We start from the raw sequence: 143,804 nt of genomic DNA, 5'->3' as shown, positions 1-143,804 counted from the left end.
CATAAAATAAAGGTTAATGTTGGCAAGCAACCTTAGTTTAGATGAGCCCACACTCATCTCTGTGGTCTCCAATGGCACATTTCTTTCCATATTTGGTAAGCGCTATTTAAGGGTAGCACACCATACGAGTAGTCAGTTTCTCCCTTCTCTGAGTCCTGCAAGTTGTTACTTGACTTCAAGAGTAGCCCCTCCTACCCACCCTCTTATCTTGTCCCAGTTAGCATTTGCCAGGACTTCGAACGTTAAGGGAGTTTCTCTCCTGTTGTTAGGGCTTCCTAAGCCCTCAGTTCATCCTTGTTAACTTTTGTTATTAACGCACAACTCTAAATAACTTTTAATAAATTTTAAGGGTGAGGAATTGCTGCTGCGGCACCCCTTCAGCCCTGTGCTGGAGCCCCGTCAGGGAGGGGACATTTGTTCTCTGGCTAGGTTAACTTGGCCCCATGTAATTATTCCAGTAACAAATTCCTCCTTGCAGTACAAGCATGGGGCATCCCCTCAGCATGGTGCCATGTGCCAAGGCCCCCCATCCGGTCGGTTTTATCTGGTCGGTGGGCTTTTATCCGAGCCTTGCCAGTACATTCCCTGCCCACTATTGCCCACTACATGGTCTTGTGTCTTTATTGCATACCATAACATTAACTACACACTTGATAAATTTAATTTATGCAAAAGTACGCAAAAATTTAACAGCGAAAAACTGCTAGTAAATTAATGAATCAAACTAACAGATTGCCAAAATTAAAACATTTTTCTCAGCATCGAAATGAAAGACACCATTTCAATAAGGTGAACAGTATAACATATTTTCTCTCTTTTTTAAAAAATTCAACTTCGACATGTTGAAATATGGCCAGTGATTCACAACAGAATACCTGCAGGAGTGTGTGACGGGTCATATTGATAGCACTAAAAATAAAATAAAACTAAACCTTGGCAACTCTTTTTTGCACCATCGTGGTTATTCACTATCCCGTAAACAAACACATGTCCTCTTGGAGGGCTTTGTTTTTTCAGGCCTTCTAAACTGCTTTTAGTTAATATACAGCCCCTTCCAGGTGTTCAGTTAGTTGGCACACTTTTTTCACGTGCCGTTTTTTGTGCTGCGCTCAAACTAACTGAACGCCTGGAAGAGGCTAGTTAAAATACAGCAGCCTACTAATTATTTTTCCCTTTTTATTTACATTAAGACTTCCAATGAGTGAGCAAAGAAGTTCAGGGTTGGATATTCTGTGGCATAAGCTCACTATGATTAGAACCCCTCAAAATGACATCATGTCTGTGCCCCGACACTTAAAACAATGAAATAGCACTAATGTTTTTAGAGATGTTCACATGTACTAACAAACAGTATAATACCAAGGGTTTTGCATAAATACTGGAGTTATTTCACAGCTAGCGAGGGAAAACAGTCACACAATTTTATAATGTAAAGAGGATTTTGTACCCATCCCATTCGGACGGATGTACTGAAAAAGGTGGAGTACATTCTTCTAATTTTTTAAGGCGGCCTAATTTTTAGCACCTAAAAACCCAACTGAAAGTACAAACTGATTACAATACGCTCGCATTTCAAAAACAGGAATGGCCACCGCCAATGAACTTATGCTGCTTAATACTGACTCCTTCACCCCACCAGTGTACTACAGATAGATCGGACAAGTGATCAATGATCACATTCTAAGAATCGTAAACAACTGATACAGGTTCCAAAACACTAACAAACAGTTTTCTAAAGACAAAAGATATATTCAATTGCTGATCTGCCTTGTTACATCAACAATGAGGTGCCATACTCACACAAAACAGCGTTCATGAAGAATTTGACCATTGGAATTCACCATTCGCTCGTCAACGCCGAAATTCTCTTGACAGACTGCACAGATGGCATTGCCTAGTCCATAACCCGCGGGCGGTGCTATCTCATTTTGAACTGGCATGATTATTTGATGATGTTAAACGAAACTGATATGATTTTGATAAAGCTTTCAACCGACCAAACTGAACAAGTGCTCACTGAATTCTAGCGGATACCCCCACGGCAAAACAACAACAGAACATCCAACAGACAGATGATGGCAAGCCGCTCCTTCGAACCGAGGGGACTGGGTATAAGACTTCACAGGAACTACTGTTTGGGTGTGTATGCTGTTCTGCAGGCTAATACAGGCAAGTCAAATCAATCAAGCGGATCTTATTAGACATTTACCGGTATTTCAATTACTGTAATAGAAAACAACATATCTGTTTGACAAGTATTACAAAATTTTTAATTAGACGATCAGTTTGATCTTTTTTTACGCCCTCATTGAGTTTACACATAAACGAGAGAGATTAAGCTTTTACTAATTCTAAGCAACATTGTATCGATTGTCAGGTCGACAAAACGGTTAATCGGTTAATCGTAACAACTTCCTCACTTGCGAGGATAATCTTTTTCAATCAAATCTAATTTTTAATATAAAAAACCCTTAAAAGTACTAAAAAATACTGTATTTGTAAAGAATCTACTATCAACATCGTCGTGATCACTATCATTATCATCATGATTAGTATCAGTGACCTTTTCAACGAGTCAGCATCGGAACCTGGAACTGTTCCTTTTTTTATTTTTTGTTATTTTTTCCCATGCTTTTCCTTCTTTGTACATGTTTTTTTCAAACAGTGTGAAGAGGAGACACTTTGCGTTAGTTTTTTTTGCTAACTAGTTCACCTCTTCAGCCGTTTGACGTAAACTAGCCAAAGACCCCAAAACAAAACTACCGTATTATTCTAAAAAAAAGTTGCAAATACAACCTAGCCCTCACCCCTGAAAAGGATCTTAGCTACTTCTTTTACTCAGAAAAACCTATTTAGGTTATTAGGTTTCAACAGATATTAAATCCCATTCTCCTTAAACACCCTAGATTATCATATCGTGTATATCTGTAAACGAAGATCACAGATAACTTGAGTGTGATTAGCCCAACTGGAATAGTAACAGAAGCATACTCGACAATAAAACTAGGCTCCAGTAGGGCCGATTATCAGCTTCGGGTAACTGATAAGATTTGATTTTTCAATACTCAAATGGAGTATCAGGTTCGTTGATCAACTTCTTCCAGAACATAAGCGCTGCCAATCTTCCACTCTGTGGGATGCATGTGGGAAACACGGTCAGCATGGTACCGAGGTAGTTGTACCCAGGCCCAATCTTGTGATACTCGCTGAGGTAACCACAGGCATCATGTGTTGCAGTGTGATACAGGATGGCCTCTATTTCTTCTTTCTCTTTACCCGTGATTCGAAACTGTTTGTTGTTTGGATTTGCAAGTTCTGTCCTTCCCCCTGGAAAACACAAGAGATCATTATTTTGAAGAATTCAAATTGAAAGCACTCTTGAAACTCAGTGGTATATGTGGATTAAAGTGAAGCCAGCCGCCTTAGAAGAGTAATGAGCTCCTCTGGAGCCCTTCAAAACAAATTTTTCTCAGTCTTTACCTCGTTAACACAACATTCATCTCCAGAACTTTCAGTAATTTTGTAAGAAGATTCCCTGTTCATAACTCGTGGCCTATTCATGAAATGAGTTCTCGTTTATGATCTCTCTTGGGTCTTATTGCAGCCTTCTCCTTATTAAACAACTGAAGAAATCCATTTCATGGCTTATCGGTGAAAAAAATAAAAAGGTACCTGCTTACAAGTTTGCTTAACAAGTACACAGGCTGAATTTTAAGTTGGATGTTTGTTGGAACAATAAAAATTTGATTAATTTAATATGATGCGCTCTGTTCCACTGAAGTACGTCATGAAAATGTACCTAAAATTTCGTGGTTTTTTCGCGCTTGAAATGTGTGAAAATTACACGTGATCGTTAAAACTTTTATGCACGCGCTTACCTTCCTAGATCGAGGAGGAAATAACCTTAACGGGAAAGGGGGCGTGGCAGAATCAATAAGTAAATGAAGGACAATGAAGAGAAAGGTTTTATTACAATACAGACCTGCAGGATGCAAAAGGACACCAAACGCAGGATCGAGTCCTCCGAGTGTGTCTGCAATGATTTCTCCACATCTGAGCTGTTGCTTTGTTCCCCAATACCAGTCGTCTTCTCGCAGGACAGCTAAGGGTTTCTTCTTCTTATGAATACACTGAAAGCACTGCTGCTCTTGAATGCTTCTTTCCATTTCTTCTCTTTGCCCGCGAAAAAACAAAAGTTTCTTGTAGTCTGCCATCATTTTGGCTTCGTAGAAACCCGGTCTGCCTTTCGTACGGAACTTAATGATCTCTTTTAGAGCGCTCTCTGCGTCCGGAGAAAGTCCTTTTCCAATCTCTACTAGGCTGTAAAGTTTCCTCAGATGTTTAGCAAGGCTTCGAACTTCTTCGTTTCTTACAGCTACGCTCGCTCGCCTGTCGCTGAACGAAGAATAAAACAACTCTCTAAGATAACTTTCCCTTTGTTCCTTCGATAGATAAGAATGCATTTAGACACACTTTGACTTCAAAACAGCACTTTAAATGCAAAACTCTGTGCGACTCGCTCGTTAAACGGAGGAGAGCTACAAAGCATTGTTAATAACCTTCCAAATAAACAAAGGCAAATTATTCGATCGATTGGAGTGTTTTTCTCACATTTCTTGTCAAGTGAGATAGCCAATATTTTGACATTTGCTTACGTCAACAAAAGCTCTGTCTTCCAATTTGGTGTTTTTGCGGGTGGTGTGATGTTTTGTGGTTTATGAATGGCTGTTTTGAAACTTTGCCATATTTCCTTCTGCCAAGAACGACTTGTGAACCAGTCAGAGCTTGTCTTGATAGAAAACATGTCGTTCATAATATATGAACCTGTTTTGGGTGGTTTTCAGCAAAAGAGCGATGAAGTCTCCATTGGATTAGTAAACTTGCATTAACTCTGAAATATCCGTTCTCATCTTTTTCGTGCCAATTTGCAGGCCACCTTTTTGTTATTTAACACGTCTAATAAATGCCGTGGCGCTTTCCAGATTAGCTAGTTTGAGATGTTAACAGCTCCAGCTCTTCCCAAATGCGTGTTTTACCGCCATTGAATTATTTCAATCGCGAAATGTTACGGCGAGAAAAGTGTTACCTCTCTTATATGCACCTGTTTTTTTTTCTGTTGTTGTTTTGTTTTGTTTGTTTTTTTTTAGAAAAAAAAACTTGCATAAACTTAGCACAAAAGAAGGACTTGCAGGCATGGAAGAAAGTAGAATTTACACTTAAGAAAGTAGAATGTTATGTTCATTTATGAACAAAGCTTCATAAATCAAGCGCGGTGTATAATATTTTTATGTTCTTTTGCTGTAAGGGGTTTTCTTAAGCTCATAACTGAAACAAAGCAGTATTGAGTAAGCAATGAGGGTAGAAATAAAGTCACGTTCCTTAGTTGGGGAATTGGAACGCTTCCAGTTATTTCAGAAAATGACTTTGTTATTGATATTAGTGTCTTATCTACAATAACTATAGGTTACCCCATTGTACTAGTTTCAAAACAGAAAGGAAATAATGATCAGGATTTTTGACTGATTTAGGTTGGGCTGAACGTCAGCAGAGTGATCGCCCCTCACGTCACCTATCTCTCGGCAATATGTCTTTCTCTTCCATCCCTTCATTGAGCTCTAAATTGGAATGACCTTCAAGAAGACAAAAGCACGTGTCTGTCATGATGTACACAAGGTTTACAATAGATTGTGTCCTTGTCATAAATCATGTTATTAATTACGGCACACCAGGTGCGACATGTAATTCTGAAGTTCTCAGTACAACAACAAAGGGAAACAAGACGAATCCCGTGTTCACATCGTCACAAACTCACAATCCTGTATGCTGCGAATGTTCATCAAGCCGGTTATGGAACATGTCATTATGACCAAGAAATGCTAGCCACAACGATCAGTTGGTGCCTCAAGTGAGCTACCCAGAGAACAACTCTTCCTCTTTGCAGTCTCGAAAAAATCTCAGACTGGGATAAATCGGTAGTTATTATTTTTGGGCTAGGGGCATTGTTTCTGTCGTTTGTTTTGTTGTCCTCTCAAAGGGTAGCAAGCCATTCATGTGAGACCTTACGAGAGCTGGATAAACGCAGTTCTAGTTTTTCGATTGGCTCACTAAATCTCAGTTATTGACTATCACACCTGAGTTTACCTTACAAGAAACGTTACAAATGGAAAATGAATATGGCAAATTTCTCGTCGCCAAGCGAACGTTCTGTCGGAAAAATCCTGATGAAAAAAATGATAAAAACAGCTGACAAATTTGTTGAGCTTTGCCGCGGAAATACTGAGAACAAGAAGTAAAGGAAATGCAGCCCTTGTATCTACAAAAAAAGTCACTGAGAAGGTAAATAACTTGACTTGCTTGATATCGAAACGTTTTTTGAAAAGCAGTTTAATGCACCACAAAAGTGTGACTCAGTAAAGACTGACGCGAGACCGTTCAGAAAGTGAAAAAGAGATTTTCACATAAAATTAGGCCTGGAGCTTCAGAGAAAGTTTCTTACCTTACCAGGTTTGGGTCTTGTCCTTTTAAAACCTCAGTGAACTTGGTCCGGTGGAATCTGAGCTAAGTTCCAGTTGTCTTGTTTCGGAGCCATAAGAGCTCACAAAAAAAAAAAATTAGTCCTTCATTTGACTTGGACGTGTAACTTTGAGCAATGCTCAGGAGATTAGAGGAGATTGTGCGAGGAACATTTTGGACTAAAACCCTGTCTCGCTCCGCATGCCTCATTACATAGAACACAGTGAACTGACCGCGCCACAAATTTTCCCGCCATTTCAGATCATAAACTTCGTAGATTCAAATGTCCACATCTTGTCGGCTTATAGTCTGAAGTAGCTGTCTGAAGTGTCTGTAAAAAATGTAGGGAGTTTAAGAAATCAGGACGCGACGCCGAGGACAACGTCGATTAAAAAATGATTTTATATTTTACCTACGAATCTATTGATACTCTAAAGTCACTTTCCTTTGTTTCTTATTGTCAAAACCATCACGAAATTGAATTTCGAACAGGGCGAAACATTTGAAATAATAATAATAATAAAAAAAAAAAAGCCGTCGTGGTTCACGTTCTCTGGACAACGCAGAATTTGGTCATTTCACGTTGTTGTTTTGTAGAGGACGGCAAAGAAATGTACCAAGAATTATAACGCACGTGCACAGTCATTGTTCTCCTAATTAAACCTGTTTTTAGCGACGTTCCCGTTCCCGTTGCCGTCACTCCCTTTTAATAAACGTAAAAGATCAATGTTGAGATTGGTGGATTTAGAGGAGGACTTTAAAATGATTGGCTCATGAGTAGAATACAATTCAGGGAGTAATCGCTCGAGTAATTTCAAAATCGGACGAACGTGAAGTGCGAGGCCGATTATGAAATTACGAACACGATTAATCTTATAGCAGACCAAGTGCGAGCTCATAGAATAATCTTTCAATATCTGAAGTCTCTTGTGTAGGATGGTGACAAATTTGCAGGTAAAGCTCGAAGATTTTTAATGAGTACTGAAGATTTTTTCCAAAGACTCGCAGGGGGGGATAGATTTTCGCGCCCCTGCACCATACTTTGAGCCCGCATTGTCAAACGTACTTCTAGCCAATCAGACGGCATGATTTCAAAACGTGAAAATCAAAATGGCTGTTCATCTCGTTTGGCTGGTTTGCTCAATCGGCCGATAGAATAACCGGAAAACTATCATTTGAGCATAACATACTGTTGTCTTTATTTAAGATATGTTAAAGTTCGTTATAGGAAGAAAACACGCGGCTATACATAAAGATATTTTTAACTGTGAAGCTTTGAAAGCAGCGAAGGCGCGGAGGTGGACAGTCAAGAATATATGGCGTGACGTTACGTTGACACGATTTTGTTTAGAGTTGGTTTGTACAAGAATAGCGGGGTGTTATTGCGAGAAGAATTGATGAGAGATACCCAGCATAGAAAGCTCGAGGTCAAAAGAACATGAGCAAGTCCAGCTCAAAGGGGTAAGTCTACAGCTGAGGAGATAGATTTGTTGTTAATGTAAACGTTATCTTAACACTTAGAAAATTAATTACCAAGTTTACTATAGAGGTTCAGACTCTGTGTTCCTTGACTTTTTTTTACCGTTTTTCTCAATTACTTTTTAGGAGTAGCGCGAGAATAGGGACTTTACTTGAGCAATTGCAAAAGCTGTGTCTTGCTGGCTCCGAAGCCAAATATGAACAGGAAAAAGTTGATGTTGAACAGTTACGCTACGTGACAAACAAAATCCAGCAACTTCTATCTTCTCAAGGTAACTATTACCTCCTGTATAAGCTTACATACAGCAGAATCGACTTGACTAATTTTGCTTAGTGGTCAGCTGCAGTTTCGTAATCCGAATTTTATATATGTAGGTAGGTCGTTTACTATGCCACCGCACAATAATTCGTTAAGTTTTAATTAAGCTTAATGTTATTTATTAATGAGCTGTTCTTTGTGGAGTCATTTTCCTTACAGATGCGTGTATTTGTATTTAGTATTCGATGTTTCGTTAACTTCCTGTGATTTGAACGACAAAAAGCTGTCATTTCCTTGATGACAGTAAATTACTGCTGCTCATTAAGGTGGCTGAACACAGTTTTCAAGTGCCTATGCCTGATTTACCATTACTTTTAAACTAGTTATGCTTTGGCGCCCGTTTTTTGAAAGAGTCAAGGTTAACCAGAGAAGGATTTATTCTCACATTTTGGTTAAGGTGTGTGCTGTTGCCATGGCAACGGGGCTGGTTAAAAGCAAGGTTTAAAAAATGGTTTTCGTTTATTTTGAAAAAATCCAGTCGTTAGATTTTTTTCATCATTTGCCCATTATGAATTGACATTAATTCCTCTCTGTCAACACTGTTTTAATATAATTTTGACATAGATGATTTTCGTAATTCGCCGTAAATTGTCTTCACTGCATGTTATGTATTGTTAAAAATTCTCTACGTCAAAATTCAGTTTTTTTGTAATAGATCATTCACATGGTTTCTGAACTATTTTTTTGCCAATTTTTTCTTGAAATTCTAACGACTGGATCATTAGAAATCGGCAAGTTTCTGCAAAAGCAATCAGTCTCAATTTTTCAAGCAACTGTGCATGTGCTGCATTTAAGTGGGTTCTTTTGGTAACGAAGAAAAAGCTAAGAATTGCTGGGTTCTTTGCATCATTACCTTTTCTAACATATCCTTGTAATAAAAGACTAAAGCCATCAATACACTGCGTTCAATTGTAGAGAAAAATAGCACAGATAGTGCGGGTGTTGAGGAAATAAAATTATTGCTCTATTGACGGCATGTTTGTTTTTTGCAATCCTTGTGCGCACGCTGAATTGCATCAGCAAAAGCGTGTGCAAAAACTGTGTTCGGCCACCTTAAGAACTATAGGCTTTTTATTTGCATTGTACCATGCTATTGGGAGGGAGACATTTGGGGGGTTCTGAACACCGTAGTACAGTAAAAAAAAAATTGGCAAATACTGCAATACTGCAAAAAAATAATGACCAAATACCGCAATACTTCAATATGTAGTCTAAACTCAATGTCATACTGAAACCACTGCTCTGTATATTACGTTTAGAGCAAATATAGCGGTTTAGAAATTATTTGTTAATGAACATTAAGTCAAATAATTTTTTTATTTAGACAAAAATAATCAAAATAAGTAACATCCATTAGCGGTTGGCTAAAAATTAACAAAAAATAACGTGCCCTTTTCTGACTGCAACACAAGGAATTGCAGTTTTCTGTTACCACGTGAGCTACAGTTAAGTTTCATTGGGAATGTCCTACCAGAAACTGGAAAAGGTTTGGAAAACATTGGAGGACTTGTACAATAATTTTTAATACCTTCCAAAATGCTAAAACAACACATCCTACAGGTTTGGAAAATACTGCAATACTGCATTTGGAGATTAAAATTACCAAAATACTGCAGGAAAAATTGTCCAATACTATAATATCGTAAGCCCCAATGTACCCCTCTTTTGGCCAAATTTGCACTACATGAGAGGCATATTTTACACCAGAGCTTTTTGTGTAAGAGATGTTTCTCACTAAAATAATCGCTACCCCTAATAATAAAACCCCCTTTACTAATTCTCTTCCTCTGTAATACTTGCCTGCAAGAGCAGGCCAGTATTGCAAGTAAACTATGGACATCAAAGCAGCAGAGCCGAGTGTAAATATTACCATGGTCCCAATACTGCAGTAGCTTGCGAGAACATCTGGTTTTTTGGCTCTTGAAACAAGATGCTCTCGCAGGCTACTGCAGTGCAGGGACCCCCATAACGTGGACACTCAGCTCTGCCGATTTCGTATCCGTGGGGTTCTTCTTCTTTTTCCTGGGCGACTCACCTCCTTCAATTCTGAAGATTCTAGTGAGCAGTAAAAAGAGGTTGACTGTACTTGGGCAATAAATGTACTTGAATCTCACATACTTGTGACCTTGAAGTTTTGATAATAGTGTCCCTTATTATAAGATTTATGATGTTAGTTTCTAGAAAGTACAGAAGAAAAAGCAACAGATCAAAGATATTTTAATGAACTGTTAACTTTTTGATAAAACCTTTTACAGAAAAATGTCGCAAAGATCTGACAACCAAATTCACAGATGGCCTTTCAACATTGCTGGTTGTGCTAGAGGTAAAGTCCACTTATAATAGGCAGTGGTAGTCAAACTATCACCGAGGAAACATTTTCAGAGCAACTTAATGACAAGAAAGGAGTAGAGATGATTCAGATTTTGGTTTTGTCTTCATCTTGCTCTGAATTATGTAATTTCACTCAGTAACAGCAATAAGCATGTAAGTATGATAACATATAGATGGTAGCCAATATCATGTTATACTAAATTCAACATACTGAAGAAAGGCTGAGCCATAAAGCAGAAATATCTTTTTTGCAGGTATTATTTAGCAGATGAAAAGCTTTTTTAGCTTTGCATTAACTTATTTGTCATATTGTCGCACATGTGTTTTTGAACTCATTTCAGCTAGAGTATAGTGCCGAGTATAGTGTTTTTTTTTTCAAGACCAGTTAACAAATTGTTTACCTCAAGGAGTTTGACCGAATAATGTAGAAACCTTTTTGTTTGTTTTAGATGTCAATGGACACTCAGCTGACTTTAAATATATTGGGCTGTCTGTGTGAATTGCTAACTACAGGTAAGGTTGTTGTTTCTAATTAGTGTATTATATTTACATCAGGGTATTCATTACGCGGTGGCCTCATGGTTAGTGCGCTCGTCTCCGGATCGAGCGGTCCGGGTTCAAGCCCTGGCCGGGGACATTGTGTTGTGTTCTTGGGTGAGACACTTTACTCTCACACTGCCTCTCTCCACCCAGGTGTATAAATGGGTACCGGCGAACTTAATGCTGGGGGTAACCCTGTGATGGACTAGCATCCCATCCAGGGGGGAGTAGAAATACTCCTAGTCGCTTCATGCTACAGAAACCGGGATAAGCTCCAGCCTGATGGGCCACTTGGCTCGTATGCAGACTTTACCTTTACCTATTCATTAAGCATAGGAGATTGGAGCATTTTCTGGCTACTACATGGAATTTTCTGGTTAAATTTCAATGGCCCTTAGAAGCCTTGAAGTTAAATTTTTCTCTGAGTGGCCAGATTCTCCTATTATTTTATTTCCTGCTATGTCAACTCTCAATGACAACCCTGTTATGTGTTATGGTGATATTACCAGACGAACTAACGCCTAGTTATCTATAATTTATCAAACTGACTAGGCAGATTCATCAATACTGGATGATCTATTCAGGGAGCCCTCGAAATAATGGCCGATCAACGGACAATGTCCGGACTGATTGGGGATTTGACAGGCCAACCTTTTGTCTTGCTGTTCATGTTGACTGCTCACATTCGATCATATTGAAAATGAAATAAATTAAAGTTCAGTTGTTTCAGTTGTTACCAGTATGTAGCGAGTCACTGTGTATCACTGAACTTTGATCTGAAATCCCAGGTGAAATGCAACTAGAACCGTTGTTTGCGATTCACGCATTGGAACAGACATCAGGGTTCATGCAATTCCAGTCACAAAATTTAAAATATTTTCACTTTTATTAAAGGTAATTTTGAAGTTTTACATTTCTCACTGCATATAAAGTAATTCCTCAGCACAGAATAAATGTAATTAAAGTCTAATGCAAAATAAGTATACTTTATAAAACCAATAATTATTCCACTCTTTGCAAGTTTTTCTATATTTTTATCTGTTGCGTTGAAATGCGTGGTTACTAAGCTTATTCTGAATGAATACAAATTTTCTTCCGTAATGGGAAGTAACGTGGATTACTGGCAGAGTTTTAGGATTAAGATCTCACACCATGATACATACACCAGAAATCAATGTATTTGGAGGCACTGGACTAATTTCACCAATTTCATGTATGTGTTGTGGTTAATTTTGATCTCAGTTAATTTTTGAAAATGTACTTAATTTTCGCCTAGACAAGTTCAGTTTACCTCTAGCCAATAATTATTTTTGACTAAGGATAAATTGTCCCTAGCCAACTTGAATAAATCAAACCAAATAATATTTGAAATCAAAATTAACCAAGATCAAAAATTAACTTAAAATTAACAGTATGCAATCAAAGAAACATATTAAACACATGTTACTTGTTGGTTGTCAGTTAATTCTAAGGAGGTAGTGGTACCAGGGCTTCAAATAACAGCCGGTCAATGGACAATGTCCGGTCAAAAATAGGTTTTGTCTGGTCAAATCCTTAGATGGCTGGACAATTTGTCTGGTCATTTATACTGGCAAGGAAAAAATTTAGAGTTTCAAGTTTTAAATATTTAAAGGTTCAATATTAGTGGCGTGTGTGAAAAAGAGAGAAAAAAGGCAGATACTTGACTACCAGACCAAGAACTTTCAATAAATGATTCGTAATAGTCATAAAATTTTCATGCAAATGTGCTACTGATTTTGCTGTACCATGCGATCCATTTTTCCTGCATTGAGATCGATACTCATGTACAATAAATGCTTTGAAAATTTACTTGTTTCATATTTACACATCATGTGAAGGGGGGAGGGGGCACTTTTATAGTGATAAGACTTAATCGATGTTTGTGTGGCCAAAAATGGGATATGTCCAAGCAAAAATAGGTTTGACTGGACAATTTGACTGGTACCAGCCAGGAAAGTATTTAAAGCCCTGGGTACAACAAGATTTAGTAAGTGAATGTTAATAAATGAACTATAATACTAAATCACCTGTGCATTTCCTTTAAACAGGTAAACGGGCATCTGTTCTTGCTGGCAAGGGTACTGTAGATATTATTCTGAGAGTTATTGTGAGTGCCAGTAAAGAGACATCTGTTTGTGAGGAGGTTCTGTTACTTAGCCATGTCATTTTAACTAAAGTGGGACCTAAAGGTAGGATTTGTTGTAAACAATTATATAATTTATGCATTTTTATTCAGATCAGAATATAATATCATGTTGTGTTCTGAATTTGGTTTTTGTATGAGAATGTATAACAGGTTTGATTTTTCTTAAATTTTTTCTGATTCTGATCATACTTCAATAAATATGATGTAATGGAAAAATAAAAGTCAAAGTGAGTTGAAAATTGTCAAGAAAATGACAAATTTACATGCATTTGTATCAGGGCTGGAAATAATGGCCACTTGGTCACCAGTCAAGATGACTGGCCGAATAAATTTTAGCTCAGTCATACCTTGTTTCTGTCCGGCCACATATAAGGTGTAATTTTCCCTTGATACTCCTACATGTATTAACCACCTCCCCCTTCCTAAAGCAATCACGAATTCCTCCAAAACAGCACTGCCATTGAATAATTTGCAACTCGGTCTCCATATTTTTACTTAAATTTACTGATGGATAGAAGCATTATTTGCTGCAATCATCGTTTAAAATGTAAAATGTTGCTTACCCTCAGTTAAGGACTGTATGGTCCATGTTCTTAACTTGGATAATTAACTGATGAAATGTACTGCATCACATTGTGCTCCTATCATACATTAATTTATGTTGTGTCCAGACCAAGTCCATTGACAACCTCGTTCCCAGGGTCTCTCATCTTACCGCCCCCTGGAGCGAGCGAAGAGAGACCCTGGTTGGGTCTGGTCACGTGCCTCCCAGAATCTGGGAGATGACAATTAAATTATTGAAGGGATGGGCAGCCTAGTAGGAATTTTGTCTATACTTAGCCTACAGGAGTTCGGGAAGTGTTGCCACCAAAGTAAACCAAGAACGATATGATGTTCTGCGGCAATGTCCCGCGGTAATATTCTGCAAACGCCAAGGAAAACTTATCCATCATCTGATAGCGGAAATCCATGTCGCTGATGGTTGCATGTTACATATTGTAAAAATCTCCTCACGAAGGCGAATGGAGAATTACACACCACAGCCGAGGCTGTGTATGGAAGATGTTTGGCTCATCTTTACCTCAGAATGAAGTGTAGGTCTTGTTACCGGCGATTAAATAATTCTAGAGAATTAAGGGCCTTTTAAATGATCACTGAAAGCTAAAGTCACTTCGAAAGGAGCGAAAGGGTGAAAAGATTTATTGAAGTTTCACCGTGCCGTCGGCGCCCCGAACTTTGCCGAGTGTGAAGGATATAAATACAGCGAACTCGTCGCGGTATACATTTCGCCGTTGTTGCTGATAAAATGGATTTATCTTCGAACGAAACGAGGCTAGAAAAAGAAAAATATAATTTTTATTGTGTCGTTAATAAATTATTGTACGTGACACCAACGGTTCGAGAGAATTGTGGACATTTTCATTTAATTCTCGATCTCTCGACCTTTCTTTGCTTCAAGCGTGTTTCTGAGGGGCATTTTTTGTGCCGCGTTATTAGAAGAAATGGAAATTATAAGTAGAGCAGAGTCGTTTGATTATGTTACAGCATATTTTTAGAGGTCGTAAGTCTGCATGGTTTCTGCTGTTAACTGCACGTCGCTTCTCAGAGTTTGACACCTGTAATTTGCCATGCCGTGCTTATACTTTGTTTAGGTTCGTTTCTATTGCAAGATATGTTTTAAGACTCTAAGTATTGGCTCTCCAGGGACAAAGATTAAAATATTCCATGAACATATTGCTTACTTGCATTCTATATTGTGACGCCACAGGTGACGCCGGGCCCGGCTATTTGATTAGAACTGTTTGCAAGCACAGTGCGTTGCACGAATATCATATTTATCTTCGTCCAGCTTTTCTTCAGAGACTGCCTAGCTTTACTTTGAGAAAGCTATACGTTTTCCTAGAGACGTTCTTATGTTTTTTTGCATTAATTTGATCGAGTGCATTCAAAGGAGAAACAACAATTACTACGGGATGAAATTGTGCTGCTCAACGTCCACAGTTGAAATATGAATGACTTTCCATAAATTCAGTGGGTAAGACGGCAACACTGAAAATCACGACCACTAAATTGCCTCGAGACAGACTTGCTTAACCTTTAGGTAGACGTTGGAACAGATATTATGCGAAATTTCAGCCTGAAAGCTAAGTATTGATAAACACCGCGGGTAATGTGATGGTCGCAGCGCGCGACAAAGCTCAACGCGACAAACTGATGATTACAGAGGACCCCTCCCTGATGTTCTCAATTGTCAAAGTGGCACGTGACCAGACCCAACCAGGGTCTTTCTTCGCTCGCTCCAGGGGGCGGTAAGATGAGAGACCCAGGGAACGAGGTTGGTCCATTGAAAATGTATAGTCTCTGGCATCACTCATAAATGTAAACCAATAACCATCACAGCTGCTGTGTGTATGTACCCACTCCACAGGTAGATTTTAAGAACCCTGGCCCGGGCTGATCCTGAGACAAAATAAGGAATTTTGAAAAGGGTAGTTCTGTAAATAAATAAGTTATTGGAATAGTGGCATTTGTGGAATTCTTGAACACCAGGCCTTCCCCTCATTCATTTGTAGATCGTAAGCTTTGTGTTAAAGCTCGTCTGACTGGAGCTCTTCAAGTCACAATGAACATGGTCAAGAATAATACAACTTTCTTCAAGATCTTACAACCTGCTCTACAAGTCCTTAAACTATACTCTGCCAACTGTAAGTCAATTGAAACAGCTGGTGAATTGACCAAATTCTTGGTAGCTGGTGTGTTATAACTATGAACCTTATCACAATCTATCAACTCTTTAAACAAAACTGTCTACTGCTGTTTTGAGAAAGGTTATGTTACAGAAGCCTCAAAGTGTATTCCTCAAGGAGTTATGGGCAGTGGTAGTTTTCCTTTCCTTGATCAAGTTCACAGTGTTTCAGAGCTAAGGAAGGAGAAACCACAAATGTATGCATTCATGACTCTTCTGTCTATCCTACTGAGCCACTGTGAATTTCGATCAAACAGCTGTGAACTACAGTATAACACTAAACCTTTTGGCATGGCATTGTACTCTTTTACGTTTTTGAAGTACAACCTTTCTCAAAATGGCTGTATATGTACATGTTATTGTAAGAGAGATTGGTGAGAATCAGTAACTTGTTCAGAACAATGTACATGATATTTATTTAAGACAAAATCACCAACCAAAACATAAATGTACATGTGTATGTACACTTAGCTCTTGCTGTATGAGCTGAGATTTGGCTCTTAGTCTTAATACTTCTTACAAACCTCTTCTATTTTGAATGGGTACAAGCCTTTGAATGAGAGCAAGATAATCAACACTTTTACAAGGTTGTCACAACGTTTAAGAGTAGTCAGCTTTACTGTTGGAGTAAGTGACTGATTTTGCCATCTTTGCTAAGAATCAGAAAAATAGCCCAGTAAGGTGACTGCCCAAATAATAATAATGATAATAAAATAATATTTTAAGAGGAGGCCTCCAATCAACTAGTGGTGGTATTCAGGATGGTCTTCTAAAAACTAAAGGTACATTAGAAGTCTAAAATACATTAAAATACATTAGAAGTCTAAAATACAGTATAGTAATAAAAGCTAAAAAGTTAAGACCACAACTAAGGTTTGAAACAAGAACTAAGATTGAAAATACTACTAACAAAGAGAACACAAAGTAGATGGTGATTTTGCATGCAGCAGACTACTTTTATCAACCCTGCTTGTATGGAACTACCTTACTGTGTCAATATTTATTAGCATAGTTAATTAACATTCAGTGCATGCTAATACTCTGCATGGTATGTACTCGATTGTACATATTATATAATTAAGTCGTCTGTAATTTATGTGTGTGTCAGTTGCATCCAATCTTGGCTGCTATCATGCAAGATGTCTTTGAAGAGTTCAATTAAAGTTATTTAATGTTACACTTACCTTCTGTAATCTTGCAGTGTTACATGCATTCCAGTCTCAGAACCTTTTAGATAAATTAAGATACCTTCTAACTGATAATGAATACATAAGATGCAGCCTAAAGGAGATATCGTAAAACAATAAAATGAAAATAAAGTAGGTATCTTACAATAAGAATTTTTTGCTTCAAACTGCGTTGAAAAGTTTTGTGGTTCCTTTATTCCTGACTGCATTGTTTTATTTTTAGCGGTTAATTGCAATGCCTTGGCCAAGGCAGGAGCCGTCAGTGTTCTGTTCAGAGTTGTCACTAGTTGTGGTCACAAGAGGGTTATCTGTTTAAAGTAAGAATATAAAACAAATAATTGAACTTTGTGCTGCTTGTTTATTGGCTGGGAGTTTAGCATTGTGAACTGTTGCTATGTAAGTAAATGATGTAATGCTCTTTCAAGGCTGACATTTCATTGCTTTTCTTCTAAACCTAACAGGCTGGTACTGGAGATCATTGCAACTCTTGTTAAGTCAAGTGAGTTCTCCTTCTTTCATCAACATTTTAATAAAAATGAATCAGTAACTAGACCATCTATTTTGATTGGGAGCTTAAAGTCTTCACATAACATGCATAATTTTTTTTCTAGATATTAGGTGCAATAAAGTGCTACATGTCTGACAAGACAAGATCAAAGCCTTAAGCTTAAAGAATAATATTATTGTTAGCATATTATACCATTAAATTTTGCATTGATTTGTATTCTTGTGCTGAAATAAAAGCTTCATTTTGTCAATCAAAAGAAACAAGCTTTAACTTTGGCAATGTTCAATTATACAATACAGATCTCTCAGCTCTAATTTCAATGTTTTGCAACTGAGATACCAAATCATGTTATCAACAACACAATTATCTAGCATGTTTCATTACAAGTATTCTCCCTTACTTTTCATAAGAAATAATTTAATCCTTTCACAGTATCTACTATCATTGACAAAACAGTTAATTCAGCCATACTATACTATCGACTAGCAAAACAGTTATTGCGCTGTAGTTTTTATTTTCTGTTTATCACTGCCAGCATTAAGAGGTATTTCTGATCAACTGTTAAGGTTATTATGACTCCCAAGTGGTCCAGCTATTTTCCAATGCATATTATTTCCAAAATGGTTTTGTACTCATAGAGTGTCTGTTAAGCAGATTTTTATTATAAGCAGCTCTGAAGCTGACCCAAGGACATAACAAAGGCCAAGTTATTAAAAGATGGAATTGACATGGACTTTGTTGTTGAGGATGGGGATCCTGTATGACAAAAATTTGAAATCAAAGAATAGAAACTTAAACTTTTAAATTTTATTACCAGAGCCTTAGAAAGGTTAACATTAATCTAATATTAAATAGTAATCATCCTTGTTAATTTTGGCATTGCAACATGTTGTTGACCATCAGAATAATGCAGCTTAGGTAACAGTGCTGTATGTCAGATAATGATTAAAAAGGGCAAGAGTTTGCTCTTCTAGGCAGCCAACATAATTTATTTTATCCTGTTTGCAGAGAGTTGTGCCTCGAAGGCTGTCAACTTTGGAGCTGTTCCAATACTTTTGCAGATGTTTTGTGATTGGCAAAGAACAGATCATCACCACAGACAGGCCAACATCAGAAAAGCTATTCTGAATGTCATCAAAAATATCACCATGTCAAGTAAGTTGCCCGGATATTACATCATAACATACTGTTATGAGGGCCTTATACACAAGATGTAAAAAATATGGGGGGAAATGACTTGCTGAAACCCAGCTGGCATTTTTCCTTTTGCTTCACATTTATTTCACTTGCTCAAAGATCTAAGAGAAAAGAGTGACTGTTTCTATTCAACTGAATATATCATACTGATGAACGAAGTGTCAATAATTACTATACATGTATATTATTAATTAATTTCCATATAAGCCCTTATACTGAATTACCTGCAGGACTTGGGGGTGACAATTATTGTTTTTTGAAATGGTTGATGCTCAAACTGTTATTAAATTTGTCATCTATTGGATCATTGTAGGAGCCGGTAAGAAGGCTTTTATTCAAGCTGATGGTATAAAGACCCTGTATACTTTGTCCCTGGAGACTCTAGAATGTAAGTTATAGGTCAAATATTATTGGTGAAAGCAGTTTTTATGCTGAAATTGAAGTTTTGATGTTGAACTTTGACATACTAAAGTAGAATAAATGTTCACAGAGAGAAATTGTCAGGAAGTACAAAGTATTCTTACTACTAGTAGAAAAGGAAATTTACATCATGTCACGCCTGGACTGTGTTCACCAAGACATGACTTTGAATGGAACAAATAAAGACTTCTCAGATGAGCTGTTTTTTTTCTTAAAATATATTTTGGGTTCACTTGATAAATTGGCTTTTGAATCCTGTAATTTGAATAAAAAATGTTTTATTTGTCTGAACTTTGGCCAAATTTTTGATAAAATACTTTAAAGCAAGATGGTGTTTCAGGCAGTTACAAAATTTTAAAAACCTATCATTACAATTCTTTTTTGTGTACATGTATACTTTGATTCTCCCCGGAGTAGAACACATCATTCCTTTTCCACAGATACATGTATATATTTTTGAATGAAATGTGATACTTAGAGACTCAAATGCCATTTTTAGCAATGACTAGCTGTTTATGTAAATACACTTTAGAATAGTAAACTAAGAATAATGTTACAAACATGTTGAATTCTTATTTGTGTCTTTGTTTTACAGCATAACTCAAAGGCACTCAGTCATATATAAATTTGTTCTTCTGTTGTAGGCCGTGAACTTGAGGGAGTAAATAATCTGAGCAGCCAGATTTTACGAAGGTGTTTTCCAACCAACAAGCTGCCAGTGTCAACACTGTCATCACCTTTGGCATTTGCTTTGTTAGATTTGGACAGTGCTGGTCACTCAGCTGCTGAAGATCTCCTGGATGATAGTGGGGAAGGTACAGGCGAATCCTTATTTTATCCTTATATTTCGAATCCTTTTTTTTTTTTAACTCCAGATTATTCGAAGCAATTTTTTGTGCTCTTGGCAAAAAATATGAAAATATTATCCCTATATTTTTCATTTACCATTTCGATTTCCTTTGGCAGAGGTATCATTAATGTTTTCAGCAAGAGGACAAATGATTTCACAGTTGGACAAAACTTTTTGAACTGGACTTTTTTATAAGAAAAACTGTCCTCTCAATGGTCAAACCAGGCAGGCAAAATCATCCTCACAGCTGGTCAATTTGCCCCGTACCCGGCCCTTAATTAATAAAACCCCTGGTATGTTGTTTTTGCAACCGCATGGTATGAAAAACCAGCCATACTGAGAAGATTTAATTCTATGTTTTCACAGTAAATTTCATAATTTTTATACTATTTGAAGGAAGGGCCACTGCATTAAGGTATTAATCCATTAGCAACTCTCCTTCTGTTGTGGAACCATTCAGCAAATGACTACTACTTCCAAACCTAGGTGAGTCAACTGATGTTGAATCAGAAGAAGAGGAGGATGAAATAAGTTCTAGTAGTGCCAGTCAAGATGACAAGGAACTACTTGAAGGTGGAAACAAGCCAGTAAAACCTGAAAGTAAAGCTCCTAATCAGAACAAGCAAGCCAAACCTCGAGATGATCTAGCAATGTATGAAAAGTTCTTTCCAGAACTGTTTGAATTTCAGGTGGGTTTGATTACTGAAATCTTTGTTACAGTTTAGGAATGGATCAGTGATGATAACTGAATGAATCGGTGTCTTTTACCAGAAGCATATCACCCCGAACAAGGTGATATGCTTCTGCTGTTACTAACTAAACCACCTGTGAGATAAGCACAAGTGCAAGAACAAGCATAAGCACAAGAAAATGTAGTGTGCACTGAGGTTAAAAAAAAATAAATAAGTACAAAAAAGAAGCATTTTCCTTTTTCTTGTGCCTGCACTTGTGCTTATTTCACTAGTGTTATGCTTACATGTATTTCACAAGTCAAGTGGGAACTGGAGTGAAATAAGCACAAACATAAACACAAGAAATCAAGCAATTGCCATGCATCTTGTTTCTCTAGTGATGTAACTTGCACTGTGCATGGTATGTTGCTAGTGTAAAATATCCTGGTGCTTGTGCTTGTGTTTATGCTTGTGCTTATCTCAAAAGTGTGAATTAAAGAACTTCATTTAAAAGGTATATCATTCTATACGTACATGTTTTTAGTCTGTTTGCTTATCTACAATTAAGCTAGGCACTGAACTAATGAAATGAAATAAATGAATCAGTCAAATATGAGCTGGATCAAGGAATTTCTTGCTGAAGAAAGTTTGGTAATTGTGAGGAACAGCTCCCCGAAAAAACCTGTCAGCTTACTGCTGGCCATTTGCCAGTAGACTGTTGGCTGTTTGTTGGCCGACTGTGGACTCTCAGCCAACTGAAACTGTTTTTGTGGATTACGTTGCATGCATTCAATACACTTTCATGCATATTAAGATAATAATAACTTGGACTAGACAACGTAAAGCAAACCATTCCCTCTAGAGACACTGACTGATGTTTTAAAGATAGAAATCCCTTTGATTTAATCCTGATGCAAAGGGTCATTTCCTTGAAAAATGCCATGTCAATATAAATTGATATTAAATTATTTCTGTCAATTATGCATTGATGATTTATCTTGGCAACACCTAAATATGCTGTCAATCTACTCAGGCTGAAGTTGCAGAACCAATGGAGGATGAAATGTTTGTGCCATATCCAATAGTAATTCCAACTGCTGCCGAGGAACCACTTTCATGTTCACCTACAGGACAAAGCCACCTGTCCAATCAGCTCGATTCTATGAATTTTGAAAGGTTTGAACCTTATTCACAAGTTTTATAATTAAGATTTGTTAGCAAATGATGCACATAGGGGTAAACAAAAATAATTTAAAAAGCTGAATATTCACAATGCTGTGTTTAGATCAGCTACTTGCATTTGTATCTGCATGCAAAAGTTATACTTTCGATATGCACTAGATTGTGTAGTCATTCTGACTCTTGCACACCATTGTTCTGCAATTTCCTGTGAGCCAAACACCTACTTAGGCCATTGTTGGCAACAGTTTGGTTCTGCAACTAAAATGTTTTGGTTTGCCTTTCTTGCCTACTAGTGGCTACTAGGACTGAAGGCAAAATAACTCCCAAGCCTGGGTCTTCTTGACTTTAAGAATCCATAAGCTCATTGATTTGGCATTATATTGTTTTGTGCTACAACAGTCCACCCACCAACTCTGAAGGAAGTCAACCAAAGACTCGAGCAGCAGCTACACAAGAGGAACTCACTCAGGAGGAAAGACCTTGTTCAATCGAGAACTCCACAGCTGAGATGGACAACAATGGACAGATACAAAGTGTCCTGCCAATCATCAAGTCACCTTCACCTGATGTTCATGGCCACTACCCACCAGTAGAGCCGGAACCATTAGGACAGAAGAGAACAGGGCTACAGAGGTACAGTGGAGGGTGGCTTGAATAACTTTACGTGGACCCAGAGAGAACAACAAGTTTGATTTAACAAATCGAATGTGGTTTAGCTTGGTCTGTACTCTTATCGACAACTCTATGCGTCATCACAGTGGTCAAAATGTTGTGGACTCACGAGGCGCAGGCGAGTGAGTCCACAACAAATTTTGACCACTGTGATGACGCGTATCGTTGTCGATAAGAGTTCAGACCACGCTACCACATTCGATTTGTTTTTTACCATAATATCAACGTCAAAGAAATTGTTTTTTCAGAGCGCGAGCTGAAAAAACATTACGTGACAGATTGACGCGAGCAGCGTTCTCTGGACTCTTATCGACAACGGCAAATTAGCCAATCAGATTGCGAGATTAGTAGCAATTGTGGTAACAATGGTGACCGGTAAAAAATACCGTAAAATAGCGGGTTGGGAGTGAAAATGATTGAATTTAATTTGAATTTCACAGTGAGATAGCCTGCCTTGCAAATTTAATTTGTTAAAGTTAGTCAGTGGTGTAACGAACGATAACGGTAAAATGTTGTCTTTAATGGCGCACAAACAGCGCTAGTCGTTACACTGTGAAACTCACCGCCGAGCGCATAAATTACAAGACTGCATCTTAAATACCGCATATGTGCACGTGCACTTACGAAAATAACAACAATCACAATAACACCTAATTACGGGTATACATAGTTCGTCACAAGTGGTTTCTCACTTTTAGAGAAACTCAGCCTCTTAGACTTCGTGACAAAGTTTGTTTTTAGTTTTGCTTTATGTTGTTTGTTGTCCGTTTTCAGAACTATGATCTTCAGGGACATTGAACGACAGATTCATCCACAGAGAGTGATAAACAAAGTTGTCTTTGACTTGGATCGTTTATTGAGGCAGGAACCTGAAGTAGGCGATAACTGTTTGTTGGCCGTGGCTAAAGAACAACTCAAGTTAGGACATTCTCGTAAACCTAGCAACTCCAGGTACATACATATAGCATTGACTCAACTTTCATGAACAGCTAAAATCCATACAGTTAAAAATAGGTTTGACACTGGCTTAAAAAACATTGAAACAAATCGAATGTGGTTTTGCGTGGTCTGTACTGTTATCGACAACGATACGCGTCATCATGGTGGTCAAAATGTTGTGGACTCACTCGGGTACGCCTCGTGAGTCCACAACAAATTTTGACTACTGTGATGACGCGTATCGTTGTCGATAAGAGTACAGACCACGCAAAACCACATTTCGATTTGTTTTTTACCACAATGTCAATTTCAAAGAAAATGTTTTTTTTCAGAGCGCGAGCTGAAAAAGGTATTGCGTGACACATTGACTCGAGCAGCGTTGTCTGGACTCTTATCGACAACGGCAAAGTAGCCAATCAGACTGCGAGATTAGTAGCAATTGTGGTAAAAAGACGTTTCGACCGAAGAAGTTCGGTCTTCATCGGTTGTGAATGGAAAGATAAAGACCCACGTTCCTCAATCAAAACGTCTTTTTAGTATTTTTAGAAAACGACGTTTCAAAAAAAGTCTCTTATAATTATATTATAGAAATTCATCTATCGTTATTAATCGATCGACGATAACCTAAATTAGGTAAGTTAGCTACAATCTAGTAAGCACTTAGAACTTTAGTTAACACTAACTTATAACATGGAGCGAGGTCACTTCTATATGAAGCGAAGTCACTTCTCATGTGGAGCGATCTAACTTTTGGTTGGAGCGAACGGACTAGGAGCGATCTCACCATGGAGTGAAGTGGCCAGAGCCAGTGTCAGTGTACCTTTTTTAAGCCAGTGTGTTTTTATATGTCATGAATCCTGCTGCAATTTTAAGTATCTTTTCGTAGAAATTGCATGATTATGTTCATTCAACTTTTCACTGTAACTGAATGTCTCTGTTTTTGTGTTACAGTGTGTCGGAAGGTGAAAGATCGTCTCCTGAAGAGACAGCCAGACCATTGAAATTTGAATCACGCTTTGAAAGTGGCAATCTCCGCAAAGCTATTCAGGTACATGTGATATGTAGTATCTCTGTTCTAGGATCTAAGATTGTGGGGAATATGTTAAATGCATGCGTGAAGAAGAAAGGTAAACGGAGAAAACGTGTTGCTTAGGCTCGGTTACCAGCAGCTGCCTTAGAAACGAGCCTGTCCTACGGTTGAAGAACGGGTCGGTATAGCCTTGTATAATGATAGATTCAGACGATCTGTAAGACATTCGTACCCCTTCTTTCTTTCTTTCCTCAGGTACGCGATTATGAGTATGATTTGGTCCTGAATCCTGACATCAACTGTAAGCACCATCACCAGTGGTTCTATTTTGAAGTAAGTGAAAGTGTTTCACCTTTTATCCAGTTCTTTATACCATGCTATAGAAAATACAGCTAGTCAGAATACAGGAAAGCCGTTGTATATTCGATGCTATTTTATCCAACCTTCCCATCGTGCGCTGCGCGTCTGTTGCATTGATTGTGCTGACCACTGTATTTTCTATGGTATGGTATAAAATAGCTATGCAACGCCCGTTCGTGGTATACCATGGCATATCTCGAAATATCACACTTGTCATTTGTATTTTCTCGGTGTACATACTCGCCCAAAAGCTGGCGTGTATACTGAGAAAATACAAGTGACTCGTGGGATATTCTATGCACGAGAGAGCGTTGCATAATTAGCACTGTATGGGTACTAGTGCAGAGCCAGACAGTAATGTGGGGCAGGGGGTACGTTTTAGTCATCAGGCATTCAAGTTTGTGTGTGGTTTCTTTTATTAATTTCAGGTTGGTAATATGGACGCTGAAATTCCGTACAAATTCAACATTGTTAATTGTGAGAAGATTAACAGTCAATTCAATTTTGGTAAGTTGATTGTAGAGAAGTGATATAAGAAGGTACGTTTTGAAAATGATATGAGGACTTCTTCCCGTTCTTTTTAAGAGACTGATCATTACCTTCCCTTTGGAAACTGTAAATGTAACATCAAAAAATCTGATTCTTTAGGAGATAAAGGACATGCGCGATCTGTGTTAATACGATCATTGATTCTGCTTATACCCTGTTCACACCAACATGTAAAACATGTTTAAAAGTGGTTTAACTAAGTAACGTTAAAAATTAGCTGCTCATACCGTGCACACCCCACAACTTAACCTAGTAAAAACCTGTTTGAATGGTTTGAAATTTGTCGTGTCAAAATGACTGCAAAGCGTAAAAAAACTAAACCTGATTTAGTTAAACCAGTTTAGTTGGCGTGCATGGGGTACAATATATTGAGTACATAACTTTCACTTTTTTTCACCCAGGTATGCAACCAGTTATGTATTCTACAATAGAAGCTCAAGAAGGGCGAGCTGGTTGGATCCGAGCGGGAGCCAACGTTTGTTATTATAGAAATTACTTCACACGGAGCCGTGAGGCGACTGGCGGACAGGGCGGCAAAACCTATTACACGTCAACATTCACTGTCACATTCCCACACGCAAATGATACATGTTATTTCGCTTATCACTATCCGTACACGTTTACTATGCTCCAGGTAAGATAGGACCATCTTACTTGTTTCCTTGTCTACTGTACAGATTTTTGACCCAATTTGCGCCTTTTTTTTTTCCAGAGTCACTTGTTACGCTTAGAGTCCTCTCTAAATACAAGTGATATCTTTTACCGTCGCATGACCTTGTGCAACAGTTTGGCGGGAAATCCTTGTGACGTCATCACGGTCACTGCGCAGCCGCGTCGTAGAGATGCCAAGTCCATTGAGTTACTCAGTAAGTGAATAGCAAATTAGTTTATGGTGATTTTTTGTGGTTGATTTTTTTTTCCCTTCAGAGCACGACTACTGTTTGCTTTCTACGTTTTAGGGAGCCGACCATATATATTCCTCACCAGTCGTGTTCATCCTGGTGAAAGCAACGCAAGCTGGGTGATGAAAGGTATCATGCATTGTTTATTCTTGCTTTGTTTATTTACTTTTAGAGCGGTTTTCATTTGACTGTCGAAGAGTAATTGGTTTTGCACTTACTACGCCACACGATTGGCTTAAAAAACTCGCGCCACCTTCTCATCCAATCAGAAGTAAACCAAAACCTCGCTCGCATGCATTTTCTCGCGCTTCGCGTCAGCCAAATGTATTTGCTTCGAGTTTTGATTGGTTCACTGAATTTTCTGTGTCCTTGTAATTGGCTATAGTGATTACTTTGGATTTGGTTTTACGACACCCAATTGAAAACCGCTCTATCGCCGATGTTATAACTTTTCTTGAATGTGCAGCTCTAGTTAAGTGGCTGTTTTTGCTATGTTGGGGGTGTGAATCGTTAAGGACCCCAGAATTGATATGAATGCCGCCTTGAAACCTGGCTTTTGAATGCCTTACATTTTTTAAAATGTAACCGTTTGTTTTTCTGTTGCAGGAGTGTTAGATTTTCTGATGAGTAACTTCTACACAGCGCGTCACCTGCGGGAGACTTTTGTCTTCAAGATAGTGCCCATGCTTAACATGGATGGTGTTATTAATGGCTGGTAAGATATCAAATAGAATTCACAATCCCAACTTTGTACCCAGTTCTTTGTCGTGTTCTACTACAACTTGTGAGACAGCCACGTCATGTGACGAGTCAAGAGAATGATAGCCTAGGCTTGAGGAATTTATACCTACAGTAAGCAATGGAAGACATTTCATCATTAAGTTGCTTTACGTTTTGTTTCAGTCACCGATGCTCTCTGTCAGGTGATGATTTAAACAGGCGCTGGACCAATCCCAGCATGCTACTTCATCCCACTATTTATCACGCCAAAGGATTGCTGTTGTATTTACAGTCCATAGAAAAGACGCCCTTGGTGAGTACACAGATGGCTGTTTCTCCCATAATAACTGCAGGTGGTGTGACACTTAGTTGCAACATACAACTGAGTATCAGTAGCACTTCTATGCTAACTGTGGACAGTGTGATGCAAATGGAAATGGCGAAAGTGTGTAACAAAAATACATGTAAATATTGCAAACGAAATCCTAGCGCTTTATCAAGTGACTTGAGTGAGTTGAGGAAACAACTGGCTAGAGTAAACAGTCGCTAGTAATTTACTGCTACTCAAGGGAACTAAGTATGCACACTTGTGAGGTCCGCGTTATTTTATTGAAGCGGTGCTTAAAACTAATACTCTGAACAAAGAAGCGACTCGTTCTTATTGAATCTTCTTGTTGTTGTTAATTAACTTGCAGGTTTATTGTGACTTTCACGGCCACTCACGTAAGAAGAACGTGTTCATGTATGGCTGCAGTACCGCTGCCACCATTGCTGCGAGTTCGTCCAGCTCTGGTGAAGCAGACAGCGGTGACTTGGTGGACTCAGTGAGAGAACGAGTGGCTGAGCTGTCCGGCTCGGACTCCACCAGCAGTATGGACCCGAGTGATATAGACGAAGATCCCGGATATAGGGTGAGGGGAAAACGTCATGCTACTTTTAACATTTGATATAGACGATTGAAAACCTCCTTTTTACGCTCGGTATCTTGAAGGCGTTGCATCTTTATACCTACGAAGAAAAGAAACTTGCATAGTTTACGTTCTTTTCTTTTACTCTTTTTTCGTAATCAATGATCTCAAACAACCAAACACTGTTTGCCGGGGAATTTGATTTTGGGAAAAACGTTCCTGCGGTGATAAGAGCCATCTTTCTCAGAACCTGCTTATTTGGATTTTAACGGAGAGAGAAAATATGAATCAATTTGTGTTGGGGATTAAAACTGATAGACTGTTTTCTTCATGTTGCAAACTATCGTACACTTTACGGTTTTTTATTGTTATTATTTTAACAACGTGGTGCCGTGCCAACGATGCAGCAGTAACACGCGAGACAAAGATTTTACACATACAGTAATAGCTAGCAATGGTCTAAGTACAAACTTCAAGTTCCCTTAGATAATACCAATTTTCTCTCCATTGTAGTTTAACTTTGTTACCATTTAGTGATCATTTTCCCGCCCATTCTCTCACAGACATTGCCACGAGTTCTTCACAATATTGCGCCAGCATTCTCGCTGGGCAGCTGCAGTTTTATTGTGGAGCCGTCAAAGGAATCCACTGCCAGAGTTGTAGTTTGGAAAGAGATTGGCGTGATTAGGAGCTATACCATGGAGAGTACATACAGTGGCTGTGATCAGGGACCCTACAAGGTTTGTACCCACAAAACACATTCACTTTGAAGTGGAGGACGCTGGGTTAAAACGTTAGAAAGAAACACTCAGGAACTAGTTGTTCGCCACAGAGGATAAAGATTCTCAAAATGCTGCGCACAACACAGAATTTGGAATTGGTACAGTGGAGCCCCGCCTTACGGCCACTCCGTTAACACGGCCAGCTCGTTGTTACGGCCACTTTATTCTGGCCCGAACAAAAGCTCAGTCAGTCATTTTCTTAATTAATGAACCCCTTTAACACATTTTCACGCGAATGGTTCTTACTTAGCCTTGTTTTCATATAAGAGGCTAGAAGCATAACGGAAATGGCCAATTTCTAACGCCGAAATTGTCCATTTCCAGTGGCCATAAATGCATGGTATTGGGAAATCATTTTAAACGTACGCGAAGATTTTCTTATGTTGTGTGCAGTCGAATATCACCGTGTTTTTTTGTTGTTGTTGAAAGGGTTATCACGTAGGAACGAGGGAACTGGAGGAAATGGGTCGATTCTTCTGTGCAGGGCTTCTCCGAGTTGGTCGCTCGTATTTTTATCGAAATAATCACGCACAGATGTCAGCGGACGGTGCAAATGAGATGCCCAACGCTGACAGTTCATGGTGAGTTCCTATAGAAATTTAGGCCTTTCTTTCTCTGTTCTTCTTCTTCTTCAAATACTCTTAGAGGTAGTGGAGGCAGTGTGACCTAGTGGTCAAGGACGCTAGATGTGTGATCCGGAGGTCCCGAGTTCTAATTCTCCTCCCTGCCACTAGATGGGTTTGAGTTTGGTGATCCCAGATTCAAATCCTCCACGCTTGGTAAACAGCCGTCTGGCCATCTTGATGATGTACTGCTGTATTGTTATTTACTATCCTGTTTATAAGCAAGTCGTATATTTTCTCTTTCAGGATAAGAACAAGTGAGCTGTTTGTTCCTTGTGAGCTCGTCAGTAGTGGAGTTGTCATTTAGTTTGCAAAATGCTCCACCTAGGACAGCTACTGACTGCATAAGTGGTCTTTTCATGAACGAAATGAGGTTTTTCTAAAAATGAAATGAGACAACTAAGTCATCGAATCAGCTGGCCGTAATATATATTGCATACTGTTAAATTACTTATTTCAAAATAATATAAATAATATTGATTTATTATATAATACTCATAAATAATATATCTTCAGCGTGGCCTTCCTTTGGCTAAGGTCACTGTCGTGTCTTACTAAGCCCAGTACCCTGGTGTTCCCTTCCCAACCTCGCTCCTAGGCTATTTTTCCTTTCACTCTCGCGTTGTTCAGGAGAGTGGGACCAACTTATGATGCTACAGGATGACGTTTGGCAGGAAACTGGTCTCTGTCAGACACTCGATCTTAGGGACTACTCGCGTTACGGTCTTAAAAAATTGGGGCGTAATTCTTTTTAAACGTTTTCGTTGAAATGGCTTTACTAACTCCCAAATGGAAGTTTACTTTAACCCCGTGTACAACTTATGCCTCCAGTCTCCTGTCACTGAAATGAAACTTGAAACTTGGTTTAGCTAATCACAATTTGATAATGTGGGTAGCGTCTAGCTGTTCATTTTATTTCAGTTGATTTGGTAGATACATACTGTCTTTAAAATTAAGATTGAAATGGTAATATAACAAAAAGAATGCTGGAAAAATCTATACCGAGTTGCGAGTGGTCAAAATTTAACAAGACAATAACAGATAATGGGTGTCTCATTACTACTTCTAAACTTGGGGCGTGGAATTGAGTTACCTAAGAATCACCGAAAAAGGGTACAGATTTTAAATACTAATTCTATTAGATATAATTTATCAGATTTATAATTGACGAAAGTACAAATAGCGATGCTTTCGTACGTTTTCTTTACCATGATCTCATTAGTACTAGAATCAGACTTCATTAAGATGAGATATAGTTGAAAAGATGTTGAATGGGTAATGAAAGGATAATTACTCTGAAAAACAAATGTTACGCGGGTATTCGCAAATCACCTTATATTCGAGAGCAACAGTTTTACTGTGTGTGAAAGAATACAGTTGTTTTTTCAAAGATATGGGATTTCAAAGTCGGTTACCCAAAGTATCAGTCGTCTCCAGACTCCTTAACGAAAACGAGGGCCTCGTGCGGGATTGGGGTTGAGGGACGAGCGACGTAGCTTTATCTCAACAAGGATTATTTCTCAGATATAATGCGGTTAGTAAGAGTCGCTCACTTTGATTTTGATGTTTACTTTTTGTCATGTATCGTGCAGTGCACGTGTTTTGTGATCAGTGTTATCACTGAAGTAATGTTATTTGTACATCTGAAGAAAATTTTTATTGGGTTGTAATTCGTAATGATTATTTATGAAGAATAAACAATGACTTTAATATGAAAAGCGGGCTTTATCATTATACAGTTTGTCTTTCAGTTGAGCGAATTTTCCCTTTATGTTCTGTTCACTGCTTTCGTGTGGTAAGTTTTTTCTTCCTTTGAAGTACGTTCAAGTATTCAAAGAAACTTTGTTACAAAATTAAGTGAGACCATATTCTCATTCTCGGTATTGGTCTGGAATTGGCTCGCAACTGAGGCAAATGCAGGGAGTCTTTTCAAATGCAAATAGCAATGATATTCCACCGCTTGAACCTTCACTAAAACTAAGTAATTTAATAAGTATTGAAAATCGTCAAAACTACTTTCATCTTGATCCTGTACGGTAATTATTAAGGTCCTCATAGTATTCTAACCTGATAACCCGACACGAATTAATTGCACCTCTAAATGCGGAGCGTCAGTAAGAAAACGTCTTAATTGTTAACTGAAAGGTTTTTTTTTATTTCAAAAACACAATGTGAACACTGATCAAGCTAGTCAGTATGATTTGTTACAAATGAATTGATGTGTGGAGTGTGACGATGAAATATCTTAAGCACAGTAACTGAAAGTTAGTGCTAGAAAACAGTTAGAAACTGCTTCGCATATTGGGGAACCTTGCAAGTAATTTCATAATTAGATAACAACTAAAGAAGTTTAGAACTGTAAAGAAAACGTTTCTTGAAATTACAAGTGAAATACACGATTTTAGTTACATCTGTAGCATTGAAGATAAGAAGTCTTATTTGGACAAGTGATTATGCGATTGGAGAAGTGGCGCAGGCGATATTTTCTTCAACAAGTAGTTTTAGGTTGTGTTTATCTGCTCAGTTATATGTGGGGATTAAAACGAAAATAAAGCCAAGCTTTCTTTTACGCTGAGGACACTCAAACCGTGAACACCAGACAATTTTATGTGCACTTTTTGGTGACCATAGGCTCTTCATTTGAATAAGAGTACGTAGAGTTTTTACGGTGTGAAAACGCTAATCTTAGACACTATGAAGAGCCTTCATTCTATCGATCGTTTTCACGTGACGTCATCACTTTCTAAAATCCAAAACTAAAGAGCCACCAAAGTTTTTATCCTCATCAGGCATAGGAGGCAGTATATTTATATCTCGGTACAACTTTATTTTACAGCTCAATAGCGTGCTTCCTTTGGAAACCAGAGCATTTTGAATTTTAGAGTTATGGAGGTGCGTGACACAAGGATACGATCGAGTTTGTTGAAAAATATATACTTATCTCATGATTTTGAGCCTTTTTAGAAGTTAGAGCATTAGGAAAAGTGCTTATGTAAATGTCCAATACAGATAATCATTCGCCTAGGTAGCCAAAGTAAGTTCCAGGATGTTTACACTATTTTTCGGTCGCCATATTGGTGTATCACGGATGTACACCAACATGGCGTTTTCACACTAGGTTCTGTAAATTTCTGCGAAAAATTTCGACAAATATCTGAAGTTTGGGGAAACGCACAAGCCTAAAACTTGGAGAAGTGTCTTATTCAGTTATCTTCTACAACATCACAATTTCTTAGCTTTTTCCACGGGATAGGTTTTGACTCATTTTTTAATTGCGCGACAGTGAAAATGAGCTATAGTCAACCAAAGAAAATGTACCAAAAAAAATGTCAAGTGTTACGGCTCAAGTGTCCATACTGTAACAAGTGGAATCCCACATTAACATCTGCAAAATTGTTTGTGTTGAACTAGCTGAATGATTTGTTACAAAACAAGAGTCGTGTGTGTTGCCACACGGGCAACATCAGACCTACATTGCTCCGAGAAAATACAAGTCCTCCTACATTTCTTAAAGTCAGGTATCATGTGATGCACAGTCACGTGCTCCACAAGGACTCGTCATCTAAAAGTTGTTGAAAACTGACACCGCTAGTTACCAGGTCCTTTTCTTTAGCAGTCATTTCTACATTCGCTTTCGGATTGATCCGTGGTTTGCGCCTGATAACTATGGTTGATGTCGACCCAGCTATTTTCCGATTTTTGGCAGAATGCAGGAATCCTTTTGGCGTTTGCCGAAAATGTCTTGCCATTTGGTGAGCAGGTCTTCCTTCGCTGCGAACTGTTTTACGATTGCTGGCTTTGTTTGAACTCCCCTGCTCTGCTGAATCTGGAAATAAATACGATACATATCTAAAGCAATGGCATTCATACCATACCATGCCATAGAAAATACAGCTAATCAGAATACAGGAAAGCCGTTGTATATTTAACGTACTACATCCAACCTTCCCATCATGCGCTGCGCGTATGTCGCAATGATTGTGTTGCCACTGTAGCTTCTATAGTATGGCATAAAATAGTTATGCAAAGTTCTCTCGTGATATACCATGAACTATTCCTCTTGTCACTTATATTTTCTCGGTGACTCGTGGGATATTCCATGGTATGCCACTTGAAAGCGTTGCTTAACTACATGTAGTATTTACAAATCGACCACCTCTTTCTATTGTTTACCATGGAAATCACACTCATCCTCTTCGCTCCTTGGTGAGTGGAGCATAAAGGCCACGTACCATGGAAATGGCCATGTATCAAATATTCAAAACACAAGTGGGGCCCACCAGCGTCAGGCGATTAGTATCACTCCAGAGTTAATTGTATTTTATAACGTTATGAAAGATTTGAAATGATTCAATTGACATTTTCCAACTCGTCGGTATCCGTTTCTTTTGAAAAGGTCGCGACGATATCTCGAGTTTTTCGAACATTCCCATTATGGTCTATACTCTCGTCCCCTCTAAAATGTGATCATCTGATATACAGTTTGGTCTCAGTCTCCGTAGGTGCATTGTACTTACCATCTAGTGCCAGGTCTAACAGAGACAAAGACGTCTTCGATGTCTTCTTGGAATTTGTTTTCTGTTGGGATAAGTCCGCGTCTGGCTCGGAGGTCTGAAGTCCTGTTTATCATGAGCAAAACAGTTATTATTCAAGATGAGAACCAAATATTTCAAGCTTCAAGCGAAAACGTCTGGACAAGTCAGAGAATGACTGAAAAACTTCAATCAGATCATTACAGTATGTTCACGGAATTTTGAGGCCAAATAAATAATAAAATCAAGCAATTTATCTTTTTTTTCAAATTTCAGCCAATGGGCAATACTTCACGATCTCTCTCTCTAAGAAATATGCGATTTCGTCTCGGCGAACTCTCGGACATCGCTCGGTCGAAGAAACTGACCGTTTACTCAGGTTAAAAGTATTCATTATACGAACAAACCTTGTCCAGACAGTGTTTCCTTCTCGTGGTTTGCCGCCGCTTTCCTTTTCTTCGATATACGAGACTGGTGCACTGATTCACCTTGCTCAGGCCTACATTGTTCATGCTGTTTTGACTTGTTATGTCCATTTTCACTATAGCCACTATCATCTAATGAACTACTGGTAACGATTTTGAGGGTCGGAGGTGAAGGTATTTCTGTTGCACTTCCCATACTGTTTAACTCACCCTTTCTCTTTTTTTGTTTCTTTTTCTTTTTATTCTGCTGTGCACAAATTTCTTTTTGAAGTTGTTCGCTCATACTGTCCACTTTCTCCACCTGATTGCTTGTTCCTCTGTCATTTGATTTCTCGTCATCTTCGCTACGCTTTTCTTCGCAATACCGATCTTTCTTCTTGAAATTTTTCTCGCCAATGAAAGCCAGACTTTCTTGTTTTTGTAACAAATCACAGTTTGATTCCTTCCTAGCCTTCCTGTTTGATATTTGATGTTTATTTTTCACATTGGCGGCAAATTCACGTTCCACACATTCATCCTGTTGATCTTTGCTTCGTGAGGATTCAACCTTCTCAAGGAGAGATGTTGGTGTTGATTCTGGTGTACTTTCCATGCCACTTGACTCTCTTTTTTTCTTTCTTTTTCCCTTCTTTTTCTTTTTATTCTTTTTCAACATTTCTATCTGATTTCCTTCTTGAAGTCCATCACTGATGTTGTTCGCTCCCTCTAGTGTTTTTCTGTCGTGTGTTTTCTTGTCATTATCATTTCGCTTATCTTCACAATAACCGTCCTCACGAGCTTTTTTCTTGGGTGTTTCCATGCCAACTGATTCTTGACTATCGGACTCCCTCCGAACACCCCATTTTCTTTCAGCAGCTTCTCTTTTCAATGCTATCTTTATATTGTTATTATTATCGTGGTCCTGCGAAGCACATTCAAGTTCCACATTGTTTTGTAACCGTTTCTTTAAGGCTATTGTTGTACCACTCACACTCTCTTCATTTTCCTCCAGTGTATCTTCATTCTCTTGCAGTTTTCGCTGTTTTTGTTTAGATCTCTTTTTAATGGGGCTCTGCGAAGTAAATTCAAATCTCCCATTTCCTTCCAATGTTTTCTCTGAGATTATTCTTCTACCATCCACACTCTCTTCGTTAAAATTTTCTTCCAGTGTATCTTCATCTTCCAGTATTCGACATTTTCGATCAGATCTCTTCTTTTTAACGGGGCTCTGTGAAGTCAATTCAAATTTCCCATTTCCTTCTAATATTTGCTCTGAGATTATTCTTCTATCATCCACACTCTCTTCATTAACATTTTCTTCCAGTGTATCTCCATTCTCTTGTAGTTTTCGCTGTTTTTGTTCAGATCTCTTTTTAACGGGGCTCTGTGAGGTAAATTCAAGTCTTCCATTTCCCTTCGTTGTGTTCTCAGAGATTATTCTTCTATCATCCACTCTCTCTTCATTAACATTTTCTTCTAGTGTATCTTCACTTTCTCGTAGTTTTCGTTGTTTTTCCTCAGATCTCTTTTTAATGGGGCTCTGTGAAGTAAATTCATTTTCCACATTTCCTTCCGTTGTGTTCTCAGAGATTATTCTCCTATCACCCACACCCTCTTCATTAACACTTTCCACTAGTGTTTCTCTATTCTGTACCAGTTTTCGCTGTCTCTTTTTCATGGGGCTCTTTGAAGTAAATTCAGGTTCCACATTTCCTTCCATTGTTTTCTTTGAGGTGACTCTAGTATCACTCACACTCTCTTCATTAACACTTTCCTCCAGTGTACCTTCATCTTCCAGTTTTCGACGGTTTTGATCAGATCTCTTCTTTTTAATGGGGCTCTGTGTAATGAATTTAAGTTCCACATTTCCTTCTAATGTTTCCTCTGAGATTACTCTTCTTTCATCCACACTTTCTTCATTAACATTTTCCACAAGTGTTTCTCTATTCTGTTCCTGTTTTCGCTGTTCTTGTTCAGATCTCTTGTTAATGGGGCTCTGTGAGATAAATTCAAGTTCCACATTTTCCTCCATTGTTTTCTCTGAGATTATTCTTCTATCACTCACACTTTCTTGATCATCATTTTCCACCAGTGTATCTTCGTTCTCTTCCAGTTTTCGTTGTGTTTGTTCAGATTTCTTTTTAATGGGGCTCTGTGAATTGAATGTAAGTTCCGCATTTCCTTCCAATGTTTTCTTTGAGCATATTCTTCCATCGCTCACACTCTCCTCATTAACATTTTCCTGCAGTGTACCTTCATTCTCTTGCAGTTTTCGCTGTTTTTGTTCAGATTTCTTTTTAATGATGCTGTGTGAAGTAACTCCATGTTCCACAATTCCTTCTAATATTTGCTTCTCACCCACACTTTCTTGATTAACATTTTCCACCAATTCTTTTTCATTCTCTTCCACTTTTTTCTTTTTCCGGTCAGACCTCTTTTCATTGCAGTCCTCTGAAGTAAATTCCAGTTCCACCTTTTCTTCCATTGCTTTACTTTGCATTATTATTCTATCACTGACACATTCTCGATTAACATTCTTCTCAAATACATCTTCCTTCCTCTCAAGTGTCCTCTTTTTTTGTTCAGATCTCTTTTTCTTCTTGGTAGGTTTTCCTCCACCGTTCTTTTGTGACTCTTCATCTTCCTGTTCTATCTCTTCATGACTTTCACCCTCTTTTTCTGCGTCACTTGATAGAGGTGGCCTGTTTTCTGCCTTTGATCGTTTACTCTCGTCCGATGTCATGTTACAGTCCGACATTTCAAGACGTTTCATAAAATCCTCGTACTCGTCTCCCGTTTGTTCACTGTCCGCCTCTCCGCCAATCTCTTTCAGCCATGCGATCTGTTCTCCATTTTTAATCAGCGTCAAATACACTGGTGTTGATTCGTTGTTCTCTCCTGAAAAGGAATAACATACATCACAACTTAACACAGTTGTACCTGTACTCTGCCCCACAATCTCAGGGCCGTAGCTGGAAAAAGGCAAACCGAGGCACTTGCCTCAGTCATTTTGTTCGTTTTTGTTGTTTATAGTCGTCATAACCACGCTATAAATACCTTAGAAGGGTATTTAACTAATATGGACATCGCTTCAGTCATATGTTTTTCTGGCTACTACCCTGCATCTATTGTGTCGGTGTATGGAAGACACCGTGGCTAAATAGTAAGTGGGTTGCCCTCTAGACCAAGTCCCCCTGAGCCCAGCACTGACCTGGGTATTCTGTTCTTTTTGCACGACACTTGCATGAGAGCAGTGATTTATCATATTTCTGGACACCGAAAAGAGGGCTGGAAAAAATGATGCGAAAAGAAGTTCTTAATGAGATGTTTGGAAATATGATAAAACACTGTCTCTAGTATTTGATATATTTTCAATCGAAATTCAAAAATAGAAACATGTAAACTGTTAAATGTTGAATGTTCATAATGTTCGATGCGCTTAGTTGTAGCTGGTTCTCAGGCATGCCATTTAAACTGAAACAAAGAAAGAAAGAAATATTTAAAATAAACATAACAGGCCTAGAAATCCCAGCTGGTTGGAGGCATACCAGTCGGCTATTTACAAGCATGACCGAAGAGTGGAATTAGGGTCTCCCGAGAAAGAACCTCCAGCTTAGTGGTCAGAGCGGGAGTTGAACCTGCGACCTCCGAATTTCAAGTCCGGCGCCCTAACCACTCGGCCTCGCTGCCTCTCGACAGCAAAACAAAGGAGTAAACGGAGAAGTAGCATGGTTAACACTTCAAGATCAGATATTCAAACCTCCGTTACCTGAATGAATGATTACAAAATTATCGATTCTTTTCACATAAAATTACTCAGCTCGAAGTAATACTCTCTTCCTTTTTAGTAGAATTCTACTAGTATACTAATGCAAATGCTGCAATCTGATTGGCTGAGCTACTCGTATACTGTTAGCCATTAGAATGCAGTGGCTGGAGGTCGTCTGCGAAATAACGACGTTTTCTGTTTTGTTTTTTTTTTTTGGAAGTTACGGAAAACATTTAGATACGAATAGATAATTTAATTCCCGAGAGGACTAAAAAAAGGTCATTCACGGTTTCGTGACTTTAAAAAACTAGACGATGTTGAAAAACCTGATGTGCGCGAGTATACTACAGGAAATTCCAAACTACAATTCAGTCCGCGTGATTTTTTTAAAAGCATTAAATTATACAGTGTACTAAAACAATTGGATTCAAGTAAAAATTCTACTAAAACAATTAGATTATTCTCTCTCGATTTCGACAGCGAATAATCTAATTGTTAATTAGAACTCGCCTTCTGTCTCTTCGTCTGTTTGTGAAATGTCGTTTGCTTCCCTCTCTTGACATGTTTCATCCTCAGAGGCACGATCGTTTGTGTTTCCTACTGACTCAGCATTGTTATCAATCACTGACTCTCGGCTCTCCTCGACGACAGTACCAGAAGCTTCATCCATACAAACAGCACAATACTTGCCTTTTGACAGTTCAATATTAACTGGTCTTTTAGAAGGTGACTTGTCTTTCATCCTCACTGTACTTAATCTAGAAGTCTCATCCATTGCTCTACAAAGTTGTCTTTCTCCTGAGTTGTCACCTGTTTCATGCTCAATGGTATCATCAGTCTTCTGTTTCGATGGCTCTACGGCACCTTTCGATTTCGATGGTGACAAGTTCTTCTTTGACAGTAGATCTTTCTTGGGACTTCTGCGCTGTCTGGGGGGACTTCCCATGTCTTTTTCGCTACTAACTTGTTTCTCAATCTGCTTGTCGATGTTTTGCGTTCGAGACTCCTCAGTTGAGTTTGTACCCCTCGTTGGAATTTCTTTTCCTTTCCAGGATATTTCTCCCTTTTCTTTGCACCCAACTCCCTTTTGGATGTCAAGCTCTGACATGGCAGTTTCACTCGCTGGAGAAGGAATTACATGATCTTCTTCATCGCGACCTTCATCGCCATAAACTTCAGCAACAGTTAAACGAGTTTTGTGTTTATGTGGTGTTACTTCATCACTCTCCTCGTCATCCTCATCATTGTCGCCATCATTATCATTAGCATTCTTCGTGGTCGCGTCCTCAAGTAGAGGCTGACTTGATTGCCTAAGACCTCTCTTTACACCATGACTGTTTTCCCTGTTTCGCGTTAACAGTTCGCCATGATCATCATGCTCATCGCTGGAGCTTTCTTGCGCTAACGTCTCTACGTAGCTCCTTCTTCGTATCTCTGCTCGTCTCGGAAATCTATTGTTAATTCCGTGTTTAGAATCCAAGTGATTCTTTACTGTTCCTGATAACGAATTCACTAGTTTCCGACGTTTATCATTCATTAATTCTGCCCCACTATCAATGTCCCCGTGAATGTATGTGTAGTAGTCTTTTGTTCTAGTGTTTTTCGTTTTCTGTATTCGCTGATTTTTGATGGTGGAAGGGTGGACCTCTTTTTGAAGCACTGCAGAATCACTTTCTTTTACTCGACTGTGCTCACCATTATCCTCACTACCTCTGTTACACACGACATCTCCATGTTGATGCCTCGTATTGATGTCATGACGAGTCTTGTACTGTACAACTTTCCAATTTCTTCCATGCTTACTACAAATAGGTAACTTTTTAATTTTAATCTGACACTTGGGAAGATTCCAAGCTGAAGATGGCAAATCACTGATGTTTGCAGAATGATTTTCTCTGTCGCTCTCTGAGGGGGGAAGGTTGCTTTGCATGCCACGTGATGTCGTACTAAGAACTTCATTCTTTTTACTAGCGCAGTGAACTGCTCTCCTCCTAGATTTACTTGTTGACACAGAAACACATGCATCCCTCTTAGCAGTAACACCCTTTGGTGTGGAAAAAGTTGTTGTCTCGGCAGTTGCCTGTTTACGGTCGTTCAGACTTTCCACCATGCTAACATCTCCGTTATCACTGTCCTTGTCTTCACTATGACTACCATCATCATGATCATCTTCATCATCATCACTTTCACCTTTCCTATTGATTGACGGCACTCTTTTGCCTACCACCTGCTTAGGCTTACCTGTAAAGTATAATGCAAACACCTCTTTACATAAAAGAACTATCTATTACAGGTACTGCAACAAGAGGTAAGATACTGGAGAAGCACCTACCCCTTACAGTCTCAAGATAAGAATAAGCATTTCTTTACACTTCTTAGTGTGCACAGTTAAAAAATAGACCATTTTAGTGTTTTTCCCTTTCACCGGTGAAAAGATGACGCAGAGCAAAGCGTTTCTTTGGGAAAACCAGACTTTGATGCCATACAATTCCAATAAAAAAGGGACAGACTCATGCACAGTGATATCATGTGAACTCTACGTGATGCTGTAAAACTTTTTGCTACATATCTTAACCCTAGGATTTAAATTTTGAATTTCCAGTGACCCTTAAATAACAACTGCCCTAATTAGCATAAGAAACAGAAAAAGTGAAGGATTGTGGTAATTGTAGTCAAATGACGCCATCATCCAAATCGCCTATTGAAAAGAAATCAGATTTTATCGATTGAAATACGTTGTCACTGGATTTCACTTTTTCCTTACAAACACTACATTTGCACCATATTTGCATTACTGGAAAGGATGGGAAAAAAAAAACCAGTAACGAATATTTAATGCTCAGAAAGGTTTTTCCTCATGGCACTTTTAAGCCATAATATTAATGACCGACCAAAAAATACAAAGTTATCTAATAAAGTTTCATTTCAAATCGCAAACTGCATCGAACATTGTTAATTGCAAATCCAGAATTTCAAAAGATGGGAGTGGGGGTCAGGGATGCTAAGATGCCTTTCTTGAAGATGGGGGAGGGCACTGGAGTGATGATTAAAGAGAAGGGCCTTTGGTCCCTTCCTTAGATTCGCCACACCATTTCCCTATTTGAACATCATTAACCAATTAAATTAAATTGACATGCCTTCATGTGCTTCAAATTGATAAATTTATATCAATTTGAAGCACAAAGTTAGTAGCAAAATTTCACATCAGTGAAATGCCCCTTGTAAGAAACAGCATACACGAAGAAACAACATATAGATAGAAATCACCAAAAGGCCAAGACAGCAAAATTTTATATATCACTTTCTATGAGTTAATCTAAAATGTAAATATTACTAATTATTATTTCCTTTCACATCCCAGGCATTTCATTCGACAGTATTCATTAAATAGGGAAAATAGTCCTAGCCATTTCCATACCAGCTCAATCTGGTGACAAAAATAGACTTTAACATTTACTAGGCCAGAGCACACATTAGCCTGTTCATTTAGAATGTTCTATTCTACATGTTGTGTGTATTTGTATTTATAATAAGTCAAAAAATTCACGCATTTTGATTGGTTCTAACCTCTTACTTATGATCTATTGGCGGATAAACATAACAATGAGATCAACAACATTTTTGTTTTTTTATTATATGAAACAGATAGATTGCATGTTGCCATGTCTGGTCAGTAACAGATCACAGAAGACATCAAAATTTGGTAAGAACATCGGTGGCTCATGGCTTGTGTACCACATTTTTGTTCTTACCACATTTTGTCTTCATCTGTGATGTATAAACAATGAGAATATCAGCTCAAGATTTATATTGCATGATAGTTGATGAGGGCACAGCCCGAATCAACTATCACGCATAGAAATCAAGAGCGAATAATCTAATTGTTTTAGTATAAATCTGCTAGTCGTTCAAAACTTTATCTAAATCCTCTTCACAGACACTTCGAAAATGCCAAGAAGTAGCTGTCATTTTGTTAATATGGGCACACTGCAAAGCTACTCACTATCTATCACAGAATAGAGTGAGTAGCGTAGCCAATCAGAGAACAGCATTTGAATACTAAATACTGAACAGACACACAGCAACATGGAATCAATGTGTAAAATTTACCACAATTTGAATTACCACTTACTAATACATGAAACTCAGGTAAGGTGCCGTGACAAAATACCTAAGAGTGGTCATCTGACCAAGGCAAGAAACTCTCTGCCTTAAAATCAACAGATGAGTGGTATAGACTGAATTTCAATATGTTCTACAGTCCACAGTCCATACCAAGATTTAAAGAGACACCCAAATATATGTGTGATACACATTACTTGCAAAACATTTTGGATGTTAAAATTTCAGCCGTTTTATTTCGGATGTTTAATTTTGGACAAATTTCACACAACAATTCAGGACACTTCGCTACAAATATAGCTTAACTAAATGTACACCTACAAAACATAAATTAGACTGAAAAGGATACAATGTAGTTTTACTGCAGCCTCAAGGTTTTACAAATACACCAACGAGGAAATTAAATAACACACATTTTATCAAGCGGTTGCATTTGTCAAGTCATGTCTCAACTAGAGTTTGCTCCATAAAGCCTGACATAAAGGAAACTAAGAGCTTTGCAGCTACTTCCAAGTTTAAAATTTCAGATGCTTAAAGTTTTGGACACTTACACATTTCGGACACGGTAATATTTTCTGACACTTTTTTTTTGCCGAAATTAAAATCCTACCAATTTTTTTCCAAGGAATGTAGATTCAGCCAAACTCACAAAGACATATGTGCACAAATACACATACTCATAAAGAATCAAAAGACTGACATCTACACGTAGTCAGCCAAACAGTCTCTTCAGTGATAGCTTGCCACTTTTTATCATTACATTGCTAGAATATAAGAGTTGCCAATTACTTTGCTCCTTTCAAAACGTAAGGTTTGTCAAAAAACAACATCAGATCATTCCATGTTCGTATAGAATTTCACAGTGAAAATATTATTATTGCATTACATTTTTATCAACACAAAATACTTGTTCTTACATTTTTCTCAAGACCTCTTGATTCATACCAAGACCATCAATCTCACCTTCAGACTCACTCTCTACTTCCATGGTTCCTTCATCACTCTGACTGTCTTGGGCATCAACATTTGATGACACATCATGAATACTAAGCCATTCTGCAACTTTACATGCTGACATCTCTATGGCTTCCTTCCTTTTCGGACAACAATGTTCTGGCATAGTAAATAAACTCTTGTACTTTGATGCAGACAACATATCCTCATTTGAACCACAAACATTGTCACTTACTGTCCTTTTTGCTGACAGTAACCTATGTTTAGATGTGTTGTTTGTAATTGATGGTTTGTTTCTTGCAGTTTCTGATGTTTGTACTTGCTGTGATCTCAGTTTTTTCACATTTTCTTTCTCTTTCCAACCTGGTACATCAATGGTACAAAGTACAATAAAAACCAACACTCTAGCTTCTTTCAAGTATTTTTCAGGACACTTATACTTTTTTGTTCACAAAAAAGACAAGAATTTAATCCTATTCTGGTAAACTACCTTGGCAAAATGTGATCACAAAGTGATGTTCTTGTCAGATATCCAGTTTTTCCACCTGTGCTGCTTTGTAAAACCTAATGTTAACTATTTCTGCAATTTGTCATTTCCATCATTTGTAAAGGCTGAAAGGTTAAAGGTTTCTTTGAAAAAAAAAAAAAAATAAATAGATAAAAAAACACAGATAAATAAATAAACAATAGGAATTTGCAGTGGTACATCTCACTGGGAGAGATTTTTCCTCCACTGTTTCCAGATCGAATTGGAGTTTATAAGTGTTGGTTTTTGTAGAGGAAGGAGAACTGGTGAACCCATAAAAATCACTTGGAGTAAGGCAACGAACTCAACCCACTTATGACGCTGGGTCCAGGATTGAAATCTGTGCTTCTGCATAGTGGTAGGCGAGTCGTCTTAACATAGTGCCATCTCTGCTCTTTAACTCTTCAATATGTTTAGCTCCTGGTTATTTGTCCATTTTTGTTACTGACAATTCTACCTACACCTAGACTGACTGAAAATATTCAACACTACTCTAACATTAATTTGGTCTGTCTCGCTGCCTACCTCCGACAAGCTAGTTTGGATCAATCCATCATCATAATGAAGTCTGTTTGCATGCATAAATGTATCTTTGAGCTGTAGGTAGCACTGGAATAAGTAAACACTTTCCTAGGAGACAATGAACAGCTTTCCAACAATAATATTGCTATGTATCACCATTTAAATTTAAATCATTCCCTATCACTTCTATTGCACAGTATTTTCATTCACAGCTGCAGCACTAGCTTTGAAAAGTAGATTGTGGAAAATCTTGGAGAAATATTTGGAAAATTCTAAGGTGGATAATTAGCCAAAAGTATACATACATAGGAGGCTCTTCACTCAATGAAAAGCTTGAAAACTTTGGAAAATGAGACAAAAGGTAAAGAAGTCTCTTTGGAAAGTTTCACGAAAATCTTTGGATTCTGCTCTTGGAATGGTATGCCTGGAAAGTAGCTGGACTTTTCCTAAAGAGCTAAGTTTATGTCCAGCAATCTATCAACACACCAAAAGCAACAATTACATGCACCAGTACATTTTACTTTTTTTTACCTCAACTATGTATGATTCAGATTTTTCTAGTAAGTGTTTAACTTTCTATAATATCTTTTTTTAGCTTGAAATTGTGAACATTATAATTGACTTGACTTGACTTTTATCGGTGATTCCCATAGGGTAATGGGCCAGAAACATTACCATTAATTAATCATGATTGTTATGAACATATACATTAATTAGTAGGAAAGAACAAAAAAACTCATAAGATAAATGATGTGACATTGCCGCTAAATAAATTAGATATAAGGCTCAAAAGGCTCTGAAAAGTGTCAAATATTCGCTGGTAATCTAAACGTTTCGCACTTAGCCTTCCTTCAGTAGGTGGAAACCCACTGAAGAAGAGCTAAGCCCAAAACATTTAGATTACCAGCGAATATTTAACACTTTTAAGAGCCTTTTGAGCCTTAGATCTTAATTATACATTAATTAGCTAGTCTCTTGATCTACACCATACTAATCTGTAGACATATAAACTATGTTACCTGATGAATAACAGATGATTCTACATTCATTTTGAAGAACGTTCCCCACTTTGTATCTGTCTGGCACTATTGATCCTCTCTCATTTTCTACCCTTGATACTTGTCCTCCCCTGAAAAAAACCCATCACATTCAAAACCAGACTATTGATATAAAATTTTACCAGTATCACTGCTGTTTAAATTATAGGAAGGAACAGTACATGTATTAACTGAATGCTGAGAAAATAACAATAAAGTTGTAAAATATAAGAGAAGAGCAAGCATTCAGTACCAGCATTTTCCACTTTCCAGAGAAACAAAATAATGTTTGATATGAGGATATGACATCTTTTTGTCTAATTGCTCATGCAGTGACCATGCTAAATCACCTACACAATAGGTCCTATAGATATACAAGATGGTTACTGGCTATTTTTTAACATCTAGGTCGTTGGTTCTGTCTTTGTGTATTGGTACATAAGAACTGATACAAAAGACCAAACAAAAACAGTGGAAATAAAATGATCATTCACTTGTTCACCTGCACGCCACTTCAGAGACCCTCTTGGGGCAAAATTCTTAAACATCAACATGGATGTTGGTAAAACAATGTTCAACGGAAAACATGACCTGTTTTAAAATTCTGACAGCAATGTGAGGAGCTTCCTAAATTGTGACATGGAAGGTTTGATTTTAGACAGGTTATGTTCAAAAGCCCCCAAACAGGGCTCATGCCAGACCTACAATGAAGGTTGGCTCATACTTTCATTTAATTTTATTTAATATACACGTTGTAAGTCAAAATCAAAGTCAGGTTAAAATGATTTTAACCTTGTTTGATTCTCAGTTTCCTTTGTCTTCTAACCCTAATTATTCACGATCCATGAATAATTAGGGTTAAGAGACAAAGGAATTTCATTTTCACCTGAATTTCATTTTGACCTACAACATACACATTAGCTATAATGTATTGTAAAACTGCATTTTACAGTGTGTATGTATTAAATAATATCTCGAAGTAATGAATTGTACATGACCCCACAAGCTTTTGGCTTTTAGACATATCGTGTATAAACAAACCCAGCCTACCTACCTATACCTAAACAGTTCCCACCCAATTTGTGGTCCACCTTTGATTCAGTCATAAATCCCACCAAATAACTCACTTTGTCCTTAACCTTTAATAATCAATTAATTAAACCATAATAAATAGCTGCCTGTTGCGAAACTAAACATAAGACTTAAAGAATGTGTCCTCATGTACCGGTACACAAGGGAATAGCCACTGCACTTTCTTTGTTCAAGAGTCATTGGTTAGCTGTAATAAGCTTTCGTCTTTTGTATCGTTTCTTTTTGTATATGGCACAGAGCGAATCGTTCTATCTGATCAAGATCAGCCTCTCTCGGTGCACATCCCACAAAGTACCATTAATTGACAGAATTATAAACAAAATAAACAACCAACCTAGACTCGGGATACACTTCACGTGCAACACTGTCGATTTCTGCACGAAGTTCTCTGATGGTTATTGACTTTGAAACAACTACCTGTTTGCCAGATCACATTAATAGTAAGTCTTCAGTTCATAATTGTATTAATTTCACCTAAAGTTCCAATATTCTTACCAAAAAATCGTATTTCTGATCAAGAAGTACACTGCACACCAGTTCGTCATCCGCCATTTTGTTTCGAAGCGCGTGTATTTTCTTTGAATACCGCTGTCTGTGTTTAACGTAACGTGGCCTTTTTGGTGGGCTTTTCAACTCATTTCGCGCGATTTCGCGCCAAAACTGGGGCGTTCGCGGCTGCTTCTGAACAACTCGTCCATATTCAAAAACAGCTGTAGTCTATAAATTCAACGTCTTTTAATTTTGGTTAAGAACAGTAAATAGAATATGGTCTATCAAGGAGGATAAAGCAAAGGACTCGGACAAGAACAGCATTTAAAGGTAGGATTATGCCTTAAAAAGTTGCGAATTAAAAGTAACCCCCCTCTCTTTCAAATTGCGGATTTAACGGAAGCTAAAACCTGTACATGAACTAGCGCCGATCTATGTTAATAAAATAATGTTTTGAATATAAGCTTAAGCTTTAACTTATAGCAGAAAGACTATCAGATGCATGTGATATGCTTCTGCTTATATACAGAGGAAAAGAAAACAACTTTCTGAGATGATGGCATCCAGAACAAAGCCATCTATCAAAATAACTTTCGAAGGGTCGTTACTTTTTGTAATTTTTAAAACGCGTGTAATTGCTACCTTCAAAGGGTCGTCATTTCGCAACTCTTCGATACGACCGAATCTGTTAGCAAACAGTTCGAGGGGGCAAGTACCAAAGATAAGCCGAGAAACCTATGTGGAGGCTCCCGACTCCAAAACAGGAGCTTCTCAAGCTGGAGAAAGATAAAACGTTAGGGATTTTGCGAGTTCAAGTGTAGAGAACGCAGGAAAAGTTGTCATTTAAGCTTATAAACTAAGCGGTGCTTACAACCTTAACCTGAAAGTATCTCGAAGTCCTCGAACAGGCGCAGCTACGGGCCTGGGGCTAAGTGGGGATGTCGTTTAAGTATTTTATGGAGTTTCTCAATCAAAGATGTGCTTACTGTACGTATGTGAATGGAATATCATGTATTTTTATTTATTTATTTATTTGTTTGTTTATTTATTTATTTATTTATTTATTCATTCATTTAACTTATGCAAGGACGACACCATACCTCTTAAAATATAGATTTAACATTAAGATTAAAACTGAGCGTTTGAACACTTCTTAGAAGTTGTTGAACGTGAGAGAAAATTTCAACGTTTTCTTCGTTTGATAAACGAGAAGAGCCAAATAACAAGATATCCACTTTTTGAGAGTCCGAAAATCTTAACCATTGCTCGTTAGAGGCAATGCCAACAACGTCAGAAAAAAAAATTTCCCCCAAGGACAGCATACGAAGGCCAATATAAAGGGCAGCATAAAAATAAATGAGCTTTTGTCTCATTATCAGTTCTAACCACATCTACAAATAGATGACAGTTTGACTCCAATCCTACAGAGATGTTGATGTAGTGCACAGGCTCATCGGTAGTCGTAATCTAGCGAGAAATATCTATCAATGGAGTAATCTAAAGGCAAAAGCTAATCACAAATCTTAGCTATAATGAACAGGTAACACTCTCTTAAAATCACATTCTATGGAAGACATATAAAAGGGTTGCCTCTTCTGTCAATTATGGAGTAGCCTATAGCCAGGGTACAGACGTCTACTCTTCCTTTCACGTGGAAAAAAAAAAAAAATGACATTTCACTTGCAGGCTAGACAGGTAAGTAGAAGTCTGAGAACAGGCTAATGATGGGGCGGAGTCTCTCCGTATCATGAAAACTTTGTCCGGGATACCCCCTTGGAGAATAGATTATGTTACGAGCTTTGTGTGACTATCATTTTTCTCTTGTAATTTTTTGGGAAGTTCAACATTTTTATAGACCTAATTTTCGAATTTCGGGATCAAAACTACGAAAAAACGGGAAAAGAAAGTCCAATATTCCTGTAGACCTGGAAACGAGAAAGGAAATTCAAGTTTTAGCGCTTTCGCCGTAATTTCAGTGAATTATATGGTAAGAAAGTAATTGAACTTTCTTGTTCGATCAGTATAATGGGGAATTTAAATTATAATTCCCGTTCGATTTTCACTGGGATTTTTTGCCGTTCGTGGGAAAAACAAACGTGATTCATATACGGTTAACTTTGTGACTGTGCGAGGTTCCTATCCAATTATAATCTTTCTCTTTTCCCTTCCAAAAACCGCGTTGTTTAACGCGGAAACCAAGCATAAGCGGTAGAAGGCGGTGTAACAATGTATTTTCGGGGACTGGATTTGACTGAAATCTGGAGATCCTCTCTTCATGTTACCTATCTTGCCGCACGAACTGGATTTGTTTGTGGTAGTTTCGACCTCAACTTCTCGTTCGTACTTTGTAATTAATACCAACTGGTTAGCGTCCCAATAGTGGGAATTCTAACAAGTTAACATTGTACGCAATGTTAGTACAGCGTTATAAAACCAACAACACTTCAATATATTTTTCCCAGGCCTTGCCAGACTTCATTTTCTAGTGTAGGGCAGGTTTCCTTTCCTTCCTTTCGAAATCGTTGTAACAAGAGAAAATGGTTGTAAATAATAAGAAAATTTGGTTTCTTACCATATCCGAATGAATACACCAAAATTATTTAACTTCAATGGCGAACCCGCTGAGCAATACCGCAAATTGGTTTCGCAGCCTCCAAGAAGCCACAGTCATGAACTCATCAGATTAACGATACCGGCATTCCCGATGAGGAAACAAACAAACAAACATCAAATATATAACAAATATATTTTAATCAGAGTAAGGATATTTACAACATATAATGTCAAGTATGAAGACTGAAGTAAGTTGCCTGGAGTTTCATATAACAAAGACATTTGGCTAACTCGTACCGTGGTTTCCTTGTTAACACCTTTAATAAGTGCGAAGTTCAAATGCAGATAGTTTCTCTACGTGGGGGAAGGATACTCCCTAAATGTTTTTGTGGGGGGTGGGGTTGTAAGTCCGCTTTTTAAAACCCTCATATAGAGCATGATATGATTTTCCTAAACTTAAGGAAAAAATAATTTCGTGCAGAGAGTGCATTAAACATACCCAATTTCAGATCAAAACGGTAGAAATCGATAATCTTTTTCAGACCAAAATGGCTCAAAAACCATAACATGCCGTAAGCTCTGGCGCTGCACATACCTGTGTATCATGTATAAGGGTGTACACCCGGGGTTCACATTAGACAGAGCAGACACAAGGTTTATTCATGGGAAAAATTTTGTCAAAAGCTAGACGATATTTTCATCACATGATGTTATCGGCTTTTAAATTTAGTTATTTCTCTAGGCTGTTAAAGCAATTTAACTGATTTAGCGCTGGTAATCTCTAGGTTTGCATATACATGTCAATAGGGCTCACTCTTAGAGTGTCATACGGTGTCGAAAGTTCTCGCGTTCCAGTGAGAATAGAGTAAAAGCATATTTAACGGCCACCCACTAGGGAACACTTTCATCCTTCTGATCTTGTTTTAAATCCATGGATTTTTTTATGGGGTCAGTTCTAGTCTTCAGATCAATTTTATGCTAAACTACCATTTCCAATTTCCGAAACGATTGGCCTTTATTTTTCACCATTCTATTTCCCTCACATGAATGAGCATGAGATACAGAGAGGGTTTTAATTAAACCTCAGAAGACAACGATAACAAGATTGGTCGTAGAGAAGCCGATACGCGCCATGCTTTGTAGTCATGGAGTGTAGTGGGCGCTAATTCTGGTTAATACCACGAAATAAAGGTAATTCAAGCAGGAAACAGAGGATGCGCTTCCCTAACAATAGCCACTTCCTGGGGTCATGCATATCGACAGACGCCGCTTTCTATTGGTCACTTCATCGTAATCTATTATCGAATTTCACCCCTACAATACGTCAAATAACAAATCAGTCAATCGCGCGTTATATATTCTGGCATCATCTTTCGATAGATACATTCAAGCGAACGAGCGAGGTTATACCGGAGAACTCTCCAATTTTCGTCATGTGGAGGTTTCTATGGTTGGCGAATGTCCTTGTTCTTTCACAAAGTGTCCTCCTTTGCGAAGAAGCTCAGAAAAAGTGCGTAAGGGACTTCACGAAATGCGGTGCCATGCTCCTGAAAATTTTTAACAGAGACGTCTGCAAGTCGGCGTTAGGTTACGATGACGATTGGCCGAATGGAATCTCCGGACCGATGGCGAAAACATGTCCACTAACATGCGTAAGCGCCATTATAAACCTCACCGCTACTGCTGCTGGAAAGCAAATGGAAACCTGCGACTGTGATAGAGACGCATCGTGTCTCACAATCAGGGCGCGCTTGCAGCGATGTTTACTTAGCAGTCAAGGGAATTATACTTTCGTTAGCTGTACCGCAGCAAGGAAACGCTGCAACGAAGACAAAAGATGTAAAGCAATACAACAAAGATTTCTATGGCGCTGTTCGTCTTTAATTTCAGGCGTGGAATGCACTCAGGATTGTAAAAAGAGCCAAGATGAATTACTGGGCTCGGTGCTGGGAAAAGCGCTAAACGACTGCGAGTGTGACGGCAGAGAGGAACTGTATTGCCGTGGTATTCGTGCAAATTACGAGGCGCTGTGTAAAGGGACGCGAGGTCCTCGAAGGCCAGAGTACCCCTCGCCTACAGAACAAACAGTCATGAGAGCTCAACATGATAACCAAAATAGCAGAGCCAATTCACAGTTTGAACTTCCTGTGTGGATTTTCTATGCAGCAATCATGGCCCACATATCCGTGTTTCTCGATCTATAGCCGTTTTTGTTTATTTTCAGAGTGACGTTTGTGGGTTCTTATAACCCAGACTTTGAACAATACCCGTTCGTTAGAAAATGAAGAAATTTGACCGTTCATTTGTTCATTCGTGAGTTTTAATAACTGCAAGCCTCATTCAGTCATGTTATCCGTTTTTACTCGTACACAGCATTGTCAGTACCGCATGCTTACAAAATCTCCAACGGAAGAATTGCACAAAACTATTCATTCTGTATAGAGAATTGTCCGGAAAGGGATTATTTTTAGGGCTATTGATAATTTAGTTAAATCAACTTAATCGAACGTTTATATAACAGTCTGAAATTTGCATATTTCATTTTGTCGAGTATGCCGGCTTAAAATCTGTCCCTGAACCATCGAAAAACTTCCTTCTGAAGCCAAACCTATGAAAGAGAGTTGATTAGAGCAGCCATTTGACTCTCGTTGTTAGACACTTTAGCGGGAGATACATTCGAGCGCGCTGATAGCATCGATTGTTTGAGTCAATTTGTCCTTGGGGTAATCACTACCCGACAACAGTTTGACAACCAGGTTTGTTGCGTTTTTGATTTTTACAGCCGGAATTATTGGCAATAAGTAGTGCATTAGAGAATGCTTGAAATAGCATCATTATTGTTATAATCTTGGGGTCGTCTAAACCATTATCTTTTCATAGTGGGGTCACTCTATATATTGGCATTTACGTCGGCTAATCGAGCACCAAGAGGGCTTCATATCATGGATTAGCACCCGATAATACCGTCAGATATTTTCCGTGTACTCGTCTTGTTTCTACGTTTAGGTTTAAGGAATGCCACTTGGGACACATGATAAAACACGTATAAAACGACATCAACACTAAGAAATAGGAATTGCTTATGTTCGGCCCTTGATTTTCTTAAGCCTCGCTTGAGATTTCAAATTTCTAACCTTTTCCTTTGTTTCCGTATATTTAATCGTATTATGTATATAATAATTAACTTGAGACAAAAATCAATTATCTCAGAAAAGTCATCTTAACAATATTATTCCTTTTTCTTGTAATTTATCTACCTCCTAAGCTAAGTTAGTCGCCATGTCTACTGTAGTCCAGAGGTTCTTTCTATCCTGAAATGAGAAAGCCATGGTGAGGCGAAGCGCAGCTTAAATCTGATCGACAAAGGGGCACGCAGGAAGAAAAGTTCTGGACCGGGGTAGCGTGTTTGCCTACAAGTAAACATACGAGCAATGAAACGAAAAGCGCAATTTCATTGCAAGACAAGCGCGAAGTTCGGACGATTTCCGCGAAAGCCTTCAAATCGAATGAATTGCCCTCAGGAACCCAACCCAAATAGTAGTTGAAATTAATTAAAGATAAGCATCTTAACCTCATTCTGTTACCTCTCCTCGGTGAAGATTTTGTTTTTGTTTTACTTTATTATCGCTTGCTACATTGGGCAAACACAGAGACTCAGTCTTCAGTCAATTAGGTGATCTGAGCGGAAATTAGAGGAGCTGTATTCCTCTAGTGCTGTGCTGTTGTGTCTCAATCGCGCCTTCAAGCTCAGGGCAGGGGAAAATTTAGAGTACAAAAAAAACATTTTACTGATTTCACAGGTGATGTTTTCAAGTGTTGATGAAATAATAATCTTTTCCTGATCTCCCGTAAAGAATTAATCCACTGTACTGGAAATTGTACAAGATTTTATCTATCACCCGAGCACGGCAGTATTGATTTCCCAGTAGCTCAATTACAAGAATTGTTTGGTTGTGAACTTCGAACTTCATAAACTCTTATATGCAAGGTCCGAACGTTCTCACGCCCGTAACACAAAAGGAAAAAAAATGACCCTGAAGACTGAAAAGTGAGTGAACACAGCAGACTTCGTAATGTGACAAAGTCTTGTGGTTACAGTAAAATAAACAACAGGTATCAAACTAACAGGAAGATTCGAGCTTAGCAAAATGAAGAGAAATTAGAGTGAGGGAGTTTTGGTCAGTTTTTTTAATTTTATTCCAGTTTAACATAGTCTCTATAAGAGGGAGATCAATAGCTTACAACTACCCCTAAATTGCGAATATTTTGGAACGTTCTCCGCAGAGTCGCAATGAGGTTTAGGTTTCCAATCTTTTTTCAGTGGGACAAAGTACAGCCAGCCTAGTTTGTAGTGTCGTGAATAAATGGATTGGGATGCGAGTAACTGTGCACAAACACAGCGTAAATTACCGTTTGATTGCTCAGGGTCATTTTAGAACACTTTATTTTCGCCTTCTGTTGACGCTAACGGTGCCAAAGTAATAGAATGTGGGAAGTAAACGTAAATAAAAATAGCATCTTGCAGCTGACACTCTGGGCCAAGCAACTTTTTTTTATATTAAACCACATAACAAGTTTTCTAAAAAAATCCAAGTAGCTGGCCAATAATTGTCAGCATAACTTGTTTCCAACTTATGACTCTCCTGGAATCCTTAACGCGCCAAGGCGAAGATTTAACATGTTATATCGAGCATGCTAAAGTTTCGAGTTTCCTGCAATGTTTTCAACGTCTGGATGCGATCACGAAAACCTATTGGCGAAGGAATTACTTGAAATTCTGACAAATGATTCACCTTGATATCAGAAAAGATACAGCGCATTTTTTTAAGTGTATACAAGTCTTAGAGATAAAGATTTCACCCTATCTTGAAGATCGCTTAACAGTAAACGACAGAATATGCAAACAACGAGACATACGTTTCCGCTATCGAGATTCAATTACAGCCCATTTCATTTACGGCTCTCTTTTCATAAGGTCGCCCTAATTTGGTGAAAATTTGTCTTGTTACGACATGCCGCGATTTGATGACCGCCAAAAATTGCTATCACTTCCGAGAACCTCAACGCCAAAATTGTGAAAGTCTTCTTGCTGCATGCATTACTAGACTGAACATTGTTCAAGTCTACAACAGGCCGACTAGAAACTAGGACTAAAACGTCGTCCTTTCCAACATTATTTTGCTAGCTTCCGTTCTGAATGATAACCTTAAACATCCATGTGTCATCACGCTCTTTCCATAACAAATATTTCCTTTAGTATTCAAACCGTACCCCCGGGTCGTTTGACTTAAGATCAAAGTATCACCATTGTTGTTTCTCACGTATGTTTTCTTCGTATTCTCGACCTCGACCGTGTTTTATTTCACTTGTTGGTGGCACACACATCAAAATCGTATCCACGTCATTACAAACAACTTAATCGAAAACATGGCACATTAATGTTTCTCAGATACACCTTAACCATGTAATTCAAACTAAAAAAAATAGGTCAAAAAGAGTTAATTAGATCTAAAGGTATCACTTCAGTTTTCTCTTTTACAGGAAAGAAAACCTGCGTTAGTTTTATCAACTATGCCTGATTATAAACTCTTGAAATGTTTACAGACTTCTTCAATGATCGCCCTCGAAGCAATCTAAGACAAACGACAAACAGTTTTGACACTTGGTTCCTTTTAGCATCCGACACATTTCATCGTTGCGACAAGGCGTACATTCTTGTGATAGTGTCAAACTACAAGACCTTTCACGAATGGGAGGTGAGCTTCATTAGTTGGTCTGTTTTCATACAAACTAGACATTCGGCGCCTTTATAATTTACTATTTACGGTGGATTAACCTGTAGATGGGTTCATAAACACTCCAAAGGGTAACCCGTTGTTGCGTTTTTTTCAGGTTTTAATGGGTTCCCTCAGAGTGAGTATTTGTTGAAAGTGCCAGAAAACAAGAGGGTACTTGAAATTTCATGGCTCAAGCTGTGGAACCCCTTGCTAGATTCTTCGAACCAGTTAATCTGCGAGCAGTGTTTTTCTCTTAATTTAGTTTTCTTGCATACTTTCCCATGGGTGAGTAGGACTTAAAAGAACAAAAGGTGATTTCTTGTGGTCCCTCAAAATGGCGATTCTCTAATATTGGGCTTACGACACAACTAACAGTGGACCTTGATGGTATTGGTTTGGTATTTATTAAAAACCCCAGCAACAGAACCTGCGCCTAAAGACAGACTCGAAGTCTGTTTTCAGCAGAACGCTTGAATATCGCGTGATGTCGTGGTCTCTTTTCCACGACGGTCGCGCGCATGCACTGGTTTCCATAGTGATCACCTCCAGTCTATTTGAATCGATATTTGAATGATTCAAGCTATTTACTAGAAAAAGAACAAAATATTGCATAAGCATCTGCCCCTTTTTTCTCGTTCGGAGACAATAAAGGATGCGTGTTACGATCACGATGAGTAAATACGGCAACTAGACAGTAAAACCAATTAAGTGCGTTCTATCACTGCACGCAATAGACCTTTTATGACTATTTTGAAGACCTTTGGTTTAATCAGCTTAGGAATTCATTTTGATATGTTTGGCTTTGAACTGAATGAGTAATGCTTTTCTCGTCCTTGAAAATGGTCAGATTGTAAGTCACATTTAGTGGTCGTCAAAACTGGCTCATGTCATCTTCACCAAAAATAAAAGTGAAGACTACAAAATGTGTTAGGGTTTTGTGGTTATCTGTGATAGATTTTTAACATCATCATATCGTTCGTTCCACTTGACATTAAAGGTACTCAGTGACGAAATCCTTGTTGAGCCGAGTCCAGATTTCCTTTTCCAAGTTCCACTGTTTTGAATTAAATATTTTTTCTGTGATCATCAGTCGTGATTAAAATCCTTTTCAGTTGTCAACGGTTACATTTCAGGATTTCTGCTCGAAGATTAATGATTGTTTTACAATATTGCATACATGACAAGTTTTCGGTGTTTGGTATCTGATATACAGCGGGCGGGTGACATGTTGGACCTGACCAGGTTATTCCTAAATAGGCTTGAAAGTAAACATCCTACTTATCAAACATTATTTCAAGTATCAAATGTTCTTGGCCTGCATAATGTTCGTCTAGACTCAAAACGTGCCATTGGATATGAACCCTTCTAGCATTCCAAGTCAGTGCTCAAAATATGAATTCTCCCTACTATTTAACAAACATTTCTATTAATGTTAGTTCTGAGACTTGGTAGTCCGATTTTGACTCATCATGATCGCGCTTTAGGTCCTTTGTGTATCTGCCACATGCAGAAATTCAGCTCGCAAATGTTTATGCTTTCACAATGTTTATCACCGTTGTTTGTGTTATATTCTTTGTCAGATGTCTTGTCTGAAACCAGCCATTTCCCAAGCAAAGATAATGTCACGTGAAAAACGAAGCAAACTTGGATATAAAGCTCAAATCCCTAAGGTCCTCTCCCACTTCACAGGCAAATACACGCACTTGCTGAACGAACATCCTACATAACGAAATAAACTTTTGCTACCCATTATTCCGCTTGTCCCTGTTAATCAGCACTGCTTCAATATGTACGGGTGACATAGAAAGAAAGCAGTTGAGGTAACTATAAGAAGTAATTTGTTCCTCAGTCATCGGGACCTCCCTTGGCAAAGGTGGCATACTGAAAACAACAAAGTTTACCGGAACACTACCCTTCGCTCTGTTTCTGGGAGGCAATTTCTATATATCGTCTCTCTTGCGCACAAACGCTAGTTAGTTTAATTGTCACACATTCAAAATAACCTAACTTAGAGGTAGAAAGCAAGAAAGCCAATCTTCCTCTGTAAGTTTATTTCTCTTGCGAAAGTCGAGGATTCCATTTTGGTGCTGCATAATTGCGGTGTTGTTCCTCGGAATAGAAGGTCAAAAAAAGAATTGAATACAATGAATAATACAAAATTAATGACAAATCTATTAGTTAACTTTAATCAGTTCCCTCTGTTAGTTGAAAGGGTGAAGTGCGGCAGACAAAAAGAAGGAAACACGCGTTAACAAAAGCCCCGCCTTCCAAGAGAAACCAGCCTATGAGCCGGTCGGCGTCTTTTGTGCCGTAAAATATCAAAGGCTATTAATTTAACACTTTGAAACGAACAAATATCACGATAAGAGCTGTTCTTATCGTGAACATCATCTCTGTAAAGCGGTTCAGCTCGGGGTCAGGTCATATTTGTCGATTCAAGTCTGGAATAAAATCGAGAGAATGATAGCGCAAGGGATGAAGTTAAGACTATCGTGTTTGAAAAGAGGCAATGCAGGCTGTACGTGCTTAATCAGTGTTTTAACTGATTCTCCGAAACGCTCGGGCAGGAAGGACTGGCCCCCTAAAACCGCCAAATCCCGGGCGTCAACTTTGTCGATGTCGTATCAAGCCTCTCGTGGTGGTTCTGCGGTTTAACCACTTACCTGTCAGTAATTTGCTAAATTTGGAGTAACGTTGAAATATTACGTCCTTTTCCTCTGTTGTTTATATTTTCGTGGAAGCGAAGGCGATATCTTGTGGTTTTTTTCGATACATTGACATTGACAACTAGTTACTACACTGGACACTGGATTGATCGTGTGACGGAAGCTCAATCATGTTTTATGTGCATATGTAGCTCTGTAAACAATTTATATTGAACTAACGCTCTCGAACACTTTAAGACGCGGAAGAACATCCCTATCAACAAGGGAATAAACTTTGCGTGGTGTCTTAGAGTTCCTAAGTCTGATGTCTGCTCATGTACTCAATGCATGCATGTATAAATCACAGCAGTTTTGTTATTTAGCAGTTAACACTGATTGGTAAGGTAGTAAAAATCTGCTTCAGGTCAAAGTGTACCACACCGTATAAGCTTAACCCAGTTTCCTGGACGAGAAACTCGTCCGTCGAAGTGTTACGCCCAACATTTATTTGTGATACCCATTCATGCACTTGGGTGGTGGAGAGAGACACTGCGAGAGTAAAGTGTCTTGCCCAACGAAACACTGGACACAATGACCCCGGCCAGGGCCCGAGTCCAGATCGTTCAACCGCCTCACTCCTCAGACTACCTCAGTAAGATTATTTCGGCGATCAAAGATGTAGGAGTTTGACAAAAAGGCTTGTATCCCAGTTTATGCATCAGTCAATTCCAGCAGTGCCCATCCCCCCCCCGGGCAACCGCGGGGCATTTGCTCAAGTTGTCAGTCCCGGGGGTGGGGTATCCGCAATTTTATCGCGGCCCGGGGGCTGGGCATTTGTGTACCCCGGGGCGACCCCCGGGCATTCGACACACGTGTTTTGGAAAGTGCCATGGATGAGTTCATCGGGAAAGACGAGGCGTTTGTCGAACAATGGCTTGTCCGTCAGGGACTAGAGAAACTTGTTTTTAAAGTTGTTTTCTTGTAAACATATAAATATAAGCGACAAGGTGAACTATATTTTGTTTATCACAAAACAATAACGTAAACTGGCGTGAACACGACTATTTTGCATTTCGCATTCAAAACTAGCCTAGCATTTTTTAAATTCATGAAAGTGGAGTTAAAATACTTAAGGTTTGCGAATTCAAATGATGCGATCTTCAATACAGATCTTGCGAGCTTAAAATGCAATGCATCATCATTTAAAATGTCTTGATTCTTCACAGAAAAAGTAGCCCGCGAATACAGGCGCCTATCATCGCTCGCGGCTGGGGGCACGTCCGCCGCAATCCCAGCTATCCTCTAGCAAAATGTTAAAAACAAATATAAAGAATTAAATATAATCAGAATCAACTAACACGTACTGTTGTCCTTGAAGTCTTACCGTTGCATTAAAATACTGAACAGTTGACCGTTTTATTCACTGATTAATTACAAAACTGCGGAGGTGTTGGAAGGCGACGATCCCGGGGGCGGGGCATTTGCCCTCTTTCTTCGTCCCCACCCCGGGGCATTTAGACAGCTTATGTTTCCCCACCCCGGGGAATTTGCCAATTTTTAAAAAAAAATGCTAATGCCCGGGGGTTAGCCCGGGGGGGGGGGGGGATGGGCGCTGCTGGAATTGACTGATGCATTACCAAGTGTTTCCCACTGCTGACGGTTCCACGCCGAAATAATCCCGATCCAGACTAAATACTAGCACCATATTTTCTTCAAGTAAATCGTCCGTGTATTAAAGTATTAGTATCAGTTGGAGATTTTGATTTATAGAAGCGATATAAAGGTGGCAGGATTTGAAACCTGAATCAATATACATTTCTGTAACATTGACTGTTATCCTGTCCAGCGAGCAGATATTGACCCTAATCGATTTTAAATCCTCCAAGACGTGCCACGCAACAATGTATTCTGGTGTGAGTACGGAAAAGGCAACAATCTAGCAGCATTTTGTTAGTTAGTCACTCTCTACCCAAACCAGGGTTGGTCGTTTGAATAATGAAGTAACGTCCTTTCTAAACTCCTCGATCTAGATCAAATTGCTATTTTATTTCCTACGTCACGATCCGGTTAAATGCACTACGGCAACACAAAACAGAAAAGCACTGATAAAACACTCATAACAAAACCTTTCGACCTCGAAAATAACATGGACGTAATTGCAAACAGTGATTATAACAAGAAACAAATTATAAAAGACATGAAAACATTTTCATTTCCGAAGTTTTTTTTATTTTGATTGGCAAGATAAACTGAGCAAATACAGTAGGAACCCATCAATCAATATGTAGCGATTAACAAACTGTGGGCTGAAATTTTTACATTTAAAACTCCATTATATAAGAACCTTATGAGCCTGAAAATTGAAACAGGTCCCTTATCTTTTAGTTTCTTAGTTTTACTGCAGCACATTGAGCGTAAAGAGCCTGAACAGGATGTGTACTTTATTTCCTTAGAATGTAACTCTTACTTCGAAAATTCTTAGTAGCAACCAGATATATAAGAACCTGTTTAGGCTAGCTTGAAAACACTGGTTCTTGTGGGTGAGTTTTTACTGTATTTTACTCTCTTGCTTAACTAAAACTGAGCCAGCCATATTTAGTGTATGACAAACAAATTTAACGAATGAAAGTTGATGGAAAATAACGAGAGTGTTTACATAGCTTAAATGCAAACATTCGCGAAAGTGTGGGAAATTCAAGTTTGTACACTTTCGAATTCTCCAAAGCTTCTCGAGTGTTTACATCAGCCAATGTAAACAAAAACCTACTTACCAAATAAAGCCATCAAAATGCCACAACTGAAACGGATATACAACCAATCAGAACGCTTGATAAACGACCAAAAATCAATAACCAAACCCAAGCCAAGAGGCAAAAAAAAAAGAAAACCAAGGTTAATTAAACAGTATGGAAACGCAGTGCATTTCTTCTTTAGGGTCTTACAAAGAATGATTCTAGCTGACAAAACGTTACAAAATATAACATTAGACAAAAACTTGTACAATAGTTCAGTACACACTGCCACATCATGCTGTAACAGGAGAACTGTCCACACCTTCGTAAAATACACGAGATACAGTGTTTCTATAACCTGACACATTTGTCAGTCCTTATTCATCAACTACAGGACCATTTTATTGAATGTTAATATATAAATCGAACTGGACATGTTTGCAGTTCGTGCCCTTCTTTAGAACTGGCACATAATCTTCTTCAAACGTATTGTTTTAACCATTTCCGTGACTTGTATCCAAAGCACTTGGTTTTAAATTTCTTTACACAAAACCATTTCCGCTGACCCTCTTCCTTCCCATCACTGGATGTTGACAACGTGACGTCGTAAATGGTGCTGAAGTGGACCACTTACCCGGTTGCCACGGGAAAATTCGTTTTGGATGTATCTCACTGTATTACACACCCTGTAGGGAAATAAGCAAAAGTTAATATATCTTATAACACTCAGTGTCCGGCCCATTAACCCCTGGGGATTCTGGTTAAAAGTGATAGTGTGTAGCTTTAGGAGTCTTGTAGCATTCTGGCAAGCCCGTAGGACAAGTCAAAATACAAATAACAAGTAAAAATGTACAACAATACCACACACTAAAACGTCAAATAAGATATTTATAATTCAACGATGAACTGTGTTTCTCGCTCTCACGCTGTCAAAAGGAATGAGAGGTTTCCATATAAAACCTGTTTAACCGGTCTGCTAGGGTACAACTATCGTAGTGTATTTGAACTTGTTTCAGGCGTGCGCAGGTAACGATTTTGTGGTCGTGTACATTTAAAGCGTATTTTTTGATTTCTTTCAAACTTTAAATCGAAAGCAATGTAAAATAACACTGTTTGATTTATTACTGTTTTAAAGAAAACAAAGGATTAGCTGGTTTTCTAGGAATGAATCACGTACTCTTTGATGGAATTGCCGACAGAAGAATCTATAAAGAAAATAGAGAAAGCCGAGATTGAAAACTGGTAGTGATCACTTCAGAGAAGACGTCTGGCTAAGATCAAAAGTTAGAGAAGACAGAGAAACATAGGCTAAAGAACAGGTATAATATGGAGAAGACGAGTTCTTTACAGCTTGATGATCAAAGCATAAAGAAATACATATCATACGTCAGATCCTCGTCGTATACTACCCGTGTCCTATTTATATAAAGTAGAAAATACAGTTTACGTTACAGGTGTAACTCGGCGAGAAGGCTGAAGAAAAAGAATCGAACACCTCTATGGCGGAGATTATTGAGAAATAGATTACCAGGTTAATCTACTCAGAGTAATCCACAAAATGTTGTATAATGAGATGTGAAATGATACATGTGAACCAAGTTTGTAATTCTCACTGGTGATACTAATACAGGCTCGATTTCCGCTGCCTTCTCGAATCTGGTCTGGGCTCCTTTCCCGATCGAACTGCGACTGGTAATCGAGCCTAACACCAATAAGAGCTGGTTTCCATTTGATTGTTACGATCGTTGCGATAGTCTTAGGAAAAGGTTGAGCGATCCTTACGACTACCAGTTTCTATATGATCTCCGCGATATAAACTAAAGAATACAAAAATGCCCGAGAGGACCGGGCTCCAGCAACGACGCGTTGCATTGTGGTATATTTTTCATCGCAAAAGACCGCTACGAAAGCAATGATCGCTTCGTTCGTTGAGTTAGATCTGAGGCCGCGCTGTTAGAAAGAATTGCGGTCGCTTCGCCCCAAAGGCAGCCTGCTCGCCTGATGTCAGTTCGCCCGCACTGTTAGCTCCGTTGTAATGGATTGAAGAACGAGAAATAAACAGGTCTTATTTTTTTGCGTTTCATTATGCTCACAATCTTATCTTTTTTTCTCGGTGTGCTTCTTTTAAGAAAAGAAAAGAAAAATTAGGCAGGTCTTTCTTTGAACTCAGTTTCAGTTTGGGCCGGACGAACTGGCTATCAGGCGAAACGACTGGTTACCGTTTGAAAGCCGCTTAACGCTAACTCCGGATTAAAAGTTAACCAAAGTATTATATATAAAGTTTTAATGTATAAAAATCAGTGCTTTTCACTACTTACGTTTTGTGCAGTTTGAGATTATCCGAACTCAAAACAGAAGGACAAACAATATAAACAGAAAAACTCACCGAAAAGTTAAAAGAAAAAAACTAAAATCAAGCTTATCCTGAGTTAGCTTAATAACCGGGCTTTGAGCAACCTAGCTCTGAGGTCTATCTTAACGATCGTTACCGCCCGGGGGGGGGGGGGGTACTCCCAGAAAAATCGGGTGGGGGTGTGCGGCCCGCTTCCCAAAACCCTTACCCTATTTATGACCAAAATCTGCGATATTCCCTACCCTATTTATGACCTGACCAAAAATTCGAAACCCTATTTATGACCTGACACTAAAATCAAACCCTGTTTCAGACCTGCGTTAAAATTAGTTCCCTAGTTCAGACCAATGTTAAATTGCCGGAAACATAATCTGTGAAGGGCTTTTGTTGATTTTCTTTTCGATAATGATGAAAAAGTGGCTTGTTCTTAAAAACGTATCCATATCAAGGCTAGAGTGCAAAACCCATACTCTATTTATGACCAAAATGGCCAAAATCAGCTAAAATCGATACCCTATTTATGACCGAAACGGCTGAAAAACCATATCCTTGGGGCCGCACATACCTATATAGCCCATATAAGGGAGTACCCCCCCCCCCCACCCCCCGGGCGGTCGCTATAGAGTAGGTTCCATATGATCGCAACGATACCTGAATTTGTTTTCAGCGACCTTGACGCCAACATTATGGTTTATTGACTTTGGTCAGGGGAAAACGTGCCAGTTAAGAACGAATAGCTTGACAAACGTATCTATAATTTGATTAATTTTGTTCAAGTGGAGTCCTGAAAACTTGGAGACACAAAGACCAACAACAGTAGAAAAAAGGGAATGAAAAAACGATCGGAGACAGAATTTCGACAAAAAGGTGATTTTGGAGTGCAATTCCGATGGAAAGAAGTGGCCAAAAAAAAAAACCTGATAGGTACCATTTTAGAGCTATCAGAAAAATGTTGGCTGTATTTAGAAACAACGGAAATATAAACAAACAAAACATAGGCCCAACCCACGTCCGGTCTCTTCTAATTTAATTCTTCTTCTAGAAATGGCACGAATGAGCTTTTCCGACCTGATTGTCTAGGAAACAACCTCATAAAACACCTAAAGCTTCTTAGAAGAAGTAAGCCGGGATAAAAACTCAGCTAACCGACTATTTACGCCGCAATTAATCAGCAAACTAGAAGTTCGTGCATGGAAATAATAATACCGGGCGACCAAGTTCCGCTTTGTCTGTCGTGCGCAAGAGATTTATTTAAAAACTTTAATCTATAGCTAAGTACATTATAGCGGATTATAGTGTCGTTAGGCGGTGAGTCTGAATTCCTCTGTTAGACGAACTCTCATTTTTTCACGTACGCAGTTTGTTATAAACAACACAAAAGGACCAAAAATGTACTAAACATAGCGTAAGGCTAATGATTTTAAAATAGTTTTGAAACAAGAGACGTCTCTTGTTTTGAAATCAATCGATCATTTCCTTTTTCGCGGTTTTCTTCTAAAACTGGTGCGGATTTGTACTTTTTGGCTTTTAAGCCTCTCAAGTCACTAAATCAGCAAATCCTTGCATCCAGTCAAGATGTTCCACATCCAGAGATCTTGTACATGCACATTCTCTTGATATGCCAGTTTATAATGTTGCCAAAGTAAAGGGAAAGTTGATCACACTGCCAGGGATGAAGTATTTCATTCACGGCAACATTGACCTACGAGCTACGTATCAAAGCACGGCACCAAAACACGCAAATTTTTGAAAGATTTTTTGTTACTAGCTCAGTTCAACATATATTTCACTCAATGTTTTATCCTATAGAATCGTTGCTAGCAGCGCTCAACACCTATTCGTGATTTTCATCAAATTTAAATTAATTTCACACTTGGGTAGGACCAAAGTACACCGGAAATAATAACACTCTGAGGGAATCGTAAACAAGTTTTGTATGAGTTAAAAGTGGCCAAGCGGTAACTACGTGTGCATGCTTTATATCTTGAAAAACTACCTGGCCAATTTTTGATGCGCGTAAGACAACACCCTGAAAGCTTCAAACACCCTCCTCCCCGCTAGGGGGTTAAAGAGAAACATAGTGAACAGAGCAAAAGGGAATCAATAAACATTCGCGTTCAGCTAAAGGACAAGGTAGAGACAGTTTGCTGTCAGCATCACAACACTAAAACGGTTATTAGTTTTTTTGTGTGTGTCTGTTTACAATTAATATTTTGAGTTAATTGACTGTTAACTGACAACTCGTTTAGCTAACGTTCAGATGTGTGTGCTGCCTCTCTCGGACTTTCCTCTAACCCTTCTCACACGCTAACCCGACTAAAACACAAGTACCGCAATGATTCAATTTAGCGCCCTCCTTCCAATAAGCGCCCCCTTTCGAATAAGCGCCCCCTTCGAATGTGTTTTTATTAATAAGCGCCCCTATTCCAATAAGCGCTCCCATTCTAATAAACGCCCCTATTCTAATATAATATTACAGGGCCGTCAGAGTACCTATCAACGGAGGTTCATACCGGTTAAGCGTAAACAGAATTATGAACCAACATTAAAGCTAGAGACAACAACAACAACGTTTGATAAACTTAGCGTAACTTGAAGTTGACTGACCTTTCGGAATATTAAAAATAGTGTAGAATTTCAGCCGCAGACAATACAGTCACTGTCTCGAGTTTATACAATGCCGGAATGTCATATGTGTCAGTACACTTGTTCACTTTGTTTAGCAAAAAGATCTGCAAAACCCGTTCAAAAGAAATCAGCAAAAACAGGAGCTCAATCAGTCGTCCAAGAACCAGACAGGAATGAGGATGAATTGAAGGCAAACAGTGAAACCATTAGCACATAAATCCTGCATAAATCCTCAGGACAAAAGCTTCTTTTTTCATGTTCATCCGCATTTGAACGATTGAATCACAGTAGTGTAGGTTTGATATACTCTGTCTCTTTCGAAGACTGCTGCAATTATTCAGACACTACTTACTTTGAGTAAGAAGAAAGGCTTGTGATGAATGCTGAGCAAAAATGAAGCTTCCTTTCAAAAAACTCCCAATGTTTGTTTATTATGATAAGTGATTTTGTATTGGGTACGTTACGTCTGAAGAAAAGTGCAGAAATTTTCCGTTTTGGTCTAAAACAGGACATTTTTCTCTAAAAATATCAAATCGAAACCAAATAGAGTAGTCATTTCTTTGATTTAGTCTAGACCAAGGTAACAAAATCCACCTTGTTTTGGTCTGGAATAATACGACACTGGTTGTAATCCGTCTCTAATTCTCCCAACCTTTGCAGTCTTTGGGGTACATTATTGCCCTTCTCTGGTGCTTTTATAACTTAGAAAACTGTTTTTTTTGAAGACCTAATTTCCGCTTCACTCTAAAAATATTCTCAATGTCTATCACAAAAATAACTTGATAAAGACGTGCGTCTAGCTACTATGATGGCAGTTTCAGCTTACTGGTAATCGCCCACTTTTTGTCAGTTCTCCAGTCAACAACTCATGTAATATTTTTTTCCTTTCTCAGCGGTTCAATGTAACCTTGAAGAATAGCATTGCAATTTCTTGCAATAGGATATTCCTCTGGTAAGCTATTGTCTTACTGAGAGGTATGATCGAGGGGGGAGGGGTGGGTGGGAAGGAAAAAAATCCAAAAAGCCACCCAGTCCGCTCGCTGGTCCTGTCATCAAAAGAAAAAGAAAATCTGAAGTGTAGTGACAGTGATGGATTTACGCTAATTTTTGAACCTTTCATCAACGTGGGAAACGTGCGCGGGTTTCAAATGAAAAGTTGATCGGCTTTCACTAACACGAAGGGGTAAATCCTATAAGTTAAGACTTAATGCAATAAAAGGAGATATATATGCATGTTAGCTCGAGAGCGAGTGCAATGAAACACAGCCGTTATTTTCTGTTCAAGGTATCAGTAAACCTAAATTAACATCAAAACATTAGCGCGTTTTAGTGCGGAGGCTTATCGTGTGAATAGAAGGTCCGACTAAAAGTTAAGGTGAAGTTCAGTTTAGGGTTTAATAAAAGGAGGAATTTTCTAGTAGCCCAGTTTAACTTTCATGAACGTTTCAGTATTCGCGTGTTGTTCTCTCATGCCTGATCAAAAAATAAGATCAGCTCCGCGTGATTGCCTTACTTACCATACGACCTTTGATTTTACTCATAAAAATATCAACACTCTGGAATATTTGCTGATTTTTAAACCACAAAACGAAAACAGATGTAATCAATTGTCGGACATAATACAGCTTATGATACTCCAATTTTTTAATTAAAGAAAAAGTACTGCTCCAATTTTAAATTTGGCGAACGTTTCATTCTTCGTGTGTCATTCTCTAATGCCGGATTGAAAAAGAAGATCAGTTCCGTATGATACCTTTCGTTGCCATAAGATCTTTGACTTAAGTCATAAAAACAAGCTGTTCTTGACACTCGACAAATTTACTGTTTTTTTTTTAAATCTTAAATAAGACTACAAAACAAATGGAATCTATAGTTGCTGTTGGACAACTTCATCTTCTATCTTTTCAACTTCTTTATAACCCGGTTTATAACACAGCTCACAATACGTCAAATTGTTTTCGTTAATCCACGTCAGACTGGATATGAGATGTACTGATTTCCACTTCACTCGAGTACCAATACATTTTGCTTTAATCTTAAGTCAATTAAATTAGGTTTTTTACATTTTTTTATACATTAATGCGAGTGGCCTCAAGGAGCGGGCAGATTGTAAACCCATAAGAAATTCAACCGCCTCTTCAAGTATTAAATTTGTCAATTATTAGATAAATAAACAAATGGCTTACACACAGATAACCCCATCTTGACTTTAGAATATAAACTCTGCTGGAAATTATAGCAGACCTTGAAATCCTGCTAACCAGACGTAACTGACCAAACGTAAGCGGTCTTTGCCTTAACGAGGTAAAATAAGGAGGGAGGAACTAGAAGACTTGAGTACGTGACTATTCAATACAAGAGTTCCCATTACCCACCCCTCCCTTCCAATCATCTTATAAATTTGGATTTCGTCAGTTGCCAGAGTCACAACACAGCACAAACAAACACTCACGTGATTGGTCTTCTCCTCCTGCCTCTGGGACAACTTTCATGTTTTCTTTGCTCAGCTAAAAAAAACGAAACACTGTATCTCAAATTTCTTTCTACACCATTTTCAGTCAACCTGATCACACAGAAAGAAAGTTCATACATATCATTTACCAGAACGTAAGACATCAAGACAAAAGTTGTTTACCTTGAGGTAAAGCTTGATTTCCTCGGCTCGTCTCATGTACTTGCTCACCTTCAGAAAACATAAAAAACGACATTAGACCCATTAGGGAAAGAAGCCAAACTTATACAAATGGAAGCTCAAACGTCATGGAGGGTAACTTGCCTCTAAATGTACAGCGTCCTTGTAAGGGCCACGAGGAGTTCCTGGCACAAGACACAAAAAACCAACAATTCAGCAACTGTTAAACACGATATATCGACCCTGTTTGTCATGTACAGAGATGATTCGGACTCCACGATGTCTGGCCAACGTGATTGTTGTCCCTTTGAAAATTTCACCTGCAGCAAGAGTTAATTTCTCATAACCTCTCTATGACAAAGTCAGCTGAGTAGATTTTAACCATACCACCCTTAGATCTTGTTCTGGATATGTGCACATTGCAAGGACTATATAAAGAAAAGATAATATTACATGACTTAGTTTTATTAATTAAAGTACAGCTGCTACCTGATAATATTGGTAACAAGGCCTCCAGGGCGACCTGGTACTGGGACAGTGCACTGTCATAAGCCCCGTGCTCATCCTGAAACAAAACACAGTTCCAAGATAAGATTGTAGATTAGAGCGGTTTTAAATTGGTGTTGTAAAACCAAAAGCAACGTAATCACTCTAACCAATTACACATGACACAGAAAATCCCGTGGGCCAATCAAAACTGGACGTAATTTACAAGTAGCTGATGCAAAGCGCGGGAAAACGTGTGTGAGTCATGACTGATTTTGGTTTTACTTCTGATTGGATGTCAAAGTGGCGCGAGTTTTAAACAATTATTGGCTGAGGTTTTTGTGATATCCAGAATAATCAAGTTTGAGGTAGGGGTTACCAGCCTCAGCCTTCGGCTTCGGCTGATAACCCTTACCGAGACCTTGATTATTCTGGATATCACAAAAACCGAATGTTTTGTTATATATTGAATGAAAAAACAAATGGAAGTAATGTTTTTGCTTCTTCACTGATGGCAAGCAACACAAAGCGAGTGAACTTGACATGATTACCCTTAGAAATCATGCAACACAGTCATACATGACATGATTACCAGTGACCTTGAGTGTCCTTGACATGATTATTGTATAATCTGCCGCTAGATGACGTCACAGACGCTGAGTTCAAATATTGACTGTGTGCTTTCGGCCAATCAGAAAAGAGATAGTGAGTTCAATGTATAATAATAAAGCTAATCATGTAGGGTGATCTTCTCTCATTTTTACACTCTGGGAACAATTCCTCTTGGGAGAACTTAGACCTTGTTCCGAAGACAATTTCCTGTGCTATTCTCATACCCAATAAAACATCTCTCAACAATTGGGTCAAACATTTAATGATTAAATTGGAAGTCTTAGTTAACTACTTAAACAATAAAAAAAACTAAAGAAAGGACTACAGATTCATGTGTAACTTACTCTGATCTCAGCAATGTTCGCGAGATGAAGTGCTGCTTTCAGCTCTGCATGATCCTTGCTATAGCGAGCTAAAAGTTCATCAGGATTACTGTGAGATTTTATCTTAAAACACTGCTTTAGTTCTTCTGCTCGGCTCATGTACTGATTTACCTAGAAATTAAAGAGTAAAAAATGATTGAAAAAAAGGAATACTTATGTTCATAAATTATAAATCTCTTTAATGCAAGATCCTGACTGATCAATTTTCTTTTGCATTACAGAAGTTTCAGTATATAAAAGGACATATAGATTACTTCAGCCGTAACGTGACTTACCCTCTCTCTTAATCTTGTTTTGATTTGTGGATCTTTCTCATCTGTAAGCCAAACAACCTCATCAAGATTTTGTTAAAACAGTCATAACTCAGAGCAGGAATTACTAACAGAAGCAATTAACTTACACTCAATGGCTGGTAAAAAGAAAGCCATGGCTTCACAGTACAGTTTGGCAGCTTCCTTCAGCTCACTGGCGTCATCCATCTTTATGGCCTCTGTCACAAGTTTTATCTGAGAGGTTAATACAGAACAAAATGAAACAAGGAACTATTAACAAACAAACTTGAAAAAGAAACACACATAATCAGCTCAAACCTTAACAAGTTCACAGAGGTAACCAAACTGAAAGAATGATTTGGTTAGTAGTCAAGTCTTGCAGATTGGCATACATTATGTATTAGGGCCAACACAACTTTTTTTGAAAAAACAAAATCAACTGACTTGTAACTTCACTGTTAAAAGTTTTAATCAAAGAAAGGACCAATTTATATATCGTTACTCACTGCTTTCTCTAAACATAGTGGCGATGGGACATGTTCCAGATCAAGAAAAGGGTGAGCAAAGAACTCTTCAAAGGATATTCTGGCCAAAGGATCCCTCTGAAGAAGTGCCAAAAGAAGATCTTGACAGTCTGGGGACACCTTGGATCCAACAGGCAGCTGATGACGGATACACAAGAACTTACAATTAAACAAGGTGACATGGATAACAAACATCAATGCCAACCTTAGAAAATTTGAATCCAGAACATTGCTGGGAGATCACTATTTTGTCCAAAGGTACCTCTTGTTGACAAGCTCCTCCCCAAAAATAAACAGCCATAAAAACTCTCAAATTGAACCTGATTTCTAACATTTATACAAAGTTATCCTAACCCCCAGAAATCCACCAAAATAAGCAACAAGTAGATGCTTTGATTTTCATCCATATCCAGGACATTCATATATTAAAATTTGAGAGAACAGTGTTTTTGGTCATGCAGTGTCTAATAGGTTTTCTCACTATGTGGGAGAGTTCAGGTAATATGTCAAACATGAAGAGACAGTGTTTCATTGGGATATCCAAACACCGAGAAGAGAGTTGGAAATACGATGTGCTGTGGAGTATTTTTGACCAAATTCGAGGTGTTGGATAGCAGATGAAACACTATCTCGAGTGTTTGATATATCTTCTCAATTGAAAAAAAACTAAGGAGTAAAGTAACAGTAACAGAGAAGTAAAATCGTCAAAATCTATGCTAAATAAGACTGGGTATCCAAACCTCCTTCATGGTTGTGATTTTCTTTGTTTTAACTTGATGAATAATTATTAATGAGTTTGAGAAGGATGATGCCAGCATATAGCTGCCATGATCAGCTTGGCCTCCTTAGGCTTCATCACCCAAGTTGTATACTTTATTTATGTTAAGTGTATCTTACTGTAATTGGGTCTGAAGATCGTATCTTCTTCTCAAGTTCAGCAAAAGATCCTGAGGCAAAAGGTGCCATACCGAAAAGTGCCTCTGAAAGAATAAAAAGAAACCTTGAGCTTGTTAAGACTGGATGGCTTGTACTCCTCAACAGTTTTCTTGTAGAATTCAAAACAGCTCTCCTTGCACTAACTGTGACAGTGAATGTGATACAAACTGTGAAGCACTGATGAAAAGGGAGTCCCTTTGGAAGCAAGAGATGTACAAAAAAGCAGCCAGCACTTGTTCAGTATGTATATTTAAGGTAACTTTATAATCATTGTGATAATTTCCAGGGAAACTAATGTAATGCATCTGTTGTAAAGAAACTGAAGACTTGGCTAAGGTTGACATGTTGTTATGGACATCGATATTAACTACAATGTACATATAGCAAGTTGCACACAGTAAGCTTGGCAAGTCCTGTGGTCATTGGAATTTACTAAGCAACTCACCATAGAGAATTACACCTACAGACCATAAGTCTACTCTGGCGTCATATTTCATAGAACAGATCATCTCTGGTGCCTAACAAATATCATATGTAAGCATAAAATAATATTTATCTGTTGAAGCTTATTATAAGTAAGTTGCTAATAATTTGGCTGAAGAACAGTAAGTAACAATAATGTGTAATGACAGTATTAAGCAACTTTGTAGATTTCAGTCATAGTAGGGATTACATGTAGATCACATCTTTCTATAGGTTTACATCATGGTCGATGAAGGGTGAGTGATTTACCATACAAACTCCCCTCACTATTATAACAAGGTGACCCTCATTACTCAAAGTTTTGGTTAATTTAGTTCACCTCTTTGAGTAAATTTGGCCTGAAATTTGACCTTTAGCTTGAAAGGAAATATGGGAGCACGCTGCTCTCAACCAGTCTGGCTGAAAAACGTTTACAAAATACTGTTTCAAATTTTCTCAATCAATCTTGCTAAAAAGTTAACAACATTGTTTCTACAACAAAATTACTATAACTGAGCAATTTTTTCCTTAGAAATAGTGAATAAGGTATATTGTTGCTGTTTAATCCTCTAGTCCTCAAAACAAAACATGTTGATAAAAGAAGGCCAATTGACTGGTCTACTCTGACTTATGTCCTTACCATGTATAGAGGGGACCCTCTTATTGTTTGTGTCTCCTCTTCACTATGTAAATACTGTGCAAATCCAAAATCTGTTTCAAAAAATGAAATATAGCTTGAAAAAGGGCATCTCTCTGTTGATTGAGTACATGTACATGCTATAAAGTTCTTAAATAATTAGCCCTACACTTGGACGAGACCTTCTTTTAAACCTTGATACCCCTGTTTTAAATATATAAATATGTGCATAATAAATGAATGTTAATAATATCACATAAACATCAATATGGAAAAATTCATAACAATCAAAAGAGGCTTTATTCAAACTTTGCTGCCAATGCTATGAATAAATGAATACATAACAAATGAGTGTAAATTGTATCAAATAAATATCAATGTTATGTAATTTATAATTAAATTACTCATGTATCACTCATACATTTTGTAACTGAAAATCGCAGAACAAATGCAAATTACAATACCTGCCAGTTTCAGGACAGGATTTTGTCTGGCTGACAGCAGCAAATTCTGTGGTTTAAGATCCATATGAGCAATGTTGTTTGCATGCAAAAAATGAAGAGCAAGAGCTGAAAAAAACAAATTGAAAACTAATTCTAAGGCATTAACAAGCTGAAAAATTAATTCTTATAACAGGTACTGCTTAGCCCTAAGAACATGTAAATCATCACTACACAGAATGAGCAAGCAAACATACTGCCTGACTTTGTGCAGTGCATTCCAGGTAAGATCATCCATTGCTCTTAATTGGCTGAATAATGAATGCCCTACAACTGCCAACTTTTAATGTTCTAGCATTTTAACCAGGGGATGTTACAGCAGTAATTTTAATAATAAATTTTACCTCAAAGCAAGTCAACATGAAATCCTGTTATTTTACAACAACACTTACTGCCCCCTCTGATCTAGATTTCTGTGATACCTCGCAATATTCCATCTACTATGTATTATTTCTGCATATCTTCAGTTAGTTTGTTATAGTAAATCATAATTATTTTGTTCAATGTTGCTTAACATAATGCCATACCCAACTGTCGTAAAAATCTTCTCGTAATATCTTCAGGCAGAACTCTTCTACTGTGAATAAACCTTGATAGGTCTCCTCCACTGCAATACTCCATTATTAGGAAAATATATTGGTCATTCCACTGGATAAAAACAAATACCAAGAATAATTATTAACCATTAATTCTGAAAATGTCCATTGACCTTAAAGTACTGCTAACCCCTTAAGGATCCCAAATGCAAAATTTAAATTTTTGTTACTGACAGTTACATGTACATGTCTTGCACATCTTACTAATTTGAGGCATATCAAGAAAATACCCAAAGCTGTTACCGGCCTAATATATAAGATGGCAATTAACTACTGTTTGGAAATGTAACAATTTTATGCTGCCTGGTCCCTCAGTGTTTTCTGTACTCAATCATAAAAAGTGACATCTCTGATCAAAATTTGAAACCAAAGTGGGGTTTAAATGAAATATCAATCTGATCAGCACAGCATAAGAGTGAAGGCTTCTTGTAGTTGTAGTCAAATGATGTCATCATACATATCGCTTATGTAGGGTTCAATTAATCCAGTTCTTTAATCCAGGACAGTTACTTTTTTGCAAGAAATTCATAAAGTCTGTAGAATATTCAAGGGGATGCTTGCTTATGTAGTTCTTTCTCTCTGCAAATGTTTTTAATTAAGAGAGTAGCCACAGGTGGCATATTTCCTGAATACAAATACAACATACACTACAGGTTCCCCAGCCTCAAACAATCCCACATAAAACAGCTTCCTTCTAAAATAATGGTTAACATAAAGAGGAATCAATGCAATAAGAATTGTCAGACTTACTTCAAAGTCTTTCAACTTGACAATATGCTCATGATCCAATTTCTTGAGTAATTCAATCTCAGTAAGTAAATTCTCTGTTGCTGTCTTACTCAGAGAACTTTTTTGGATACATTTGATCGCAACCACATCCCTGGTGTCACCCTAAAGTAGGAAACAGAAGAAAAATACTGATATGGAACCCCAATAACATGATTAGCACGCTATAACAGATTGATTGTGATAACTGGGTAGGTAAAGTCTGCATATGAGCCAAGTGGCCCACCAGGCTGGTGCTTATCTCCAGTTTCTGCAACGTGAATCGTCTAGGAGTATTTCTACTCCCCCTGGATGGGATACTAGTCCATTGCAGGGTTGCTCCCAGTATTAAATTTGCCAGTACCCATTTATACACCTGGGTGGAGAGAAGCATCGTGAGAGTAAAGATTCTTGCCAAAAAACTCAACAAAATGTCTGAGTCCTTGAACAAAGACTGTTCAACCTGGAGGTGAGCGCACTAACCATAAGGCCACCATTCCTCCACAAATAACTGGGTAGGATCAACTTATATTTCCAGCATATCAGGTATAACTGGGTGGGGGAGTCAGGTATGACTCTCTACTGACTTCTCTTTGCAGTATCAATAGATTTTTGCTCAAACTTTGTCCACTGAATATTTATCATATGAGAACTTTCATTATAAAATAAAAAAGGGGGGTGCCCATGCTCATTAAGGAGCAGTGAGACATTGAAAATGTCCCATTTTGGCATTATTTAATGCTTATTACAAGAACGCCGTTCCAAGTAATTATAAAATCTTTGTGAGCCCAGACTCATGAAAACACACCTCAAACTACAGTCAATATTTGTGTCGGACACAAATAAACTTTTTAACTTTGATTTTGACAGAGAAAACATTGGAACCAAATTGCTTGCCAAAGCTATCAAATTGTAAAATAGAAAAGACTACAGTGCAGCTGCTATTTTCCTTATTTCTTCAATTTTCAGCAATAGAAGTCAGATCAGTCTTTTCTCACGCAAACCTAGTGATTAGTTAAAATGACTAGAAAAAATATTGAGGTGCCCGAGGTCGTTAGTGAGCTATAGCCAGAACTCAATATCAAGGCAAATCTGCCGTGTTTTCAATGTGCGCATGCATGATTGTGCATTAGTGATGCCATAAATTACGTGCAGTAAGGATGCGGAATGCAAATGTGAGGAATCACCTTAAGAGCATTTCAGTTAAAAGAAAATGACTGAGGTTTATCGTGGGCCAAAAAAGATTAACAGCTGTAATGATGGGGTGATCACATTTTAAACAGGGTTAACTCATAAGACATGGTTCCCCTGGACTTAGATTCCCCTCAGTTCTATTACCATTACTAGGGGCCTCCAGACTGAAGTACAGCCGTCTTTGATAGCAAATCCCCACACAGGCTTACATGTATGTGAGTACTATACAATGAACTCATTCCAATTGAGTATTGACGTGTGCTCCAGTGGCTTCATAATTCAGTGGTAGAGATTCAACACCAGTGTAGGTAATAGACATGCCCTTCGAATTTGCTGGCAACCCGCTAACTGCTTTCGTTTTTAGCGTATATCCGCAACAGGCAGATAACATAATACGTGATTCATTTCATATATGATTATACTAGGTTTGCTTAGGGTATTTTGATTTCCCCCTTACTGTTGTAGGAATAGTTTGTTTTCTTCCTAAAGGATGCAAGCAAACTTGATTAAAAAGTCGAATTTTTTTTTAGAAGAGAAAAGAGGTACGTGAATGCACAAAAAATCCCAAGGGACTTCAGTCCCTCCAGTCAAGAAGTGCTTCAAAAAACTTTGAAGATTTTAGACTTTTACCTTTTTAAACGCCTTGTATACAGTTGCATAAGTTCCTTGGCCTAGTTTTTCGGTCATTACATAGTGTTCTAACCTCGGAGGCGGAACTACTCGTAAATCGGCGCTGACCGCCATCTTCATTGTTTATTACGTAGCCCGCACGCAATACCGCTGTGTTTTGAATATATTTTTTTTCTTTCGGGGAGGGCCTGGGCAAGGGGAGTGCTCTCATCTTAATAAATAAAAATAAAATAAAACACTTTAATAGCTGACACAATTACTGGTAACCCAGTAGTTTACATTGTGGGCTATATATATAAAAAATGTATTTAGTTAAAAAATGTTAAAATATCGAAGAAGTTAAAATATAATACAGCATGCACATAAAATGTATTCGAATATATAACAGGACATTTTCAAAACGTTCTAGAGACGGTAAAATGTTCACGGTCTGAGTTACTTCGTAAAAAGTCGTTCACTAAGAGTTTCTTAAAGTTTCTTTCATGTGTGATAGTTTTAAATTTGTCGTCTAGACAGTTCCACAGGTAAGTGGCACTTGCATGAAATGTTCGTAGGCCTGCGTTGGAGCGACATTTCGGCACCGCCAGATGATCATGAAAAGAAGCTCGAGTATTATAAGAATGGGTGTTTTTAACATAGGTTCTATAACTTGTAAAATAATGCGGACACTCCCCATTCACAATTTTAAACATCATGCACAATTTCTTCATGCGTATTACATCATCAATTGGCATCCACTGTAGTTTCTTGAACAGTTGAACCGAGTTGTCGTGGAAACTAGCGTCTAATATTAACCTACTACAGCGTTTCTGCACTCTAAGTATTCTCAGCAGTTGATCGTTAGAGGCGTTACCCCAAACCGAACAGCAATATTCAAAGACAGGCTTGATAAGCGCGTTAAATAACAATTTTCTGCAGTGGAGATTAAGGTAGCCTTTCGCTCTTTCAAGTAGATGAATTCTAGAGTTCAGCTTCCCGATTAAATATTCAGTGTGGTTGTGCCAGCTTATGTGCTTGTCGATCTTGACGCCTAAGAGTTTTTTCAAGCTATTTTAGCTATATATGGGCTTGTGCCGCTGTGATTATGTGAAGGGTATGTTTTTCAGGTAGTTTAGCCTGGGATATAGTATAGAAATCAGACAGTCTTGGTCTAGGATAGGGTGAATAGGGTGAATAGGGTATAACAGGATTGCAAAATCAATCTGCTCATGGTCTAGAAAAGGGGATAAAGGGTTTCAGTTTCCTAGCGGCAAAGATCCTACCCAAAGATCTACAGAGTAGCTACCCCCGGGATCTTAGGTCGGTGCGAGAGAGAGATATGATGTCCGACCGTCAGCATGGTGGTTGTAAGAGAGCAGATCACAGATACATGGCGCAAAATAATCCAAAATACTCCCGGAAGACAAGGTAAACCTTGGGTTGTATTTCGACACGGAACTTGTGTGATTCTCATGGAAGGTGCGTCTAGCAAAGAGGATGCAGCAGCGAAAGCTACTCAGATTATTTCCGAGTACGGCCCAGTTTGGATTGCGACACCCTCCGCAGATTTTAATGTTACGGGGAATTCTGCAGCAGAAGGAATTATCGTCACGTGCTGGCACAATGACGTTCTGAGTTTCGCCATTAAGGACGAGGGAGGGGATATTAACATGCTGGAAAAGGCTCTGCTTGGAAGGAGCAAAAGAGATGAAGATGGACGAAATCCCGAGGTTCTGAATGTGGAATACCAAGGCTAAGGAACTTCATAACAATTATTTAACAATCATAATAACCTTTGAGAACAACCTCAAATTTCCAAACGAATAGTTTTAGCGTGTTTTTGTTGTCTCTTTTTTGGAAGTACGTTACCCTAGGATACAATCTGGATCAATTTTAAAGTTGCTAAAAACGCAAAAAAATATAATAACTAAAAGAATAAAATTCTAAAATCCATGCAGTGTCTTTTTACCCCCACTACACCCCGGTGGAGATAAAACTCTTCATAACCATCATGCTTTATGGGCTGCAAGGCAAAGATGGCGGCTAGATGCGGCCAGAGTGGAGGAGTTTTGACCGCAAAACTATGCCTTTTTCTGAGAGTGGAGAATGCGCATACTTTTGCGAATTAGTCAGAAAATGTCTCCCTTGTCGATTTGTGAAGTTAAGTGACTAGCCCAAAATTCCTGGCTTTCAGGAGTTAGTTTGAATTGAAAATATGTCGGACAACAATTACAAAAGTCTTTTACAAATTCACTGCCAAAAAGCTAAGGTCCAACTTCCTCAATACAGCTGTGCGCAGAGGGTGCAGGGTTTCAGTCCAGTTTTCGTGGCTAATTTGACCGTTTTGGGGCGGACTTTTACCAGTGAAGCTGAGTTTAGTAGCAAGAAACAAGCAGAAAAAAATGCGGCTAAAGTAGCTTTGCGCGAGTTAGGGCTGCTTGATACAGGTGAGCCTAATGCATCACAAGATGACCGGAAACAGACGCCTCTGGCTACTAATGACGGTTCTGATGGTCCACACTCGAATCCCGTATCAACATCAACAGCAGCTGAATCACAAGAAGACACACAGCCACCAGCATTAATGTCTTCACCAGAAGTTTGTAAAACAGGTTTGGGTCAGGTTCCACCTATTTCTCCTGTGGCAGAAGTTGTTGGAACACTTCTTCCTGTTACCTCGACTCCAGTTTCAGCAGCAAAGAATGTTTCTTTATCATTCAAGAACGTCCTCCAAGAAAGAGCGCAGAAAATGGGACTAGCTCTCCCCAAATATGAGACTACAATAGAGGGCTCTGGTTTTGTCTGCACTGTGACCTTTAATGGGCAGCAATTTAAGAGTGACGGGATCTCATCTAACAAAAAACTAGCCCAACAGAATGCAGCATCAGTAGCCATCAAACAGCTGAATTCAGAGCAAGGAACAGAGGGGAGCTCTCTGTTACTTAAAACTGACGGGTCACTAGGAATACAGAGCCCTGCAGCAATTCCAGAAAAGTTTGATGCCACATTGTCTTACAAGAATCTTTTTCAGGAGAACTGTCAGCAGAGAGGAAACAAACCACCTACATACTCAACTTCATGGGATGGTAAATTACTCAACTTCATTTTAGACTTCTGTCTGCTACTTTTTGTAATAAGTTCTAGCATGAGTTAACATATTACTCCCTTGACATATGTGATTTGTCCTCAACTTGGAAAGTTAAGCATCAGTGAGTAAATCGAGTGTGAGTCATGAGGGTGTTGACACATGCATATTAATTTTATGTAATAGTAATAATTATTGTTTTGCTTATTGCCAAAATAGTTCTTTGCTTTTTGGGTTACAAGAGAGTATAACTGAGTTTTTAACACTGTCAGTTTTCAAATTTCATTTCCAAGGATCTGGTTTTGTCAGTTTTGTTCATTTTGGCAACAAGACAGTATCATCCAGTGTACCATGCACGTCCAAAAAACGAGCGGAACAATTGGCAGCTCGGGAGGCACTGCTGGCCATTGGAGTTAATGATCCAGAGAATGCCTTCAGGAACAAAGGATCCAGGAAAAACAAATCAAAAAGGACCATTACAGCAGGGACAGGATTTAAAAGAACCTGGGTACATTCCCATGGAGGACAAGGACCTCAACTTGATGCATGGTAGGTATTCAACTGTAAAGCTCACACATTGCCTTTCAACATCCTGTTTTTTGACAGTTTTTAAAACTTTGCAGGTGTCCTTAGCTAAAAAAAAATTGTTAGTGCACACAGATTCATGACAGAAATTGGGTATCAAATTCAGCCTCCAAATAAACTACTGCATTTTATTAGTTACAAGGGGCTAGAGTAGTTTTCAATTGATTGTGGAAAGTTATCAGGCAATAACTTTGGTTTTGGTTTTATTATAGGGTCCTATGGTTTGAGACAAGCTGAGAATTCTATTTGGTTACAAGTAATATTTTATTGGTTTCAATTGGTTATGGTTTTATGACACTCAATTGAAAACTGCTCTATTCTACAAAGCTGTGTTAGATATTCTTATAGGTGCTTTTACAATAAAATTGGCCTGTCAAATGTGGCTTCAAAAATTTATCGATATGTACAGTATGTGTTAGGTCGTAGGCCATTGCTTGCAGAAACCCCCAGCTCCCATCCCATTTTATCCTGTTTGGGATCCTACTGGATTTCTTTGAAAGAATTCTATGCATTCCTCAGAATCCTTACTACATACACCATACCGGTTAAGCGCTGGTATAAGGTCTCAGTGGGGTTAGCAAGGGTCACCAATGCTCTCCCCGTAAATTCTGAGAAATGCCTTTCTGTCTAATATAGGCTCTGCCAGCGAAGTCATGTGTCGCATGTCCTCGTTTTCGTAGCCCCTGGTAATGCTAGCAGTAGCTAGCAGCTGAGCGACAGTGGCAAAAGGCGAGTGTTCGGTGCCTTCAAATAACCGGAATCTGTGACTAAGGGAAGGAAAACCCCAACAGAAAAACCCTGGCCCTCCAGGTTGGGGCTTGGGCATGAGGCCAATCACCTCACCCCATAAAACATTGTGATTACGGAAACTGGAATCTCGATGTATACAGGCTACAATGGGTGTAGTACAACGACATGCCGGACCCCAGACGATGCCTTTATTAGCTGGGTCGACAGAAGTATGACGACTATGGGTGAAAGCCGAAAGGAGGTCCATTTTCCGAACAGCTCATTGACAAACCCCAAAACTAAAGTAAAGGTGGGATGTTGGAATGTGAGAACTATGTTCTCGGTAGGAAAAACAGCCCAGATCGCTGTATGGTTGTGAATGCTGGCGAATGACCAAAACAGATGAGACAAAACTGGATGTGTTCTTACATAAGAGCCTTCGTCGGATATTAAAGATCTACTGGCCAATGCGGATAACAAACGAGGAGATTAGAGCAAGAGCAGGAATGGAGACAATAAGCAAGCAAGTGGCAAGGAGGAGATGGACGTGGCTGGGTCACGTCCTCAGAATGGATCACCACTCGCATCCACGAATTGCTCTCACATGGGTACCTGAAGGCAAACGGAAACGGGGTCGACCACGCGAGACTTGGAGAAGGACTGTCGAAAGGGAGCTGGAAAAGGAAGGTTTAAGAACATGGGCAGCAGCAGCATCGGCTGCGGAGGACAGAACAGCCTGGAGGCAGAGAGCTTATGGCCCAATTCTCCACCTGGAGAATGGATAAATGATGATGAATAATTTTGTTTTTTTGTTTCATGTTTGTTAACAGGGGAGGTACAGATTACTTTTGGGAACAAGCTACTGCAAGCAAAAGATTTAAATTGGATCCAAATGAATCCCCTGCAAAGAGGAATGGGAAATTTGAAGGAACTACATTTGCTCTTCCAAGAGAACACAGGCAGGACTTGACAGTCGGTGAAATCTGGAAGGAGAAGAAAAATATTGTCATAGTTGGGAATGCAGAGTCATCATTCATTTTGTACTGTACAAGAGTTCCTGGAACTTGCAACATTTTCAACACTCGCACAATGTCACTAGTTCTGCTTGAGCCTGGTAATGGCAAAATTTTAACTGATAGTATCAGTAATATTTATATTTTAGACCTTTTGCACCTTGTATGAGAGATGTCTGCAAATAGAGACCACTCTTTCCCTCTAACCTCAGGGAAATGTCCCCTCCCCCAAGCATTATCAAAGGTAGATCCAGGGGGAGGGTGCAGGAGGTGCACACCCGCTGAGATCTATGACCCTCCTAAGAAAAATCCTGGATCCACCCCTGATTATTGTCAGGTGATATGGCATTTTCCACCAGCTACACGTATCAAACAAGTTACACTGTAGTAGCTATTCTCCAGACTTGAGCACATCAGATTACATTTTAATTATAGTGAGACAAGCACACTCATCCAGTAGAGAAGGGAAGCTCAGAAAATATTCATGACTTGTAACTAAACCTGCAGCCAGTACTTAATTGACTGAGCCTTTCCTTGAACTTGTTTCTTAAATGAAATGAATATAGTCATGTCTGGTACTTTCAAATTTTCTTAGTTTTTCTTGGTCCATAGTGATGTTCATAGACTATGAGTAGTCCCTCTTTCGCTTAGTCCATCGTGCATGACATGAAGGAAAACCGTGAGAAAAAAATGGCCACGCGAAATCGTGGTGGTGGGGAGTGCGTGAAAGGAGGGACTACCACCTAAGCCCAAAAGTTTGAATTATGCATTGCTCTCACAACGCAAAAATATGATTAGCTTATGTTAGGAGCATTGACAAAGTGTTGTCAACATTTGAGATACGTGTGACGTCTTGCAGGAATGTTTTGGAACTGGAGCAAATTGAAGTGTTGGAATCGCACTTCGCAAGCCGTGATGTTTTTGTGAATCTACCAACAGGCTTTGGAAAGATTTACATTTATCCAGTGTTTTGTTTGGCAAAGCTTTCCGCCTTTAACCCTAACTGCAAGCGTTTTAGTGATTTTGCCGCACAACAGCATCATCCAAGTCAGCGAATATAAATTCACTGAGCTTGGCCTTTCTGCCATCCATTTGAAAGATTGAACTGGACTTTCACTTGAAACCGGACATTCACCTGAAACTTTCCGCTGCTATTGGCAAACATTTCACCGCAGTTGGATGATCTCCTATGTCAAATACATAATGTAAATTCTTGGTTGAAACTCTGCATTTGAAATTTTTGCAATAACTTTTAGATTTACACCTACAGAGGCAGCAAAAATTGCCTAAAACTTCTTTGGCAGTTTCGCTGAATGAACACGAAATGAAGGCATATGTTTTTGCCTGGCTACTTGAAGAGTAGAGTCTCCCAGGGTTATTGACAACAGGCGATAATAAGAGGACGTCAAGATGAGAAATCCTACACCGAAAAATCACTCAGCTGTTAAACGGCAAACTCTTGGGCTTAGGCAGTAGTCCCTCCTTTCGCGTGCTCCTCATCCCCAGGATTTCTCGCGTCCATTTTTTCTCGCAGTTTTCTGCGACATTTTGGAAAAAAACTGATGATGTACTGTGGCCTTTGAATAACTGGTATAGTTACTTACTACATATATGTTTTAAACATTTTGGGTTATTATTAATAGTTAGTGTAAACTTTAAAAAGTGTTATTATTATAATTATTCCATTACTATTATTTCAGGTAGTAACTTCTATATTTGTGTATATTGTGGTACATGTAGGTCATCGTACAGTAGGTCTTGATGCTTGTTATACTGATCATCATGGTAAAGTTGCTCTTCAAGCTGAGAGGTGTGCTGATGTTGTCATTCCTGAAACACCAGATCCTGTGTTGACAAGCTGTGGTGTTGTGCTTCTGTATCAAGATCCACAGTCAAGGTTAGTAAATTTCAAATGCAACTTGTTCCTGCTATAATTAGAAAGTGTAATTTTCATAGAATGGGCTAGATCCAGTGGAGTGAAAGCAGATTTTTATAGCTGTGCTGCCTATACTGCCATTGCTGGTTAGCAATATTAGGTACAGTTAGGATTATTAGGATTCGGGTAATGTAATTTTACATGATCACACTTTATTTGGTTTCAGTTCACTCCAGGTGCTTCTGAAACGTTATCTTTCCAGTCAAGCATTTGTCAATGTAGCAGCAGCATTAGCACAGTATTTCCGTCGCATGGTGTCTGGCCGCCCTGTGCAGCTGGATATTCAAAGTTTGACAGAACACATTGGTGGATGGATGTTAGAGGAGGTTCTAAGTATTGCTGCAATGCATGAAGCAGCTCTTCATCAACTGTTTTCTCACATGTGGAAGTTTAGTAAGAGATGGTGCTCCGTACTAAATCCTCCTCTTCCACGAGATCTTGAATTACTAAAGGTATGAAAGACTGTTTGAAACAGTTTTCCACCAAGCTTTAATTTAGGCCCATTAAGATAGAAACAAACCTATCTGGTAAGCTGGTTGGCCAGATTCTGAAGCTGAGATGAATTTTTTTCATATTGAAAAATTTCATGTACCTAACAAGGACATTTCCAATAAAATGATTGACTAGTAAAGTTATCAGCGCCCCAAACATCAATTGAAATTGATTCACCATTCAAGCTGTCCATTTTTTGCAATGCCATCCTGTTCTGGAATACAGTGGAATACCGATTTTTGGAACCTTCAAGGGAAACGAAAATTGGTTCGAAAAATCGGATAGTTCGAGAAATCGGGGGTAAAATTGCAGTGTTTGACTGAGGAGAGGGCAGCGACTTTTGGTTCAAGTTATTGAGAGGCTCGAAAAAGTGAGGGTTTGAAAAATCAGGATTCCACTGTAGCTATCAGTGAAAATTCATTAATGAGGATTTCTTTTATCAAGGCTAGAGCAGAGGATGAACTTGCCCGTCGACAGGCAAGTAATGTTCAGCACTCGGAAGATTTCTATCATCCTTGGAGTCTTCCAAAAGGAAACTTCAAACACAGAATGCTCTCAACAGGTTTAGTTTTAATACATATTTTTTCATGTATTATCATGTTCTTTAAAAATATTCCCTTTATTCTCAAAATAATGGCAATGGTTTCATTGAATGACCTTCAAAATTATTTGCATGGGTTTTCACGGTTCACTACTCAACAATTTATATATTGTGCAGTTCCAGAAAATATCCATGCTTCCCCCCACAGAAGGGATTGGAACTTCCTGGGGGTGGGGTTCTCTAGGACCAAAACATTTAAAGAAGTATATCAAGCTTAATTGGAAATTCCAGAGGCGTGGGGGTCTTGGAAAAATATCCCTTTGTGTGGGGGAGGTATGGATATTTTCTGGATCTACACATTGTATTTTTGGCAATAATTATTGTTTCAATCAACGTCACCATGGTGAGGATTTTTCTTGGTCACTGACTTGTTTGTCAAACTGGTTTGCAGTAGCTCATGAAAAGAACACACATTACAACTATTCATTTTTGACAAAGTGGAAGCTTGTCAGTTGAACAAATGGGTCACTTTTTGAGGACCAGGCTTAACCCTTTGACTCCTGTGACGAGCTTTGGCCTTTGTTCCACTTCTGGGGTTATCACCTTCGACCAAAATTGGCATCATCTATATTCAACCTCTGCAGGAGGAAAAGATCTTTCCAATGATACCCAGATCAGAGTGAGCTGCTCAATGGAGCCTGAAATATGCACGAAAATGCTCAGAAATTTGGGTGAAAAACTCAGACCAAAATTTCCTGCGACTACACGTGGCTGCTCCATGGTAAATATTGCCAGTCTCAAAAATGATAAGAAAAGGAGAAAAAAGAAAGGCAAAAAAAAAAAGTTAAAAAAAAAAACAAAAAGCTTAAAGACGTAGCTCACTTTCTCATCCAAAAACTTTGATTTCTATGCATGCCTGAGCAAAAATGTCATAAAAACGTGATGCTAGTGGAAAGGAATGCATGCTGTCATGTTGCAAATGCATTTTTGAGTAGATTGGAGCTAATTTGGCCTATACTCAACCTGAAAATCTCCAAAATGTCCAAAAAATATGTTTTTGGCAAAGAGCTCTGGGAGTCAATGGGTTAAATTTGCAGTATTAACATGGCTGTATCAAGGCATGGTTGCTATAGTTGTAAATTTTTAACTGGGCCTTAGTTGTTGAAACATCTGAATAAGTTGTTGTTTTGATTGGACAAAGTGAACAGCCAACATCTCTTCACAGGTATATAATATTCAGAATATGTACCCCAGGAACACAATGTAACACTTACTCTTTTAAAATACCACTTTACCAGTAAGGCAAAGTACACTGCAAATTGTTTGTTCCGTACTTCAAGGTTGTGATTTTTTTCAGGCCTATTTATTGAACCAGCTGTCGACTGTGCAGTGAGGGAGCTAAAGGAAGAGACAGGAATTAAGTTGGACATAGATGAAGTGAAAAACAGTCCTTGGATTGACTTGCTACAGACTGACAATTTTAATCCCCATAAAGGTAGTGATAAAATAGCAAGTTAATTCCCGCTGCTGCTTTCTGGGATCAAGCAAGTGATCCCAAAGTGTCTATTAAGCCAATTGTGACAATATTTTTTCTTCAATTAGTTCAGGTAAAATAGGTTTTCAAATCATGACAGAAATAATTGTATGGCACATTGCAATGTTATGAAGGTTGTATAACTTACCAAAATAGACCTATATGTATTATTTTGTCACCTACTTAGGCGATGTGGTGAAGTATTTCCTGTATGTGTATCAGCCAGATGCCAGCGAAGAACTGAATATGTCACAAGAGTCAGATCTGGGAAATAGCTCTATTGAGTGTGAAGCAGAGCAAATCAAAGATGGAGGTTGGTATTGCACAGCACTTGATGCAGTTGATGCTTGCTAAACATTGCATGCTTGGTAACTCAGCAGCCTGGTGCCTGGTGCTTGTGCTTATCTCAAGTTTCCTTAACAGGAAACATGCTTGTCCATTGCAGGTTAACAACAAGCTTTCTATTACTGATAATTCACATCTACCTTACACTTCTAACTCTTCTGAGTGGAGAGTGACTCTGTGATACATATAGGTGTGTGTCTTGCCCAGTACTGATCTGGCAAGGGCTCAAATCCAGACTGCTTGAGGTGACCCAAAGTCTGACAGTAACACGCTAACCATTTCTGTTATCATTACATGCTATATAAATATGTCAAAGGCTATACTGGGTGGCAGGTTCAAAACATGCACACAGAAACCTTTTGTGGGGGATGGATATTTTCTGAAACGTTGAACTATTCCTCCTGTTTAGTCCCTCTTCCTCTCTGGCCTTTTCTATATCACTATTCAACTTATGACATAGTCCCATTTTGTTTAGTTATATTATACTCCTCTTTTTACACCAAAGACAATCTCATTGACCTCTAGTTTATTATTGAATACTTTCAGTGGAAGATTCATTTCCAAAGTTTCCTGCTCTCGACACATCATCTGAGCAAGAGATAGTTGAGAAAAGACAGGATGACAAAAAGGGTGAGGAGGACCTGTACGAGTTTCAAAAGGGCATCCAAGAAGACTCTAACAGCTTGAACAGGGAGATGGAAAAAGATATTGACAATGAACCCTTACAGTTAGACCAAAAAAATGTTTCTGTTGACATTGAACAGTGTACATCTGGTGGAATTGAAGAAGTATTAGAAGAGAAAAGGGGCATTAAGCGCAAGAGGGATGATGATGATGATGATGATGATGATGATGATGAGTATGAGATGAACAACAAAAGCTTACATGGACCACAAGGTGAGGGGTCATTCTGGCCACTATCTTAACAACAATCTTCCAGCTCCCAGTTCCTAAGGCAAGGTTGAGTTAATGTAGGATTAGTATACAGTGGAATACTGATTTTTTGAACCTCCAAGGGGAAAAAAATTGAAATAGCTCGAGAAATTGAGGGTTGAAATAATTTACAGTGTTCACCTGAAGAGAGGAAACAACTTTTGGTTCGAGTTATTGGGAGCTTAAAAAAAATGAGGGTTCGAGAAATTGGGATTCAACTGTATTAGCAAATTACTTGAATGTTTTCTTTAGAATGCATTGATACTCTGTGTGTTTCAAGAGGAAACTCTCATGTTCTTGTTTGCCTTGTTAAGACTGGTTACAGAAATGCCTGTAACAAGATGCTAGTTGCTACTTAACTAACTTGCAAGGAGTCATGAATGCAGTTTTAAAATGCTTTTACCAGCTCATTCAACCATAAATATAAATGCTGTAGGATGGCTATAGATTGAAATGGGTGAATTGAACAGTTCTATATTCTTGGTTTATAATGTAAGTAGAGTGAAACCCTGTTAAGGTACAGACATCATCAAGAAAGGACCATCCAAATTGTCATGGTGTGTTAACGATGTGTCCATAGCGAATTTTGAGAAAATGTTTGAGCTAGGGAATAAAACCACTATACATACACACTGTACATTGTAAATGCAAGAAGTTTGTATTTGATTGGTGTATGTAATCAGTAATGGGTTATCACTATGGTAACGTTTATGTTATTTTACTGTTATGGCAGACACCTTCCTCTTACCAGGAATATCCTCAACACCAAATAACTGTGACAACTCACTTGGCTCTTTGACCACGCCCATGCCTGAGGATAAACAAGAACTAATCACAGCAAAGTCCCCTTATGTTCAGGGAAGTGTACATGAGGAGTGTGCTTGGTTTACAATTGAGGAGGCTCGCATCAAATCACCAGTTTTTGAACAGATATACCATACAGAGCAATTCACACAACTTCTAGCTTCCATTTTGACAACAGAAAAGGGGTAGCTGTATTTATACATCATCTCTAGTTTCAATGTTTTGGAATTAATATATTGAAACAATTGTCTCAGCATGATTCAATTGCTTGCAACTCAAGGCCCTGGTTTGCATAATTGCAACAGATATGGCCAACAGAAGCCATGTGCCATTTGTGTAATTACAGATTGTGCTTTGGTTCCAAACATTAAATTTTTGTGGAATCATATAATTATGCAACTTGGTTATGACTTGCAAACTCTCTCAGAGTAATACATGTAACTAAGATCTGCAAGCTGATGATCAACTTTTTAACCAATTATATTTTATTTACCGTATTTTTTAGTAAAAACCTGATCTGCTAGAGGAACTTATTTGAACTGGGTCTTTTTGCACTGATCTGTACATATCTATATCCATCTCTTAGGATACACGCAACAGTTGTTTAATTGAATATCCACTTCACCCAAAACTTCATGTTGTATTTTATAAACTGTTTTTGACACAATATTTGTGCTGTAGCCATTTCCTTGTCTGCTAATTATAACCATTTCACACATAATCAAAGCAACACAGACATGCTTGATGAATACATGTTTATTTGTTCCAAGAGTGCAGCCATTAGCATTCATACCCTGACAAAAAAGGTCAATTTCTAAACTACAACAATTTTAAATTACCTATACACCACATGTATATTAAAGGCAGGCTTTCCTTGAAATCAAATGTTACTGGATAGTAATATAGTGGTGCAACCATATAAGAAAGTTCAAGCAACCACAGTTGAAACAACAAGGGCAAGCTGTATCAAAAATCATGATCTATTTTGTGTAAAGGTTTTGTAATGATCTAGATCTACTCTGTTCAGCCGTCTTAAGTAACTGTCATATTGCTGAATATGTAAAGGGCAAAATCAAGCCTAAAAGAAGCCAGTGACAATCACCACAGGATTGTTGTTTTGAAGAGGACAAAAAAGAAAATGTAGCATGATGTACATAACAATGTTATTGCAACTTTCTTGTTGCCATTACTTTTATCATTCGCTTGAACTTCCTATATTTAACTACCACCACCACTGCAAACAAAATGATAGTGCTCAGCCAAGGTCATTTTAGGAAACTGCCACATTACAGACATGTGTTACCTAAGACAATCATTTTTAACAATGCAAATAGCAGTTTGCAGAAGCAGTTTAACAGAGTGTATTTCTATTTAGCAGTATGTTATTAAAATATAAATGTTGTATCAAACAACTGATCAATCCAATCTTACCAGCAGATGTCCAAACAAAATCTTCACTTTTTTAACTATCCAAGCTTCTTTTGTGTTAATGGATTAGCCAGTTTCAGTCACAACAAGCCAAGTCATCCATTTTTATTTGACTTGCGTAACAAAAGTTCATTTGTGGAAACTGTTAAAAAATGTTTTGGACTTAACAAGGTCCAAACATTTTTGTCACAAAGTTGACTCCAACCCCTTGATCTACCCACATGTCTATGCTGTATTATGATTAAAATAAACCTAGATGATTGAAGACTTACATTTTCCAACATATTTCAAACACACTTTTAGGATAGGAAACAATTAAGCTCTATAAAACTGTGTTCTTATAAAATAAATAAAATTGATGGGAAAACCAGCCCTTACAACATATTTGAAAACAATATATTTTTCATAATCTTTCAGTGCCACTGGTATTAAATTCCACTATTTATTATGTGACTGAGAAAATTACTTCACTGTGATTGGCTGAGAGCATACTAATTTATTGTTAATCCTTAATTTGAGCTGCAGCACAAATAAACGCGCACATGTTTGCAATTTTCTCAGTCGTATAATAAATGAGTAATTGCATGAAAGATCGAGCAATCAATGATTTACATTACTCTTGATTGAAAATTCTATAAAATTGCCCTTGCCTATACATGGAGGTCCCTGCAATTTTGAGAGAATTTTCAAATATCACCCATATTGTAAATCCTTAACTACACTTGCATTCATACAATTACCTACTGTATACTAATTAGTGGCAACTCTTAAAAAGAGATTATAGTACTTGAAATAACTAAAATAATTTAAGTTAGTCTAGGCAAGTAAGGCTTATTGAGCTGTGTGATCATTAGCTTAATGTAAACTTCTCAAGGCATACATTCAAACCACCGATGGACACTTACATCCTCTGACTAGTGGGGTGTCTGTACCAGGTAGAGAATTTTGAACTTCACTTTGGCATCATGGTGAAGAGCGAGGCAGTGTGAGAGAAGTGTCTTAACTGTCATCCTAACCAAGAATACATCGTAAGAACCCCTGTCAGGGTACCAAACCCAGACTACTTGATCCAGAGTCACTTTATTGATGTTTGTACTTTACATCTACATTTATTCCTTGAAGAAGGGTCACTGTGACTGTTTGTGTTCCAGGGTTGATTGCTTGGTTCAATTACTCTAATTTTTTGCTTACCTACTTTATACACAGCACTGAATTTCATCCTAACGTGACAGGTAACCCTTGTAGGTTGAACCCCCCCCCCCCCCCCCCCGCCCCCTTGGAGGTTGCTCCTACATCCCTAGTTTCCCTTAAGTGGCCAAACAGACAGCACAAATTAATGAGATAGCTATAGTATTATTGTCTACTGTGAAATGCTAATAATAATTTTTTTGTTTGTTTTACGGTTTGTAGTTTTAATTCTTTCCATGTTAATACATGTACATGTAGTTGCACGTAGCCCCAAATGAGATTTTTTAACTAGTAGTGTCTTACTCCATGTGTTAAAAATGTACCTTTTTAGTTGTGTTTTTTTTTTTGAGGGTCCAATTGTCTGGCTTGAATTTGCACTTGACCTTTGAATGGAAAATGTTTACTTAGTGGTTGAATACTATGGCTTGGCCCAGAGATTTATATCAATACTTTTGCACAGAGTGAGATAAACAATAGATGATTTATCAGTTTGCTAGTAAAGTCCCCTTGCACACACTCATCTACATGTAAACCATGTTGATGCAGTAAAACATATTTTACATTTTGCCATTTGCTCAAGGCAAATATATCTTTACAATAGTAGATATAAACTCTACTGTACCAATAATCCAGTCTAACTAAAATATAAGTTGACCAGAACTTTGAATATGTTGTGTCAATGGCCAAGAAAGGCCTACAATTCTTTTCATGTGCTTAAGAATACACATAACACGGCTACAGTGAATTAGTATTATTACAGTGGGAACCTGATTTTTAACTACCTAGGGAAAGGAAATTGGTTCTAAAAGTCGAGGGCAACTTTCTCCTTGGATTTTTTGCCAACAATTGAAAAATTGCTTTGAATAATCACAAGATTTGAATAATCAAGAGTTTAAAACATTGGAATTCCACTGTATTAACATTGTTGAATGAACCAAACAGACTGAAGTCTGGGAGATGATTAGAGCCTTTAAATTATATATTAAAACTTCTATTTATGGAACGAAAATTGGAAATATGCTACAATTAACATCCTTAATTAAATAGTCTCTGTTCAGTAAGGTTTAAATTTCTAACTACAATAATTTTTTACCACATTATTGTGATCAAGAAGATGTCCAAACATCTTGAATACATGATTTTAAAAATCATTGTAAAATTTTGAATCAAAGTTGGTGCTTCTGCACTTGCATCAACAACTCATGGTTATAAATAATATTTACGTTACCATAAATAACCTCTGAAGCAATTTACACATAAAAATGTTTCTCAGCTTAAGAAATCGTATTACTTCAGAGGAATACTCTGAGAATTATGGAAAATTAGAAAGATAAGAACTAGCACTTTGAAAGTTTGAAAGTGAAGAAAAAGTTACGAAACTTAAATTAACATCGCAACAATTTTGTTGAAAGTACTTTTTCCAACATGTTATTGCAAAATGCCCCAGGTGACAGGTCTTTGGTTGGAGGAGACCTACTGGATGTTCTTGAAGGCAAAGTATCTGTTGCAAAAGTGCTGCAATTTGTATAGATTTCTCAATATTCTCTTGGCCAGTTTCTTGTGCAAGATTCACCTTCCTTAAAAGGTAAGATCTGCACTTGGACCAACATGGCCCACAGCATTAGGGTTTATGCTAGTTAGGTAACATCAAGCCTCTGAGGAATATTGCTACTGATGCTAGTCCATAACAGGTTAACCCAAACGTAACAATGAACACCCCAGCCAGTCTTATTTGGGTGATAAGAACTATGGGATTAGCAAGCGTGATAAAACGTATCAAAATTATGCCCCTTTGGACATTTTAAAACTTATGACACCCACACCCTTCATGGAAGACCACAAAAGGAAAAGGGAAATAAAATTGAAGAAAATAACACGAAACACTCTGAGTGACTTAATTAAACTAAGTCTAAGTTAGAGGGCTCAATCATGGATGAGCCCCAGTTTTCATAGACCACATTAAGATCTGATGGAGTAACACCAGTGTGGCCACTGGTTTTAACTGGTTTTGACCACAATTTTCTTAAATGCCGTCTAAACTGCATGTAATTATGATCAGATGTAAAAATTATATGTTCAGCTAAAGGTATGAAAAATTTAAACCCAAACAGGCCTAAAAACCTAATCTGGTAACCTACTGTAAAACACCATGCATAGTAGATTATGGAAACACACTAGTGCAAGTTAAGTAATCCAAACTTAAATAATCACATACACACATCACTGAATTCTGTGATTCATCGGCTGTACATAAAAGCTGCTAATGTCCCAAGTCCAAGAGTAGTGAGAAAAACACCTTTCCACCATGCTCCCTCTTGGCCTTTCTCATTGAACTGTTTATCCAGACCGTCCTGAAAGAGACATTTAAGAATTTCAGTAAACACCACTTTCTTAAAATTAACGATAACTTATTTTGTGCATAAGAAGGAAACTGCAAGTAATGCATGGATTTTATTACAATCCCTTTTTAGGGGATTGGAAAGGAAAAAGTTTCTTGCAATTGTCATGTCTCCCAGAGAAGTGAATGACCCACAGATTCTAAACAAGATTCGTCACAGTCTATTCCTGGTTGTTTCAAACATTTTGTATTTGGCTACCTTCCATCCCCATGCCATATATGTGATGGCAGAGTTTATTTTACTTATTTCTTTGTGTGCCATGCTTGCATCAGATTACTCATGCCAGTCTTCATAATTAAAATAGGGATTCTGGCTTAAGTAGTCAGTACCATGAATTTCTCAACCCATAAGTGATATTTCCCAATGTATATGTAGACATCCTTGATGTTGCCACATGGAGTTTTGTGGCTACAATTATTTGATGATTAATTTCCTTAAATTTGAAAAGACCAAAAACAACAACAACAACAACAAAAAAAACCAACAGGAGACTAAAACCAAACTCTAAAGAAATATTCAAAAAATCCCCCAACTGCAAACCAAGGACTGCAACGTGATGCATGCCGGGAAAAGAAAGAGACTGCTAGCAGTCTAAGCTGTTTCACTCTGAAGTTACATACGTCAAATTCTGAGCTGTTAATTAGGAAGAATATTGAGATTCCGAGAGAAATTCAAAGTATGAGATGCTGTTTTTGAAAAGTCAAGCAAGACCATTCTAGAACCTTGGGTTCAACAGGAAGAAACAGAAGAATGTTGGCACTACCAGCAGGACTGAAGTGCAAGCCAGCATTATATTATTAACCCTGTAATGATAAAGTTGTGCTAGGAAACACCCTGTAAGGAAGTGTGCACTAAAAGCCATACTTCTACTAACTTAGTAGAACTGACAACTAGCAGATCTGACCCACAGGAATTTACATTTGGGTAATCAAAATTAACACTTGTCTTTTCTTTTCCCAGTGTTTTCTTAGAGATATACGAAACATTTTCCCTCTGTTTCTAAGTTCTCCCAAACTGCTGTAAGTTTTTGAAACTTGGAAGTAAAGCTGTGGAAACACACCAAACTTCCACTTTCATTACCATTTAGCAATTAGATTAAGATTTCTATCATTCATAGAAATCGAGAACAAATAATCTAATTGTTTTAGTATAAATCTACTAGTAGTTCAAAACTTTATCTAAATCCTCTTCACAGACACTTGGAAAATGCCAAGAAGTGACCGTCATTTTGTTATCAAGGGCAGTCACTGCTAGGCTACTCACTATCACAGAATAGATAGTGAGTAGCGTAGCCAATGAGAGAACAGCATTGGTGATAGGACGGTAGTAGATTTATACTAAAGCAGAATAGATAGTGAGCAGCGCAGCCAATCAGAGAACGGCATTCACGATAGTTATACTAAAACTTGATGGAGACACAAAATGCTTCCTACTCTTTAGTCCAATACACTAAGGTTTAAATACATGGAGCACCTTACACATAATTTCCTTGAGTGCTCACTACCAGTTTCGATATTTTCCAGATGTGTTTTAACTTATGGCATGGTTTGCTTCTCTGTGACTCCAAAAGCATCCTTTATTTTCCAAAGTTGGAGATAATTGAACGTTTGTTATTGAAAAGATGCTATGTTAGACTAAACTTAGAGTTGTTATTCTCTGTCAAACAGCAATATCAGTAAAGTTTACTTTTCTTAGTAACTTTCGTTAATTTACATCTCATAACAATGAACATTGCTGTGGTTACTAAAATTATTTGTGTTATGAAGTGGAAGAGTCTAGATAGCAAGAGAAAAGACAAGACTTGACAAGTCCCCACAGTTGAAGGAAAGAGGAAGTAACAGCATAAAATTCTGAAGCAAGCTAGACATTTCTACCTACAGACTTCGTTCAAAACTGCTTTCTCAGCGTATTTGCTGATTAAATACCGATCTTAAAATTCCAGAAAAATGATGTCGGTTACATGCAATTGGTTTACTCAATTTCTTTTGTTGACAGATAATCACGCTTCTGTTTTTTACATGTCAGTACCACAAATCTCGTGAGAAACGTTATCTTCGTGTTTGCTACAAGTTCAGTTTAGGAAAACACTTGTTATTTTCTTATCCACAAGGGTGGTATTCTAGGATTGGCTTGATACAGTCGGAGTTCATTGTGAAAAGAGCAAATCATTTTAAAAATTCCTCCAACTACGCAACGATTTTTTTCAAACACTGATAAAAATTCTAAAAATGTTGTCATTAAATAAAAAAAACCCTTAATAATTCTGGTCTTTGTTTGCAAGTTTTCTTTTTTTAGCTCAGGAACTAGCAATGTCTGATCTTAGAAAGTATTTTTCATTCCTGCAACCAATGAGAAGAAGAAAACCCTTTTATTATTTATGGATACCAGTTACTGCAGCAGCTGAAAACGACACAAACTTCAACCATCTTTTGTTTACGTGAGAACTTTCAATTATTACGAACCTCCATCGATGGTCTCCGGGGTTTTCAAAAAATCCACGAGGTATTTTAATGTGGTTCAAGCTACCATCGGGTTCAAAGACGGATAAACAAAACGAAACAAAATGAGACAGTAAAAACCGATTCGATTAAAATTGTTACGTACCCATCCACCATGATTTTCGATCCACTCACTGAGACCAGCGCCAACGTATCTTGCTACCCAGTCAGTGACTGAGGCGACAAGCTCTTTCATTTGGTGTTGATCGCAATACACCGCCAGCTTGCCTCCAAAAGCATAGAGAGCAACTATTCTCCCCCAATTTATTCCATCGGCGAAAACCTCACTGGCGATCTCGAAAAACGTTTGATAGACAGTTGCCCGCGTTATGTTTAATTTGTGGCACAAATGGTTCAGTAGTAAAGGGTATTGCTCTTCGATTTGGTCAGCAAGTCTGCGTAGCGTAGCGGCAGTCGGTGATACAGGTATAGGGCTATTTCCGAGTCTGTACGATATAAAATCATCGGCGAGAACCTTGGCTTGTCTAGCAACCGGCGAATCTTCCTCTTTGGGCAGTTTAAGTCGACTTTCCATAGGGCTTTATATTTTTGAAGCATTTACTTTTACAGACCACACGCGCTTTTCACTGTATCCAGTCTCACTATGAAGTCTTCGTCGTCTTCTTTTCGCGAAGTCCTCCTTCGCCCCATCGGCCTACAAGTAAACTTTTATAGTGAGAAAATGAAACAGTGGATCGCAACTTTCGAAAACGCAAATAAGTAAGAAGCGTCGGTGCTTTCGAAAGCAAACAAATTGAAACTACCTTCCTCCATCTCCGCAATCGAAAAAGCCGAAAGGAACTCGGTGATGTCGGAGAATATTTATAACCTTGTCAAAGGATTTTAAATGTTCTGTGTTCCCATTGGTCCAACTCAACATTTCTGATACCAGAGGCCCAGAGCCTTTGAGCTCTTCGATTAGCGCTAAGTCACGTGGGAAAGTGGTGTTATCTGACGTGTTGTCCTAACAGGGTGATCCTGATTGGACCAACATGGTCTCGTGTTCCCGCGAAGTGACGCAACGCAATACACGCGTTCACAATGTGCTTTCGCGGCAGAACCCATCAAAACAAACGTCTATCACATGTCTAATCAGATCCCCGCTTGCTGCTTTCTGATTGGATGATTACCTGATTATATGCTGCGTCAAGGTTTATTTTTACCACATTTTTTCTCGCCGAAAAATTTTTTTCCTGAAGTGCCCGGCATATTGTTCGTTTCAATTTACTTCCGAAGGCGACGAGAGAAGATCGAGAACGGAAAAATAGAATCTTTGATTTACGATTCACGAAAATCAGTTCCAACGTTTGGTATTGAACTGGAAGACGAAAACCTCTCCCAAGGGAAGATACGTAGTTTGTATTGCGATCGTGTTGACGGTTTGGAGCTCTGTTGTGTTTCAATACAAGGAGCAAAGTGTTTTCGCCGTTAGCCGGTTGATTGAGCTGCGGAAAAGAACAATTTTGTACAAGGACAGTCACTGATTGAGATCAGAGTCAACAGCTGAAGAACAGATTTTTTTTTAATTTCGAGAACGATTTGTCGACTGAGTGCTGCGTCAACTAAGTTTATAGGTGCTTGTTCGTGACTGTTGTCGACGTTTATAACGGTTGGAACCAGAAAAAACTACTTTGCCGAAAAAGTAAACAGACTTGAACATGGAGTCGCAACTGAGCAGAATTACAGCCACTACGGATGGAACACTGACAGGACAAACCGAAAATTTAACCACAAGGAGCGAAAACGAGAACAGTGCCCGATCATCAGACCATGTGGAAAACGGCCAACAAGCTGTGACGCAATTGAGTTTTCAGATTTTGTCGAACAATAACAATGTTACTCCGCGTCAAGTCGGCCAGATATTACAAGCCATGGGTGATGAGCTTAACAACTTATTCAAATATCAGGTGAGGAGCAGTAAGAATGGATAAGCCGGAGAAGAAGGGAGAAGGTTACGTTAAAGTTGTACTTGACCGATTCGACGGTTTCGGTAGGAACTCCCTTGTACATTGTACTTGAAGTTCAACAGAACCTTCGACGCTATGTCAGATGCGATATTAGCTTCGTTTTATCGCTATCTTTTTTTTATTTTGCCATCGACAACGTGGAATTGTTATACAATTTACATTAAGCTGCCCTTGGGACGTGATCTGCCAAGGCCACGGTCGATTGCAGAGTTGCGATTGGCCGAGCGTATAACTGTCTTTCTTACGATAGAAAGATTTCGAATTGCCGCTTAAGAAAAATCCCCGTGGGATAATTCCCTTGAAGCAATTTTATGTTTCAAAGTCTACTCAGTTGTGATTTAAAAGCTAGAAGTTTAGTGCAATAATTGTAATTCCAGGGTGTAAATATAAGCGATGGTCGGTGTTATTTGCAAAGCGATTTTGCATGCAAGAAGAGAACTCACTGAGAAGGCAGATAGATACTGGCCATTGTGTTGTACATTTGTAAATGCTGTTAAAGTGCTGGCTGTAGATAAAGATTAAGACCCGCTATTATTAAAATAAGGAGATGTAAAATAAGTTAAGTTATTTTAAAATGCTAAACTTGTACACAGCTAAAGATTATATTTAACGTTGGCCGGAAATTGGACGTGTGTCATTCGTGCGTACGTGTTTTGTTTATGTACTTTGCGTGACCACCTGTAATCAATTTCGAAACCAGTTCAACAACAATAAACCACTCAGCAGTTTATGTTATTGTTTACGGGCTCCACTATTTTAGCTCAAAGTTCCGGGTTGATGAAGATTTCTTCAGCGTCGTGGCTGTATACTTTGTAATCCAAGTAGTGTCAAAAATATTCTGCCAACAATTCGGCTTTGTTTCTGTCAATGTTATTTGTGTACTTTTCCATCCTTTGTTCTTTTGTTTCGAACATGTCCTTTGATTATGTGCAAGCACTTTTCTATCTATTTTTGTGGTAAAAATCCCTTTGTCTTTTCTTACACGTGAGAAACACGAGTACTTATCTGCATGTCTGAGCTTGATTTATTTAAGTCAAACAGAGAACAATGGATATATTTGTTACTTTTAAGACTTTTCTTTAGTTACCATGTTACTTTTTCCCAGAAAATCAGGCCTAATTCTTTGCTGTGCTGATTTCTTTCCTTCTCTGTTCCCTGGTTTGCTAAATGCCTGCTCCAGCGAGGTGAGGGGGGGGGGGGGGGATTCTCTCACAAAAATTGGATGTGGGCAGGTGTGGGGCAAGCTTCTTGGAACCCTTAACCTATTTCAGGCCTGACCCTTACCCAATCCTTACCAAACATACCCAATTCAAGACCAGATTGCACAAACCATAATCATCTTTCAGATCAAAATGGTTAAAAATCACACCCTTTCGTGCTTTGCTTACCTATGTAGCCCACATGGGGGAGTACCTCCCCCCACACAATGGGGCTAAATGAACATATGTGGTTACACCAGTTTATTCTTTTTAAAGTTCGAGGTTAGGGTCGAGGCCTCTGGGACACGCCCATCATCCATGTCCCTTGGTGGCAGGGGGGAAGTTGGGGAGTTTTTACTCCATCCTCACCCTACTAGTGTGAGTTTCTTAATCATTTGCACTCCCACCCCCACTACCTGTGCCACTCATCTGACGAAGTCTTTCCGTAAAGTACAAAAATTCGCCTCTCAAACGAGTGTTACAAACCAGGTAACTTGGGAGAATCTTAGCAAACCTTGATTGGAACTATGAATGCCTAGGTTTACAACATGAAGGATCAAAGCTCTTGACAGGACACTCGATTTTAAAGATGTTTGTATTTTACAGCTAGTTTGGTTTTTTTTAAGACACATACAAATGTTCTCAGCTAGTATATGGTACAAAACATCAACTGGCCTATGTCATGTCAAGATAAGAGGAAAGATAAGAGAGTTAATCTTCAACATAGCCCTCATTTCTAAGGTAATCCCTCTCAAGTGGTCACTTTTAGATTTTAAAAAAAATATTTCTGGAGGGTCGAGAAATAGCCCACCCATGACGCGATTTTTTTAAAGCCTGGTTTACTCTAAAACATAAGCACAAGCATACAAAGCATAACGGTAGTGAGGACGCCCACAACAAATTATGGGGGACGTTTATGCTTATGCTTACAGCAACGCGTTCTCACTTACATAACCATAAGCACAAGAACAAAACGTTTTGTTCTTCTTGTGCTTAAGATTGTGCTGTGCACATTCTCACTACCGCTATGCTTAAGGTGGCTGAACACAGTTTTTGATAACTGTGTTTCATTCACCTTTTTCTTTAAAACCCTTGATCCTTCAGTCGTCAAAAATGGCACCAAGCTAGTTAACAACACAAACTTTGGTTTTTTGATGGTTAAGCTGACGTATGTGCCGTTGCCATGGCAACATGAATAAATATAAACAGGCCTTTAAAATCGGTTTTGTTTATTTGCAGAAAATCTAGTTATTAGATTTTCTTTAAAATTTGCATGCAACAAGCTTGTAACGATTCTCACAAGTTAACACCATTTTGCTGATAATTTAACAGAGAGATCTTTAATATTACTATCCCTTGTTGAAGGTTCACTGGAATATCTAGAATTTCCTTTGTCAAAGAATTTTCCTTTGTCAAAGTTGAATTATTTTTAGTACTCCAGTTACTTATTTCCTAAAGTATTTTCGTGCCAAATTTCGTGAAATTCTAATGCGTAGTTCTCGAGAAATAGGCGTATTTCCGCGAGTGAAATTTTCAATCGCAATTTTTTTGACTTACTACGCATGCGTTGCATTTAACTGGGCTCTTTCGGTACATTCTCGTCCCCAGTGCTACTCGTCGTTTTCTCCGACCACGTGACCAAAAGAAATGGAGGCTCTGGGGACGAGAATGCTTTCGGTAAGAAAGAAAAAGCTGAGAATTGCTGAGTCCTTTGCATCGTTACCTTTTCTAACATATTTTTGTAATGAAAGACTAAAGCCATCAATACGCTGCGTTCAATTATAGAGAAAAATAGCACAGATACTGCGGGTGTTGAGTAAATAAAATGATCGCTCTATTGACGGCACGTTTGTTTTTTGCAATCCTTGAGCGCGCGCTGAATTGCATCAGCAAAAGTGCGTGCGAAACTGTGTTCGGCCACCTTAATAGGGCTGTGCTTCTGCTAACCAGGCTTAACTCACTAAGCGACGAAGCATTATCCGCGGGAGAACTGGATACTACATTGAAAGAAAGAGAAGGCCAATAAGTGGGACGAACTCTACTGCCCCTCATTCCCTCTTACCTATGTTCAGAGTTTTACTACAGAGATGTATCCGCCTATTAAACAATTAGATTACGAGCTCAAGATTTCTATTGCGCATAGAAATCGAGAGTGAGCAATCTAATTGTTTTAGTATAAACCTACTAGTCGTTCATCTAAATCCTCTTCAGAGACACTTCAAAAACGCCAAGAAGCGGCCGTCATTTTGTTAACATGGGCACACCGCTACGCTACTCACTATCTATCACAGTATACATAGTAAGTAGCGTAGCCAATCAGAGAACGGCATTTGTGATAGAACGCTAGTAGATTTACACTATTGCCAGAAGGTTGCCGCTATATAACGTCATCTCATTCCCAAAAAGATCACACATCGAAAAATCTCAGGGAAATAACTTGAAAGAGGAATTTATTATCGTAGTAAACGATTATATTATGAGCTCGAGATTTCTATCGCGTGATAGTTGACGTCAACTATCAAGGCATAGAAATCGAGAGCGAATAATCTAATTATTTTAGTATAAATCTACGCGCAGGCTGCTACGCCACTCACTATCTATCACTGAAAAGATAGTGAGTAGCGTAGGCAATCAGAGATCGCCATTTGTGATAGAACGCTAGTAGATTTATACTAAACACTGATAGGATAGAGACATCTCTGGGAAATGGTTTGTAAGGTTACGTATGTGTTTTGACATTAATACAAAGAACCAAAAATGTGTTACGCGGAAAGGATATAGTTTATTAAAGCTTTCTATTTATGATACAATTTCTGAGAGTTAAAAATATAAATGATGATGAAAGCAAGTTTATATGAACAAAGCTAGTGGCCTAACTTATTCCGGTCTTTTATCTCTTCTTGTACCAAGTTCACTTGACAAGAACCGTGACTCTTTTTCAAGACTGTCTCTAGTTTATAGTTAAATCTTTCCTCGAGTTCGTCGTCAAGTCCTAAGAATTCACCGCCACTGTACCCCGGGAGGGGTAATCCCATATACAAGCTACATGAGTATGTGCCGCTGTGAAGGGTATGGTTTTCAGGCAGTTTCGTCTGGGATAGGGTATAGAAATCAAACTGTTTTGGTCTAGAATAGCATATAATTTTACCAGAAAAGTGGCCAGTGTATAAATAACTTAGTCTAAAACGAGGTTCTTTACCCAGGGTTGTATAATAGAAATTGAATCTCGGAAACGGCTTTGTAAAATATTGGTTTAGTTAACGTATGTTGGACTACGATAGTGATAACGTTTTCGCATGGAAAGTAACTAACCTGGGACCGGGTTGGGGTTTTTGGTGGCTAGTCTACAATAGGGTTGCAAAATCAAGCTGATCATGGTCTAGTATATAGGGTGAGTGTTTTAGTGTTCCAGCGGCACAGCCCTACCCAGAGATTTACAGAGCACCATTCCTGGGTACTGTAACTTGATGTCTATGGTTGACGCCGAGGGAGTGAGTTTGTTCATTTGTTTTGACCAGTACGTAAGTCATTCAGCAAGATGCAACCGTTGGGAGTTTTAACTAGAGCAACGGATCGACAGCGCAAACCTGAAACTATAATGCACTTGTGTATGTCAAGGTAACTCTAATAACGCTTCAGACGCTTTACTTTTACGCTCCAGTTTCAACATTGGTAGTGGAATCCGTTGTCTCGGCTCTATTCTTATGCTTGTAATGGCTGCTTAACAGTCCTTTGAGCTGGTCTTCTGGGAGAGTGTGGTAGAACGAAAGATAACGAAAGTCTTCGGACAAGTCCTCCTCCAGAAGGCTAATGAGGTACACAAAGGTCGGCCGAGTTTTGGGATTAAACTGCCAGCATAACGTCATCATTTCATATCTGCAATAAGATCATAAAGGAAGTTTCTCTGTCAACACCTACATCTCAAGAAAAAACTAAACCAAAAGTATCCGTAATCGGAATTAAGAACCTTTAATTAAAAATACGAGGAGATGAATTGAGATACACTCTAAAACTTGGTGATTGTTACACAGTTGATCCAAAATAGTTCGAAATAACTGATAGTAAATGACTGGAGGGCAAATCCAAGGGCGATGGTTTTGAGTTCGAAATAACGGGAATAGTCGTCTTTGAATTAGCGGGGTCCAGCTGAAGTCGCCTAACGACAACACCAACCCATCTTTGACATTACTAATCTACTGAGCCTGCAAATCAACGGGGGCGTTAAAGCGGCTGTATTCACAAGCTATCGCTGATCATAAGGACATTTCAATTTGCGCAACGAACACGTCGCGATACAAGAAACCTTAAGTAAAACATGACTCTTTTTTCCGGTGAAGTAAACACATATATTAAAGCTAAAATAATTACTGCGTCAGTCTAGGGAAGCAAAACACTCAGAACTAAAAGAAACAGAGAAAGAGAACGAAAACATGCAACTACTGTAAAACAAACGAAGTAACCATTTACATAGTTCAGATTTTGCACCTGGTTTGCTATGAAGTAGACATGATCACTCTGAAGGCTTTACTAGTTATGAAGCACGACAAAATAATACCAAACCAAAATAATCAGAACACGACAGCTAATGAGAAGCCACAAACTATCCCAGTTACTTACAGCCTGTCTGGACATTCCTCTGGTTTCTCCATGAGTCCTCCATCCACTACATATTTCAGTACTTCTTCGTTGGACTTTCCAGGGTAAGGTTGGCACGCTAGTGTAGCCATCTCCCACATCACAACGCCAAATGACCTGCCACGTGAAACAAATAAATTATTTTCATTTACAGCCTATTATCTTTGTAGTGACATTATTAAGTATCGTCTTATTAAGCAGTTTATACTCCGCACATCTGTTGCGATAACCGATGACTTAAGTGACAGACGACGGAAGTAATGAGTGTGGTTCCTTCTTTGATTGACAAATGCAGTGTATGAATTACTATCGTGTAGTTGAACTGCTATAAATACAAAAGTGCGACTCACCAAACGTCGCTGTAACTCGTGAAGACACCATCTTTTAGAGACTCTGGCGCCATCCACCGTACGGGAAGTAAACCTAAAGAGAATTGGAAATTTAAAGCAACATCGAGAGGGTGAACTAGACATGGCTAGCATACGTGAAGGAAAATGGCCATAAGAGTGGAGAGTAGTACAGCATGAGGGCTGCAGCAGCCAGAGATGACAAGCCTACCTTTTCCTCCTTTTCTGTAATAATCTGTTTCGTAAATGTCACGAGTCATTCCAAAATCTGTCAAAAGACGATTATGATTACTATTTTTTAAGAACAAAAAGCACAACTGACCAAAAAATTTTGATAGGTAGTTACAGGTTAACGCACTCAGCGAGTGAATTATCGGGACTAACCTGCACGAGTTCACTAACAATGAACGAGAAATTTCAATACCGCACGAGGCAAAGCCTCGTGCGGTATTGAAAGTTTCGAGTTCATTGTCAGTGAACGAGTACAGGTAAATCTCGATAATTCACGAGCAATGAGTGCGTTAACATTTTTATTATTCAAACTGAATACACTGCGCAAAGAAATCCTGCATTGAAACCACTATATTTGAGTCAGCCGAAGCCATGGTGTAATGACAGTGGTATGTTGAATTTACACCACGGCTATTACACCACGATAACGACGTCAAGGTTGTTGTCTCGTCACAACCCAGCATCACGTGGTACAAATCAGCCAGTCAGAAATTCGGAATTCGTACAGTGTATGAAAGTTGAATAATAATAATTATTAGACAGTGCCTCACCTCCTATTTTAACTGTAAAATCCGAGTTTACCATGCAATTTCGTGCTGCAAGATCTCTGAAAGAATGGAAACACTTCGTTAGGAAAACGGACACTAACTCTAACACAAAATCTTCCATATTCTGTTACGACAGTAAGTTAAAGAACACATGAGTCCTGTGTTCTTTGTCTGTTATATCCCATAACACATCTCTTACAATTTGTGCATCAACAGACTCGAGTTATCTTGCTTGTGCTCTGGCGCAGTTGGTTCTCGCATGTCGCGAAGTTCTGTTCGTTTATTACAGAGAAACTCAGTTACAAAACGTCATGGTTGATACCTGTGAACATATTTCCTGGCCGCAAGGTAGGCCATCCCATCCGCAATCTCTCCAGCCATTTGAAGAAGTTCTTGAAGGGTTGGAGCAGGCAACGATCCTTCCTGTTGAAGACAAATGAATAGAGTGTTGTTGAAAACACAAACAGTATAATCAACTGTTTTGATCTTGTTATCATTCTTCTCCTACAGACCTTCCTGGACGTTACGTATCTAAACATAAATTCTTTTCTAGCTCACCCCTGGCCGACGAGATCGTAAGAAGTTCTTGAGATCTCCGTGCTCCATTAGTTCCATGATAACCAGAGTAGGCTGGCCCTCTGACACCACGCCCAGAAGCCGTACCACGTGGTTACTGCAGAATTGTCTGACGAGACAACAAAAAGGAAACTAAGCAACAGAAATCATTACTAAAGTCAATCCTATGCATGACTGAATTGTGATAGATAACAAAACAAAGTCATAAACTGACCACCGACGTTATCTGTTAAAAAGAAAAGAAACACGGCAGATAGCTAGCACGAGAAAAGAAAGGGGAATTCTTGTCTGCCATTCTCGCTGTAGCTACCAGAAAGCGATTCGATTTTTCGTTGTACAATTATTAATAAAAATTTCCGCCTCTTACAATTGTTTCAACAAGTTTTACAGATTGTTTTACATTTAAGGAGGGAATTTTTTTCAATAACTTCGAACTGTGCTGTTCTGTTTTGGTTTACTCAATGTATTTTGCAAAGTATACACACAAGTAAACCGGTTTCGAGCAACGACACACGCCAAATACATACTCTAAAACGGAAAAAGAATGGATCTATATCAAGATTATAATAAAGAACTAAATTACGTTAAATCAAGAAGACTAACTTCATAACAGACGCCTCTTGGAGAAACTCCACTCTGTCTCGTATTGAGGCGTTTTCACTCACAGTCTGCAATAAGAGATGATATGATCAGAATTCTGATGCTCATTTCACCTGCACTCACTCAGGGAAGAGGGACAGACGGAGGTTAACTCGAAGAAGCCACTACTTGTTGAAAATTTGGCACAATCGTTGCTGTCGATGCTGAGATCGGATAAGACTTTAAAGGAAGGCAGCACTGATGAGTTTAGGTTAAAACTAGTGCATACCTCACAGCTAAATTTGTTTCGTCGGCGATCTTGTCGAGTCAAATCAAAGCTTTAAGGCAGTTTTCAACTGAGTGTCGAAAATCCACAACCAAACCAATTATTTTATGTGACCGATAAGACTACTCAGCCAATCTAGAACCGTAGTAAAACCAAAACTAACACCAAAACCAGTGTTATTGCCTGATTACTTTCTACACGCAATTAAAAACCGCTCTAGACAAGCCAATAAAGATCAACATCAGCCAGTAGAAAAACAAATTCTGTGATGAGTGGCAGGTAATCGCGGAACCAAACCAATTTACGCTACGAACGGAATCACGGGTTCACGTGCATTTAATTACTCCCAGTACAAAGCCAAAAAAAAAAGAAAGAAAGAAAGAAAGGAAAGATTGCGCTTCACACACAGAAGTGAGAATAACAAAATTTGTTATACCTTGACTGCTACTCTGCGTATAGGGACATCTGGCGTAATGTCTTCAGCTTCTCCTTCATAAACCATGCCAAAAGAACCGTTTCCTAGTTCTCGAACAAGCTTGATCTTTTCTCGTGGGAACTCCCATTCATCAGCAATATACACTGCAATCACGAAACAACGACAATAGTTATGGCCGTCTGAGTTGGCATTCCTATCTGGTCTACTGACACTCCTTCCATCACGTAAGAGAGAGACCTCTGCGATTCAGCGAGACATTCCTCACTGGTGATCCATACTCCGATCCAGTGAACCAGTCAAAGAAGGTACAAGAATCACTGTAGTACTTAATCGAGATCATAGTGAAACTGTCCATAAATAACAACAGACTGCCAGTTATTCTAGCCGTCTTAGACATCTGAACAAACACACATTTATCAAGGTGCTTGGTATAACCCATGTCACCTTTAACCCGTTTATCTATGGTGTTGCGACATTAGTTGCTGCTAAAACCGTTAAATATCTGGCCCGTCATCGCCTTTAGAGCGACAGCAAAACAAAAAGAACAAAAAAAGACAACCAAAATCTATGACATTGAAAAGGTAAAAGTTAATGTCTGCGCGTTTTAAGTAGGTTATACCGTCAGTGGATGTCATGTATTCCGGGTTAACAGAAGCGTACAGAACGCCGGGAATTTGTTCATCACTGTACCTGAAGTTATCAAACAAAACAGTGCATCAGTAGATGAAACTCACAGGACATTCAAAGCCCATGCCTATCTACACCGTTTTACTAGAAGATAAAAAGCGTACATTCACAAAGGTTCAGAAAACTCGTGAGTCACGTGTAAATAGCAAGGCCAAGCTTCCCTTTCACTTATAGTCTCCACTGTTATGAGCGATCATCACTTAGAAAGACTGGACCACAATTTTACGAGGCCACAAAACTGGGTCCTGATTGAGACCACGACATTGGGTTCCAAGTGACATTTCTTGGTCAGGGGTAACATTTCGGTCAGCGGCATCCAGTCAGTTTCACAATGGCGACGTTGCTAAGCAACGTGTGACCTTATTAAGCTGATACGAGAGCTTTCTGAGTCATCGAGATGGCAAGTCCCATTTGTTTGATTGGAAGACTAATAAAACTTCCTATCACTCCTTTGCATTTTTGATGGATCTGTTTCTACGACCAATCAAAATCTGAAGTCGATATGGCCAACATCGCCCGGTCCCCACCCCCCCCTACCATAAAGGCTAAAGCGCGCTATCATGGCAATTACTGCAGAGATTAAAGGGTAGAGTCATGAACTACAGTTACCATAGAAACACAATACCTCTTGTATCTCTTACGAGCAAAATACCACACCACAAACCCGCACGCTAACACAAACACAACACTGGCAGCAAGGCTGGTACCCACGATTGTCCCGAGAGACATGGAATCATTCTCCCGTAATGGAGGGTCTAAAACAGAACACAAGTGATTTAAGATATCAGTATATTGGTCTCCTGACACCATGGTTATATTAAATGACTATAGCAACAGTAATCATATCTAAAAATTCCGATTGGGGTAACAAATTCCACTCCCTACCCTGATTATTGCACCTTCTCTCCGTGGTCGCTTACTTCAGAGAGTATGTAAGCAGAAGACAAATCCTGAAGTGAGCATCGAATTTCAGACTAATCGCACAAGGAAGAAAAGCCGGCAGGGCAATCAACCCCCCCCCCCCCCCCCCCTTAGCTCAAGGTCTGGATCCGCCACTGCAGGCTCCCAACTTTGAGGACTAGATATCAACGTTGTAACCAGAAACCTTAGCCTAAGCATTTAAGGCTTTAGCACACAAACAGGACAGTTTTAAGCTCAACGCGATTTTCACAGAAAGTAAATGTAGGCTAATTAACAATTACATTATGAACTCGAGATTTCTATGAGGTGATAGTTGATGAGGCCGCCGGCCGAATCAACTATCGCCTCATAGTAATCGAGAGCGAATAATCTAATTGTTTTAGTAGAATTCTTACTAAAATTTACTTTAAATAACGGTTTCCCATAATTTTTCAACGCATTATTGAACTGTACGCTTTAACAAAATCGCACGTATTGAATTGTCCTTAGCAAATTTGCAGTTGTTTACGCGCGCGCACCCGTTTTTTTTCAATAATTTCAAGTTTTTAAAGTCAAGAAGCCGTCAATGTCCTTCTTTTAGTCTTCTCAGGAATTTAATTATCCATTTACATCTAAACTTTCTTCCAAAACTTCAGGAAAACGATAAAAACGTCGCATTTCGTAGACCACCGACAGCCACTGCACTCTGATGGCTGATAGTATACGAGTAGCTCAGCCAATCAGATTGCAGCATTTGCATTAGTATACTAGTAGAATTCTACTAATTAGTGTTAGAGTTAGGTTGAGACAAGTGAGACGAGTGAAGCCTATCAATCCTATCAGCCTAAAGAAGCATTTAGTCAATATATCTAACGTAGTAAATGGAGGTAATCAAATTGGAAGCGAACTCTTAAAGTCCAGGTGCCGAAGAAGTGTCGAAGGCATAAACTTTAAACCGGAGTTCTTGCTGTCAAGGAAACACAAGCTATAAATTGTACTAAAACTCACCTACTGACTCGTCTTTACTCGGTAAGGAGAAAGCTACAGTGTTACTCCAAGACCCATTGCCGGCAGGGGTAATGGCTCGTACACGAGCAGCATACTTCCCGTCAATACTAAAGGGAGGAGGTCCTGTATGTGTAAACTTTTTGCCACCTACACATCGGATCACAGATTGATTGGAGTTCTGTATATTGAAACAACGACAAAAAAACATAGCAGCTTGTATGATGTTTCGCTGTGACAAAGACGAACAATGGTAAACGATCTTAGCAATCGTTAGGAGAGGTACAATATCATTATATTAGATCACTTTTCATTCTGCGCACTGTCGCTTGAAGATCCGTTGAAATCTTCAAGAGAACTAAGTAGTTCATCACCTTTGGGAATCAGACATTACTTTACTTGCTATTGTGTCCTACGAATCATTTCCACACCACTGAAACATTTATATCACACTTCTGCTATATACTGATTTTGGTGTTACAGTACATCGACACTACCACACTGTGAAATATTGACGTTGAAGAGGACCTCCGCTCAGGTTACCGAAACGTCAGTCACTAACACTGCGTCTGAACCGTCTTTCTCAAGGCGTCTCTCACCCTGAGAATTGCACTCATTAAGCTAGCACGGCAACTGTTGCTGTAACAACGACTTCACTGTCACCTATTTTCGCTGCTGTGCATCTAGTTTTATATGCGAGATACGAACAGAGCACATTAAGGTGAGGTGTGGTCAGGAGGTGATGCTGTTCCTTTTAACTGGTTTCAAACTTAAGGCTTCGTATGCATTCCAGATTGTTTGATCTCCAAGACTGGGATCTTACGATGATGGGAAGATGGATGACTCTATTTTGGTATCAGAAAGACGCAAGTTCGCAAAAAGGACCAAACAATCTATAAGAAGCACAATTGGAAACAAGGTGCCTACGCCCTTTGACCGAGTAAAGAGGGTTGGCATGCACCTACCATTTTGATTTCAATGTCATACTTGAGTACCACTCCATTGGGGTCCTTTGGAGGGGACCATGAAAGAGAAAACTGTAAAAAATAAAACAAAAATAGCATGGCATTAAAACAGTCGCAAACTGTGGAAAGCAAGACAAGGGTCAATCTACACCTACAGTCTGTACCAAGTCAAATCAATACAGTTTCTTACTTCTTTAGTGACGTTGTCAGTAGTGACCTTCAGGGGGCCTCCAAGATTGTCAGCTGTAACTGAAATAAAAATAAAAAATCCATTAACAACATCATTGCTTTTTAATGACTACCAGATGCCATTACACTTCAAGCTCATGTCACTTACTGTTTTTGTAAGTCATTGCCTTTGTGATCGCACAGGAACTTCCAATTGCACAACCAATTTTTGTACATGCACAGACCTGAAGGGTGATCATTAAAATAATGCATAAAAACAGAGAACAGCAACCCATCGTTTAAACCAATAACCAAATCGCTTTGTACTGGGCCTTTGGGCAAAATGTCACTAAAATGTCATAATGTCACTAAAGATAAGCTTAAAACACTCCCTTACGTATAGGCTTGTAACGGGTGAAGGTGTTAATCTAGTCATAGGAGGCAAGCCCACTACCTCAGAACAGGGCTAATGGGATGACTGACGAAAAAACAGTCAACTACCTGTCAATGCCATTTACTTCTTGGTTTGCATAATGTTTGTGAACTGTCATCACCATAGAGGGGAATGGTTATGAAGTCCGGCAAACATCAGATGCCAAGATTTATGTTGGAAGGTCCACGACCGAGCACAATCTTTTGATTTGTGTTCATATACTATGCATGAATTACATGTGCAAAACGTTTCTACTGGTTGGTCTTCAATCAGAAGTAAACATCTATTGTGCTTTGTGCACAATCAAGGCCAAAAAAAGTAACAAAACATACAACAAAGACCTTTGTCAGGTTTCAAAACCATTCCCCTCTATTAAAAAGGTCTATTAACTATGTCATCAAGCATCACATGAACCAAAGGCATATAAAATGTACACTCAAAATGGTTCTGTGTACTGCACTTACAGTGATAGCATAGTCTGAGAAGTGTTTCAGTTTGGCCAGGATGACACTCCTAGCTTTGCCATTCACCACCAAGGTGACATTAGAGGCAGCTTCAGTTGGTAGAATGGTTGGCTTTGTGGAGGTTGGTTTGGCGGATGTGGTTGACTCCTTAGACGATGTTGTAGTTGGTTTACTGCTTGGTGGCACTGTTAAGTTTTGACACGATGGATTCTGAAAGAACCACACCCAGTTGAACATGGCTTGACTCTTTTTATGACAATGTTATAAGAAAATTCAACTTCTGTTCATACAAGTTACCGGTAAGTACAGCCTTAGTTTTGAAGAGGTTTGCCTTTCAGTGCTGCCCAATAAATAGCCCAGTACATTTTAAACATACTGTTTCCAGAAGTGGATCCTGATGTTCTTCTTAACATTAATTTGCTCACCATGAAAAATTTGAGACTCGTAAAATGGGATAAAAGCACAATATCATAGTATATAGAAAAACTGCCCTGAAATTTTAACATCTCTTTTGTTTAGGGTTGCATAATTTGAAACCAATACAACAGCAATCCCATTGTGTTGCTAACCTCTCAACTGCATTGCAATGTAAAAATCCATTACAGATATATAACCTTTATTTACCCTCGGCAGTGTTATAGCACAAGTGCTAGTGGGGCCGAGCAAACAACTGAAACAAATAATTAAAATTGAACATAACATTGTTAAGAATCCCTACTGGCCAGAGGCATACCAGTTGGCTATTTACAAGCATGGCCGAGGATTTGAACTCGGGGCTATCGAGAAACAAATCCAGGTAGTGGTCAGAGTGGGACTCCAACTCAGGACCGCTGGATTGTGAGTCCGACACGCTGACCACTCGTCCACGCTGCCACCATTCACTCAACCTTTCACTACCTGTCCTGATTAGTTAAATGCTTGTCAGCCTCCTCCCTCCCAAATCTATAGCACCAGTCTCAGTCCTAACCTGTACATCATTGCTACAGTTTGTCTGATTTGAACCAGAGGAAAGGATGGTTGTTGCTGTGGTTCTTGGTGCTGTAGTAGTCTCGTCATCGTCATCTTTATTTTTTGTGAAGATCGTCTGGTACAATTTGTCTTGGAACTCCTTTGCGAACAATGCAGCTTGTTTTTCTGGTTTAACTTCTGGCTTGACATCACAGTCACAGGTTATGTTTACTTTGCCACACCCTAAAAAATATAAAACATAAGGTGTTAACTACTAAATTCCAGCTGGAATTTCTTCCCCAACAGCATGCATTCTCATTGGATACCTCAAGGTCATATGACATCTACCAATGAAACTGTTTCTAGCCAAGTCTCTGAGGGGGCAACATTGCAAGTTTTTACCATCAGGGTTACACTCATCTGTTACCCTTGATTTTTGACCCACCACCACCATTTTTACATTGTACCTACCAACATCTTTTTCACACTATATAGAGCGGTTTTCAATTGAGTGTCGTAACACCAAAACCAAACCAATTACTTACCAATTAGACTACTCAGCCAGTGTCAAATCGTAGTAAAATAAAAACAAAGTAACTGTCTGATTACTTTCCTCACTCAATGGAAAACCACTCTATCAAATCACTTACCGGTAACTGTTGGTATCTTGGCAAACTAACAAGAAATACCTTAAACAGTTTTCTTTTGAGACCAGTTGTTGAGCGAGTGTTATGTTTTGAATGCCGTTTTTGAATTATTTTGTTTTTACACGCTGTCCTCTCAAACTTATTACATGTAAACATGATAAGCAATGATGAAATAGTGTTAAAATCTTGGCTTTTAGTCTTGTGTGCAGATTACTTAATTGTTTTGCTGCTCAAATCAAACTTTATTTCCTTAAATTCATACCTACCATCAGGATTCTTATCTGCACTTCCTTCATCAGCGCTGGTATCGCCTCCTGGTCTGTTGCCAAAAACTTGCCGACTGCACCAGTCAAAGTCTTGTTTCCATGGAGAGTATGTACTGGATTCATACTTCACAATAAACTTGGTGATGTTACCATTTGGAAACAAAGGAAGCTGCCACTTGACACTTAATGCAGAAGAGTTGATGTAGTTTGCTTCAAGACCCACAGGCTGGGATGGCACTGCGAGCCAAAGTGAATGCGTGTTATATTGATTTTGATAAATTAATGATTCTTTGCCTAACCAATAATTGAAGTGATATTTAATAAATAAAACTAATAACATTGTTAACTCTGACAACTGAAGGCCCAAACATATTCTCAGATGGCAAAGTTTAGTTGTTGTCTAATCAATCTGCAGTGCAACGAAAACAAAATAATTTCTTACTTTAGTACAAGTGAGAATACCAGTTGAATAGGAGGGGGCATGTCAACTATTATTGATCAAGCATAAACGGCCCTAGCATATTAATACAATGACATGTAATATTATAAAACACAGATCTAATGTAACACAAAATTGACTAAGGTAAATTTTTGAAACTGAAGTGGTCAGTGATCAAAAAACGGAGATGCAACAAATAATAACACCTAACTCACCAAGGTTAAAAATTCAACTTGTAACTAGTCTGCTGGCTGCCGTTTTTTTCTCTAAGGGTCACTTAGACCAGTGTTTAGTCATCGCGAACACAAAAGAGCAGTATGGCGGTGGCCAAATAGGGAAGAAGGTGGGACAAGGGAGTGTGGCCGAGTAGGGAAGAAGGCATGCTGCGCCCATGTCTTGTCCCATTCCCCTTAAGCCTAAAGCATCTCGCCTCATAACCCCTGCTGAATTTTGAGAGAAAAACAGACCACCAGCAGTCTAACTCATAACATGCTTATGTAACCTACATACCAATGCACAGTATCAATGTGAAAAATTATATTTATTACAGAATGTTTATTGTGAGTCTCTTTTTGTCACTGTCTGTGAAAATTACTCAGATTCTTGCTAGTCATTATGACAACTTTTTAACCCTTACTTTTGATACATTTTTTGGATGAGCTGTTTAGAAGTAATGTTTATTGACATCTAGTCTGGCTTATAAACTAAGTTAAAAATTCCTATAATTATATTCATGCAACAGATACATATACAAATATTTCAACTGATCATTCATTCCCTATAACTTAATACATGGAGGATGGTGTCTGTCTTGAATTTTAAATTAATTTCATTTATTCTATTTTATGTTAAGTGCTTCATTTTCCAAATTGTACTGTTGTTCTGCCTCCGCTGTTGTTGCACTGTTTACAACACACTTGCACTCACAGACCACTTGTGAAAATGGCCGGGTCTAAAACTTCAACACGACAGCAGAAAACTGAGATAGCTAGGGGTGAATTGAAAGATGAAGAAACTAGAGCAAATTAACAGTACAGATAGCAGTTTCCAGATTTAACCACACAGTAACCAAACTATGAACAAGAAATCATACTGACTAAGGAGCTTCATGAGCAGATATTATTCTGTGTGTAACAAAATTCAATGATTAACTCAGGGCTGCTGCAGCCTTTTCTTCTGTTTAACAAGTAGTAAAATGTTGTTGTAATGTTGTTGCAGTAGCAGTAGCATCGTTGGAGGCTCAGGGGATTCTCAGTAGAGGCAAGGGAAAGTCAAAATAAAAGGGGAAAAATACTTTCAGTTGCATGAATAATCAGTGGTTTATAGTTTTTGTACATTCTTCATTGCCTAGTTTATGAGAATTACTGTCGGAAGGTAAGATGTCAAAAAGGTTTTGGTCAGTTTGTTTGAAAATATTGCACTGTTAATAAGACCACCATCGCTGCCAAAAAAAGTATGCACTCGAAACATTCTGAGTGTTTTTGTTTTTTTTTGCAAGTTGCCATCATGTTGGCCCTTTCTTAACTTACCACTTTCCTTAGTCTGGATAAACACCAGATCACTCTTGGCACCTTCATTCTTCAGCACCACTGCCTCAACTTGAAATGCATACAGGGTAAAGGGCTTGAGCTTTGGGATGTTTTTGAAAATTTTGCGAGGTTTGGTTGCTAAGCTGTTTGGGGTGGTGTCATTTTTATCAAAAATAGTGACATTTACTCTGAAAAAGAGACAAAATACTGGTTAGAAGTAAGTACATATCAAAAGCACTGCTGAAACAAGGGTACTAAGCTAGTCAAACACTTTTTAATAATTAGAAACTTATAGTTCTAATTAGAATGTGTGGATCCAATAAATATCCATACCTGCTTTAAGGAGAGTAACTGGAAATTCCATGCGGAAGCGGATCCTCAAAGCCAATGTTTTTAATGGCAAACATGAGTTCACCAAAACTGGAATTTCTGGGAGTGCGAGGGTCAAACCAAAAAGCCTCCACGAGAGGGGTATGGATATTTTCTGGGTTAATTTACCTCCTTTATCTCAGCTGAGTATTTTCAATTACTTTACCTTTGGTACAGTGCAACAGTTCCACTATCAGTAGCTTTTTTACAAACTACAGCTGAAACTCCGCTAACAGCCAACCCTTTACAACAGCCACCTCTGTATAAAGGCCACTTTTTGGTCCCATCGGACAATATATTCACTTACATTCAACCTTATTTTAACCTCTCTATAGTGGCCACCTCTCCCACAATGGCAATGGCCATTAAAACATGTCCCAGCTGCCAAATAACCTCTCAACAACTGCCAGTTAGTCAACGACTGACAAACAGCATATAGAAAACCCTGATTTTTATTGCAAGAGGTCACCAAACTTGATCTATACTACATGTTACTGGTCTCTATTTCTGTTTAGTTTCTGTTTTATTGACATAGCTTGATCGTGTTGTGTATATTTAGGCTAAAACGAGCTTTTTTTTACAAAGAAATGTCCCCCCCCCCTAAACAAAACAAGTGTTGTACTACACCTCTACTTCCCCAAAATGGCCACCTCTATACAATGGCCAATTATTTTTGTCCCCAAGGTGGCCTTTGTGGAGAGGTTTGACAGTAATATTTTTTTTTCCATAGAGCTTGCTAGTCAGTCCAGTATGACAACAATTTGAAAAGTTTTATACAGGTCTGGTAACTTATATTTAACTCACAGGAAGAACATTACTATTAATTTACATTTGTCCTACAGTCATTAAAGACAGTTATATTGTTTCATTTGTAATTACATTTATCAGTTTATGTACTTACTCAGGGGTCCCTGCTACCTTGTCCACTCGTGTCCAGCTGTATAACAAAATAGCAAAATAAACATGTACAAAATTATAAACATCTTTGTTGTATATCAGGAATCACCTCATACTAACAGGTTTCCTAAAATGTCATCAAAATTGGTTGACAATAAACTACTTGGACTGGACAAAGGTAGAGCAGCAAGTGCTTGTGCAAGGTTGCTTATTGATTGGAATTTGTAATGCCGACAAATGTTCAGTTGGAATGTCAGATACTTCTTTTACTGGACTGAAAGTTTCCACTAGATATTCTACACAAATTTAACATTTTTCTGGTGTAATTTTCATAGGCTAGAAGGATAAAGGTTGAAGTCTGGCTCTGTATATAGTAGTAATAATTATTATATGCCTCAGCGGCTTAACAGAAAGTAACATTTGTCCAAACAAGCTATTACACTTACACATTCTCACTCTCACTGTTGCATGCATCCACATCATCATATTCTGTGATCTTTCTATTTGGGCTGAAATGGGATATTTCAGGCGTTCATTATTAACAAACCCTGGTTAAAACAATGTAAATTACACAGTGAACAATAAAACAGCCAACATAACATTTGTCCAGTTACTTACGCCTCTCTGTAAGACACAGTGTAAAACAACACAGTTCTATAATCATCAAAGATTTCATCCCATTCCACTTTCATGCAAACTGGTGTACATCTGCCTACTGAAACTTCCTCTAGAGTCACATTTATTTTGCGAACATCACCTACAGATGACAAAAATAAAACAAATTACTTTCAAATAATGTATATTTCAATTAAATAAATAAACAAATAAAGACGAGTTTAAACTGGAGGTATTACATCAAACACGAAAGACTGTGTTTGACCACATTTCCAAACGCAGAGAAGAGAGTTGAAAATACTGTAGAGGAGTATTTTTGACAAACTTTGAGGTGTTTGGAAATGTGGTCAGACACTGTCTTGAGTGTTTGATATATCTTCTCAACTGAAACTAAAACTAAGAAAACGGAGAAATAAAATCGTAAAAATCTCTGCTGATTAAGATCTGATATCGAAATGCCGTCTCTGTTATGCCTTCCTTTATTCAAACTTGATGAATTATTAACACGTTTGGGAAAAAACTTTCTAGCACTCCTGCTGTACCTCATGATCATCCACTCTTGTGCACTCTCATCGAACTTGAACTTAAAAAGATCAAACTTGAACTTGCCTAGCCGGTCTCCAAAAGTACTTGAATTTCTGATAGGGGTATAACTGAACTTGAGCTACCCCTTTACACATATATTTTTTTCAAAAATTTCTCATGATGAACCTATTTTAATGGCAGTCTCTTCCTTGCTCCAGTATAAGAGCAACATTACTGAATCATCTCAGTAAGCTTAATGCAGTCATGATTAGGTATGTGACTTGGACCATATTTTCACAACTTCCAAAACCAAGCAATTTCTGCTTCAGATTTTTTTAACATTAGCTCAGCGAGCATGAGCTTGATAAGTTAGCTTATACTTTGACTGTCTCTTTTCTAAGAAAATAAAATTTCCATCCAGGCAAGAAATTTGCAGTCCATGTTTTAGTGCTCAGATAATACCAAAGCAAACAATGAAAGAAAGTGAAAGAAAGTCAAATTAACCCATCTCTTGATTCTTCTCTACACTTACATGCCATGGCATTTCCATTGGTGGTGTCTGAAATATCAATGCTTCTTTTTGAGTCATTTTTATTCCACTTAAGAACATCGTTCACAAGTGGACTAATCTTGCTTGGACACAGGAAAGGATTCAAATGCACCATTATTCCACCCTCGCTGATGCTTAGATTTTGCTGAAATGGCCACATAGCCTCAAGCTTGGGGTTGTCAAGGATAGCCAATGCATACCTAGACATAGAATAAAAGGTACGAACTTGTTACACACACACTACATGGAGGGCAAAACAGCTGGGAGGAGGTTTGCACTTATGTGCACTTAATGTGCATACTTACATAGATTTTGTCCCTGGTGGGAGTCCAATGGGGCATGAAGTCACAAAGAACTTAAGTCTCTTTCATTAGGGTCATCACGCAATGTTACTAGAGAAGTGTTGCATGATGACCCTAATAACAGCTGCGAAGGAGACTAAGAGAACTTGTGCTACTGAATATACTACTTTGAAGGGCTTCAAGCCAGCAAAGACCACCATAAAAGCACAGACTGTTGATCTAACTATCCCTTACAGTGGCTGCTAATAGGGTTAACTTGCCCAGGTAAGTCCCTATCATTTTGGGTAAGTACAAAACATACCTTATTTATGCAACAGGTGGGTGATCAAGTGGCCGACCACTACACTCTGTACGTACCTGTCATTGTACAAAATTGGTTTGTCCAGTCCATAGTTCACCAGATCTGGCAATAATAGTGGTTTAATTTCTTTCAGATTCTTGAGAAAGTTCAAAGATTTGAGAGATGCAGACTCTCGGATGACAATGTAACCTTCCTTAACTTTTTCGATTTGTCCCAAATTCTCATCAAGTCGCGTTCCAATACCTAGTTGGAACAAAGTAGAGAGAAATAATTTCAGTTTAGCCATTTATGTACAATCTGAATAGAGTAAGTATAATTCACCTTTAAGTGTGGTGATATAGTAAATTAATTATTGCTGACTTTAGCAACAATTTCTGGTCCTTTTATAATGGGTTTGGGAAAAGAATTCTTAAAACATCTGGGTTAATCTTTGCTGGAATGAAACAAAGATAGCAAAAACCATGCTATTTGTAAGAACATGCAATGTCGAGAAGTACCACTAATTGGAAGCAATTCAGTTATTATTACTATTATTATTATTATTATTATTATTATTACACTTACTATACTTGTCGCACACAATCAATGAAACAACCCATAAATACTTTTGCTACATTTCTGTGATATTTCAAATAAGTCATTCCAATTCTCAGCTCTTCTCAATTTTATTCATTTCAATCTGTAAACTACATTTTGCTTCCTTTTTTAACGACTTTATTACAATAATTGTTATGGTATATAGTTTTGTGCTGTAATTAATGATCATGCAAAGTTTTAGTGAAGAATTTTAATGAGCCCAAAAAAATTATTATAATTATTATTTTTATTACTATTACTATTACTATTACTGTAACTATTACTACATGTATAGCTATTACTATTACTACTATTACTATTATTATTATCATTATTATTATTATTATCATCATCATCATTATTATTACTACTATTATTATTATTATTATTATTATTATTAATTGTAGCATAGGACAGTTTAAAAAGTTAAGGGAAAATGTGGACCTTAATTAACAAACCTGAGCCACCACTTCCTCTTATGTTGATGATTAAGTTTCCCTTGATTTCTGTGCAGCCTTTGTACTCATTCAGGGATGCTACTGAATCAATGGGTAGCTTTTCATCGTCAGATATTCTGGCTGCTAATTTGTCTACGGTCTTACAAACTATACAGCAACAAAAAATCAAAACAATAATATTTATATTGTCAGTAATTGAGTTTTTGAGCATTGTATTGGAAGCAGAAGCACTTAACCCCCAAATCTACTGTTTCTGCCTCTTCTTGACTTTTCCTACCAGGTGGGTATGACAAAGTAAGAATGTGATCATCGAAAGAGAATCTTGTCAACTTAAGGTGATTCAAAACAGTTTCCAGCACTTTCCAAGACTTAGAATTTCATGGGTCATTATAACCACTCTTTATCAGTTGATGCTACAATCATGGTGTCAAAAAACTGCCCAATCATTGGTAAAAATGTTGTCATCATTTTTGTGACACAATACATTACCATAGTAACAGTATAACCTGCTGAAAACACCTTTAATTTTATCTTTAACTGCTAATAACCCCCCAAAAAGCACAGTGACCCCACTTTTATTATTGAAGTTTGATTAGGAGGATAAGATGCAACTATGGGCAAAGTTTAAAAAAAATGCTCATGGGATTTAAACCACCTTAAATTTTTAAAATTTACTTCCCTTAGTATATGAAAATGAACTAACACAATAGGAACCACAAAACTTTGGGGAGTGGGAGAGAGGTAATTTCTTAGCACTCTCAAAGGGCCACCACCCCACAAGGGAGGTATTACCCTTTACTGAGCCCCCCCTTGTACAATGTACCTGTTATCATCTTTTCGCAGTTGGCTAAACAATAGCCAATATCATCATCCCCAGCAGGTGGTTATTATTATATTAGGAAGCACCTTTATTAATTGATGCAAATGGTTTAATACATCATTAAGTTCTTGGGATTAACCATACCTCTTGGACACTTTTCTACCTTGCACCTGACACACTTCCCCGGACCCAAGAAAATTGCAGACTCCTTTTTGTAGCCAGCTGGACATACCTTCACACACTTCTTACTTTTGCCAGGAATTTCAAGTGTCAAATATGGAATAGGACACTTGGACACACATTTAAATCCATCAATCTAAAAACAAAATGTCCAGGCTGGTAAGAAAATTGCTTATTATTAAAAATATTTTAAAAGCTTGCTACATGTATCACTAACAAAATAATAATATGATTATTATTCTGACATTACCATAAATCCTTGAATTAGTGCCTCCCCTCAAATAAGCGCTCCTCCTATTGGCCAAAATTTAAAATAAGTGCCTCCCATCCAATAAGCGCTGCCCCCCCCCCCCCCCCCATCACCTCCCCTTGTCTTATGGAAGAGTACTGAGACAACAAAGGATATACAGTTTCGTGCTCAATCACAAGCAAGTGATTATCAACTCATTCAAGCATTACACATTGACTGATGGATGGTGATGAAGATCTGCTGATTTATTGCCTAAAGCCCAACCAGCCTTGTGTAGCAGGCCTAGACCAGCTCAAGTGGTTATATTACGTTAATGTAGTGCTTCAAGAACAACAGGATCCTTCTGAAACTTCTGAGGAACTGACACATTGTGCTTCTTTTAACATACATTACAAAAAAACCTGATCTTATCCGACCACGATTTGGGAAAAATTAAATAAGACCCCCACCTCGATTAAACACCTCTCTCAAATAAGCATCCCCCGTCTTCTCCTAAATTTGAAATAAGTGCCCAAGGGGCTAATTCAAGGATTTACCGTATGCAATCATAGGTTTTCCCATCCTTGGAAAACCCCACATTGTTTCTGTATACTATTTTGTCACAACTTGGCAAAACAAATATGCCCTATCCAAACATACATGAAGCAAATGGTCCCAAGAAATTCATGGGTCTTGGAGACTTTTGATCTGATCTAAAAATATCGTTGATAACACTTTGTCATGAGTTATGGAGTCTCTTGTTTATAAGTGATTGGAGACTTTTGATCCGATTTAAAAGCATTGTAATACTTGAGTCATGGACTCACATGCTAATCAGTGTTTCTTTCTGTCTGAAAGTCTAAAATTGTTTCAGTCTCGACCAGTCGTGGGTTTTTAAACTGGGATTTCGACATCTTAGCAAATCTTGGATTTTACATATAGTTAAATGAAATTTAACATAGTTAACGACTAGGAGCTAGTCTGGTCAGTAGCGTTTTTATAGGCGGTTGTCAGTGTCTTGGCCGTCTGTGAGCGTTTGCTTAGTGTTTGGTGCGTTTTGTAGCGTTTGATATAGTTCAATGAAATTTTACATAGTTTATGACCAGGAGCCAGTCTAGTCAGTAGCGTTTTTGTAGGTGTTTGTTAGTGCCTTGGCCATCTGTTAGCGTTTGTTTAGCGTTTGGTGCGTTTCTGTAGCGTTTGCAACAGTCATATGGTCGTGAGAGCCCTGGGGCTGACATCGTCCAGTGGTATATTTGGTTAGTACATGTGTTGTCGTCCCATGTGCTCGCAGTGTGTTCATCGCTCTGTTAGTGTGGCGTTGTGGATTGAATTATAGTGTAGCAGTTCTCGGCGTTCTCCCTATTGCTTCGTTATCTATCTCGGTCGCTGTCCCGGTTAAAACAGAAGTTCTTCGATCGTCACCCGTGGCATTTTTGTTTCATCCTGTCTCCACTGCCGTGTTGTGGTTCGTCTTTACTTCTCTCATACCTGGTCCGATAGTGTGCTCGCCGTTCAGATAGCCTGGCCTTTTGGCTGGCCTAGTATAGCGTTTCCCAGTTGGGAAGAATTTCGTCATTCGTCAACCATGGTATCCTTGCCCGCTGTCGTGTTTCGTCTTTAACTCTCGTGGGTCGTCTTTAACTTGCTCGTCGTTCTCTCATACCTGGACCGATAGTGTGCTCGCCGCTCCGATAGCGTGGAGTTTTGGTGGGCTTAGTGTAGCGGTTCCCAGTTGGGGATAAAAAGAAATTTCGTCATTCATCCACCGGGGTTTCTTCACCCGCTCTCCTGTTTTTGGTTTGTCTTTAAGTCGCTTGTCACTGGTTTGTACATCATGCCGAACCCACCTCGTTCAACCAACAATAGCTTGTCTGCCGGACTTCGTTCGGAGGACTTACCTCTGTTGTCTTCCGCGCCAACAGTGGTTTCAACGGCTCCCTCTGGCCCTGTGGCGCCTTTGGCCGTCGATTCGATCGCGGAGGCTGTTGTTCGCGCACTTGGAAGCTCCCTTCCTACCATCATCTCTTCAATTCAAGGGAACGCCCCCTTGCCATTAAATTCCTCCGTCCCTGGCACTTCTGTTGGCGTTGCTCCATCTAGCTCCTCCGAATCGACTGCTGTTTCTTGTGATGCCAACATTTCATCTGTGGCTTCTGGGGCGTCGTCAGGTATGTTTACTTTGCCTGCTTTTGTTCCTACCTTTTCTCCCATCTCGGCCGTCACTGACTCGAGCTCGGCCCGCTTCGTGGCCCCCATCACCTCTCCGTTCGCTAGTTCCAGTGTAGCCAGTAGCCTGCCAAGCCTCGGTAATTCTGCATCAGTGACCAAGTCTGAGAAGGCTTTTATTGTCGGTCCGGGTCATGCACCAATCCCGGCAAAATTGGCCAAGAAGATCATAGAGGGCCATTTCATGGAGTTGGCGGATCTGCTTACGGTAAATCTTCGCGCTGTGGAACAGGAACCACAGACCTTCCTGGAGGGTAAACTCCTCGCGTCCAACGCCAAATGCAGGCAAGTTGAAATTAAGGATATTCTTACCTGGACTGAGGCCTTCACAATTTTCCAGCTGGTCCTGTGTGCGTCTTATCTCCTGCGCTGATTGGACCTGACAAAGTACAATTATTCAAACATTATTCAAATTCATTATTCAAACAGCCCGTCAGTATCCAGGTCTGGCTTGGCTTGAATACGATCTGGCCTTCAGAAGGGATGCCGCTGCCTCGGGCCTTAATGATTGGTCCAAAATGAATTTGGATCTATATAATTTTCATCTGCGTTTGCCAACATCGTCCTCACTGCAACCAAAGCCATCCTCCCTTTCTGGGTTTCCTCAGTCTTCCTCAGGCAACCCGGAGCCCCGCTTACATACACCATTCTACCATTCCTGGAATGAAGGGCTATGCCGGTGGCCATTTGGGAGGTGCAGGTTCCACCACAACTGCAGCAACTGCGAGGGAGAGCATACCAAGGCTAACTGCCCCTTTCCCCACTCAGCTGGACTTCGTTCCCACTCCCCCTCGCCTGGGGGGAGAAGGGGACAGTACTGATGGGCAAGGTACGCCCAATGTTGTGTCTGTACATAGTTTTAATAATTTGATTGTGTTGCCTAGCCAGCAGACTGGACTGCCTCAGCTGGCAAATTTGTTTTGTCCCATTCCAGTTTCCGTTCCAGTTTCAGTTCCAGTTTCAGTTCCAGCTTCAGTTCCAGCTTCAGTTCCAGTTTCAGTTCCAGTTTTAGTTCCAGCTACGCCCTGCATTACAGCTGTCTCTTTTGCTCCGTTATCTCCGGTTTCTAAGGTCTCACCATTACAGCTGGATCAATTTCAAGTGGAGTTGCGGCATCATCCCGACGAATAAGCTGTAGCTTATGTGATTTCTGGCATACAGAATGGATTTTGGATAGGATTCAACCCCTCCTTGGTGTCACTCAAATCTGCATCTTCGAACATGCGTAGCTCTTCTGAACACCCAGCAGTGATTGACTCCTACTTACAAAATGAAGTCTCTTCCAGCAGGGTGGCAGGTCCTTTTCCAGTGTCGCCACTTCCGTCTTTGCACATAAGTCGTTTCGGGGTGATCCCCAAAAATAATCAGCCTGGGAAGTGGCATCTCATTTTGGACCTCTCCTCACCTGAGGGAAAAAGCGTAAATGACGGCATCCCTAAGTCCCCGTTTACAGTTCAGTACGTTTCAGTGGATGCCTTCATTGATGGCATAATGACTCTGGGCCGAGGAACATTAATGGCCAAGTTCGATGTGGCCAGTGCATATCGGAATGTGGCAATCCACCCGGATGATCGCCCCCTTCTTGGCATGAAGTGGCGTGGGCAATATTTTGTGGATATGGTGCTCCCATTTGGGCTGCGTTCTGCACCATTCATCTTTACTGCCATTGCAGACTTGGTTGAATGGATTCTGGTTCAAAATTATGATGTCACATTTCTCCATCATTACTTGGACGATTTCCTCACCTTGGGCCCACCGGCTTCCCCTGTCTGCCACAACAACCTTCAAACCTGTGTTCATCTGTGTAAAAAACTTGGTCTACCACTTCATCCAGATAAGCTGGAGGGACCTGCAACTCGTCTTGCAATCCTTGGGATTGAACTTGACTCTGGAAAACTTCAGGCACGCCTCCCGGCTGTCAAGAGAGTTAGAATTGTTACACTGTTAGATGAGTGGGCTGCAAAACGTTTTTGTAAATGTCGTGAGCTGGAATCACTGATTGGCCACCTCCATCACGCCTGCAAGGTTGCCCCACAGGGTAGGACATTCCTTCGCCGGATGATCAACTTGCTTTGTGCCTTTCGCCACGATGATCACCCATTAGGTTTAACCAGGAATTCCGATGGGATTTAACCTGGTGGCGGGAGCTGTTCCAAACTTGGGATGGCCTCAGTTTTATCTGTATGCCCACATGGGCCCCTCTCCCGGACTTCCAGGTCTCGTCGGATGCAGCTGGCTCTTTGGGATACGGAGCTATTTTTAAATCCCACTGGTTTTCTGGTGCCTGGTCAGTTGCACAAAGTTCATTATCTATAGCGTATAAGGAACTCTTCCCAATTGCGGTAGCAGCCTATCTGTGGGGCCCTCAGTGGGTATCTCGGCGGGTCGAGTTCTTATGTGACAATGAGTCCGTGGTGGCTGTACTTAAGTCTGGCACCTCGCGGGACAAAAGCCTAATGGTGTTGCTGCGTTATTTGACTATGCTGGCCATCCGTCATTCCTTTTCGTTTACAGCTTCATCAGTTCAAGGTAAAGCTAATCCAGTTGCTGATGCACTCTCTCGATTCCAATCTCAGAGGTTCAGACGTCTGGAGCCACATGCCAACCCGACCCCATCCCAGATTCCTGCTTCCCTTTTGGCAGCGCTTCAGATGCCTTGACTCAGAAGTGTCAGTTCCTACTTACCCAAGGTCTTGCACCATCCACCCGACGAGTGTACCGATCTGCCCAACGTCGATTTATAGACTTTTGCCGCCAGGATGGTCATGCAAACCAGGATGGCTACATTCCCCCGGCCAATGAGGAGACTCTCATGCGCTTTGCTTCTTTATTGGCAGATAACCTGAACCATTCGTCCATCAAGGTCTATCTTTCAGCAGTATGCTCCCTACATATTGACCATGGCCTTCCAGATCCTTTAGTCAACTGCCTTCGTTTGAAGCGTTTACTTAGGGGCATTAAGCGGGTTCAGGGTCCAGCTTCACCTAGGCGCCTACCTATCACAGTAGATCATCTGAAGGTCATTCAGCGCTCTTTGGACCTGTCTACTAGAGACCATGTGATGTTGTGGGCTGCGTGCTGCTTGGGATTTTTTGTTTTTTTGCGTGCCAGGGAGTTCACAATCAACTCTGTGTTTGATCCTAACACCCATGACTGTTAGCGACCTGCAAGCAGACTCCTTGGTGAACCCCTTGTGTTTTAAAGTCCGTATCAAGTGCTCCAAGACAGACCCCTTCTGCATGGGTTGTGATATCTACTTAGGGCGTGGCTTGGGCTCTGTGTGCCCCATAACAGCTTTGGGCAATTACTTGTCTCTGCGTGGGTCCGCTCCAGGGCCACTGTTTATATTTAGCGATGGTTGTCCTCTTACTTGGCAGCAGTTATCATCCTCTGTGCAGTCCATCCTAAATGAGGCAGGGTACTCTGGCTCATACTCTGGTCATAGCTTCCGTATTGGGGCAGCGACAACTGCAGCGGGGCGGGGAGTTCCAGATCACCTTATCAAGACCTTAGGGTGGTGGTCTAGCGATGCCTACCAGATCTATATCCGAACTCCAGTTAGTTCCATTGTCTGTGTATCCTACCAGTTGGTGGCTTAACAGGTAGCGGATTACTCTGGGTACCAGTGGGGGTGGGTGCCTCAGGCTGGGGTTGTCGGGGGCTGTGGCCTTGGTGCCCCGAGCCCCCTTACTCCGGGTTGTTCCATCCCGGAGATCCCTTCAGCATGGCGCGGGGGGCTCATGGCTTGGTTGCGGGTTGGGCAGGCCAGTCGGGTGTTCTAGCGCCTTGGGGATGTGACTGCGGTTGCAGCCCCTGGGCTTCGTAGGCACCTTCCCTCCACTAGCGACTTGGGCATTAAATATAGTTAAATGAAATTTAACATAGTTAACGACTAGGAGCTAGTCTGGTCAGTAGCGTTTTTATAGGCGGTTGTCAGTGTCTTGGCCGTCTGTGAACGTTTGGTTAGCGTTTGGTGTGTTTTGTAGCGTTTGATATAGTTCAATGAAATTTTACATAGTTTATGACCAGGAGCCAGTCTGGTCAGTAGCGTTTTTGTAGGTGTTTGTTAGTGCCTTGGCCATCTGTTAGCGTTTGTTTAGCGTTTGGTGCGTTTCTGTAGCGTTTGCAACAGTCATATGGTCGTGAGAGCCCTGGGGCTGACATTGTCCAGCAGTATATTTGGTTAGTACATGTGTTGTCGTCCCATGTGCTCGCAGTGTGTTCATCGCTCTATCCCCCCCTTTCTTTTCAGCATTTTATTTTATTTATTTATTTTATTTTATTTTTTTTTCCACCAATGCCACCTGGCTTGAGTGTGACGGGTGCCTGTAGGGGGCTTGACGCGGGGGGCTCGTGGCTTGGTTGCAGGTTGGGCAGGCCAGTCAGGTGTTCTAGCGCCTTGGGGATGTGACTGCGGTTGCAGCCCCCGGGCTTTGTAGGCACCTTCCCTCCACTAGCGACTTGGGCGTTAACACTTGAATCATCAACCCTAGACATCCATTCAGTAATCCATTCCCTGAAGATTTGAAAACTCTTTATAATCAAATATTATAACATCTTTGTACCTCAAACAAGTCAGAGAGGCATTTTTCAACACATTCTCCAGTTAGCATACGAAGATGTCTGCAAGCATAACAGTGACGTGCAGAGTTCAAATTGGAACATCCTCCAAGGCACTGTTTGTGACAACACAAATTGTTGGATCTCTCCACGCAACCCCGTTCTCCACACTTCATGTCACACACTGAAAATGTGCAAAACAATGTTAGAACTTGTTAAACCAAAAGGGTTTCACTTGTGGCTGGGTCTTACAAAGTGTTTCTTAAAAAAACAGATAGAAATTTACTGTTTTATGAAATACCCTTTAAATGTGTTATATCTTTATATATTTTTTTTCAAATTAGTCATTTTTGCACATCAATCGTCACATCAACAGTTTACAAAAATCTATCTTGTAATATTTACAGTGCGTTTACTGAAACCGAGGCCACCCAGACAATGAAAACCAATCAGATGGCAGAAGTGAAACAATAGATTCCAACATTTTCAAATCCAGCCAATGAAATTTCATTTTGTTTGTTGTGATGCTTGTGACTACAGTGTCTGTTAATAAATATTGTCAAGCTCAAACCATTGGAACTTTTGCTTTAGAAAATATCAAGTTACTTTACTTAAGATTTTATATTTACAACTGCAATAAATTCATTACATTGACCTTTTTCCACTGTGAACGAACAGCCACACAAAATATCATCTTTACGGTTGTGTTTAAAATAGATTAGTAGAATGATAGATTTTGACGTTTCTTTACAAAATACATTTCATCCTGTTGTCTGTGTGTGTTTCTATTTTTACACAGCTTTCGGTTGTCATTACCATGAAATCCAGAACGCAGTTCTCTGAAAAACTAACACGCTCGATTCACTATCTCAGCAGCTGTACATTTCGGAGTTTAAGTTCCCTTTCTGGGTTATTATTGTATTGAAATAACATGTTCATCAAAAATTCAAACAAATTTTTTTCTGCGTTGTACTATCAAAGCTTCAGTGTGTAAAATCACTCAGGCAAAAATGGAAGAGGGCACTATAAGAACCTTCCCTACTCTGAGACCATTTGAAGGGTTTCTTTTAAACAGCCACGACGATATTCAAACCCTACACCACACAATCTGGTGATATATATTTACAAGTGACACTCTTACGTAGCTTTTCTTTTCATGTATTTTCTAAACCAACTAACTGCCCCATAGGAAGGGCAGCATATAATTCAATTCAAGCACGCGAAAGTATTAATGGTTTGAGCTTGACAATTTATTGATAAGCAATACTGTAGTTGCATAAGTTAAATGACCTTGCTTGAGAGCAAGGTCATTTAACTTGAGTTAAATGACCTTGCTCTCCATGAGTTCTCGTAGCTCAGTGGATAGAGCGCCCACCCAGTGTTCGGGAGGTCATAGGTTCAATTCCTGTCGGGGACTCAGAATTTTTTCTTTGTCCCACGCTCGTGTCATGTTGATTAATTCACCTTCACATTTCATTACCGAGCTTAAAATTCACCATCTTTATTAACTTATCACTACTCATGATGAATTCGATAGCGTTGATCCTAGCAGTATGCAGGACACCTATCATATATGAACTCAGTTAAATGACCTTGCTCTCCATGAGTTCTCGTAGCTCAGTGGATAGAGCGCCCGCCCGGTGTTCGGGAGGTCATGGGTTCAATTCCTGTCAGGGACTCAGAATTTTTTCTTTGTCCGACGCTCGTGTCATGTTGATTAATTCACCTTCACAGGTCAGATAATATTTATTAAATTATTGCAAAATCTAAACCATGGCATCTTTTTTCTTTAAAAAATGCTTATCCATATAAAATATCACAAGATATCCAGTGTGTTCCCAAGGAATGTGAAGTTCTAAAAAATTTCCAAACTCACCCCAAGGAAGTTCATTGGAACTTATGAGGGGTGGGGGAGGGACTTAAAAGCCAAGAATTTTAAAGGAAAATATAAAGTTAAACTGGACTTTCCAGAGGGTTGGAGGATTCATACATGTACCAAAAAAAACATTCTGTAGGGTGGGTATATGTAGATTTCCTGGAACCTTGATTTCAAGCAATGTGAATTTTGCCAGAATCTTCCCTAACACATAGACATCAAAATATCAGCATTTGTCCTCTAAAGGTGTGAAAAACAAAGTTTTTAAACACGATATTGAGAGCTAACATTCAAAACTTTTTTATACTTCCAACTTAAATGAACTCAAACTTCATGTTTCACAGATGTAAACTACCATCTACATACATGTACATAAAGCATTCCATTTTCAGTTCATATTGTAAAGTGAACTTGGTCATAAGGTCAGAATATGATTGTGCTAAGTTGATGTCCGATAAGATAGGACAGATTTAAGTTAATAAGGAATCTACTGTTGTTTAAATGCCCAGAATTCAGATTTTAAATATATGGGATTGAGCTTTTAATCAACCCTAAAACATTGAGTAAATCACAAAAACTACGTGTTATATGCTGTTTACAATGAACATCAAATATCTGCTTGTCAATGCTAATTAAATCCAATATCATTTCATGAAGTTCCACAATAGCAAATTAACAATCTATTCAAAAACATTTTTGTTGAAATATTTCACTTTATAATATTTAAGCCACCGTTTCTTGAGGGGCAATACGCAGTGTTCTACATCATCAGGCAGTCAATTAATACAAAAAAATGAAATGATGTTTAAAGAATGATTTGTTTGTTTAATGCAAGGCTAATATTGCACACAGCGTAGCGAACTTGTCATGCTAACAGCCCCCTTGAACTCCTGTCCACATTCGTCAGTGCAATGAAAATCATAATCTTAGGAACAGACATCTCGAACACAGTATACCACAACTTGAGATTGTACAGATGGGTAACCAGCAGCCTGCCTGTTTTGCCATAGTAATTTGTTGCATGAAGAATTCAATCATGATAAAACAATATCACTATTTGACTTAATGTACCTCTAGCCCTTCAATTATCAAGAGTATTCAATGATTGAATTTCTCTTAATGAGCTAACTAATTGATCAAATTATACAACTATTTCTGATAACATGCAACAGCGTTACCATACAGCTCAACCCCATAACACCTAACTTACTGAATTTTTTCAAGAAAAAAAAACTTTCCAGTATTATTGTGTTCGACAGAATGCAGTTCTAATCAGGTAATGGAGGAAAATCAAGTTTTCCTGTAAGCATCTTTCTGTAGACACCATTTCGCCACTCCCCCCCCTCAAAAAAATTCTTCAGGGGTAAATGACGTCATCTCCATTTTCATCCATGTGCTTTCTTTCGAGTGTTGTGCAATATTACGGACTTTGAGACAGCTGACTGTGGACTGTAGTGGATAAGTTGTTTATTTAAAATTTGAAGTCAGCGTTAATGGCATTTACAAACCTTGCAGACATGTCTTCCCGAAATGTGTATGACTTTTTGTATGAACAGAAAGCTATAGTTTAGCTGTGTGTCGTGTACCCTCTTCTCTTTGACCAAAACCAACGCCGCTTTTGAAATGTGTACTTTTCACTTTGCTGGCCTAGATTTCTGTGTGCAAAATATAAACCCAACGAAAGTGTACATGTGGGAAAAGAGTTCAACTTGCACAGGATTACTTTGGTACATCGACAAGTCCTCCGTTTTATTGTTTCGGAAGGGAAAATGCACAATAGCTGTTTCCACAAAGCCAAGGCGATACAAGTCGTGTTCCTAAACAGAATAATTGTCTTAGTTTTGGTAATAAAAGCACGTAATCTTGCATACCGACGGAACAGGCACTAACTAATATTATGTAATACATGTACAAATGAGAACAAACCCTCTTGTATGTACATGCTTTGCGATCAATTCATTTGTTTTTGCCCTTACTGGAGGTAGGCCAATTTCACGTCTACCTAACAGCTCAGACACAAAATGCTGTTCTGACAATTTTTGCTTTACCTACCAACGCTCGAATGCACTCTTTAATCCATGATTACCACTAGTAAATTAACAACTATTCTTTCCTGAAATGAGTAAATTATACAATTTGTGAAGGATGTTACATGGCTTGAGAAAACATTGTCCCGCTAAACTATTTTTTCCAGGCACGGCCCATTGGCTGGTCAAACACTGAATAATCTCAACTCTTGCATTAATGGCCCAGCCCCACGCCAGGTTGAACGATGTTTAAAATAAATAGATCAAAAAAGGCTGAGCAATACATTCATAACATATTCTTATGTATCCAACATGAAATCAAAGTTCTGGAAACTGGCATTTTAGAATGACCAGAAACACAGCCTAAGCTTTACAAGATGAAAGCTGTTCCATTTCTCTTGTCTCAGTTTGAGTAATTAGTATATTTTTTGTATGTTCTTAAAATTCAGTACGCTATTATATCAACTCTCTTTTACCATCTGCCTAGTTTGTTAACTTGCAAGGATTTGACTGGTCAATGTCCATTTTTGACCAAACATTACAGAGCTCTCCGTACGCTCCGGCGACCAGCGAAATTCGCCGTCTAGTCATCCTTGACGTGCCAGCTACTCATAGTAAATAAATTATGAAAAAAAATTATTTGTAACAATGTGAACCTATCTGTCTATAAAATTAAGCATAAACTGAAAACAATATGTCTAATTTTCTCAACAAATACGTAGCGATTAAAAAATACAACTCTTATAGCTGTAAAATAAAAGAAATCTGAAATCATTCGAGCCGTGAGAATTGCTGCCAAAAATGTGACGTGGGCACTGAGCTGTGACAGCAGCACTGAAATATTTGACAGCCGGGGTTAAGTTAAAGCTCAGTTTTCAAGTTCCTCTGAAAATGAAGCGAAAAACCCAGCAATCGCTGGTCAGTACCTGGGATAAATTGAAGAGAAAATAGAAATGGCACAAACGAAGGTCATAAGTTCTTTTCTTTCAAAAATATAATTTAAATTAGTTCTTTTATCTCCAGTGAATGTATGCATAATTTAATTAGTTCTTTAAAAACAACATGAAAGTGAAATATAAAACAGGCGAGCTTATCAAGCAGGGAAGTATGAATAAATACACGCACTATTTCAAGGCTTTATTATAAAGCAAAACATTTGCAAAATATGCCAAGTTTAAGTTTGATTGTATCAATTTTATCACTTTTGAAATCATGAGCGAAAAACCCAAACTACTGCAGAAGTTCAAAACGTTGATGATGGTCCGCACGGGATCAGAAAACATTCTGAGCTTAAATCTGCGGGAAACTTCACCAAGTATTACAGGCTTCTGCTTGCAACAGTTACCAATCACAAGCTTCATCATGTTCAACGAATTCCACCCCTAGCACTGTGTTAAAGCCACTCAAAACTTGTGTTTTAACAAAATAAATGTCAAACCTCAATCTAGTGACTTCAATGCCAGGAAAACTCTTTTCTTGTTTGGCTTTCTCATCTGTTTTTACACGCGTGATTGACCACAAAATGAGAACGTTTCTGACGTTTTTGATATTTTTTCGAATTTGATCCGGATGACTAACACATTACATTACACGTATTTTTTTCTCAGTGAAATTGCTTTCCTTTGAGAAAAGAACAAAACCATGATTGCCTAAAATACACTGAAATGCACTTTTTGGAACCCCAATTTCAAAATTTTCCTGAGGAGGCTCCTGGACCCCCCAAAAAAGGTTGCAGTCCACCCCCCTCCCCCTCCATGTGACCCCGATAAATTCACTCCACGTCCTTTTATTGGCATTGTCCGCCGCCTACCCAAAGTTATTCTCCCTCTACTTCAAATTTTCGGGAGAACCCTGAACATTATCTGTTGAAAAACTGTTATTTCATACCCTGTAGTGTAATTCTCTCTGGAACAGGGCTGGTATATTTTTTCATCATAAATTGCGATGCCATTTGCGTCTGTGAAATCTCATTTGTAAGTGGTGGACCATTTGACTTTTGAGGGGGCAGTGGGTGATTTTGAAAAAAAATATCATGTGCGCAAGCATGTGCGTGTACCAGAACTAGTTCATACACACAGCCACTGGCAGAAAAAAATGCACACATTCAGTGAGCAGAAAAAAAAATTGTTACACAGACAAAACAATATCATGGATAAATTTCCAGTGCATGAAAGAAAAAAAAATTAATACCTGTACCAAATCAACCACCAAACCCTCCCCCACCACCTCCCACTCTTCAAGAGTCGAATAGTCCACCCATAACTTTGGATTAAGCTCCTTAATATGAAAAACAGACTCTGATGTAATGCTCTATAATTCCTTCTTACAATGAACATAATTATTTTTCCAGTCCCAAAACACATTAAAAGTGCATGGAGGGTGTTATTTTCTTCTCCCCAATTTTAAATACTTAAACAGCCCTTTGAGATCAATCCACATCAAAGCTCCAACACAGAAGGTCAGAATTATATAATAATTATGACTCAGGGGTAAGCTAGAAATTATTCCCAGTTCTGAGTCGTCCAAGTCTCCACTTGGTGTGGTGTATAGCACTATATATAGTTTTCTCAGCAAACTGAGAAAATGTTCATTTGCAGAGAACACTGATAAATGTTCATTGCAATCTTGCTTATGACCCATAAACAATGTTGTGACAGACATGAGGTATTCTGTTGCTGCATTTATATGACTCTTGTGTCAACAGTAGAAATCAATTGACGTAAATTTACATATAAATTTAATTTTAAACTCATTTTATATGACAAATAACTTGTCATTGATTTTCCATGTCAAGTAATTTAATTGTCACTGAAGACTTTTTGAGGCAAGCAATGCCCTACCTTGATTCTACTAAGTTGTAAAAAGTCACGGCTTCATATAAAGATAACTGGAGAACATGACCACATATTTTACCCCAAATGCAAAATAAATCTAATTAAACATTGTCGGTAGTAACTTCGCGACAGAAATAAACATGGTAATTTTTTCCTGTTGGAATTTATAAACTTATTATTAGTTAAATGGAGGGCAGAGAACCGCAAAAAAATCCTTCACCCCAACAATGCCAATTACTGAATAATTCAATCCAGAACCACGCCTTTAATGTAAATGTGTCGGTAATTAAAATTGTAAAGTGAACAATTGTAATTAATATTAAGCTAGGGCTTAAGTGTAACTTTATACATAAATTTTACAAAGCGGAAAGATCGAAGATGTTAGGAGGCAGATTATTTTTCAACTCTGGAGTATTATTTTCACTGCAATCTAGGGCCGGCCTTAAAAGACTACAGATTAAATGTAATCATAATTAAATGTTTCTACTTACACCGCTGGCAATCGTGGTTTTGTTGATTCCCCGGAGCCCAGCAGTGTTGATTCGTTGAACTGCCGTGACCTGCCGGTGGGATGCATTTCTTCTGCTCCCCCGTCGCTTGGAAGCACACATCATAACAGTCATTATTGTTAGAATTTAAAACCAGGGAGTATTCATTCTCTGTGACATTCCTCATGATCGATTTCCATCGAATCGTCTTCACGTAGCATAAATTAATGTTTTTCTCGATACGTACACCACCATCCAGAATGGTTGTTAGCGAAGGAAGGTTCACTTCCTCGAGTCCGTCATTCTCGTAGATGACAAGAGAATAACCCAGAAATAACTCTCTCCCTCGAATCACGCCAAGTTTAGGGAAAATCTCTTTTAAACTACGCTCTCCATAAACCAAGGAAACGAGCAAATGGCCGGTGATTTCTGTAAGCTTGGGAAATCGTAATTGCTTCATCACAATATCGTTCGCTCTTCTCACGATCTGAATTTGAACGCTGCCCTCGTATGTTGTGCAATTTTCCAGTTCTTTACAACCGTCGCATTTGTCTTTATTTATTTTCAACACCAAAGGCGATGCTTTCCTTCCAAGAAAACCAGCCTTTTTTCCGCAAACTGCAGATAAAAAGGGATAAGATGCCAAACAAATGCCACTGACGTTACATTAATAGGAATTTAATCAATCGAACTGACAAACTTGTTGTGGCTTCTCGTAGCTTCCGCGCGCGCAGATGTCAAATTCAACTATATACTTACGTTTGAAGTTGAGATCTTCTCCATTGTTGAAACCACACAATGATATAAACAAAAAGGTAAAAAGAACGTCCTTCCTCATGATTTAGCAGACGAAGACTGTACAATTCAGAGTTTTACAAGCCACTCGTTCGTATATAAGATGCGCTGAAGCATGATCCGACACTTGAACCCCGCTAATATGAAAATATGTAGCTATTTCCGACTTGCTTTTCAAATAGAAGTCAATCTTCGACGATAAAGGCGGCGAATTTCACTTCACAATAGCCCAGGTTCTGATTGTTAAGCAGAAGCTTTTAAGGTTAGACTACACTAATATGCCCGACGGTCGGGGAAATTGGATGCAAATACATATGTAATCCATGACTGGTCTGTAGTACGTCACGGTGACCTCATATCCTCTCCAAATAATAACTGTCAGTCACTAAATATCCAGGGGTAAAAAGTCAAATATTTTTATCTGCATGCAATTTTACTTTCTTTGCCTTTCCAACCTAAAAACATTGTTAAAATCTCTGATTAAAAGTGCCATAATTATGAACTAAAACCGTGATTGAAAAGATGTTGTTTTTTAAAGTGGACTCGACAGCCAGCAAAGGCCGGTGCGGTACAAGATGGCAATATTCCAGAATTTTGATTAGCTTTTTTGCGGCACTTACTCAAGGCCAATATAAATTTAGCAACCAAATAGACAAATGAAAAGTGCAAACAAAGGTCCATCTTCCTGAGGTTATTTGATTTTAGGCCTGCCCCAAACTCAACGTGATAGAACTCACGACTGGAGAAAAGACTGCTAAGACTGATAATCGATAAGAATAGAGCTACGAATTGGACCGACTTTTTAAACCCCACCTCAGTAGAGCTGTGGTTTGCTTTCATTTCTGTTTTTAAATTTGCTCTTTTTGCCTTCAGGTAACTCATATTAAACGGGCATCTCACAATCACCAACATGAAGACTGGGAACATAATAATTATAGCCTGCCCAAGTTTTCAGCTTTACAACGTCTTCAAGTAGCCGAGAAGCCTGGCAATTTCGTTCAGTCAGTCAGTTGAAACCGCGTTTATTTATACTGCCAAACAATTCGTGAGACAGTATACAAAAAGATATTTAAAAATTGAATAAAACAAATTGTTGCTGTGTAGCACTTTGAACTGAATTGCATTCGTCGATAAAGTTAAACAAAAGTGCCCATGTTTAGTTTTTGACGGAGACGTTTCGAGAAAATAAAACCCTTCAGCGCGTCTAATGGACGCTCGTGAACAATAACGTTTGTTGGCATCTAAAAGGCTATAAAAGGGTTTTTATCAGCTTTATAATAATCATTTCATGATTCACATAACAGTTTGCTTTGTGATTAGCCTTTTTTTCCATACTTCCCTTTAATATGAATATGCATGCAAGAAGATTTGTTAAATGTAGCCGGAAGAGCACAGTTTATTTTACGGATTTCCTTGAAAGGATTCGTCTGTTTAAATCCTTTATTAGTTCTTAGGTAAGATAAATATTTACCAGCAGGTCCCTTTTTGTACATAAGAGACTTACGAGAAAAAGAATTTTGAAATTCTAATTTATCCACTCTAGGAAGTTGCCTCGCGCTATAACGTGAGAAATTTTATAAATAGCGGTGGATCCGTTATATGGAAACTACAAACACTTCATTTGTTTTGTCTTAATTATTTCCAAATCATTACCTTATTTCTTCCCAAAAACGTTTCAATTTACATCGTATCATCCACCTATTACATGGTTTCTAACTCAGCTACTCGAACGAGATCCTGAACTGTGATTGGCTACCGTACCCAACCAGTAAAACTCGCGCGGGATTACGCGCTTTTCCCGCAGCAAAATGATGTTTTTTATAGCAAGTCCATTATTAATTTTAAAACTAGTTAGGGCAAGATGGCTGGATGACCCTAGATAGTGGCCTCCCTTTTGTTCTTGCGTGTAAAAACACGCAAAACTTCGAATTTGGCCAACATGCAGAAAAATCTTGACGTCACGCTTGGTCAATAACCCGTGTTCATGAACCTTGAGTGGACTCACTGTCATGATTTCTGGTCATTCAGAACTGAAGCTATTTTTTTTCTTAATTTGATAGCCGTGATGCCTAAATGTGGGACCAGCCTACGCTGAGATGTTGTACGTACCAAAACAACATCAAATTTCCGGCCTCGTTTTACACTGCACTTGGACATCAGAAAGAGAGGGGAATCTCTGTCTCGCAGGGTAACCTGGTTTCAGACTAAAGAATTTTAATGTAAATCCTAACTCAGGCGGGAAATGGAATTTTAAGTACCTCCTTTCTTGTTTCGTTCGTGTCTCGCGAGAAAGGAAACGATTTTAAAACTAAGTTCATCCAGTATCCCATGACCCAAGCCGGTGCTGTGGGAAATGGCGTCAAAAAGTTTCTTGGTTACTTTGCTTGTATGAATGTACTATTTTATTGTAGTACAAACTATTTTGGGATCAGCATCACTTTACACCGCTTTGTCGCTATAAAAAAATGAATAATTTTGTTTGAGTCTCGACTAAATACTTATAAATACTATGACCTACCATTAAAGTGCTACTATGATGAAATTCCCTGTACCCATTTTTTTACATTTTTGTACACAATAGGTCTCTCTTTCCTAGATATCTTGGCAAATTTCAATCTATTACGAACCTTAGCACCCATGTTTTTGGACCTTTATTTCCGAGAATTTACGGCCGCCATTAATTTTCCTTGTTCCAAGTCTTGGTTGAGAATTGGAGAAAATGACGTCATTTTCTCAAAAATACCACACGGGTTGAAATCATAATTAACAATTACTACAGCAATTACTACACTCAACCAAGACTTGGAACATGGAAAATTAATGGCGGCCATAAATTTTCGGAAATAAAGGTCCAAAAACCGCAAATTCTAATGTTGTGTACGAAAATGTAAAAAAAAAAAAATGGATATCGAGAATTTCATCATAGTGGCACTTTAAGCTACTTTAATGTTAATGGTAACTTCCTTTAACTGGTAAACAATTGCCCACCTAATTACAAAAATTGTGGTCATTTATCACTAAGATGATGGTCAAGTACAATGGCCTCTTAGTCAAGGAAGATAATTTCCGTCGGTTAGTAATGCCAGTTTTAATTTATTTTTTATGCGCATCCCGCATCAGTACATCATGAACCGCGAGGAACCGCGATAGAAAGGGTTAGTACTTGATGTAAGATCACTTATAATGTCCCGAATTTTAATTGAAGTTTCCCGTGACCCCTGCAGCCTTGGTACTTCTGTAACCCTGTTGCTCCTGTAACCCTGTTGCTCCTGTAACCTTATTGACTATGTAGCCTTGTTACGCCTGTTTATTATCGTAACCCTGTTACTCTTGTAACCTTGTTACTTTTACAACTCTATTATTACTTCTGTAACTTTGTTACTTCTGTAACGTTGTTATTCCTGTAACCTTGTTGCCCCTGTAACCTTGTTGCTCCTGTAACCCTGTTACTCCTGTAACCTTGTTACTCCTGTAACCCTGTTACTCCTGTAACCTTGTTACTCCTGTAACCCTGTTACTCCTGTAACCCTGTTACTCCTGTAACCCTGTTACTCCTGTAACCTTGTTACTCCTGTAACCTTGTTATTCCTGTAACCTTGGTACTCCTGTAACCTTGGTACTCCTGTAACCTTGGTACTCCTGTAACCTTGGTACTCCTGTAACCTTGGTACTCCTGTAACCTTGGTACTCCTGTAACCTTGGTACTCCTGTAACCTTGTTACTCCTGTAACCTTGTTACTCCTGTTACCTTGTTACTCCTGTAACCCTGGTACTCCTGTTACTTTGTTACTCCTGTAACGTTGTTACTCCTGTAACCTTGTTACTCCTGTAACCTTGTTACTCCTGTAACCTTGTTACTCCTGTAACCTTGTTACTCCTGTAACCTTGTTACTTCTGTAACGTTGTTGCTCCTGTAACGTTGTTACTTCTGTAACCCTGTTACTCCTGTAACCTTGTTACTCCTGTAACCTTGTTGCTCCTGTAACGTTGTTACTCCTGTAACCTTGTTACTTCTGTAACCTTGTTACTTCTGTAACGTTGTTACTCCTGTAACCTTGTTACTTCTGTAACCCTGTTACTCCTGTAACCTTGTTACTCCTGTAACCTTGTTGCTCCTGTAACCTTGTTGCTCCTGTAACCCTGTTACTCCTGTAACCCTGTTACTCCTGTAACCCTGTTACTCCTGTAACCCTGTTACTTCTGTAACCCTGTTACCCCTGTAACCTTGTTACTCCTGTAACCTTGTTACCCCTGTAACCTTGTTGCTCCTGTAACCTTGTTACTCCTGTAACCTTGTTACTTCTGTAACCTTGTTGCTCCTGTAACCTTGTTGCTCCTGTAACCTTGTTACTCCTGTAACCTTGTTGCTCCTGTAACCTTGTTGCTCCTGTAACCTTGTTACTCCTGTAACCTTGTTACTCCTGTAACCTTATTACTTCTGTAACGTTGTTATTCCTGTAACCTTGTTACTCCTGTAACCTTGTTACTCCTGTAACCTTATTACTTCTGTAACCTTGTTACTCCTGTAACCTTGTTACTCCTGTAGCCCTGTTACTTCTGTAACCCTGTTACTCCTGTAACCTTGTTACTCCTGTAACCTTGTTACTCCTGTAACCCTGTTACTTCTGTAACCCTGTTACTCCTGTAACCTTGTTACTTCTGTAACCTTGTTACTTCTGTAACCTCGTTACTCTGTAACCTGGGTACTTCTGTAACCTCGTTGCTTCTTTAACCTCGTTACTACTCATTCGGCCTACAACATCGACGATATATGGTCACATTGGTCTGGTCTTTATAATCAAATGGATCAGTCCAGATATTTCAAAGCATATCCGCACACGTAATCGACTTTACAAGAAATTTTGTCGTACTCCAACAGGTGACTCGATACAGTTTTGCCGGACCATACCTAACATTTCTAATCTGCCTCCAGGGACAGGGGCGTAGCCAGGGGAGGGTTCCAGGGATTCTGGAACCCCCCTTTTGGGTTATGAAAATGAACATTATTTCAAGAGGGAAAAAGTATCGGAAACCCCCTTTCGAAATTCAGCGAGACGAGGTTTTCGTTTTTGAAGAAGAACAAAAGAAAATCAATTTAAAAAGGCATCACATGCTGTATCGCAGGGTACAATATTATAAGGGTGCATAAATTGGCTATCACTTCTCAGTGTCATACGTTTTTTGACAATGATGGATATATCCACGAGGAATTTTTAGGATTCAACAATCTGCAGGGGATAAGCGGGGAGGCGATTGCTAGCTCGATACTGGATACCTTACCACTGTGGAACTTAGACATAAAAAACTGTCGGGGACAAGGGTACGATGGAGCGTCTAATATGTCATCCTCTAGGCACGGTCCACAAGCACTGATACGGGAAAAAAGTCCAAAGGCTGTGTACACACGCTGCAGGGCTCACTGTCTAAACCTCACAATCGTTCACGCCTGTGATCAGCCCCTTATCAGAAACATGCTTGGAACATTCAATGAAGTTTGCAATTTTTTTACGTATTAACCGAAGCGTAACAAGTTTTTGCTTGCCGTAATTGAGAAAGAAACCCCCGAGGCCAGCAAAAGCTGCAAAAGCGAGACATCGATGTCTAGATTTAAAGGGTGAGCTACAAGATATCAGAGGAGACATCGTGAAATATTGCTCGGATTGGTACAGCATGGCTACCACCACAGCGTGGACAGCAAACATCGAGCCATCTATGCCACGCGTTGTTGGTCGGCAACAGCACCAAAGCAATGTCGAAGCAGGAATACCGAAGGAATACTACAAAAGAATGCTTACAATTCATTCCTCTGTTGGATCATCTTTTTTTGAGATAGACACATACTTTGACCCCAACAATGATGCTGTGGTGTCTTCCCTCCTGTGCCTACTTCCAGCCTTGTTAGTTTCTCGAGAAGGAAACCCTGTACAAGCCGCTTTGCAGTACTATGTAGATGACCTACCATAACCCCATGTTTTTGATGTGGAACTTTTCCGTTGGCGGCGCAAGTGGCTAAACACGGATCAGACCTACCCAGCAACGCAGTTCAGGTATTAGAAGAATGCAACCATGAATTCTTTCCAAACGTACATAAGTTGTTGCGCATCTTATGTGCATTGCCAATTACCTCTGCATAATGTGAGCGATCGTTCAGCACATTGCGGCGACTGAAAACGTATTTGAGGGCGACCATAGCCAGTGAGCGAGACTCTGGACTTGCGCTAATGAACATCCATTATGGTAGGCAAATTGACATTGGTGCAACAATCAGACATTTTTAAACGGATGCATCCACAGCGCCCTCTTCTTTCTGATATCCTAGCTGAGTGAACGGTAAATCACAATTCTACAGCATTTGATGAAATATGTAATATGTTAAACAACTAATATGTTAAACAACTAATATATTATCCAGTTTTAATTCTTTTACGGTCCATCTCTTCAGGAAGTGAGATTTACAATCCCCTCTTAGAAATACTAGCTATGTTTGGTGCTGAAATTATTGGAAATTTGTGCTCAGAATCAAGGAAGCGCCACTTTTGAAGACACAGAATTCAAAAATTTTCCGGGGGAGCATGCCCCCGGACCCCCCTAATAAAGAACGCCTTCGGCGCTCGATTTTCAATTGGACAAGCAATATACATTTGGAACCCCTCTATGCAAAACGGCTGGCTACGCCCCTGAGCGAATCAATCATGAGATAAAACGTCGGGATAAAAAAATTTAAATTATAAAGCATGAGTGGTGAACTTAAAAAAAAAAATATAGAACCATTATTGAGATTCTTAAATAGCGCTCAAAATCGAAAATTACCCGAAAATTATAGTGAGAGTGATCATACGAAAAAAAATCGTTTTCCGGATTGTCAAAAAGGAAAATAAACACAACTTTGACGGCCTCAAAACATAACTTGAAGCTATCTTTTGGCGTTGTTTTGAGGCAATTTTCCCAAAAAAGTGTTTATCTCTTAGTCCATCTAGTTTATATATGCAAAAATTACGGTTAGAAATATTTTTGCCATTTATTCGCAATCAAACATACGGAATTTTTTTCTTGTATATTTTGCGTGCAATGTGCCATATTTTAACACACTCTTATTTTGAGACACTGACTTATTTTGCTGTATATTTTAAGAATACTTAAAGATCCTCTGAGTATGCTTGGACAATAAGTTGTTTTTCAAAAAACGCAGAATTGAAATGTTGAAGAAAGTTCACGCTAAAGTAGCTGCACTTCTTAGTTGATCCGCCAAATCGTACCCGCTGCCTACATAACGGATACAGGCTTACGTCATTTATTCCATAGTAACCGCAACAAGTGCAACGCCAATCAAGGCTACATTAAGGAGATAAACGCTTTTCTTGTGTGTGTGTGTGGCAGGACGTTTATATAAATATTGAAGAATTGAAAAATATTGAAATAGTGCCAGTGAAAAGCCCCGTTATGTTACAGCCCCTACGTATTGTATTTGCATTTTGTATTTTGCATGGCTGGCAAGATTCTATATTACCGACGGATTGTAAGATAAATCAAATTACATAGTCTCGAAACTAAAAGACCTGACTTTATTATCTTTAATCTTGACATAGAAATCGTTAAGTATTTTTCTCACACTAAAATAAAGTTATTAATATCGTTATTAAAAGTTTATGACAAGCGTTTGAAATCGCGGGAAGATCCATGTTGCCCGTGCAGTCGGACTTCTGAGTTCATTAATGGCTGAATAACTTTATATATAGCTATTTTAATATAAACCTGAGTTTTAATTTTTTCAGATTATGTCGTTTCTTTTTTCCCAGAATTAATACATCTTTAATCTCAATTCTTGAATCGTTGAATGAAAGTAACTTTCACTGTGGTTTAAAAAAAGCAACAAAACAATAAAACTTTTTCTTTACTACAGCCAGGGCAACAACTCAACTTTAAAGTCTCAGCGTAATTAAAGGTTAACTTCAGTATTATTATAACACTATCAGTTTTTTTTCTGCGAAACTCCAAATCTGGTGCATATCGCGTGTGATCTTATATGCTACTTTTCAGTTGCCAGAATTTCCCAAAGCATTTAGAACTGCC

General features: G+C 38.8%; 9 protein-coding genes across 11 annotated transcripts in view; 3 read left to right on the top strand and 6 right to left on the bottom strand.

Annotated features, from left to right (window-relative positions):
- The window catches only part of LOC145499537 (LIM and senescent cell antigen-like-containing domain protein 1), a 19,611-nt gene extending 17,519 nt beyond the window's left edge, over window positions 1–2,092 (bottom strand). The window contains exon 1 of the mRNA XM_081479060.1: window positions 1,801–2,092. Within this exon, the coding sequence (XP_081335186.1) occupies window positions 1,801–1,940 (140 nt within the window). The 5' untranslated portion in view covers window positions 1,941–2,092. The remainder of the gene's footprint in view (window positions 1–1,800) is intronic.
- A 118-nt stretch (window positions 2,093–2,210) lies between these two features.
- LOC145499520 (uncharacterized) lies at window positions 2,211–4,541 on the bottom strand. Its single transcript, XM_081479040.1, has 2 exons — window positions 3,983–4,541; window positions 2,211–3,327 (listed from the first exon to the last, which is right to left on the bottom strand). The coding sequence occupies exons 1-2, from the start codon at window positions 4,461–4,463 to the stop codon at window positions 3,059–3,061; spliced, it is 750 nt and encodes a 249-aa protein (XP_081335166.1). The 5' UTR covers window positions 4,464–4,541; the 3' UTR covers window positions 2,211–3,058.
- A 2,975-nt stretch (window positions 4,542–7,516) lies between these two features.
- Window positions 7,517–31,314, top strand: LOC145499423 (cytosolic carboxypeptidase 1-like). Its single transcript, XM_081478937.1, has 27 exons — window positions 7,517–7,974; window positions 8,119–8,264; window positions 10,567–10,634; window positions 11,092–11,155; window positions 13,252–13,392; window positions 15,923–16,054; window positions 17,506–17,599; window positions 17,744–17,781; window positions 18,799–18,945; window positions 19,301–19,375; window positions 20,052–20,222; window positions 20,744–20,946; window positions 21,962–22,104; window positions 22,510–22,743; window positions 23,557–23,733; window positions 24,673–24,769; window positions 25,007–25,084; window positions 25,540–25,618; window positions 26,062–26,294; window positions 26,373–26,526; window positions 26,620–26,691; window positions 27,169–27,277; window positions 27,466–27,595; window positions 27,978–28,193; window positions 28,754–28,930; window positions 29,402–29,553; window positions 29,842–31,314. Exons 1-27 carry the CDS (start codon window positions 7,952–7,954, stop codon window positions 29,900–29,902), a joined length of 3,414 nt encoding a protein of 1,137 aa, XP_081335063.1. The 5' UTR covers window positions 7,517–7,951; the 3' UTR covers window positions 29,903–31,314.
- A 244-nt stretch (window positions 31,315–31,558) lies between these two features.
- Window positions 31,559–47,120, bottom strand: LOC145499406 (uncharacterized). Of its 2 annotated transcripts, XM_081478922.1 has the most exons (8): window positions 47,049–47,120; window positions 46,888–46,970; window positions 45,444–45,553; window positions 43,386–43,739; window positions 38,811–40,541; window positions 34,535–37,429; window positions 34,113–34,214; window positions 31,559–33,421 (listed from the first exon to the last, which is right to left on the bottom strand). In XM_081478922.1, exons 1-8 carry the CDS (start codon window positions 47,103–47,105, stop codon window positions 33,132–33,134), a joined length of 5,622 nt encoding a protein of 1,873 aa, XP_081335048.1. In that variant the 5' UTR covers window positions 47,106–47,120; the 3' UTR covers window positions 31,559–33,131. The 2 variants fall into 2 exon arrangements, with proteins under 2 accessions (XP_081335048.1, XP_081335054.1); XM_081478928.1 differs by lacking the exon at window positions 43,386–43,739.
- A 3,550-nt stretch (window positions 47,121–50,670) lies between these two features.
- On the top strand, window positions 50,671–54,274 carry LOC145499395 (growth arrest-specific protein 1-like). Its single transcript, XM_081478915.1, has one exon. It carries the CDS (start codon window positions 50,810–50,812, stop codon window positions 51,797–51,799), a length of 990 nt encoding a protein of 329 aa, XP_081335041.1. The 5' UTR covers window positions 50,671–50,809; the 3' UTR covers window positions 51,800–54,274.
- A 5,338-nt stretch (window positions 54,275–59,612) lies between these two features.
- On the bottom strand, window positions 59,613–76,478 carry LOC145499385 (serine/threonine-protein kinase ULK3-like). Its single transcript, XM_081478907.1, has 16 exons — window positions 76,360–76,478; window positions 74,521–74,661; window positions 73,702–73,822; window positions 73,139–73,243; window positions 72,678–72,748; window positions 72,021–72,093; window positions 71,537–71,619; window positions 70,622–70,777; window positions 70,244–70,349; window positions 70,119–70,159; window positions 69,805–69,954; window positions 68,852–68,927; window positions 68,507–68,547; window positions 68,366–68,413; window positions 68,183–68,237; window positions 59,613–61,435 (listed from the first exon to the last, which is right to left on the bottom strand). Exons 1-16 carry the CDS (start codon window positions 76,471–76,473, stop codon window positions 61,419–61,421), a joined length of 1,398 nt encoding a protein of 465 aa, XP_081335033.1. The 5' UTR covers window positions 76,474–76,478; the 3' UTR covers window positions 59,613–61,418.
- Window positions 76,479–78,369: 1,891 nt separating this feature from the next.
- On the top strand, window positions 78,370–90,036 carry LOC145499361 (uncharacterized). Its single transcript, XM_081478884.1, has 10 exons — window positions 78,370–79,424; window positions 79,717–79,972; window positions 81,568–81,851; window positions 83,491–83,647; window positions 83,853–84,138; window positions 84,623–84,740; window positions 86,077–86,214; window positions 86,441–86,566; window positions 87,145–87,495; window positions 88,265–90,036. The coding sequence occupies exons 1-10, from the start codon at window positions 78,554–78,556 to the stop codon at window positions 88,522–88,524; spliced, it is 2,847 nt and encodes a 948-aa protein (XP_081335010.1). The 5' UTR covers window positions 78,370–78,553; the 3' UTR covers window positions 88,525–90,036.
- A 990-nt stretch (window positions 90,037–91,026) lies between these two features.
- On the bottom strand, window positions 91,027–96,878 carry LOC145499369 (bcl-2-like protein 1). Of its 2 annotated transcripts, none has more exons than XM_081478897.1 (3): window positions 96,613–96,878; window positions 95,955–96,514; window positions 91,027–93,302 (listed from the first exon to the last, which is right to left on the bottom strand). In XM_081478897.1, the coding sequence occupies exons 2-3, from the start codon at window positions 96,381–96,383 to the stop codon at window positions 93,189–93,191; spliced, it is 543 nt and encodes a 180-aa protein (XP_081335023.1). In that variant the 5' UTR covers window positions 96,384–96,514; window positions 96,613–96,878; the 3' UTR covers window positions 91,027–93,188. The 2 variants fall into 2 exon arrangements, with proteins under 2 accessions (XP_081335023.1, XP_081335019.1); XM_081478893.1 differs by having other exon boundaries at window positions 95,955–96,503.
- A 4,889-nt stretch (window positions 96,879–101,767) lies between these two features.
- On the bottom strand, window positions 101,768–136,052 carry LOC145499327 (putative insulin-like peptide receptor). Its single transcript, XM_081478831.1, has 29 exons — window positions 135,699–136,052; window positions 134,943–135,557; window positions 127,720–127,898; window positions 120,661–120,832; window positions 119,697–119,843; window positions 118,719–118,905; window positions 118,042–118,259; window positions 116,988–117,126; window positions 116,816–116,878; window positions 116,374–116,409; window positions 115,104–115,291; window positions 113,136–113,372; window positions 112,242–112,465; window positions 111,275–111,484; window positions 110,547–110,622; window positions 110,400–110,458; window positions 110,210–110,281; window positions 109,248–109,425; window positions 107,965–108,094; window positions 107,272–107,342; window positions 106,653–106,795; window positions 105,955–106,019; window positions 105,334–105,460; window positions 105,098–105,198; window positions 104,779–104,834; window positions 104,208–104,264; window positions 104,000–104,072; window positions 103,632–103,766; window positions 101,768–102,890 (listed from the first exon to the last, which is right to left on the bottom strand). The coding sequence occupies exons 1-29, from the start codon at window positions 135,775–135,777 to the stop codon at window positions 102,665–102,667; spliced, it is 4,263 nt and encodes a 1,420-aa protein (XP_081334957.1). The 5' UTR covers window positions 135,778–136,052; the 3' UTR covers window positions 101,768–102,664.
- Between the last annotated feature and the right edge of the window lie 7,752 nt (window positions 136,053–143,804).

This window comes from Orbicella franksi, chromosome 1, assembly GCF_964199315.1.
Source record: "Orbicella franksi chromosome 1, jaOrbFran1.1, whole genome shotgun sequence".
Classification (NCBI taxonomy): Eukaryota; Metazoa; Cnidaria; class Anthozoa; order Scleractinia; family Merulinidae; genus Orbicella; species Orbicella franksi.
Note: the sequence above shows the minus strand (reverse complement) of the source record. Positions and strands in the feature narration are given on the sequence as shown.

What these genes read in the sequence shown, in the direction of transcription:
- LOC145499423 (XM_081478937.1), top strand. Translation starts at nt 7,952, where the DNA reads ATGAGCAAGTCCAGCTCAAAGGG. An exon ending in GCAACTTCTATCTTCTCAAG is followed by an intron (nt 8,265 to 10,566) that starts GTAACTATTACC and finishes AACCTTTTACAG; the next exon opens with AAAAATGTCGCAAAGATCTG. An exon ending in GATTCTATGAATTTTGAAAG is followed by an intron (nt 22,105 to 22,509) that starts GTTTGAACCTTA and finishes GTGCTACAACAG; the next exon opens with TCCACCCACCAACTCTGAAG.
- LOC145499385 (XM_081478907.1), bottom strand. Translation starts at nt 76,473, where the DNA reads ATGGCGGTCAGCGCCGATTTACGAGTAGTTCCGCCTCCGAGGTTAGAA. An exon ending in TCCTGTCCTGAAACTGGCAG is followed by an intron (nt 72,749 to 73,138) that starts GTATTGTAATTT and finishes TTTTTGAAACAG; the next exon opens with ATTTTGGATTTGCACAGTAT. An exon ending in TGTAGGTGTAATTCTCTATG is followed by an intron (nt 71,620 to 72,020) that starts GTGAGTTGCTTA and finishes TTATTCTTTCAG; the next exon opens with AGGCACTTTTCGGTATGGCA.
- LOC145499361 (XM_081478884.1), top strand. Translation starts at nt 78,554, where the DNA reads ATGTCGGACAACAATTACAAAAGTCTTTTACAAATTCACTGCCAAAAA. An exon ending in ACACAGAATGCTCTCAACAG is followed by an intron (nt 84,741 to 86,076) that starts GTTTAGTTTTAA and finishes GATTTTTTTCAG; the next exon opens with GCCTATTTATTGAACCAGCT. An exon ending in AAGCTTACATGGACCACAAG is followed by an intron (nt 87,496 to 88,264) that starts GTGAGGGGTCAT and finishes CTGTTATGGCAG; the next exon opens with ACACCTTCCTCTTACCAGGA.
- LOC145499520 (XM_081479040.1), bottom strand. Translation starts at nt 4,463, where the DNA reads ATGCATTCTTATCTATCGAAGGAACAAAGGGAAAGTTATCTTAGAGAG. An exon ending in TGTCCTTTTGCATCCTGCAG is followed by an intron (nt 3,328 to 3,982) that starts GTCTGTATTGTA and finishes TGTGTTTTCCAG; the next exon opens with GGGGAAGGACAGAACTTGCA.
- LOC145499327 (XM_081478831.1), bottom strand. Translation starts at nt 135,777, where the DNA reads ATGAGGAAGGACGTTCTTTTTACCTTTTTGTTTATATCATTGTGTGGT. An exon ending in AAGAGGAAGTGGTGGCTCAG is followed by an intron (nt 118,906 to 119,696) that starts GTTTGTTAATTA and finishes TGTTCCAACTAG; the next exon opens with GTATTGGAACGCGACTTGAT. An exon ending in TTTTACAGTTAAAATAGGAG is followed by an intron (nt 104,265 to 104,778) that starts GTGAGGCACTGT and finishes GTCTTTTGACAG; the next exon opens with ATTTTGGAATGACTCGTGAC.
- LOC145499369 (XM_081478897.1), bottom strand. Translation starts at nt 96,383, where the DNA reads ATGGAAAGTCGACTTAAACTGCCCAAAGAGGAAGATTCGCCGGTTGCT. An exon ending in TCGAAAATCATGGTGGATGG is followed by an intron (nt 93,303 to 95,954) that starts GTACGTAACAAT and finishes TGTCTCTTTCAG; the next exon opens with GACGGTCTGGATAAACAGTT.
- LOC145499395 (XM_081478915.1), top strand. Translation starts at nt 50,810, where the DNA reads ATGCGCTTCCCTAACAATAGCCACTTCCTGGGGTCATGCATATCGACA.
- LOC145499406 (XM_081478922.1), bottom strand. Translation starts at nt 47,105, where the DNA reads ATGGCGGATGACGAACTGGTGTGCAGTGTACTTCTTGATCAGAAATAC. An exon ending in GAAGTGTATCCCGAGTCTAG is followed by an intron (nt 45,554 to 46,887) that starts GTTGGTTGTTTA and finishes GGTTTTTTTCAG; the next exon opens with GGGAGGACAAGTATCAAGGG. An exon ending in AGTAGAGAGTGAGTCTGAAG is followed by an intron (nt 40,542 to 43,385) that starts GTGAGATTGATG and finishes TATACTTTACAG; the next exon opens with GTAAGCCTAAGCAGGTGGTA.